This window comes from Salvelinus fontinalis, chromosome 10 (assembly GCF_029448725.1).
Source record: "Salvelinus fontinalis isolate EN_2023a chromosome 10, ASM2944872v1, whole genome shotgun sequence".
Classification (NCBI taxonomy): Eukaryota; Metazoa; Chordata; class Actinopteri; order Salmoniformes; family Salmonidae; genus Salvelinus; species Salvelinus fontinalis.
Window position 1 is genome coordinate 16,458,216 of NC_074674.1, and position 144,179 is coordinate 16,602,394.

Below are 144,179 nucleotides of genomic sequence, written 5' to 3' on the forward strand. Positions count from 1 at the left end.
ATTACCTTCGGAAGCACAAAGATCACAGATTTGGTCAAATGCTAAAAATTGGTTTATGCAATGTTAAAAAAATTTGACCACAGGATCTTTAGAACAATTGCTCAATTTTCCTTGAATATTTTCCTTGAATGGAATGTCTCATTGTAAACCGAAGACAAAGGAGCTGATCGTGGACTACGGGAAAAAGAGTGCCGAACAGGCCGCCATTAACATCGATGGGGCTGTAGTGGAGCGGGTCCCCCTCAGGAGACTGAAAAGATTTGGCATGTGTCTCCAGATCCTCAAAGTTCTACAGCTGCACCATCGAGAGCATCCTGGCCGGTTGCATCACCGCCTGGTATGGCCACTGTTCGGCAGCCGACTGTAAGGCGCTACAGAGGGTAGTACGAACGCCCCAGTACATCACTGGGGCCAAGCTTCCTGCCATCCAGGACCTACATACTAGGCGGTGTCAGAGGATGGGCCAAGTCATAATAAACTGTTCTCTCTGCTACCACACGACAAGCAGTACAGGAACGCCAAGTAGATCCAAAATGCTCCTTAACAGCTTCTACCCCTGAAGCCATAAGACTGCTGAACAATTAATCAAATGCCCATCCCCTTGTTTTTACACTGCTGCTACTCGCTGTTTCTTATCTATGCATAGTCACCTTACACCTACCTACAGGTACAAATTACCTTGACTAACCTGTACCCCCACACATTGACTCAGTACCGGTACCCCTTGTATATAGCCTTGTTAGTGTTATTTTATTGTTACTTTAATTGTTTAAAAAAAATTACTTTAGTTTTATTGAGTAAATATTTTCTTAACCAACAACGCAGTTCAAGAAATAGAGTAAAGGGCTTGTAAATAAGCATTTCATGGTAAGGTCTACATCTTTTGTATTCAGCGCATGTGACAAATAAAATTAGATTGGATTTGAATCAAAGAAGATGGAAACAGGCAAGTGTTTCTCTCATAAGCATGTTTTAAGTTACTCTTTTCATTCTCAACTTAAAGTAATAGAGCAGTAGAGTGTACGTTTGTAGAAATGTATATAGTACCATTAAGATCAAATTAAAAACATTTATTGACCCAGCTAGCTATCTTAAGTGTTTCCTTTGTGCTGCAAAGTCTCTACATGTCACCATTTGAAGCATGTTACTTCTGCTTGAATAATCTGGAATTACTCATTCGTTTGAGCAGTCAGAGGTTTTCCCCTTCACTGGTCAAAGTTGCAACATGCTAATCTGATTTAGGGGGATATGCCAAATATTTCTCCCTAATCTGTCAAGTCCTGCCATAGACGAGTGTAGTCCTAAATTAAGCGCCATTCGTTTTTGTCTGCGTGTTTCACAGCTAAACCCCTGTCCAGATCAGGAAATTAGGAGCCACCTCTCTTAACCGCTAGTATTTATGTGGCTAGGGCATTTTCAAATGCTGCTAACTTCGCTCATAAAACGTATTTTGGTTAGGGATCAATTGGCCAAGCAATAGACATTATTCGATTTCTGTCTGTGGAAATCTGATTTTGTACAAGGATCAAAAGCAAAATCAACCTGCTATCATCATTTGTCTCACCACAGCTTTCTTTCTTTTGGTGGTTTATACCTGAGTAATAGGGACGTTTTTGTATGGTCATGGTAAATAGTTTAGTTTTTGAATTGGTGACAATAGTTTGTGAACAGCGACCCATTCCAGTCAGGTCTTTCGTGACATCACAACAATTTCAGGGAATTACGCCTTCGTGAAACTAACTGTATGTGATGCAAACCATAAGACATGTGAATGTCACATTCATTACGCTACATAAGTTCCTCTTTACCAGAACATCCCCTGTAGGAAAGTATCCTAGAGTGTGGCGTTGGTAGATTTAATAGATCTGTTTCACCTTCTATTGCGTGTTGGTTGACTTTACTTTCTTACGTGGCCTTGGCTTTCAAAGTTTGTTTATTTTGAGGTGACTGTGAGGCTAATCAACACATGTCTACAAATCTGCTGCAAAGTGGGGATTATCTAACTACGTGATTAGGCTTATGTTGCCTGGATGAAAACAGTTTTTCAGCCCCTGCCCTGTAGTATTTATGCAGTTCATTAGTCCCATAACCTCTGTTAGTGACATACACTTTGGCATCGTTTAGACAGGCAGCCCAATTCTCATCTTTTTTTCACTAATTGATCTTTTGACCAATCAGATCAGCTCTGAAAAAGATATGATGTGATTGGTCAAAAGACCAATTAGTGGAACAAATATCAGAATGGGCTGCCTGTGTGAATGCATCCTAAATAACCTCTAACCTGTTTGCTGTGTGTGCATAATCTCTCTCTCTCTGCATGCTTACACACAAATAAAGCAAATATTATGTTTTCATAATCATGCATCATTGTGTATCAAAGTGAATAACACTATTCAGCCAAGGCATATCGTGCATGTCTACAGTTGGGATTACCACCACTTGAGGGGCATGAATGAAACATGTGCCCTTTAAGTCAGAAGTCAACTGGTTGCCATTAATATATTTCATACACTTATCATGCTGTCTGATCAAAGAGAAAAGCCTTATAGGTCAATAAGTCTGAACAAGAAAAATTGAGTAGGGAAATGTTTTATTTTCCCTCATCTATTAATACAAATGTACAGCACCCCAAGAGACAGGGATAGTTTTTACAGTCTTTTAGTTGAGGTAATGAATCAACTTAAATAGCAGACCATCTCAAACCAAACACGTTTTGTGTGACTTTCCAGCCATGTGTTTTTGAGAGGTTAAGAAGAGCTTTAGGAACTGAATTTGCTCAAGTAAAACTAACCATAAGCTGTTGTTCTTGGAAGGCAAAGGTAATACCCTTGCAGTGATATCGAGGAGAGAGGCTGGGGTAGGGGGGGTTGTTCAGGGGCTAGCCTAGCTGTGCCGGCTTTTAGCTTACAAAGGGGTTGGAGAGGGGGCTGGAGTAGGGTGGGTAACAAGGGAGTGAACAGGCAGGAACAAGGGGTGACCATGGTATTTTTTATCTTTTCTTATTTTTGTTGCATTGTCGAGAAGGCACCTGCAAGTAATCATTTTGTTGGACGATGTATCAAATCAAATGTAATTTATCACGTGCCGAATACAACAGTGAAATGCTTACTTACAAGCCCTTAACCAACAGTGCAGTTTTAAGAAAATAGAGTTAGGAAAATATTTACTAAATAAACTAAAGTAAAAAAATTATTGATAATAAAAGTTACACAAATTAACAATAATGAGGCTATATACAGGTACTGAGTCAATGTGCGGGTGTACAGGTTAGAAGTTTACTATGCGTATACCATACATACGACTAATGAAACTTGAAACTAGTCATAGACCATGGAATGATCTGGGATGCTGCTGGTCGGTACACCTGCTTCTTCCAGTCCATAAAACCTTATGAGCAGGCTTCTCTGGGGCCTTGTTGCCAGCAGCGCCAACAGGCCTGCTCACAGCGCCTCGGTCCTTTGTGCCTCCCGTGCCTGGTCCTCTGCCTCCTGCTGTTTGGTGCTGGACTACTGTAGCCCATGACGTGATTTCGCACAACACAACCAGCCATGGCAGAAAGAGAGGGGGTTTTGTCCCGGGACACTCTTTTGTGCTGTTGTTTAGTTTGTTTGTTTTCAGAGTTTCTAATGAAGAAGGCCACGAGTTGTAGTCCGTCACTGCCACAGTAGGGACACCAGGGGGTCTGGAGAATAAAAAGCTTCCAGGTCAATAGCATGGAGCAAATCGCCTCGCTCTAATATCTATGTCAGTTATCACACGCAACTCCGGCCTCAGTCGCCTTGTTCCCCCAGCGTGTGAAGGGCGCTCGCGTGATAAGTCTGCGCTCTTGCTGTGACCACAACTCATACTCCTCACGGCATCTACAGGATAGCCTACTGAGTTGACTGTTAACTCGACTAACACTCAGCCGTTGAAAGAATGATGCTGAGCTGACCTCAACCCTCTAGCAGGCTGAACTATGTTAAATCGGATTATTGGTGCATATTCATTTATGCCTGTAAAATGCCACAACCACAATTTATTCTAATGTCTTTCACATGTAATCAGAATGATAATATATCATCATACATTCTTGACTTTATAACAAAAGTTGGATGTGGCAACCAGTCCCAAAATGTTGCTGAAACAGACTGGCAACCGGGCTAATAGAGAACCATAGTGTTTTTTTAAACTGCTTGTATGACAAATATATGTTGATAACATAAAAAATAAATGTCAATGGATGTGTAAGAGGAAGTTAAACAGATCTAAGTTTCAGGTTTTACCCAAGCTCTTTACTCAATTGGTGTTTGGTATCTGGGACTAGATCTGCCCCTAGGGGCCACCTACCCCAATCTTGTTATAATTTTCCCCTAGTATGTAATGACATCTAATGAACACATGGTGGCAGTATAGACCAATCTGACACACCGGCACTTGACTTGCAACAAATGAAGTTCATGATGAGTAACTGAACTGAAATTGCTGCTATTGAATGTGACATCAAACAATGAGTTGGTGAGTCTGATTGTACTTAAAGCATCAGAAAGTTTTTTTTAATTGTCTTTATAAAATAATAATAATTAAAAGTGTTTTTCCTGTACTGTGAGTATAAGAGATGCATTTGAGAAAACAACGTGTCATACAGTATCTGCAGTCATGTACTCTCATGTCATCTATTGTGTCCAGTTGCACATGTGGGATTAGTGATTTTGACTGCAGATGGCAGAACTGGTTCAGTCCAATAACAACGATGAATGAAGTGTTGTCATCCGAGGGGCCGAGTCCTCTGGTCTTCATTTCACACATTTCTCCATTCATTCAATAATTGCTGCAGGCAATTTGGGTTACAAGCTGTACTCAATGGTAAAACTGTAGTGGTCTCTGCCTGGCATTCAACTGTTTCCCCAGAACCAGCACGCATTATAGGCCTACTCATAGCTTTCTATTTGTTTATGGTTGTACTGCTGTTGTTGCTGCCAATGAGCAGTAGCCTTAACTGATTCTCCAGTCCATGTTTGCTCAATTTGAGTTAATGGGTTAAGCAGGAAGGGCGGTAACTCCATTTGGACTCCCTCTCATTTCCTCCCGTTGCTACGGGCACTAGTATGAGTAATGACCTTGTATACATGAGTGCAGCAATAAGTTAGTGGAGAACAGCAAGATGTGTTTTCAGTATGGGAGGGGGTTGGGATAACTTATGGTAGACCATATGGGAGGGCAAGCAGTGCAATAGAAAGTGCAACAGTCACTAGCCTTCTCATGCAAATGAAGTGTTTTGGATGGCATACAAATATAACTCCCCATGGAAATAAATTCCGTACAAATTCATTCTTATGTTATTAGTTTGTATTTAGGCTACCTTTCTACCATGTAATGGGCTACTAATGTTGGAAACATTTTCAAAAGACTAGGCCTACTGTCTCTTCAGGAGGCACTGATAAGGGAACATATTTTATTTTCTATTATTTTCTACAGTGCCTTCAGAAACTATTCCTACTCTGACGTATTCCACATTTTGTTGTGCTACAGCCTGAATTAAAAATGGATTAAATAATTTTTTTGTCTCTCACCCATCTACACACAATACCTCATAATGACGAAGTGAAGACATGTTTTGAGAAATGTTTGCAAATGTATTGAAATTGAAATTTGTTATTTACAAAAAAAAATAACGATTTAATATATTTTGAAATAAGGCTGTAACACAGCAAAATGTGGAATAAGTCAAGGGGCATGAATACTTTCTGAAGGCACTGTACGTACATAGCATACCGAGTCCCACTCACCACGACCCCACCTGTGCATTAAAAGTGTAAATCAAGTGGCGTCATGTCTCCCATCTCATCCAGGTCCGTCGACACGTGACGGTGTTATTGACCCGTAGAGGGGAGACCTGCAGCTTCACTGATCAACTCTGTCAACACAGAAAATACTAGATTATTGTTCATTTCTTATCCGAGAATGTCACTGTAATTTTTGTTTGTTTGTAAATCACAAACCCTTAATGACAAAGTGAAAACATGTTTTTAGACATTTTTGCTAATTTGTTGAAAATGAAATATATAAATCTCATTTAACCCTTGTGTTGTCTTAAGGGTAAAAAAAAAATGCTACGTCCTAATCAGCAGCAAACCCCGAGAGCACCGCGTTAAATGCGTTAAATGATTCAGAAGGGGCGTGACATTGATGGAGTTCGATGCGCCATGATTTTTGTGTTATTAGCACATAAAGCATGGAACTTATTTCTACATATAGTACATCATTAATGACTGGGTTGTCACTGATGGAGGAGGGGCTGGACCACCACGCACCGTGGAGGAGAGGGCCGGCAGAACGAACCTGGCAGCGGTGCTTAGGGAAACCCAGTTCTCCAAAAATAAAGTTTGCCTACACTCTTCGTACCGAACTGAAGACTTTACGGAATAGATTTGCAAACTGTCGTGTTATTGCTCGTTTTTACTATTGCCTATTGGGGGAATTAGTAAACGTTAAGACTTTTAGGAGATAGATAGGACGTTGGAAAGTGATCGCTCAACTTTCTACACAGGAAGCGCTTTCAACAAGTCTAGCGAACAGAGCGCGGACGACTCAGGTAAAGTCAAATCCGACAACACAATGTAGCGCTTTGCATCTAGTCTAGCAAAAAAAATATAGACTGACAATTTGTAATATATATCCCCACTCAATATTCAAGCAGTTGTGTGCCAACGCTCTTCCAATAGTACATTGGCATAGGCTAGCTGACTGCAGGCAGTTGATGATGTTACAATGCGTTATAAATACGTATAACACGGTGTACTGCTGAGCTTGGGCTCTCTAGAGAACAGTTCCTCTCAAGGTTTCTTCCATACCTTTGCAATTATTTGCCACTGACACCCAGAGCTTTTCTTTCTAGACACTTGGGTCCAGCCATGTTTTTGTTTAACACTTTGTGACAAATGCAATACAATGACAAAATGTGCTGCAGTGTTAGTTCCTAATGTATTGTTAGAGGGAGGTCATTTGTTCCATAAGGTCTTGGATAAGGATCTATGTTTTAGTGAGAGTGTTGATGATGCATTGCGTATAGAGCTGTTTCACTTTCTTGTACACTTAGGAAAAAAAGGTGCTATCAAGAACCTAAAAGGGCTCTTTGTCTGTCGCCATAGGAGAACCCTTTGAAGAACCCTTTTTGGTCCCAGGTAGAACCCGTTTGGTTCCAGGTAGAACCCTTTTTGGTTTCAATGTAAAAACCCTTTTCACCGAGGGTACTACATGGAACCCAAAAAGGGTTCTTTCTACCTGGAAGTGGAACCAAAACGTTTTTTCTTTTCTTTTAAGTGACAAATTATATTGTGTTGGTGACCTGGCACGAGAAGGTTATTTTCCACATTATCTCTGGTTCACCGGAGAGAAAAGTAAGAACCATATTCTATTGAAACCTGCTCCTTAATAACATACAACAGATAACGTTTCCACAACCATAAAATCAATCATATTTTCATACCAGCTTGTGACGTGACGATAATGGAGCACTTGTCAGGATGACAACGTTTTAATAGGTTATACTGTCTGCAACTTTAATAGCATCATAAATCAGGTTGAAAAAGCCGTGTCTAGTCGTTTTCCTATCTTGGTTCACCTGCGTATCAGCCCTTACTGGAGCAGAATGAGTTTGTTTCCTTGACTGAGGACTCACAATGTGCTTGTCTTGGCAGCTGTGTTACATTGTCATCATTCCAGCTTGCATCCCTTTCTCAGGGGCCATGAATCAACACATCCATGAGCATTTAGCTAGATGTTCCTGAGAATCATTTCTATCTCACAACCACACCTCTGCCAAATGCACCAAAGACAATGAGCTGCTACATTTTGGAATTACCAAACGGTATGGCGAAATCAAGATTCACCGGTTCAGGTAATGTACAGTTGACGTGGGTGATGTCATGTGACAGAACCCTCTCAGGATATTGACATTTTAAAATATTTGGGTACATGACCAGATGTCAAAGCTTGTGTTCCTTCTGGTTTTGACGTGTTTGTTCTCTATTGTGTAGAGAGTGACTGGTTAGTCATTGTTCACATAAGCTAGTCTCCTCAGGCCCCGTGTCTGGCTAGGGGCCAAAATCAGGTTTCTTACACGCAGACGCACTGAAGAGTAGAGCGGTCAGGGTTAGGAGGACGTCACAACACCTGAGGCTTTTTCAAGGTGATGCAGGGCACAACACCTGAGGCTTTTTCAAGGTATGCAGGGCTCCAAATGAATATTTTCCCAACGTAAAAAAAGTTTAAAGCACAACAAACAATCTAGGTTCAACAGAATATACATATTTTTTAAATTGAGATATAGCAAGAGAGGTCATTAATTAATTTATATGATCATTGATCTTTTGAAAAAGCTATTTCCTTATTTCTGTGCCCCCAAATGTTTAGATATACTGGTAAAGTAACCAGGTTGTTAGCTAGCTAGCTAATGACGTAACATAACTGAACAAGGTGTAAACAAATGCCTGTGAGTGGTTTTGGAGCAACCCACAACATGGTTATGAAGGCCTAAAAACAACCTTTTTGGTCCACGAACCACTGTGGCAGGTAGATTAAAAAAATCTACCAGCCACTCATTACCTGCCACTTATAATTATTACCAGCCAATGCATTTATTTGCCATAATAACACCAACAACAAATACGGTGTCTCAGTTTTGTTTTTCCAGATTTTGGATTTCCCCCAGATTTTCTTCAGGTTTTCATAAAAAAAAACACTTATTTTAATAGAACATCTGAATTTGTTGTTTTCTAAGTCCACAACAACCCTTAAACCACATCAGGAGACGACATTTGAGGTCTGGGAAGAAAATAAAAATCACATTTTGGAGGGTATAGTTGCCCTTTAATTTAATTTGCGTACCTCTAGAGACAGTTTTTTTGCATTAGTTTTTTTCGTGTACTGAATGTACAAAATACCACCCGATTGATACAATTCCACATGACATTATATAATTCTGCCAGGGTATCCTGCTTTGCAGTTAATGGTGTGCAGTTACCGGGGTAACGGGGCTCTCCCGTGGTGCCTGAAAAAATAATAGAAAAGATGAGAATCTTCAATGTCTCTTCGCTAGCAGTTCTTTCCAACTCAAACTAACATTGTTTCCTTCACATGCTAGGTTGTTGTCCAATGTAAATATCCAAGAAACACGAAGACAAAGTCACACTGAATATGTTTACATGAGCGCTAATAATCAAATTTTATACTGATTATGGCTGTAGGCCGAGTGTGGCATTTGTCATGTGAACACTTTACTCTGCTAATCTTAATCGGTGTCAATTCAAAATCAAAGTAAGCATACACTGATTGCCCAGAAAAGCAGTTGTTTCAATCTTTTTAATTAGTAAGACATGTAAACAGCTTAATTTGTGTTGTAGCAGTGTATTTGATATGTGCATGTGCCAGCAATGGTAGTGCAAGCCTCCCTCCTTTGTGTGAGTGAAGAAAGTGCGGAAAAATGTATAGTTTTCACATACAGACTTTATATGTACGATCTCAGAATCAAATAGGCTTTGCAAACATTTATTTAGACTGGAGATTTTCTGTGTTTATTTAAATAGGGACTATGCAGAAATTTCCATCTTTGCCTGGTTGCTAAAATTAGAATAATTCGCCTAATTTCAGTTTGTGACCAAACAAACTTTTTTTTAAACTAGGCAAGTCAGTTAAGAACAAATTCTTATTTACGATGATGGCCAGGGGCAGGACGTCAGATTTTTACCTTGTCAGCTCAGGGATTCGATCCAGCAACCTTTTGGTTACTGGCCCAACACTCTAACCACTAAGCTACCTGCCGCCGTAGCAAGCATAGTATAGAGAATCATTGTACCATCTAAACCGCCGTGAAATATAATTTCCATAACCAAAAATATTGTATTTTTAGCTGTTTGAAGCTGGTGTACAAACTAAAGACTAAAAAATAAACTTAAGGGAAGCATAGAAATATTGCATATAGAACAGATCTACCGCTTCTTAGACTTGCTTTCAATGAGAATGACAGATATATAGCTCACATTTCTATGTGAATTTGGTCAGGTCACCTAAAAAGTTACATATTGCAGCTTTAAGTCCCATCCGTTAGCCTGATTTCAGATGTGTCCATTAGTGATGCGCAGGTTGATTCATAACCCACAGTCACTGTGGTTATATCCGCAGGGCGGGTAGGTTTAGGGTCATGAAATATTATTTTAGGATATCTGGCATTAGTGCGTAATTCTAGGCTATAGGGCCTAACTGTACGCGCATCAAATAATCCTACACACCAATCACCAAATGCTTTTGGGAACGAGTAAAACAAGTTAACATCTATTAATGGAGGCAAAAAAGATAATGTCGGAGTTTAATTCATTAAGAGAAAAGCTGTGAAACGGAGAGTAAAGAGTAAGTAAAGAGAAGGGAGGGCCAGAAAAGTAATGTTTTGAAAAGATTTGGTGAAGTGGTGAAAGAGGATGATAGCAGTGTGATGATTGTGAAACACTATACCATTTTGACAGTCACAAGATGGATTTCAAATAGGCTTGACCTGTAGCCTTACTGGTCAGATGGGTTAAATAGAAACTAAAATCTGGACACTGACTGTAGGTCTATAACCTCTCACATAGCCTTATAAACTCCTGCAGAATTAAGCATGTCTTGCAGGTGAACAAACAGCTGACCCCCGCACCACAAGTGTCCATATAAACAGGATTATTAGGGAAAATCATTCTTGTTGCAAAGCATGCAAACGTTTTAAACAAACTATTATATTGATCTGACTATCTACAATAATCATATTATTGTGTGCATTTAACCTAGAGGGGCTATCAAGATTAACCAGTGTGAAGGAATAAAGCTGGAGTAGGGAGTATTAGGCAGAAATGAGGAAAAGCGTAGAGCAGCACCCTTGGCCAAGGGTGTGCCAGAGTGTCCACCCCTAGTGGTGCAGCTCCTGCCAGGGCAAAGAACAGCGGGCAGTGTGTGTCTTTATACTATGTGAAGAGATCTATGGTGACTCGACCGTATCTATCCCAGATCTGGTTCAGCACTTGGGCATCGAGCCTCCAATACCCATGTTCCCTCTGGACAACAAGTCCGCTCCTACATTCAGTACTCCCGGGACATCAGTCACGCGTAATGAGAGGAGTTGTGCTCTGTTCCACAGAATAATCTTGACAGCCAGTCTCTATGTAAATGCAGAGAGTGAGAGCCACCCTGGCGGTTGATGTATGCTATCACAGTCGTATTGTCTGTCCTGACCATGATGTACCGCTCTTCCCTCGTGAACTGGGCCCCATCCCGTGAGTGTTGCTTCTGTCGTCAACACCTCACTGACACTACCCCTAGGAGAGTGCCTGTAACGAAGATGAAGGGGCTCCTCCAGTGGCGGAGGACCGAGAGACAGACTGTGGTCACCTTTATCTTTCGATGTAGGTGACAAAGTACACAGGCACTGGGCAGAGACCCAATGCTGGAAGTCTCTCATCCTCAGTAGTCCCAGTGGTAGTACTGAAATGGTGGAAGCCATCAACCCCAGCACTCTGAGACATGTTCTGAACAGGGCAAAACACTGATGGAATGACGTGATGCGGCTGACCGATAGTGTGGTCCAGAAGAGATCTGGGATGTCTCCCGGGTGGCGCAGTGGTCTAGGGCACTGCATCGCAGTGCTAGCTGTGCCACCAGAGTCTCTGGGTTCATGCCCAGGCTCTGTCGCAGCCGGCCGCAACCGGGAGGTCCGTGGGGCGACGCACAATTGGCATAGCGTCGTCCGGGTTAGGGGTTAGGGAGGGATTGGCCGGTAGGGATATCCTTGTCTCAGTATGTAAAAAATGTAATAAAATGTATGCACTCTACTGTAAGTCGCTCTGGATAAGAGCGTCTGCTAAATGACTAAAATGTAAATGTAAGAGATAGAATCCAGTTTGACACCCAGGTGTTCTTTCTAGTCTCTGAGTGGGCACCAAACAGCTCTTTTTCTGGTTGATCTTGAACCAGGATGCCAGAGCCGCTTTCACACACTTGCTGAACGTCTGGGTGTCTAATGCAAGCCCGAAGGAGACCGCAAGGTACTCGTAGGCCGTGCCCTGGAAGGCGAACCCGAGAAACCTGGCAGAATGCTAATGTGAAAATAAGCGCCCTGCAGGTAAACTGTGGTGAAACAGTCACCTCGACGAATAGAGCGAGACAGCACGTTGAGCATAAGGAATATGAACTTTCTCAGATAGCTGTTGAGGACCCGTAGGTCCAAAATGGAGCGTTGAAAGCGGGTGGTTTCATAGCAAACTGCAGTGTCTACCCCTTTGTGACTGTGGACAGGACCCAGGGCTGGACTGTGCATGTGTGCCAGTTCACTGCTCTTGTAGCGAGTTGCCCACAAGTTATTTTTCAAACTTATTTCATTTGCTGCTTCACATTTCTCTAGTTTAGGCTACTTACCGTAATGAACGATATCGGCAAAATGCCTGCGATAAGTGATCGGTATGGTCTGTGTCGATGAATTTTCGGTTTATCATCCCAGACCTAGAGTTGAGTGAACTCCCTCCATCTTCCCTGCGGGTGGAAACATAGGAATGAGCCGCTGCACGGGGGATAGGGCTCTTGGAGCGCAAATGTGCCTCTCCCCCGTTTTGTTGGGGGAGCAAAGTCTGCGTTCAGCCCAAGAGGGTACAGGCCAGAACATGATGTGAACTATTGACTGCCCCTCTCTGCCCCTGGGGACTGACCTCTTCTTCGCTCCAAGGGAATCAATGGGGCGGGGCCTCGTTGCAGGTGCAACAAAGGACCACTTCCCCCACTGGCTGCCTCTGTTATTGGGTCTTGACTGGGGGCTCGCAGTCTGCAGCGTCACAGGGGTTTTAGTGGCCCTAGCACCAGTGTACTGCCCTCTCCCTGCCACGAAGCCATGCTGTCTTCTTGCTTGGGTTCCACGGTTCCTAGGAATGTGAGGCAAGGCGAAGTTGAAGGCTTCGCCCTCCTCCTTGTGAAGTTCGCACCTCTGCCGCATGGCGGTGGCCTGCCGCCCGCCCAAACAGTTCTTTGGGCTCAACAGGAGCATTGAGGAAGTTTGCCTTCTCCTTGTCTGATAGGCTGAACAAATTCAGCCAGAGGGCTCTCTCCCCAACCACCGCAAGGCTCATAGTGCACCCACGGCTTTAAATGCCGCCTCTGGAGACACAGAGGTTTTTATACAGTTGAAGTCGGAAGTTTACATACACCTTAGCCAACTACATTTGAATTCAGTTTTTCACAATTCCTGACATTTAATCCTAGTAAAAATTGTCTTAAAAAAATGTGAAATGTCAGAATAATAGTAGAGAGAATGATTTATTTCAGCTTTTATTTCTTTCATCACATTCCCAGTGGGTCAGAAGTTTACATACACTCAATTAGTATTTGGTAGCATAGCCTTTAAATTGTTTAACTTGGGTCAAACGTTTCGGGTAGCCTTCCGCAAGCTTCCCACAATAAGTTGGGTGAATTTTGGCCCATTCCTCCTGACAGAGCTGGTGTAACTGAATCAGGTTTTGTAGGCCTACTTGCTCGCACACGCTTTTTCAGTTCTGCCCACAAATTTTCTATAGGATTGAGGTCAGGGATTTGTAATGGCCACTACAATACCTTGACTTTGTTGTCCTTAAGCCATTTGCCACAACTTTGGAAGTCTGCTTGGGGTCATTGTTCATTTGGAAGACCCATTTGCGACCAAGCTTTAACTTTCTGACTGATGTCTTGAAATGTTACTTCAGTATATCCCCTTAATTTTCCTCCTCATGATGCCATCTATTTTGTGAAGTGCACCAGTCCCTCCTGCAGCAAAGCACCCCCACAACATGATGCTGCCACCCCCGTGCTTCACGGTTGGGATGGTGTTCTTCAGCTCGCAAGCGTCCCCCTTTTTCCTCCAAACATAACGATGGTCATTAGGGCCAAACAGTTTTATTTTTGGAGAGGACATTTCCCCAAAAAGTACGATCTTTGTCCCCATGTGCAGTTGCAAACCGTAGTCTGGCTTTTTTAATGGCAGTTTTGGAGCAGTGTCTTCTTCCTTGCTGAGCGGCCTTTCAGGTTATGTCGATATAGGATTCGTTTTACTGTGGATATAGATACTTGTGTACCTGTTTCCTCCAGCATCTTCACAAGGTCTTTTGCTGTTGTTCTGGGATTGATTTGCACTTTTCGCACCAAAGTACGTTCATCTCTAGGAGACAGAACACGTCTCCTTCCTGAGCGGTATGCCGGCTGCGTGGTCCCATGGTGTTTATACTTGCGTACTATTGTTTGTACAGATGAACGTGGTACCTTCAGCCATTTGGAAATTGCTTCCAAGGATGAACCAGACTTGTGGAGGTCTACAATTTGTTTCTGAGGTCTTGGCTGATTTTCCCATAATGTCAAGCAAAGAGGCACAGAGTTTGAAGGTAGGCCTTGAAATACATCCACAGGTACACCTCCAATTGACTCAAAATATGTCAATTAGCCTGTTAGAAGCTTTTAAAGCCATCACATAAATTTCTGGAATTTTCCAAGCTGTTTAAAGGCACAGTCAACTTAGTTTATGTAAACTTCTGACCCACTGGAATTGTGATACAGTGAAATAATCTATCTGTAAACAATTGTTGGAAAAATTACTTGTAGAAAGGTTACCTTTAGAAAAGTTTTGGCCTTTCTAGGGAGTTTTTCCTAGCCACCGTGCTTCTACACCTGCATTGCTTGCTGTTTGGGGTTTTAGGCTGGGTTTCTGTACAGCACTTCGAGATATTAGCTGATGTACGAGGAGCTATATAAAATAAACTTGATTGATCGTCATGCACAAAGTAGATGTTCTTGCCGACTTGCCAAAACTATATTTTGTTAACAAGAAATTTGTGGAGTGGTTGATAAGTTTTAATGACTCCAACCTAAGTGTATGTAAACTTCTGACTTCAACTGTATATGCGACAACACAGATTTCCTCCCAGAGATCATGGTTAGCCGTCTCGATGCATAGGAGGTTGCCCTCTCCTGTAACTGCTCCGACCTGGTAGGCCATCAGTAGGGATGTGGTATTAAATCAAATTTTATTGGTCACATACACATTTATTGTGGATGTAGCAAAATGCTTGTGTTCCTAGCTCCAACAGTGCAGTAATATCTAACAATTCACAACAATACACATAAATCTAGAAGTAAAAGAATGAAGTTAAGAAATATATCAGTATTAGGACGAGCAATGGTATTGACTAAAATACAGTAGAATAGAAAACAGTATATACATCTGAAATTAGTATAGCAGTGTCGTTGGCAAACTCAGTCCATACTGAAAGTGCCACAGACTCGTAGACCTTCTGGATTGAGACTGAGAAGCTTTCCATCTTTCCAGGAAGGGAAATGCTGGTCAGAGTAGACACAGCTGGGGTTGTGGTGGTTGTCCAAGGATTGCTCCACAACCGGAGGCTTGCTGAAACCCAGCACCTCCATGCCCTGCATGTCCAAAGCTGCAAACTCCCTAGTCAGGGCATTGCTGTACAGGAGCTTTTCCTAGTTACGTTTGGCTTCCGCCAAACAGGCTGGGACCATCGGGAGGAGTTGCTTCCCCGGCATTGTGCGAGAGGGGATTCTCTTCTCATCAAATCAGTCCCTCTCGGCATTGCCGCACCCCTCAGGTGCATTCCACCCAATATTGAGTTTGGCTGCAGCCCGCTTGCAAACATCAATAAGCCAGTACTTCTTCTTGTGTTTCAATGCTCCGCTTAGGGCACTGGAAGGCCTCGAGCCCTGGGCTTGGAGTTCCTCTTCCCGATTGTCTTCATCAGAGAAGAGACAACTAATGCTGTCATCATCATCCTCTTCGATAACGAGCTCCCTCTCCCCCGCGGTGTGTTCGTCAAACAGCGGGTGGAAGTTCAGGGAGGGAGCTCAGGAGGTCTGGGGTTGTGGAGTTTCCTCCTCGCCCGAAGGCTATGAGGAAGAGGAGCCTCGAGGAGGGGCAGCTTTACGCAGTCTCCGTTTGAGGCCGGTCCTCGGCAACTCCTTACAATGCACGCAGGACACCGGGTGAGCGAGAGCCGTCAGTGCATGTTCTTCCCCCAAGCAGGTGATACACGAAGTGTGTATCCTTTCCAGCTATCATAGCCCCACATGGCTAGCCGGTGCCGGGGCAGGGGTGTGCCGGTGCTGTGGCAGGTGCTGTGCTCGGTTCTCCTTGAGTAGGGGTAGCAGGTTCCATAACTCTGCAGTTCGCCTGAGAACAGTGAAGCAGGAAGACAAGGATCAAGTCGTGCTGAGTAAAGCTTATAGAGCGCGAGAGTGACCAGAGCGCGGGGCGTGGGGAACTGATAATGAGTAGGGTCTCTCCTCATTCGCCACTCGACCTGTCTGACTTTGAAAGATGTTGTGTGATTGGACCTTGCGTAGTGATAGCCTTGTCCAACGATATCCCATAGTGAGATACCGGAAAAAATATTTGAAAGAGAACATGCAGGTTATTCTATATCAGACAGTGACACACATAAACAGAGACCCTACACACACAAACTGTTACGCTGCACCCATATTACAAAAGTTCCATTTTCTATCCATAGTTCCAAAGTTTTTTTTCTGACCCCGCAGCCATGAGAGTGATAACACCATTATAGAATGATAATATCCGGAGTGACAATACCAGATAATAGCAATACCTGTTACAGGATCATGAAAATCACGCCCCAGCCCGTGGCATCAGGCACCTTATCTATTGACAAGGATACATCTGACTACATTAGCAACCGTCAGTGAAAAGGACAGTGAAATTCATTTCCTGTGACATCCCTCCAGCACACCACTGAGTAATCACCTGTCAAAATCTCTGGGTTTTGATGTCATTTGAGGGACTTTTATCATGTAACGACAGTGGAAAATGTAACTCATAAGACGAGGAAGATTTCTTGGTTGCTTTCCTCTATGATAGTTGTTTCTCATCATTCCCTTGTCTAGACTGAGCTATACCTCTATAGGGCTGACAGCATCTCTCTTTCACTTTGAAGTCATGCAGTATTCACACACACAAACAGCTGAGCGTGTATTCAGACCGGATCAGGTGTATGCAGGTGGCTAAAGTTACACTTTCAGCAGTGTCCTCCATTCCTGCAACCTGCCACAAAATAGAAAGCGAAACACAGCAAATAATGTATCCTGCAAAGACCGACTGCACACTAAAGCCTTCCAACGTTAGCTGATTCTCTAATTCTGGGAAAGTTAAGGTGAAATACATGTATTCTAGACACCGACAGACAGATTGGATCGCTCTTTCCCATGGAGTAAAAAAGCCAAATATGAAGGGACGGGGAGGAATGGAAGGAGAGATGGGATAATAATGAAAGGATAACGGTGTTTCATAGAAGACCTCATGTTCCGACCATACCAGGGTGGAGAGAAGATTAGGTTGTGTCTCACACGTAGAGTAGAGCCTTGTGGATGCTGTAGCTCTGACTGCCCAATTTAATAAACTGCTTCAGTACTGGAATTACTGTAGAGAGGAGTTTGGACAAAATCTGGGATATATTTTCCTGGCATGCTGAACATTGTTTTGATGATACCAGTGTGTTAATCAGATGTATGCAGGGTTATTGTTACCTATTGGTTATTACAGTTGTACTATGGTTGTAATAATATATATGACCGTGTCACCTTTCTTCTTATTGGTTCATCAGATGCTCAGAACATGGAGTTGAACAGAGGAGACGTGCCTCTATATGTAAGTACTGTTGTTCACTCTCTCTGTGTGTGTGTGTCCTACATGTGTGTGACTACCTGTAATGTTTCTCCTCAGCTACCTCTCTCTCTCTATGCCCTTTCATTTTCCCTCTCTCCATTTCCTCTCTCTCTCTCCGTTTCCTGTTTCTCCCTCCGGTTGGTGGTTGACTGACTGGCGTTGTGTTGAGGTTGGGCTGCAGGTGAAATCTAACCCTGGTGTGTTACACTCCCCTGGGATAGAAACCTTCACATCCGGCCTGTTCTCCAGATGGACAAGGCCTACCGAGACCACTAAAAGCCCATTATTTTATACATACTTGTGTGTGTGTGTGTGAGAGAGAGACGGCATGTGTGTGTTTGATAAATAGTGTGCTCAAGTGGTAAGGAAATAGGGCCCAGTAAAAGAGAGAATGAGAACTATAAAAGATGAATGTATTGTTTATTGGTTCTGAGCAGGTAGGCCCAGACCTGAGTGGCTATATGTTTATTCTAAAGGTCAGTACATGTGTTTTCTATTTGAGGTGAATTAGGAGTGGGTTTTCAGAAGGTCATTTTAAAGCTTCTCATTTATTTTCATTAAATGTGTAATGACTCGCTCTCTTACTCTCTATCTCTCTCTTACTCTCTCTCTTCCCCTCACTCTCCCACTGCCCTTTTCTCTATTTCTCTCTTCTCCTGTGTGGTAGAATCCTGGGTGGGTGGGCCAGCCGGCCGTCCGGCCAGGCACTGAAGGTTTGCCAGATATCTGGAGGACAGAGCGAGAGTAGAGTATCAGTTTGTTTTTAGCAGTGTTTCAGAGTTGACCTGAAGACGTTTTCTTTCTGTTATTGAGAGCCTGGTCGCCTGTTTGGTCTGTAAATCTGGCCGCAATAAGCAGTCATGGAACACGTAACATTCATGATTCATATCCTAGTTTTCTCTCTTTGTTTAGACCGTTATCTCTGGTTGCAAAACTTAAATTCTCTAGTGAGCCGTGACATTTTTACAACAGTACAGTACTCGCTGTTACTTTGAAAGTACTCACAGACACTCACTTACTCTTACTAGAGTTGACTAAACTCTCACTGGTGTATGTCTGTATGGCCAAAAATGTACCGTAAAGGTTGAACCTATACATCTGTGTTACAAGATGAAGTGTAGTCTCCACCCTGAGGTCGTAGCTTTGCCTCTGCAGCACGGCTCCTCTCACCTCTGAATGAGAGCCAGACTTAAATGCTCGGCTTTGTGGATGTAGGCTGTGCTATATTTCACTAATTTTAAAGAGTGTTATTATAACTGGCCTGCAAAAGTGTTTTGGTGTAGCGGTCCTGCACAAAGACAACATAGAGCGTTGCCTCTCACCACACCAGAACGTCCACAATCGGTACAATGAACAAACGGTAGTATTGATAGAAGTTCTCACTGTGTAACTGCCTGTGTCTGGTCTGAAGGGGTGGTTTGTGCTGTGTGTGGAACCTTCAGACTGCGATTTACTGAGTTTGAATGAGATGAAGTGTGTGTGTGTGTGTGTGAGGTGATCTGGCAGTGCGTTTGTTGGCTGGCTATGAGAGATTACCTGGTAGACGACTGGCAGGCCGCTGGTGATTTGCGCTAGAAGAGGAGAATGTGAGGGATTCTATTTAAGTGATAATGCCAGAGAAGCCGGTGTTGGGTGGATATATTGCCACGGGTGTTGTGCGGCCCGAGGTGAAGTCGAGCCAATATATCCTCCAAACACCGGCTTCAAGGGCATTAGCACTTTTATACAACATATTCAAATAATGATTTGCATATTTTCATTAAAAACGTTATTTTGATGAATTTATTCATGCCATTTCATCCTTCCACAAGATATGGTCCCGACACAAATCTAGGGTTGCTACCCAAGCCGGCTGGTCGTTCGTTCTATCGGGTCCGGTTGCCAGAGACACGACCCAGTCGTTAAGTCTTTTTGTTCTGTATCTATGGATGGAACCCAGTTGTTTGTCCTAAAAGTTCTATTTCCATACAGGCTGGCAATGTTCTTATCCCTTGCTTACTAGCTAGCTAACTTACAGTCATGTCAAACAGCCAGAATAACAAAAAAGTATCTGCATCTGCATTTGTTTATGCTGTTTTCTAGTGACATTTATTTGCATACATCCATAAAAATGAGCTAATGATGCACGATTTCACCTGGCTCTCTCGTCAGGACACTGTTGTTCAGAGGAGCTAGCCAACAACACAGCCAACAACACAGCCAACAACACAGCTACACAATCACTTCAAACTGAAGCTAGAAAGACTGCAAACTAGCTGCATTTCGTTTCGTTTTACCAGTTTTTTTAAATTGATATTTCTTTGTATATATCCATAAAAATGATGCTGATTCATGATTTCGACTGGCTGAGAAAAGCTGCCTGCCTGTCTGTCATCCTGACACTTTCATACTATGCCACAGCTGAGATCGAATTTGAATATTGAAACAATATTGCAAATGTCAGAGAGACAGACCGCAAGGTTTATTCAAATCTCCGCTGTTGAAAACTAAATGTTAGTCGAAAAGAAATGTGAGAATGTCTAGATGCTTTTTATAGTGGAGATCAAGTTTATATATTGCCTGGCTGGGCTGATGAGACAGTGGATTTGCGCAGTCAGATGGAACAGAGTAAATAGTCCTTTTAATGTCATAGATTTCGCCAGTGGTATTTGTATAAAAATAGTTAACTATGATTATTTAGAACCACTTTTACAAAGAGAAATGAAAGGTATACATATTGGTGTGTGTGTGTGTGTGTGTGTGTGTATATGTGTATCCCAGGTGCAACTAGGCTTTGATAGAGGGGGTAAGAATTGCTGGTTGAGTCAGTATTAAAGCTTGGGTCTCTATCTACTGTACATACAGTTGTGGTTAATGATTACTGAAACCTTCTTTTTAGCAGCGGTGGAAACGGTTGCAGAAGGCGGGAGGGATATGGCTTAACTCTGTCCGGAATTGGCGACAGGGAGAAAAATCAGTATTTTTTTCAGCAGCTTTTTTTTCAGCTGATTCTGCAATTTAAAAAAATTACCCACAGATCTGAGCGAAAATGTGAAAAAATACTCGGTCTAGCTTTTATTTAGGTGATTTCTAGTTCACAAAGATGATATAAAAAAAATATATAGGTCAATTATCTTTTCTAAATACTTTGTCTGGGTTTAGTAATTTAACTGTACACTGAAAGCATTTTTCCATCCCAAAAATGGCTTAAACAAATAAATGTTTTAGTTTGTTTGTTTGGTGTGGCCGCCGCTAAATTAATACAGGGGAAAACGCTGAACCTTTTTGTGTGTCAGATAATGAAGTTAATGTTTTTGCCATGCCTGGTTTACCAAACTGGGAATAACAGGAAAGTCTCACCATGTCGTTCCTCTATCACTGGATGATAAGCAGCTCAAAGTAGAGCAATAGATGTCACGCCCTGATCTTTCACCTGTCTGTGATTGTCTCCACCCCCTCCAGATGTCACCCATCTTCCCCATTATCCCCTGTGTATTTATACCCGTGTTCTCTGTTTAAAATCTTTAGTACGAACTGGCCATGACTGACCCAGCACACTTGGACCAGCTCCGCAATGCCATCTCCTCCCAAGGAGCCACCATTGGTAGGCACGAGGAGTTGCCCTCACGGCCTAATGGAAGGGTTCCAGGTCGTGGTCAAACGTCACAACCTAGCTTTGGATGCATTGCGGGAGCAATTCCGTGGGTTGCCTACTAGGCAGTCTACCACAACAACCTCCCAGCCCCTCAGTAACCCGGCTGGTAGCAGCGCCGTCACCCAGGTTTCCCAGGAACCTCGCTTACCTCCTCCGGAGCGCTACGATGGAGATTCCAGAACCTGCCGGGCCTTTCTCTCCCAGTGCTCCCTCGTTTTTGAGCTGTAGCCTATTTAATTCCCCTCGGACCACTCGAGGATAGCGTACATCATTATGCTGATGTTCAGGAGGGCATTCGCCTGGGCCACGGGGGTGTGGGAGCAACAATCCGCCGTCTGCCTCAGTCTGGAGGTATTTGTGGCGGAAGTGAGAAGTTTGAGGCTCCGGTGTCCGGGAGAGAGGCTGCCCAGAGGTTACTCCAGCTTCGGCAGGACTCCCTCAGTGTGGCAGACTATGCAGTGGAATTCCGCATGCCAGCAGCGGAGGGTGCCTGGAACCCTGAAGCGCTGTTCACCTCGGAGGAAGGAAAGGACGAGCTTGCAGCCCCGGAACTACCGACGGATCTCGACTCACGGATCGATGGACGGCTATGGGAACGCAGAAGGGAGAAGAGGTTGATTGTGGTCCCAATCGCTCATTCAAGGATCCCACCTTGCATCTGATGGACTCCAGAAGTCCCCGGCGTCTACGTCCCCGAGAGGATCCGAGCTTACCCGAGTTCCTCCAAGAGCCTCCGAAGACTGACGATTTATCTCTTCCCGAGCCGATGCAGCTCGGTAGGGCTAGGCTGTCTCCAGACGAACGGGTATGCAGACTTAACACCCAGAGTTGTCTGTATTGCGGTACTGCCGGTCATTATCAAGAGACCTAATTCATTGGTAGGAATGAGTACTCTGGTGGGTCCTAAGGACAATTTAGCTTCCCCCCCTACTCGCCACGTCACCATGCCACCCTGCTGTGGTGCGACCAGTCCAAGTCTCTCCAGGTACTCATCAACTCGGGGGCCAATATGAGTCTCATGGACGTTGCCCTGCCGTCCGAGCTGGGCATCCCCACTTAACCCCTCTCCTTTTCCATGAATGTTAGAGCGCTGGACGGGCGTTCTATAGGCTGGGTCACCGACCATACCACCCCCATCAACCTACGAGTGTCGGGGAACCACAGCGAGACGATCCAATTCCTGCTAATTGAGTCTCAGTAGGTTCCTGTGGTATTGGGATTCTCTTGGCTCCAGCGACACAATCCCTCGATTGACTGGTCTACTGGTGCCATCGTCAGCTGGAGCCCGTTCTGCCACACTCATTGCCTGAAATCAGCTCTGCCTCTCCCGGGATGTCTTCCTGGGTGCTTGGAAATTGCCCGGATCTCTCCGCCATTCCCATGGAGGACCAGGATCTCCGGGAGGGGTTCAGTAAGGCCCGGGACACTTCGCTTCCGCAACACCAACCAGTAAAAAAGGATGTTAAGCCGGATGCTCTGACACGCCACTATAGCCCCGCGGCTACACCCCCGGAAGCCGAGACCTTTCCCCCCTGCTCCAAGATCATTAGCCCCTCTGCTGTTCATCATCTGTTGCCCTGTACCCTCCGTATACTTCCTACTTTTGAGGTGTCTAAACCCATGTCTCACAGCCCTTTGCCAGGTGGTGTCCCTAGAGGGTGGGTACTGTCACACCCTGATCTGTTTCACCTGTCCTTGTGATTGTCTCCACCCCCCTCCAGGTGTCGCCCCTCTTCCCCATTATCCCCTGTGTATTTATATCCATGTTCTCTGTTTGTCTGTTGCCAGTTCGTCTTGTTTGTCAAGTCAACCAGCGTTTTTCTCAGCTCCTGCTTTTCCCCAGTCTCTCTTTTTCTCGCCCTCCTGGTTTTGACCCTTGTCTGTTTGGACTCTGAGCCCGCCTGCCTGACCACTCTGCCTGCCCTTGACCCTGAGCCTGCCAGCCGTCCTGTACATTGACCCCACTGCTCTGGATTATTGACTCCTGCCTGCCTTGCCCTGTCGTTTGCCTGCCCCTGTTGCTGCAATAAAAATACCTGAAATACCTGAAACGTTATAATGGGGGACTTTTGGATGCAAGCAACTATGATAAAACACATTAAGTCTACCACATAATGTGTGTGGCTACATTGCACAGAAGACCCACTAATACAATTATAATCTTCTGCACCAATCATTCAGTGCAATAGCCTTGTGACAAGGTTTTTAAGGACTTACATTTAGACATGATGGTAACTTTCAATTTTGTGTATCATTCTTCATACATGGTATCAGTAGGTTTGCACCAAAAATTCAGGTTACTTTTACAAATAAGTCCCTGTAATGCTTATGATGCCATGCGAGTTTGAGTGTCAGTCATTTTGACTTTTACATTAATGTGTCATTAGTGTGCTATATTTGTTCAGAGGTATGTGGCCCAGGCAGTGTACTGTAACATTTCTCTGTTCCGATGTGCGCACACACACACAAAGCCACCCTGAAGACCTCAGTGTGATTCACATTCTGGAATGTACATCAAGGTTCCCTTTGCCTTGTCATGTTCATAGGTATAAAACACTGTTTTATATCTATCGTCATGTGTGTCTTCCTTATCGTTCTGGATTTTTTGTTTGTTGTTTGTTTGGCTTGATTGATTGTCTTTGAGTAATCTTGAAATGCTTTTGGGTGTAGGATACTCATATATATATATTTTTTTTTTACCTTTTATTTAACTAGGCAAGTCAGTTAAGAACAAATTCCTATTTTCAATGTTGGCCTAGGAACAGTGGGTTAACTGCCTTGTTCAGGGCAGAACGACAGATTTTTACCTTGTCAGCTCGGGGATTCTTCGATCTTTCGGTTACTAGTCCAATGCTCTAACCACTAGGCTACCTGCCGCCCCAGGGGTTCTATGTTGGAATGGCAGAGTTCTAAGCACTATGGCCTCAGATGATCTTTGATGTAACAATGGCGCCGGAGAAGAAGGCTGATGTTTTACGTGTCCCCAACTGATTGTGTTTTTTGTTCGTTTATTTGCAACTTATTTTTAAACTTATTTTGTACATAATTTTGCCGCTGCCGTCTCTTATGACCGAAAATAGCTTCTGGACATGAGGACTGCGATTACTCACCACGGACTGGCAGAATCCTTTTTTCATTTAACGAGTCTGATGAGCCCGATGCGAATGATATACGACTTTCTTGGGAACAGGCCAGGTCCCCATGATTTGCGTGAAGAAGAGGCGGAGAAAAGGGGCTAGAGGGCGGGCTGCCTTCTGAGAATTCGTAGACGATCGAATAAACGCCCACTTCCTTCTATTCTGCTAGCAAACGTGCAATCTTTGGAGAATAAAATCAATGACTTACGCGGAAGTTTAAACTTCCAACGGGACTTTCAAAAATGTAATATCTTATGCTTCACAGAGTCGTGGCTGAACGACGTCATTTCAACATACAGCTGGCTGGTTATATGCTGTAGCGGCAGGATAGAACAGTGGCATCTGGTAAGACAAGGGGCGGCGAACTATGTGTTTTTGTAAATAACCGCTGGTGCACGATATCTAAGGACATCTTGAGCTATTGCTTGCCTGAGGTAGTGTGGTCTACAGCTTATCATGAGATACTCTATCTACCTAGAATTTTCATCTGTATTTTTTGTAGCTGTTTACATACCACCACAGTCAGAGGCTGGCACTAAGACATAATTGAATGAGCTGTATTCCGCCATAAGCAAATAAGAAAACGCTCACCCAGAGGCAGCGCTCCTAGTTGCCGGGGACTTTAATGCAGGGAAACTTAAATCTGTTTTACCAAATTTCTATCAGCATGTTAAATGTGCAACCAGAGGGAAAAAACTCTGGACCACCTTTACTCCACACACAGAGACACATACAAAGCTCTCTCCTGCCCTCCATTTGGCAAATCTGACCATAATTATATCCTCCTGATTCCTGCTTACAAGCAAAAATGAAAGCAGGAAGCACTAGTGACTAGATAAATAAAAAAGTCAGATGAAGGAGATGCTAAGCTACAGGACTGTTTTGCTAGCACAGACTGGAAAATGTTCCGTGATTCCTCCGATGGCATTGAGGAGTACACCACATCAGTCATTGGCTTCATTAATAAGTGCATCGATGACATCGTCCCCACAGTGACTGAGTACATACCCCAATCCGGAGGCCATGGATTACAGGCAACATCTGCACTGAGCTAAAGGCTAGAGATGCCACTTTCAAGGAGCGGTACTCTAACCTGGAAGCTTATAAGAAATCCCACTATGCCCTCCGACGAACCATCAAACAGGCAAAGCGTCAATACAAGACTAAGATCGAATTGTACTACACCGGCTCTGACACTCGTCGTATGTGGCAGGGCTTGCAAACCATTACAGACTACAAAGAGAAGCACAGCCGAGAGCTGCCCAGTGACACGAGCCTACCAGACGAGATAAATAACTTCTAAGCTCGCTTCGAGGCAAATAACACTGAAACATGCATGAGAGCACCAGCGGCTGCGGAAGGCTCTCCGCAGCCGATGTGAGTAAGACCTTTACACAGGTCAACAATCACAAGGCCGCAGGGCCAGACAGATTACCAGGACGTGTACTGCGAGCATGCGCTGACCAACTGGCAAGTGTCTTCACTGTCATTATCAACCTCTCCCTGTCCGAGTCTGTAATACCAACATGTTTTCAGTAGACCACCATAGTGCCTGTGCCCAAGAACACTTAGGTAACCTACCTAAATGACTACCAACTCGTAGCACTCACATCTGTAGCCATGAAGTGCTTTGAAAGGCTGGTCATGGCTCACATTAATACCATTATCCCAGAAACCCTAGACCCACTCCAATTTGCATACCGCCCCAACAGATCCACAGATGATGCAATCTCTATTGCACTCCACACTGCCCTTTCCCACCTGGACAAAAGGAACACCTATGTGAGAATGCTATTCATTGACTACAGCTCAGCGTTCAACACCATAGTGCCCTCAAAGCTCATCAATAAGCTAAGGACCCTGGGACTAAACACCTCCCTCTGCAACTGGATCCTGGACTTCCTGACGGGCCGCCCCCAAGTGGTAAGCAGGGTAGCCTAGTGGTTAGAGCGTTGGACTAGTAACTGACAGGTTACAAGTTCAAATCCCCGACAAGGTAAAACTCTGTTCTGCCTCTGAACAAGGCAGTTAACCCACTGTTTCTAGGCTGTCATTGAAAATAAGAATGTGTTCTTAATTGACTTGCCTAGTTAAATAAAGATTTTAAAAAATATATATCTTTCCAATTTGTAAGTCGCTCTGGATAAGAGCATCTGCTAAATGACGTAAATGTAAATGTAATGTAAGGGTAGGTAACACACATCTGCCACGCTGATCCTCAACACAGGGGCCCCTCAGGGGTGTGTGCTCAGTCTCCTCCTGTATTCCCGGTTCACTCATGACTGCATGGCCAGGCACGACACCAACATCATAATTCATTTTGCCGATGACACAACAGTGGTAGTCCTGATCATCAACAACAACCAGAGCCTATAGGGAGGAGGTCAGAGACCTGGCCGTGTGGTGCCAGGACAACAACCTCTCCCTCAACGTGATCAAGACAAAGGAGATGATTGTGAACTACAGGAAAAAGAGGACCGAGCACGCCCCCATTCTCATCGACGAGGCTGCAGTGGAGCAGGTTGAGAGCTTCAAGGTCCTTGGTGTCCACATCGGCAACAAACTAACATGGTCCAAGCACACCGAGACAGTCTTGAAGAGGGCATGACAACCTATTCCCCCTCAGGAGACTGAAAAGATTTGGCATGGGTCCTCAGATCATCAAAATGTTCTACAGCTGCCCTATTGAGAGCATCCTGACCAGTTGCATCACTGCTTGGTATGGTAATTGCTCGGCCTCCGACCGCAAGGCACTACAGAGAGTAGTGCGAACTGCCCAGTACATCACTGGGGCCAAGTTTCCTGCCATCTGCCATCCAGGACCTCTATACCAGACGGTGTCAGAGGAAGGCCCTAAAAATTGTCAAAGACTCCAGCCACCCTAGTCATAGACTGTTCTCTCTGCTACCACACGGCAAGCGGTACCGGAGCGCCAAGTCTATGAGGCTTCTAAACAGCTTCTACTCCAAAGCAATAAGACTCCTGAACATCTAATCAAATGGCTAGCCAGACTATTTGCACCCCCCACCCTTTTTTTACAACACTGCTACTCTCTGTTGTTATCATCTATGCATAGTTACTTTAATCACTCTACCTACATGTACATAGTACCTCAACTATCCGGTGCCCCCGCTCATTGACTCTGTACCAGTACCCCCTGTATATGGTCCCGCTATTTTTATTTTACTGCTGCTCTTTTTAATTGCTTGTTTCTTTTATTTCTTATCCTTATTTTTTTAAACTGCATTGTTGGTTAGGGGCTCGTAAGTAAGCATTTCACTGTAAGGTCTACACCTGTTGTATTCGGCGCATGTGAATAATAAAATTGGATTTGATTTCATCAAAGCTGATCCATGAAGTCATTTGTTTTTAATAAGGGCCATTCAGATCAGTCCTATTATGATTCTGTAAGAGGATTAGAACCTGTTTCTCTACTTCGGCTCTACTATAAACTTCAGTGAATAACAGAACACAGCTCCACTAGTTGTTATTGTACATTATTCAAGGACCAGGGAAGTTACACTAGGCGGTAGTGTGTGCATGTGCTTGTTTGTGTGTGTGCATGCGTGCACTTGTATGTGTAGGTGAGTCCTGCCAGCATATCAGATGCGTCTTCTGTTTTTCGAAATCATTCTTGTTTTGAGGCTACTAGGCTATTTATACAGGCCACTTGCTGTTGAACTTGTTGTTGTTGCAGTAGCTCAGGGCTGTCTCCCCTGACGTCACGTGTGTGTGTGTGTGGATCACTCAGAAGGATCATGCTACAGAGCCCTGATCTAATGACTCCTGATCCCCAAGAGACCACAGATGGGTTTGCGTGACCTGGCTGTTGTTCTATTCATCACCATCATGAGAACGTTAAGTTAAAAGTCATGTTGGTTATAGGCTTTAGAAAAATAGGCTATAATCAGGATGTGGCAGGCTTGGAGGTTGGAGCAGGGCAAAGGCTAATGGATCCACACTGGGGATCGACCTATTCGGATATAGCTGATTCCCACGGGCAGCACTGGTTTCCGGCTCTGCTTGGCCCAATTTCGGGATGTGGCGTACAGTGTGTTTTTGTCAATTCCTGCGCCTACTGGGGATGATGGCTTCTATGATAGTAGTCGTTCCCCTGCACTATTCCCCGAGCACTATTATTAATGCAGCCTTTCCAGCGCTGGGTGCTAACCACTGGATTGGAGACATCTCATCTAAATCGGTCGATTCAGGTGTCCCTGGCATGCCTTCGAGCACTGGCCCAGTGGGGAGACCCCCAGGTACTGTCGCAAGCGGTTCTCATGGGCCAGGTGTTATTCTGCAAGGTGGTCACGACAGACACATCCCCCCCCAAGGGTGGGGCGCGCTGTGCAATGGCTACCCAATTCTGGGGGTATGGACTGTGGCACAGAGTGCCTGGCATATCAATTACCTGGAGCTTCTAACAGTGCTCACCTGGGTGGTTACATGGGAGAGGTTTGGCAGGGCCAACCTAGACCTTTCCACATCGTGGGAAAACATGCAGTGTCGTCTGTTTTTCTCAGAGGGACCCGAGCTTTCCGTTGGGAACAGACGCCCTGGCGCTCCAGTTGCCTCGGACCCTCCTTTATGGATTTCCTCCCGTGGAGCTGATTGGAGCCCACGTCGGAGAGGGTTGCTCCAGGAGGGCTTATCATTGATTCTTTTGGCTCCCCGTTGGCCCAGACGGCCTTGGTTCGCGGAGATCGTTAGCCTGTTGGGCGGGGTCCCGTGGCAACTCCCGTTGCGCAGGGACCTGTTGTCCCAGGCACATAGGCAGGTTTGGCACGCAAAGCCATAGATTTTCTGATTGCTAGAGGTTTACCTCTGAACGTTATTGTTACCATTCAGTCCACAACCTGTATGTGTAAAAGAGGTAGGAGTTTGAGGTCTGGGAGGGACATCCTTATGTTCCTACAGGAGCTTTTTTAGCAGGGTCGGGCATTCTCCAAGTGTACATGGCCGCTATCTCAGGGCGTCATGTGGGAATTGACAGAGCCACACCGGGTGGCCACCCCCTGTGCTGTTCCTGAAAGGTGTGCACAGTCTCAGACTGGTCTCTAAACCTATTACACCTACATGCGTTTTGGCTCTGGTTTTGGAGGCACTGTGTGCGGCCCCCTTTGAGACTCTGGAGTCGGATCTGAAGATCCTCTCCCACAAGACCTTCCTGCTCATGGCTTTGGCCTCAGGTTAAATGTGTTGGGGACCTACACACATTCTCCGTACACCCTTCCTGTACTCAGTTTGCCCCTGGAGACTAAGGTGGCATATAGCAGGAAGGGGCAAAGGTTACCTAGCGGCGAGCGGGCCCACTCCACCAAGGGTCTGGCAGCTTTTTAAAGGGTTGACTGCAGGGGATATTTATGCTGTGTTGAGTTGGGCATCACCACACACTTTTGTGAGGTTGTATTGCTTGGATGTCACTGCACCCAGTGTAGCCCACAGTGTGCTTACAGCTGGGACAGGAGAGGGTCATGAGGCAGTGCGTAGGATGCGCATACCCAGGCTATTGCATCTTGCGGGGTTGAGGTCTGGGAGGTCTGCCATGAGCCATTTCATTTGGTATCCGTTGAGGCGGGACTCCATTCCCCATAGTTTCATTGGCCTTGTCAGGTGTGATTCTTCAATCGAAGTCGCGAGAGTACGACTCCCCATAGTTGTATTGTACCTTGTTTCTTTCCTTCAGAGAACAGTAGTTATCGTCCATGATGTAACGTTATTAACGGTGGCCTTGATGAACAGTCACAGGAATGTGTTGATGCGCTGTCTTATCTTCTTCTAATTTTCTGTTCTTCTCTCTAGATAGAAAACCAATGAAACCATATCGTGATATCACACGGTAAAACACTTTTTATCCCCACCCCCTTTCTCTCTCTTTCTTTTGTTCTCTCTCTGTCGATCTTCTCAGGGCCAATTGGAAGTGTGTGCTCTTCTGCAGGTTCCAGATCTAGAACCAGAACAGACAGAGTTCTATGTGGTTTTAGAAGGTTCCAGACTAGCCCATGTTACTGTAGGGAAGAGAACAGAGGATGGAAAGTCTCTGTGCTTCACTGTTCCAGGTGAGTCCCACAATTCCTGGTGCCCATTGATCCCAGATCAGTCTGACAGTCACACACAGGGCTACTGACTGAGGTTCGAACAGAACCCTTAGTTTGATACAGGGTCATTGCCTCCAGTTATCATTAGTTCCCCTTTTAATCAAATTTTAGGTCAAAATAACAGCGATTCTAATAAAGTCAGTAGATGTATTCATAGCAGTAGCTTGCCTAACTTAATGAGGACCATGTTGGTCCAAACATTGTTGCTCGATCACAATCTTCAATAGAAATCATGTTTGGGAGCAGAAAACTATTCTTGTCTTATTGTGTCCACATTAGGACAGCCTCGGTGTCAGCAGGACTCTCAGACCCTATTTTTGTCATATTCCATCATCAGTCGTCTGTTCGTCTCCTCTCCTCCACAGGTCATGACCTTCAGGAGACTGTCTCTGTCACAGTGTATTGCCACACAGAGGGCAGAGCCAAGCCCTGTGGAGGCGGGGCCTCGCTGGACTACGTCTGTGATTTGCCACAGGAAGTGGCCGAGTACCTGCTAGCCAATAGCGACTGTCTGAGTCCCCAGAGCCACCTGGAGGTCCTGAGGAGGGTTTCAGCAGCTCCAGGGGAGGGGAACACGGAGGGTGACAGGAGTGCTGGCTCAGGAGACCACGATCTGGGGAAGACAGACCAGGAGGATGGGTATGGGGGTGGGAGACCCAGACCTGATCCAGAGGTGGAGTGTCGTCTCAGGGAGATGGATGAGAAGATAACCCAGGCCGTGGCCAACCTGGACTACCCTCTGGAGTGGAGCGGCAAGGCCAGCCAACCTAGAGAAGGTAACTAGCTATCCTATACAATACAATATAAAACAACGTTATCCACTTAGCCAATAGGCTTATGTCATATAGATTACAATCAGTAACAGGTAAGGAAGATATGCCCCAAGACAGTTATCCCTGTTCAGAAAGATAAATAATTCTTGAAATGAAACAATGAAAACAATAGCTTCTGTATAGTCTACACAGATGTATTCAGATGAATACCATACGTTTTCAGTCATAGCATTTCAGATAGTGCCATGTAATGTGTTCACACACAGCACAACAACACTCGCTTAACTCAGCTCGACTTGTACTTACTGTAGCTGGTGCCATGGAACCATGGTAAGGGCAATAATGCAGACCACACATACTCTCTTTCGATGTGCTCATGTCATGTTCATTGTCACATGAGCATTTTATATGGTGTTACATTGTCTCTACGAGTAAGGGAGGAAATACTATAGACAAACACCATCTCTGGTGCCAGCCTGTTTCTGCATGCAGCACAACAACAATGCCACATGGATACCTTGCCAAACAGGTCAACAGAACAACCAGCTGGCAGAGACAGACTGGCACCACTATGGCCAGATTCAAACGAAAGCCTACATGCACACAAAACTCATTATCAAAACTCGTTATTTAACTTTATCAAGCTAGCGAAAGCACACGGATCGCGATGACATTAGTTTGGACTGTGTATGTCATACTGAGAAGGGAAGAGTGAAGGGGGATGGAGAAAAGCGCTTCATTCTAGCCACAGACCAAGTTCACCCACAGCTTCTTACGTAAGAGGGGGGGGGATTGTGTTTTGTAAACTGTTCTCTTCAATGCTTGCCCGTCTCATTGGAAAGGTCGCGTATTGTCTGTGTGCCTTGAGGTAGGAGCGGTGGGAATATTTGAGGTGTCCTTTAAAAACAAGCGCAAATGTGACATTTTCATGCAGCGCTAATGGGAAGTTTTAAGGTCCACAAAAATCGGGTCTTAACGTTCACGCAGTTGATAATGTTGCAGCCTATCCAGCCATGACACACTGTGCCCATGGAACGAGAGATGTGCCTTTTGTGCCGGTGAATCTCGTATTTAGAAACATAAAAAATAAATAGGTTTCTCCCCCCCCCCGATTTCGTTGAATTTGATTAAAAACAAGCATAACCTACCCTCCCATTAATCAAGGCTAGCTTAGTTGCTTCACATAAGTGCATATTTAAAAAAATACTGGCCATGCATTAGCCAAGCAGCCTATAAATAAAGGGGTTTTAAAGGGTCTACTGAGAGGTTTTTGCCCTCATGCTTTTTAATGATTCACACTTCACATACCTGCACACTTCATTGCACTTAAGCTATCCGTACCCATTTTCAAAGAGCGCCTCTCGTCCGATTACCAAAGACACGCTCTTCCAAACTATTCAGTCCTCCTCTAATGCAATATCAACGGCAGATAAAAAAAAAAAAATGTGCCTCAAATTTAAAGTTGATGATACAATTGACAGGAGCGTAGTATTTTGTGCAAATATTATGCGTAAAGACATGTAGGCCTGCGTGTGCACACAGTGCGACACCGATGTGATTTATGATATGTTTCTGACCCCATCCTATTTAGAAATATTGCTGTTATTTTAATAAACAGATTGCTTGTTTTTCTATTTCATTTGACACAAAAACAAGCATAGCCTCCCCTCAATGAAGGCTGTTTTTTGTTTGTCCTGCACAATGCATTCGCCAAATAGCAGCCTATCAGTAAAGTGTTTGGCTCATTCGACTTCTTTGAAATAAATATAAACCACCAAATCTTTATTCAAAGATCAAGTTTGGGAGCAGCAAAACAGTGAGCTTGACATTCTTTTTATCCTTATTTTAGCCAGCTCCCATTATAATTTTGGATTTGCGTAAAAGCCTCAAGTCGACCTTAATATGATATTCTCGCGGGAAGCAATTATGGTACCTATACCTGTCTTTAGACATACTGTAGCCTATTAAAAACAAGTTGTTTTGTTTAGAATTATTCACTCTTTTTTTAAACCTTGTGAATTTAAATTTTGCTTATTGACAATGTTCTGATAGTCCATGCCTCTGACATGGCAGATATAATGTACAGTAGGCCTCGCCCTTATATCAGTGCGAATGTTAATTTTAACAATATATTTCCATATTGAAAGCCATGCAATGTGGACTGCAAACATGTTCAACCTATTTAGCAAAGATGGGATAGGCCTACATACATTTTGTTATTTTGTTTCTGTAGGCTATTTAACAAACTAGGCTATAATGGATTAACAGTCAAACTGGAGTTGATCACAACGCAATACATAAAACACCGTAAATACACAATTTTAAGCAACCACCTATTTAGCCATGGAGCATGTTCTGATTGGCCAGTGAGGGGTCAAGCCTTGACACACCTACAACTTGTTTAGTCATTAAAACCCAGCCTTTTCACACCACCGTCAGCTACTGCGGCCATAATTCCGGTTGTGAAAATAGCTCAAACATTTCTGGCACTCCCCCGAACATATAGCGCTAGCGCTAAGATTTAGCATTGCGTTAGGTTTGTTAAAATATTGTCTCTAAGGACATTTTTCAATACATTTTCTTAGTTGACCGAACTTTGACCTGGAAGGTACAGTATTTTCCCCTCATTTACAGTTCTTGGTCAAGTAATTGGGTCGTGGTTATGTGGTACATCGTTAAGCATTTGTGGTACAGCATGGGTAACTGTGGGAACGGACACAGTGTGAAAAAGATATGGAGAGAAAGTTCAAGTTTAGGACAGCGATTCCGAATGAAGAGATATGGGCCGATTTCCATAGCAACTGTAGCTTTCTTTCTTAGTCTTGCTGGAAAGTATAGACCTATTCCCCTCCTAAAAAATGTAATTCAGTGTGTGTAATCAAACGCAACAAGAATGTGTGTGTGCCCTGCTCTGGCCCGCAGCCACCTGATCCGTCCAACGCACCCGCTTCATTAACACATGCTGAGCAGGTTTAGAGGGTTACCGTATTTGTGTGTGTGTCTGGGCTCTTCTGATGCTCTCTCGCTGGCTTCTGTCAATGTCGCTATTATCCCTGTCACTCGCAATGTCTCATCTCTTCATTACGAGGAGGAGTTACTGAAGTCGCCTCTCAAATGACACCCGATTTCTGGTCATTAGTAGTGCACTAGATTGGGAACAGGGTGCCATTTGATATGCAGCCTGAATCAAACAGGGGTTGAACTTTCCCAAGGACTTGTAGCTAACGTGGTACTTCAATTTTTCTCAATACCACAGCCCTAAGATACAAGCCAGTATAATAACTAACACCAGTGTGACATACCTGACCTGCTTTGTTGGTATGCATTGCATTCTCCATACAGGTTTCTAGTCTAGATGGACTTCACACAGCATGACACCCATCTGGATTGTGTGTTAACTACAGTAGGCCTACATACGGTACCATGTAGTTCTGTTCTTGTCTATTAATGTTCTGTATTATGTCATGTTTCATGTTTTGTGTGGACCCCGGGAAGAGTAGCTGCTGCTTTTGCAACCGCTAACGGGGATCCTAAGAAAATAGCAAATACTAAATGTATGTGTTCTAGCTACAGTGCGTACCATCTATGCGCATACCATGTACTACTGTGTGTGTGCGCAGTCAGAGTGTATTTCTGCATTCACACCTGACCTGGAGCCAGGATATGTTTGTTTAGGTCTAGAGAGGGGAGTATATACAATAAGTGTGGACGGTGAAGATATCGTGTGAAGGATAACAGTGATAACAGTTGAGTGATTTATAGTGGAGATGTAAGAGGCCACAATGTTCTTATACCTCTGTCCTAAATACTGTCTGTATTCATCTATTTTATGGAACACAGTGTTGTCTGTGTCTGCAATGTTATTAACATTGGCTACCATGTTATTTTACCCCCTCTTACCTTCTCAATTCAATACAAAGGGAGCTTTATTGGCATGGGAAACATGTTTACATTGCCAAAACGAATATTAAAACAATAAACGTGAAAGGAATCTTCTGAAATTAACAGTAAACATTACACTCACAAAGGTTTCAACGGTACAAAGGCATTTCAAATGTTATACTTTTAGCTATGTACAGTTTTTAAACAATGTGAACATAGTTGAAGTATGAATATCAGGGGGAAATAAATAAATAAACTCTGTCACTCTCTGTCACTCTGTCTCTCTCTGTCTCTCTCTCTGCAGAGCACCAGCCCAGAGACACTCTCCTCCACCTCTCCGTGCGTCTGGGTTTGCTCTGTCTCTCCCGCTTCCTGATTGGCCAGCCCAGGGGTCAGAGGGCACTGACACTTCCAAATGAGGAGGGGGCCACACCCCTCCAGCTGGCTCAGAATGGAGGAGACCACACCCTCTTTATGGCACTTACCACGTGAGTCTCCGCCTCTGCACCACAAAAGATTATATCATCATCATGTTTGTTTATTTATTGCCTTCATTTTACCAGGTAAGTAATTGAGGACACGGCCTCTTTTACCATAACAACCCAAGAGCAATGATTCGTGTGAGTGATGATTGTCCTTAAAAAAATGGCCAACTCAATCAGATAACTAACCCATTACCTTCCAACTTCACTTCCATACAGCCCCCCTGTCCCACAGAGGTCTCCCCCTGTCGGGGTGTGCTGTGTGTGGGCAGATAGGACTTGTGTGCTAAGGGTATGTCCTGGGTCTGGCACCCTTAACCTTACCTTCCTGGGGGGCCCTGAGAGCAGTGTTCTGGACAACATCCTGGTTCTCAGAGAGAAACTGACGGACCACAATATCCTCAGACAGGTGAGATCAGGGCTCGTATCCACAAAGCGTCTCAGAGTAGGAGTGCTGATCTAGGATCAGTTTTGCCTTTTGGATCATAATGAATACGTTTATATGGACAGATTCTACCCTGCAATGCTTTGTGGATACGGGCCCAGAATTCAGACCAGTGTTCACTTTAGCTCAATGTGTTTTTCCCTTCAGGTGAGTCCAGTGGATTAGGGAGGAAAACATTGTGAAGAATTTAAGGAAAAACTAAAGCTGACTTAAACAAACTCCAAAACAAACTATTGGTGTTTGCTCTGTCTAATACATGTTTGAACTAATCCACACATGATTTGTCTAGTTTTTGGACTTGTTCATACCGGTGGATCTTACTTAGGCAGTAAAATGGCTATATTTGCAGTTTGTAATGTGGATGTTACACACACTCCGTCGTAAACATGATCACAGGAAATGTGGTCACTTAACTGTTGAATGACATAGATACCACATAGTGACATTAATACGTCTGTTAAAAGATGAAGTTACATAATGTTGTTGTAGCCACCGATTCCTGCTGCTTGATTATAAAATAACTGGGAACATTCATAGGCAAATTGAAACTGTACACAGTGGCCAATTTATTAGGTACACCACCCCGTTCACAGAAATGGTTCACTCCTATAGACAGTAAGTCACATGTAGGGCTGTTACGGTGACTGTACTACCGCCACACCAGCGGTTACGAGTCATGATGGCAGTCAAATTCCATGTGACCGTTTAGTCACTGTAATTAGGCTTCTTCAAGCTCTGATGCTGCTGATGGTCATTAGTAGCCTACCAAACTTGATAACTGCCTGGTACTCAGCACTCTATTGTCCCTCTAATCACTCTGACATCAATGCAAAAGTAATCGAAAATCTAATCAAACACTTTATGAGAGCCAACATGACCTCATGTTGCGCAACATTTCTATAGGCTATGCAATTGTGAGAGAAAACAGAGTGATGGCCTCTATTAAAAAGTGGAGGATCCCATCAGCTTTCTATAGGCTAGGCCTACTATATTTATTTCTCAACTTTCATAATATTAAGCACATTGCTTCTCTTTACAACAGGAGTGTAGTCTACCTGGCTGGCATGAAAATGAACCACGACAAAAGCGCCCTCCATTCGCTATTTAAGTGCATAGATTACATGTGCATGATTATGGTCCATTCTAAATCAAAACAAATTTCACACATATATTATTTAGTATATGTAAAGATAAGATTAAATCAAGAATAGTGGTGACAATATTAGCCTATTACTTGTGAATGATGCCCAGCTTTAGGCAAACAGCGCATGCTTTTTTTGGCACTTTTCAAATCATAGTCGCACACCTCATGTAGCCTAGCACATAGGCCTATATGTTTTGATAAGGTTTGTATCACAGCTAAAGTGGCCAAATAACTTCTTAAAATGAAGCGCATTAATCCGCTTTACAACGGGTTTAGAGCCTAACTGGCAGACATGCACAGCGCGTGAGTTTGGGGGAGATCATTTTCACCATAAAAGTTCACCTTTTATAATAAAATAATTACATGCATAATCACATTTGTGGTCACTTTTTGAGAAATGGTGTTTTCCTGCTAATGTAACATTCCCGCTTATAGCCTACTACCGTGTGCCCATAGCTGCGCTTATAATATGAAGAAATAACTAAACAGTTTATCAACATTTTAAGCTAAACGTTCTCATCTGTTGCATCAGGCTCATTGATTAAAACCGTTTTTTTATTCTAGTGGTTGTATTCATTTGCGATCGATCGCATCTCATAACTGTCCCGTACCATGTTTGTAATATTTATTTATCGTACAAAATGGAATAGGTCAACTTTTGTACCATGGGGGATAGTAGATTTACATAGGCTAATGCTTTTGCTGTTCATTAGGCCTACTCATCTTGTTGGCTGACGGAAAGTAAATGTGGACAGTTCTTCCCATATCTTCAATATGCCCCTTGGAATTGGATAAGGACGCCCGCAGTTGTGTACCCAATGTGTCTGTCTTCACTTGTAGCCTGTGAGAAAGACCCGATAACGTGATGGAGAGCCAATGTGAGTGAGAGGTGCTTCGGCACGCAGCAGGGAGAAGGGAATTATAATTATTATATTCAGCCCAAGGGCAAAATGGCCACTGGCCGCAAAAGGCATGGATTTTTTTTAGGGGGCATTATGGCCACACAAAGGGGATCCAGCCAGGAAATTCGAGGCATTATCAAGAGCTTGCCAAATTGTGAATGAGAGACTGATGAAGTGTGTACAGCCTGCTCAAAAAAACAAAGTAGCGCTCATGCCTTTCCTGCGACTTTTTTCAAATCATCATTAGAGTCGCATCATGCAGCCTTAGAATGTATTACAAATCAAGACACATTTCCCAACATTTGTATCACAACTAAAGTTACATTAATAACTCTAAATTAAGCATCTTGGAGTACCTGTTTCTTTGTTAACTGCTAACACAGAAAAGCCACATGTGCGCACTCCCTCAAATAATTTGGAGAAAATATCCTTTCTATTTTATTCAGGTACTTTCAATTATATTCTTCATACTATAAAATAATACCACTGAATTCTAAGCAAATCTTGTCTGCTTAACGAACTAGTTTAGCCCACAACCATATTGCATAGCCAGATCAGGGCCTTATATAAGGACAATGCAGAGTATGCTATTCTGTTCTTCTGAGATTTACTATATTTTCTTCATATCATGTTTATTTAGACCAGTTTAAAATAGATAATGGATTTATTGTGATGGTGTAGGCTATATTACATGGATTTATTAACATGTGGATGTTCCAAAGGTCTGCACCGGTGGTTTGTAGGCTATGCATGGAAGCCAGGAGATGCTAAATGTGTTCATGTTAATTAACAGTCAATTACCGTGGGACCGGCAGTTATTTGCTTGACAATCACCGGCTGACAAGATTTCATGACCGCCACAGCTCTAGTCACATGACAGTGTCTTGCTATATTAAGCAGGAAGACAGGCATCGAGGTATTCACTTACTGTTCGATTGAACGTTAGAATGGGCAAAACGAGTGACCAAAGCGACTTTGAGCGTGGTATGATTGTTGGTGCCAGGCGTGCCAGTTTCAGTATCTCAGAAACGGCCAGTTTCCTGCGCTTTCCACGCACGACATTATCTAGCGTTTACCGAGAACGGTGCGACAAACAAAAAACATCCAGTCAGTGGCAGTCCTGTGGGCGAAAACAGCTCGTTGATGAGAGGTCGAAAGAGAATGGCAAAAATCGTGCAAGCCAACAGCCGGGCCGCAAACAGACAAATAATGGTGCAGTACAACCGTGGTGTGCAGAACGGCATCTTGGAACGCACAACTCATCGGTCCTTGTCACGGATGGGCTATTGCAGCAGTCGACCACACCAGGTTCCATTCTTATCAGCTAAAAACAAGAAGCGGCTCCAGTAGGCACGCGATCACCAACAGTGGGGTCAGGATTTGGCGTAAGCAGTCCATGGCCCAATCCTGTCTGGTGTCAACGGTACAGGCTGGTGACGGTGGTTTAATGGTTTGGGGAATGTTTTGCTGACACACATTAGGTCCATTGTTACCAACTGAACAATGTTTCCATGACCCAAAGAATTCAGGCTGTTCTGGAGGGTCTGACCCATTACTAAATTGGTGTACCTAATAAACTGGCCAATCAGTGTATATAGCTGCTACTTCAAAACATACTTAAGTGAAAATGTAATTCATTAATTGACTATGTTTTACTGTAATAAAACCTTTATAATATAATGAATGCATTTACATTGAAATTCATAGGCTGTGTATAGTATAGTTTACCTACAGTATATATTATTATTATTATTTTTAAGAGCATGTTGTCACAGAACTCCTGTTTTTGGCACAGATCTCAGCACTGAGAGGTGATGTTGATGTTCAGATGGAGGACAGTGACGGAGTGGATGTCCATACAAGTGATACCAGTGACGGAGGTGAGGGTGAACCACCAAACTCAGGATTGTGGCTTTAACTTAGTGATGAGTCTTTCAAAAACAAACTCTGTTCAGAGAGTCATGGTGCTTTCCTTGGGCCCCCAAACAGCACTGTTTACCAGTGGACAGTCTCAGTTACCACAAATAGAACAGGAAGACCAGGCCATGAACACAGTGTTTGCACATGAGACACACAGAGAGAAGGGCACAGCCTAGTCCACACACACGTATGCACACACATACACCATGCTGACCTGTGTGTATGTGCCTCCATGACGCCACACACACCACCCAGCCAGCACACACGTGTCATGTACATGAGCGTGTTTAAATGAAACAGACGATACACACTCATGACACAGATGTCAGCAAGTCGTGTGCTATACAGGATGCACACTGCACAGGGATATATATATTTTTTTACCAGCAATTCCGGATTTTTTACCAGCCAAAATATTTTGTTTATCCATAATTGCAATAAAAACAGATGAGCATGCTTTCTAATATTTAAAAAAACAAGAAATATATTACTAGTAATATACTATATTACTTGCTTAATTCCACTTAAATTATTGTGACCTGCGTCTTTTAACCAATGTACAGTATTTAGATCCAATAATAAAAATAACCAGATCTACAACAGAACATCAATAATCAACTAAGTACCACAAAATGCTGAGTAATGTGCTTTATTTATTATTATAGTTCAAGGCTCTACGCTGACATTTTTTTACAAGGAGTACATGATGTGCTCCTAAGTAGAAACGCAGAAGCACACAAATAAATCTAGTTGAACAATGACTAGAAGTTAATGAATCAAAGTCCATGCTCAATCAAGCACAGTCATTAGGTGTGACAAACATTTTCAGCTGGCCCTTTAATTAAGGGATGGGCTTTTACAGTGGTCATTTGGGCACTTGCTTATCTGTGACGACAAAAATCTCACACTGTAATGTCTTCTTAGCAGCAGACAGTTGCAGAAAACTCAAACTAACATTGAAAAACAACCTAGCATGTGAACAAAACGATGTAACTGGCCAAGAAACACGAGAACAAAGTCACACTTTATGAGTCTTTCTTGTCTATTCGACCAACTTCTACATCTGGTCTTTGGATAAAAAAAAAAAAAAAAACTTTTTCCAAATGCTCCGCCAACGTGTCTGGTGAAATGTACATTCTTACCCGCCAATGACAAAATCGACCCGCATTTGGCGTGTGTTAATTTCCAACCATGGTCTGTATGAGAGAGATTGAGAGAGGAGGGGAGAGAGAGAGCGGTGGTTGGCCTCACATTGTTGGTCTGAGACCCCTTCGAAGACCCAGTCGAGATGATGAAAAAGATGAAGACACTGACTTACGATGCTAAGTGTGTGGAATGTGTGTGTCTGGGGTTTGCGCGGAAAAATGTGTTTCTAGGAAAAATGTCCTGCCTGGTGTGTGTCTAGATTCCTCCTTCAGTAAATACAGCTTCATGGAGCAAGTCTTGGATGACCTAATATGACTTGGCATAAAATAATAGCCATACACACACACACTAGACAGATGAGGTGTTGGACATGGTGTGAGTGTCTGTCAGAGCTTTGGCCTCTCCATCTAGAAGCTGTCCATATTTACTGTCTCTCACTCTGTCTGTGTCACAGTGGCTCTGTGAAAGGCTGTAAGTAAAGCTACACAGCTGCTCGGATAAAGCAGGGTTTTTTACCTCAACATCCTGATATCAATTCCAACTGTTTCTCTCTCTCTCTTCCTGTAATTAGTTTAATTTACCAAGCTTTTTGGGACACACACGCACACACACAAACGCATGCACACACACAAACACAGAAAGCCCTTTGTGAAAATATCAGTGGTGTAGGTGAGAGGTTAGTTTGGGACTCATTCCCTCTCTCTTCTGGGTGGGCTGCGGTGGTTCCCCCCCCCACACACACACAGACACACACACACACACATCGCCTCAGACACACGCTGCCTCTCTCTCTCTCTCTCTCTTGTTTCTGGTAACCGTAGTGACGGCAGGCTTGATATCGATGCATACTTAGAGAGACAGGACAGGAAGTCTTATCTCTGTATCGACCTCACCCCTCAGCAGCCCCAGCCAGACTGGAAGGAAGCACTATAGATCTATAGACCTGTACATAACAACCACTCTCTACCATTTTTTCCCTGTTGCTTTAGCTCCGCTGCTCTAGACGTCTTAGTTCCTGCAGAATATTGGCAGAACAGGACATAGCTAGAGGTTCTAGAAGTCAAGCAGTGATTCCAGCATATTTAGTGGAGAGGTCACCTATCTTGTCTTGTGACCAATCACTGCTCAGGGTGTTAAAGGGTGTCGTTAAGTGTCTTTCTCTTCTGCAGGTCTAGGCAGGGGGCTGCCAGTAGAAGACCTTACACTGGTGGTTAGAGTAAGTATACTTTTCTGTTTTATCTTTTCAAATGAAATGACCTGGTACATCAATGAGTTTGGTGTGCATGTGTGGATCTGTTTTTGTGTGTGTGCTTTTGTGAGGCTGATGAGAGTTAATGTGTGCACACATTGTTTGCTCTTTCTCCGGGAAAGCTTTTTACCGTATTGTGTGTGTTTCGTTATGACCGTTCTGAGCAGTGCTAATGGACTTCCCACATGCAGTCACCTCATCCTCTGCTCATAGGTGTGTGCGTGCATGGCTATCTGATTCAATTTAATCAAAAGGGGACCATCGTGTTCTCCAAGAAGCTGGGCTGGTAACACCCGCAAATTCAGACAAACACAAGGCGTAATGGGTCCGCACTCTAAAAGATGTCGCATAAAGCTTACTTCATTTGGTATTTTATTGTATTCTTTTCACCGCATCAGGGACAGCAGACGTTAGGAATAGGAGACGTTTTGGCTTTGCAGCCTTCTTCGGGTGTGTAGGTGCAATTTAATTCAAACCAGCAGGTGCTTCTAATCACGGTTGCCGTTCATCTGCCAATCAGGGATGTGGCTTTTTCTGGTCTACCTGTATGCAAGTCAGTCACAAAGAAATACAGAATTCTAAGGTATGCGAGCGGGCACGAAGGGTAATTCATGAATCAATTGACTTACGCGTCTGCTCACTTGGAGACATCCTCTCAATTCATGAGATAGCGTACCAGAAAAGCCACATCCCTGATTGGCAGATGAGCGGCATCCCTGATTAGAAGCACCTGCTGCTCGTCTGTTGTTCCCTACAAATGCTGTTTCTTATGGCTTCCCCTCACGGGTGCCCATACCTTGGTTGGGTCTGAGCTATGGAACCTAGGGGTGAATTGGGGGCTTTGGTCTGCCTAGGCTGAGGCGTGCGATAGCTGCCCTTGCTCGACCATGTTGCTGTGCGCTCTGCCGCTGACTAAGGGAGGCAACTTGAAGGGAGAGGGCGGCCTTTCAGTGGGCAACTCCCTGCCGCCTTGGCCTGCCTCAGTCGAGCACCGTTTTACCTCTCTTCCCAGACTTGGTCGATGATCTGGTCTTATGTGGATGGGATCAGACTAGTTAAACAGCGCTGCGTAGCCTGACTCGTTAATCTGACTCGTTAAGGCAGGTATCTTAGCGGTTAAGAGCATTGGGCCAGTAACCAAAAGGCTGCTGGTTCTAATCCCTGAGCTGACTAAGTGGAAAATCTGTTGATGTGCCCTTGAGCAAGGCATATGTCGCGCTCAGTTGCTTGGTTGTTCTAAATGGACCATACTGTGGTCAGAGAGGTTCTCCAGACCGAAGGAATACATCACGTGGTTTTACCTCCCTCGTTGGTGGTACATTACTGGTATTCATTGCTGATTCCTCCCTGTAGCTCACTGGTCCCTATGAGGTGCTTACTGATACAGGTTATGGACTCGGTATGCGATTGGCAATCATGCTATTATCCCACACACAGTCTCTGTGGTTCATATGAACTCCAAGAAGTTGGTCTCCTGCTCAACGCATTTCGTTCCTGGGAATTAGATTCAATTGCGAATCGCCCTGTCTCTGCTAGCACAGATTTCAGAGTTGTCTGTCCCTTTTCTAACTCAGTTACAAGGTGCAGTGTAACCGGTACCTATGACTGGTTGGCATGATCACCTCATTGATAATCATTTTCCGGAGCCAATTTTTTTTATGCGTGCAGCCCACACGCACCTAGCGCGACGAGAGGGGAGGTGGCACAGCTCGGTTCTCGCCTTGCGCCCCTTCCCAGATGTTCACTGTGACAACAGTACCCCCCCGAACCCAGGGTGGACCGGGCTTCAGGCAAACGTTGGCGTTTAAACACATTGTTTCTACCCCACGGTGTTCACTGGTGTCAAGAGTGCTGTGTCGTTCACATGGGAGCTGAATATAAAGAGTTCCACTGTCAGACACTCGGTTGACGAAAATGGTGGAAATAGAAAAATAACCAAATTCTCAGAGTCCACAAGGTGGCAGTCCGCCCCTTCAAATGGGACTTTACGGGAGACTCGTAGTCTGTGACGATCAGCCCACGAACAGTGACATTGGGGTACAGGCTATATTTCGTTGTGCGACCCCCACTTTATTATCTATGTCAGAGGTCCAGGATGGCTGGTACAGCCGGTATTTCCTGGTTCCCAGAAGAGGCAGGACTTTGCATCCCTTTTTAAACCTGCGTGCCATAAACAAGCCCTTCACAGTCTACAAATTCAGAAGGCTCACGAGTAGCCGGTTGTTACAGTCAGTGTGCCCGGGTGATTGGTTCACCTCCATCGATCAGAAGGACGCATACTTTTATGTGGCCATATATCCCCTTCACAGAAAATTCCTGAGGTTCCATTTCGAGGCTGTAGCCTTCGAGTTTCTGGTCGTCCCTTTTGGGCTTTCCCTGCCGCCTCGCACATTTGTGGAGGGAGAATTTGGCACCTATGCGATGTCAGGGGCTCGGGATAATAGACTACCTGGACGATTGGCTGGTGGTAGCGGAGTCCAGGGAGCAGGTGGTGTGTTACACATATCCATGCTGGTTTCCCATGTTCAGTTTCTGGGTTTCATAGTGAGTCAAAAGAAGAGCTGTTTGACCCCGTCTCAGCACAATCTGTTTCTGAGTCTCGAGTTAGACTCAGCCAAGAATCGTGCATTCTTGCCCCTGGAGAGGAAGGCCGGTTTCCAGGGGTCACATTAGGGATGATGGCTTCTATGATAGCTGTGGTTCCCCCGGGATTGTTGCTGATTCGACCGTTCCAGCGGTGGGTGATAGAGACTCACTTGGATGCCACCTGAACCGATCACTCCGGGTGTCCCTGTCATGCCTACGAACACTGGCTCGTTGGAGGACCCCGTGGCCCTTGTCTTTGGTGATGCTCACCAAAGAATAAATTCAAAACAAATTGGGAAACAAGCAATGTATAAATGTATTATCAGTTCATTAATCTTCTTAATTGTTTAGCCTAACAAATTCAAGAATGATTGACAATAAATAATTGTAATCAAGTTAAAATGTTCATGCATAATAATGAGTTCATTACCTGAATGCATATCTATAGCCTAGGCGTTACCAAAATGTTCATACAAATATGATAGACTCTCATAGACTAGGCCTTGTAGAAACAGGGTCAATCAAGTTAGGTCTGCCAAATTAATGTAGCATTGGGAAAAAATACATAAATCCAGCCATAGAGTATAACCTTTTAATAATCAACAAAAATGTCTTGTTAACATGCACAATTAGAAGCATCGATCTATATAGATCAAGCGTGACTAAATTCGAGTCCATTAAAAACCTGTTACGGCTAGGGGTTCCGCTAGCGGAACGTTTCGACAACATCCGGGGAAATTGCAGATTATGCGATTATCTGAGGACAGCACCCCATCATACAAACACGTGACAATCATATTTCAACCCACTAGGCACGACACAAAACTCAGAAATAACGATATAATTCATGCCTTACCTTTGAAGATCTTCTTCTGTTGGCACTCCAAAATGTCCCATAAACATCACAAACGGTCCTTTTATTCGATAAATTCCGTCGTTATTATCTTCAAAATGTCCCTTTATTTGGTGCGTTCTATTCAGAAAAACACCGGTTCAAACTCGCCCAACATGACTACAAATGATCTAATAAGTTACCTGTAAACTTTGTCCAAACATTTCAAACAACTTTCCTAATTCAACTTTAGGTATTTTAAAACGTAAGTAATCGATACAATTTAAGACGGGATAAACTGTGTTCAATAGCGGATAAAATGAAAGTGGAGCAAGCTCCAGGTCACGCGCCCCAAACAAAACAGTCCACTTGGCTATACACCCAGAAAGGAAAGAGCTACTTCTTCATTACTCAAAAGAAAAACATAAACCAATTTCTAAAGACTGTTGACATCTAGTGGAAGCCATAGGAACTGCAACCAGATGCCTCAGAAATCTAGATTCACATAGAAATCCAATTGAAAACAGTCACCTCAAACCATCCTAGATGGTTTGTCCTCTGTGTTTCACCTGCCAGATAGGTTCTGTTATACTCACAGACATAATTTTAACAGTTTTAGAAACTTTTAGAGTGTTTTCTATCCAAATCTACCAATTATATGCATATCTTCTGGGCCTGAGTAGCAGGCAGTTTACTTTGGGCACGCTTTTCATCCGGACGTGAAAATACCGCCCCCTAGCCCGAAGAGGTTTTAACACATAAGTATTCAGACCTTTTACTCAGTACTTTTGTTGAAGCACCTTTGGCAGCGATTGCAGCCTCAAGTCTTCTTGTGTATGACGCTACAAGCTTGACACACCTGTACTTGGGGAGTTACTCCCATTCTTCTCTGCAGATCCTCTCAAGCTCTGTCAGGTTGGCTGGGGAGCGTCGCTGCACAGCTATTTTCAGGTTTCTCCAGAGATGTTCGATCGGGTTCAAGTCCGGGCTTTGGCTGGGCCACTCAAGGACATTCAGGGACTTGTCCCGAAGCCACTCCTGCATTGTCTTGGCTGTGTGCTTAGGGTCTTTTTCCTGTTGGAAGGTGAACCATCGCCCCAGTCTGATGTCCTGAGTGCTCTGGAACAGGTTTTCATGAAGGATGTCACTGTACTTTGCTCCATTAAATTTTCCCTCGATTCTGACTAGTCTCCCAGTCCCTACCACCGAAAAACATCCCCACAGCATGAAGCTGCCAACACCATGCTTCACCCTAGGGATGGTGCCAGGATTCTTCCAGACATAACAGTTGGCATCAGGCCAAAGAGTTCAATCTTGGTTTCATCAGATTAGAGAATCTTGTTTCTCTTGGTCTGAGAGTCCTTTAGCGGGCTGTCGTGTCTTTTACTGAGGAGTGGCTTCCGTCGGGTCTTGGTCACCCCCCTGACTAAGGCCCTTCTCCCCTGATTGCTCAGTTTGGCCGGGCGGCCAGCTCGGAGCAGTGGAGCAGTGGAGGTTACATGCCATGTCTAGTACGAGCATTACGCATGTACATTGAGCGGTCCAGGGGTGTCCATTTGTGTGACCAACTTTTTGTTTGATTTTGCTAATCCTGCTTGTGGTAGAGTCCTGTCGAAGCAGTGTCTCTCCCACTGGATTGTGGAGGCCATTGCTCTGGCATATGACATCAAAAGGCAGGAATTACTGATTGTAATGAGTGAAAAAGTTACAGACCCCCAAGACATGCTAACCTCTCACCATTACAATAACAGGGGGGGTTAGCATTTTTGGGGGGGGTGATATTTGTGCATCTAACTTCCTCACTCATTAGAATCACGCCTGACAAGGTCAATGAACACCGTGCCTCACTGGATCATTAGAATCATCATTATTCACAATTCATTCAGGACTATCCTTAATCATGGTAGCATCCACATTAATGTAGAAGTGTCTTATTTACAATAAGGGTGACTCCAAAATGACACACTACACTATTTACCATTAATTTCTATTGGGCACAAAATACTCTGAAACGCAACCCAAACAAACAGCAAATGCATCCAACAAGTTTGTAGAGTCACAAGCTTGATGTAACCACATACTAAACTTTTGACTTTTTTAATACACATATATGTGAATTTGCCAATACTTTTGATCCCCTAAAATGGGGGGACTATGTACAAAAAATGCTGTAATGTCTAAACAGTTCACCTGATATGTACCCTCAAATTAACCTCATATATATTGTATAATTTCAAATCCAAATAGGTTTTTGAAGAGCAGCTCGTTCTCTCTCTGGATGATGATGAGGAACTTCCAACATTACAAACAGGTAAGATATATTTATCTGTTTATCTCTCTCTCTCTCAATTTAATTTCAATTTAAGGGGCTTTATTGGCATGGGAAACATATTACATTTACATTACATTTACATTTAAGTCATTTAGCAGACGCTCTTATCCAGAGCGACTTACAAATTGGAAAGTTCATCCATATTCATCCATATTTATCCATATTCATCCTGGTCCCCCCGTGGGGAATGAACCCACAACCCTGGCGTTGCAAGCGCCATGCTCTACCAACTGAGCCACACGGGACCATATGTTTACATTGCCAAAGCAAGCGAAATAGACAAGAAACAGAAGTGAAATAAACAGTAAACATTACACTCACATAAGTTCCAAAAGAATAAAGACATTTAAAATGTCATATTATGTCTATATACAGTGTTGTAATGATGTGCAAATAGTTAAAGTACAAAAGGGAAAATAAATAGACATAAATAGGGCTTGTATTTACAATGGTGTTCGTTCTTCACTGGTTGCCCTTTTCTTGTGGCAACAGGTCACATCTTGCTGCTGTGATGGCACACTGTGGTATTTCACCCAATAGATATCGGAGTTTATCACATTTGATTTGTTTTTGAATTCTTTGTGGGTCTGTGTAATCTGAGGGAAATATGTGTCTCTAATATGGTCATACATTTAGCAAGAGGTTAGGAAGTGCAGCTCAGTTTCCAACTCATTTTCTGGGTAGTGTGCACATTTTTGTGTTTATATTATATTATTGAACCTTTGTTTTACTAGGCAAGTCAGTTAAGAACAAATTCTTATTAACAATGACTGCCTACACCGGCCATAGCAAAGGGTCTGTATGTAAATAACATATTTCTGTTTTATATTTTTTATACATTTGCAAAAATGTCTAAACATTTTTTGGCATTGTCGTAATTATTGAAAAAATTTATAATTTAATGCATTTTAGAATAAGGCTGAAACGTAACAAAATGTGGAAAAAGGGAAAGGGTCTGAATACTTTCCGAATGCACCATATAAGCTTAATGTTTAGGAACATAGAACATTAACTGGGATGACATTCACTCTTATGGGACACCAAAAAGAGCAACCTGAAAGCCATGCCTAGAATTAGCCATGCCTGCAATCTGTTGATAGGTTGACCCTGTTATAGTATTCTGCCTGTCAGCGAGTGATGTGTTTGCTGTCAACAGAAGAGTCAGTGAAGCCACGGTAAGTTATTGCCAAGGTTGCTAGTGGCAGCACGTGTCCTGTAGGTTACTGGCAACATTCTTCCAGTAAGTTTTGTGACTTTTAGTTTCCAGTTAAGAAATGACAAATTCACCACAACTTCTGGGAACCAGTTGCCATTAATTTACTGGGAAATGCACAATAACCTCTTCACAGTGAAGCTCATTACTGACACATTCTCTTACCGCATTTGCCGAACAGACAGTGTCAATGGAGGTGCGCTCTACTTGCATCGGAATAACCATCAAACACTTCAAATTCTACAGCACTTCCACTGACGTTTGGCATAAATACTATTATTTCATCATGGCACCAAATATGCTAATGAGGTCCACCAGTACAAGTGCAGTGATGATCACCGTATATAGAAAATATTGGGTAGAAAAATGTCTCATTATACGTACAAGGTACCGAACTGTACCATTTGAGTTCATATGTGTACCAGTGAAGTGTACAGTGCCTTCAGAAAGTATTCACACCCCTTGACTTTTTCCACATTTTGAATATGCCTTTGAGCATATTAATTGCACTTTGGATGGTGTGTCACTACACCCAGTCACTACAAAGATACAGGTGTTCTTCCTAACTCAGTTGCCGGAGAGGAAGGAAACCACTCAAGGATTTCACCATGAAGCCAATAGTAACCTTTTAAAACAGTTACAGTTTAATGGCTGTGATAGGAGAAAATTAAGGATGGATCAACAACATTGTAGTTACTCCACAATACTAACCTAAATGACAGAGTGAAAAGAAGGAAGCCTATATAGAATTAAAACATGCATCCTGTTTGCAACAAGGTACTAAAGTAAAACTGCAGAAAATATAGAAAATAAATTAACTGTATGGCCTGAATACAAAGTGTTATGTTTGCTACAAATCCAATGCAACAATTTTCAAGCATGGTGGGGGCTGGATCATGTTATGGGTATGCTTGTCATCGGCAAGGACTAGAGAGTTTGTTTAGGCTTTCCAACATACACTGGGAGACAAATTCACCAATCAGCAGGACAATAACCTAAAACACAAGGCCAAACATACACTGGAGTTGCTTACTAAGACGACATTGAATGTTCCTGAGTGGCCTAGTTACAGTTTTGACTTAAATATGATTGAAACCAACTTGACAGAGCTTGAAGAATTTTTTAAAGAATAAATTGCAAATTTTGTACAATCCAGGTAGGCAAAGTTCTTAAAGACTTACCCAGTAAGACTCACAGCTGTGGAATAAGTCAAGGGGTATGAATACTTTCGGAAGGCACTGTACCTTTTTGTACCCCAGGTAACAACATGGTACCCTAATCATTGTTTTTGATATAGAATGAATAAGTAACAAAGAGGTTGCAAGTTCAAATCCTCAAAAAATGAACTCTACGTCAAGTGTCCTTGGGCACTGCTAGTTTTTTTTTTTATCCCCTTTTTCTCCCCAATTTTCGTGGTATCCAATCGCTAGTAATTACTATCTTGTCTCATCGCTACAACTCCCGTACGGGCTCAGGAGAGACGAAGGTCGAAGCCATGCGTCCTCCGAAGCACAACCCAAACAAGCCGCACTGCTTCTTAACACAGCGCGCCTCCAACCCGGAAGCCAGCCACACCAATGTGTCGGAGGAAACACCGTGCACCTGGCCCCCTTGGTTAGCGCGCACTGCGCCCAGCCCGCCACAGGAGTCGCTGGAGCGCGATGAGACAAGGAAATCCCTACCGGCCAAACCCTCCCTAACCCGGACGACGCTGGCTCAATTGTGCGTCGCCCCACGGACCTCCCGGTCGCGGCCGGCTGCGACAGAGCCTGGGGGCGAACCCAGAGACTCTGGTGGCGCAGTTAGCACTGCAATGCAGTGCCCTAGACCACTGCGCCACCCGGGAGGCCCTGGGCACTGCTAGTTTTACATTGACGTTATGTTGGTTGTGATTATTTGACAATTATTTACTTTATTCTGGGCAGCTTTTAGCTAAGTGCAGAAATGTATTCTTGCCAATAAGTCTATGGCCATATCTCTTTCACGCTCGCAGATCTGGTGGTGTCATTGCACTCTTGTAGGATATTTCAGGTTGCTAGCGACCAAGAGATTATTAGTTCAAATCCTGTTTAAGGCTGAGTCCCAAGTGTTGTCACAGTATGAAATTATACAAGATTCCTTACACTAATTCAAATTAGAATACACCAGCATACTGTCATTTAATGGAAATAACACCTTCAAGTTGTTATATTTACTTTATTTTTACTGCAACTTTCGGCAAAGTACAGAAATGCATTCTTGCCAATTTCCATTATGTCCACAGACCTGGTGGCGCGGCAGGAACTTCAGGTAGCTTAGCAACCAAGAGGTTGTGAGGCTGAATCCCAAGTGAGGTTGAGTCCCAAGTGATCAGCATACAGCAGCATACTGTCCTGTTAACATTAACACCTGCATTTAGCTGTACAAATACAAATGAATATTTAACATGAGATCGTGTTTTCATTTGCTCACATGTCGTCATGTGTAGTTTCATGTTAAATCCCCATGTTGGCATTTTTTTTTAAACATTAATTTCACGAGATCATGTATTCAACGTGCTTCATTTAAATTTATCACATGTAGGTTCACATGTTGTCACATTAACTTAACATTAAATCACATGTGATCACATGAGATCACACAAGATCACGTGTTCACATGTGACATTCACATGTTTTTTCTGAAAGAGCAACCAAGCAGCTGATATATGGAGAATAGGAAGGAATCTTTTCCATCATGTATTCTAGAACTACCAAGTCAACAGAAATCGATGTTTTTTTTAGCATTCCATTGTCATAAAGGCCCATTATGCTATTCTCCTCTCAACTGGTATTGGCGAATGGAATGTTCTTTTGATGATTGTGATTGATTGGAACAGACATTCATCTTTGCTTTGTTTTGATAAACATCAATTAGCATATTTTTACCAATATGTTGTGTTCTTACATAGCACTCATTATTTTGTGGTGGTCTTAGCCCCCAGTTTGACTGATGGCTCTCACCCCACACTCTTGGCTGTAGATAGTCTCATTTTATTTTTTTACATTTTTATTAAACTTTTGTTTAACCAGGAAAAGCCCATTGAGACACAGAGTCTATTTTGCAAGGGAGACCTGGCCAAGAAAGCAGTAGCAGTCAATATGTAATTTAGCAACATTTATCACTATCATCCAGAGCGTGTCTCTTGTTGTGTTGTTTTCTCCAGTGAAGTCCCAGACGGCCCACCCCAGACGAACCCAGAGACAGTCCTCCCACTCTGCTGTGGCAGACAAATCAGCCTCCATGATCAATGGCAGGAGTCAGCTCTCCACAGAGGTAGACCACCTTACCATAACTCATGCGATTGATGATGTGGTATTTGAGCAAATACTTTATTGATCTATTTATCTGTTGCTCTCTCTCTCTCACTCACACACACACACACACACACACACACACACACACACACACACACACACACACACACACACACACACACACACACACACACACACACACACACACACACACACACACACACACACACACACACACACACACACACACACACACACACACACACACACACACACACACACACACACACACACACACACAGGTGGATGACCTCAAGGCCACGGTTAGTGTTGCCGGGATAACGAGGGACAGCTCTGTGACTGACAGCAGGGTGTGGGACACAGTGGACTCAGAGGTCCTCCTCCAACAGGCCACCGTCACCCCTCCTCCCTTCGGACTGGAGGAGCAACAGTCCCCCTTCATCTCTTCTTCTCCCTTGTCCTCCCCTGCTGACCGAGCCCTTGCCCGAGTGAACAGCCTTTCCCACTCATACCTAACCAATCAGAGAGGGAGCCCACCTCTGGAGTCACCTAACCTCAGGTATCAAGATCATTCATGCAACCCTCTGTTACTCAAGCCATTGGGTTTCTTTTTTGATCGAGAGAAGTTCTCTTTCAATTATTTGTTTCGATATCTCACATGTGGGATATGGCCAACTCCCGTATCGCAAACGTGCTCTCCAAAGCCAGGTATTCTCAACGTATAAACCCTCACGGTGCCCGAAACTATCATAGGGGCAGCAACGTTAAAGAGGAAAGGGTCTAAACCATCTGACCCAGATGGATTTTTGGGGTCAAGTTTAAGGAGATTCTTTAGCATTTCAGACTCAGTGACCGCCTGCAGGGAGAAACTTTGTAGCGGGGCAGGGGAAAAAGAGGGAGGAGCATTGGGGCTAGTTGCATTAGAAGGGGTGGGAGATGAGGAAATGTTGGCCGGGCAAGGAGACATGGCTAAGTCAAATAGGAATCCTGATGAAGTGGTGATTAAAGGGCTCAGCCATGTGCTCCTTGTCAGTAACAACCACATCATCATCATTAAGGGACATGGGCAGCTGTGAGGAGGAGGGTTTATTCTCCAGGGGCCGGATTCACAAAACACTTCTTACACCAAAATTTAAGACTCTTCTTAAGAAAAAAAAAAGAAGTTCGTAAGTGCAATTCCTCTACAATATCTTAAGATTGAATGATTTTCTTATGAACTCTTGAAATATCTTCTTGAGATGTTTGTTGTTAGGCAACCAATTTAGTCAGCTATCTAGCTAGCAATGGCATCATGTTAGCATATTTTGTACTGAGATTACTGTTCTAAAACATGTTCTTGGGTTTAAAATAATCAATACTGAAACTTTCAGATTAAGTTTGAGTGAATTCAACATGTTACATTTTTTCATGAGCTTTTTCTCTCACTGCCCTGAGTTTAAGACAAGGGTTTAGCTATCTTGGAATTAAGAACATTTCCAATAACTTTATTTTCAATAATCTAATTTCTTCTTAACTTTTTGCTTAAGAAAAAACATAAGAAATAGCACAAGAAAATTTCCAATAACCTTTTTGAGGAATAGCTACTTTGCTAAGAAATGACAGCTAAGAAATGCATTCTTAATACTGTATGTGCTGAAGCCAATTAATTTACTTTTACCTTGCGCCAGCTGTTGGTTTCAGCACTTAGAGTATGGATATGAGAAGGCTTAAGTAATAATATAATATATGCAATTTAGCAAACACTTTTATCCAAAGCGACTTAGTCATGCGTGTACAGATTTTACGTATGGGTGGTCCTGGGAATCGAACCCACTATCCTGGCGTTGCAAGCTCCATGCTCAGAGGACCACCAGTGCGTTCAGATGAGCCTTTATGTTGACGTTCCCTCCTCTCTCTCTCTCTCCCTGACAGCCCCAGTCTGGTAGCTCTAGTGATTGACAGTGAGGAGGAGGGGGTTCTGGAGAAGTCTCCCTTCTCTCCTCTTACCTTTGACCCTCGTAGCAGCGGGGACGACGCCTCCCCAGACCTCACCTGCACACGCACACACTCTGCCTCCTCGGCCGGTGACCCCACCCCCACAAAGGTACCAGGCAGAAGCTTGTCCACCCTCACACACAGAGACTCGCATAAAGAAATGTCATAGTTTCTCTCCTCCTCCTTTGACAATCTACTGGCCGTTCCACTCCAAAGGAGGTTGTAAGGACCAATATATTAGGGCCGACTGTAAATCTAAAATGTATCCCCGTTGTGTTGACCTCAGTGTTTGTGTTGTGTTGTATTTTTCCAGGATATGGGCGACCAGAAGATCAGACACCGCTCCTACTCCTACTCCTCCCCCAAGATCAGCCTGCTGCCCTCCCGCTTCTCCCGTGACACCTCGGCCCAGCCTGCGACATCTGACCTCAGCCCAGGTTAGTGTCCGTGGGACCTTTCAGAGTTATTAACCCCCCCCATTGAGAAACCCTTCCTGAGAATTTTCCCACTGGCCACACAATGGTTGAATCAACAATGTTTCAACGTCAATTCAAAAAAATGACGTTAAACCAACCAGGAATAGATGTTGAATTGACGTCTGTGCCCAGTGGGGTATTACTTTGATTGGAATAAAGGTGACAGGGTTTTCTGAGAACATGATGATATTGATAGTCCCGTCACTTCCAATGCCTTGTTCGTCTTTTGTATGTTTGGTCCTGTACTTCTATGTGTAGTAACGGTCTTCAAATGGATAAAAGGTCACAAATACAGTTCTGATCAATGTTACAGCTGCATAATGGCCTAAGACACTCAACTATTTTTTTATAGAAAAATAATGATTGAATTATAGCACATAAAAAATTGTGTAATGAGAAAGACAAAATCTATGGAATCCAGACATTTTGGTGGGACTTCAGGTATTCAATTGAATGTCAAATATACAGTGCCTTCAGGAAAATATTCAGACCCCTTGACTTTTTCCACATAGTTTTTTTCCTCATCAATCTACATACAATACATTTAACATTTACATTTAAGTCATTTAGCAGACGCTCTTATCCAGAGCGACTTACAAATTGGTGCATTCACCTTATGACATCCAGTGGAACAGCCACTTTACAATAGTGCATCAGATCTTTTAAGGGGGGGGGGGGGGGGGGGGGCAGAAGGATTGCTTTATCCTAGGTATTCCTTGAAGAGGTGGGGTTTCAGGTGTCTCCGGAAGGTGGTGATTGACTCCGCTGTCCTGGCGTCGTGAGGGAGTTTGTTCCACCATTGGGGTGCCAGAGCAGCGAACAGTTTTGACTGGGCTGAGCGGGAACTGTACTTCCTCAGTGGTAGGGAGGCGAGCAGGCCAGAGGTGGATGAACGCAGTGCCCTTGTTTGGGTGTAGGGCCTGATCAGAGCCTGAAGGTACTGAGGTGCCGTTCCCCTCACAGCTCCGTAGGCAAGCACCATGGTCTTGTAGCGGATGCGAGCTTCAACTGGAAGCCAGTGGAGAGAGCGGAGGAGCGGGGTGACGTGAGAGAACTTGGGAAGGTTGAACACCAGACGGGCTGCGGCGTTCTGGATGAGTTGTAGGGGTTTAATGGCACAGGCAGGGAGCCCAGCCAGCAGCGAGTTGCAGTAATCCAGACGGGAGATGACAAGTGCCTGGATTAGGACCTGCGCCGCTTCCTGTGTGAGGCAGGGTCGTACTCTGCGGATGTTGTAGAGCATGAACCTACAGGAACGGGCCACCGCCTTGATGTTGGTGGAGAACGACAGGGTGTTGTCCAGGATCACGCCAAGGTTCTTAGCGCTCTGGGAGGAGGACACAATGGAGTTGTCAACCGTGATGGCGAGATCATGGAACGGACAGTCCTTCCCCGGGAGGAAGAGCAGCTCCGTCTTGCCGAGGTTCAGCTTGAGGTGGTGATCCGTCATCCACACTGATATGTCTGCCAGACATGCAGAGATGCGATTCGCCACCTGGTCATCAGAAGGGGGAAAGGAGAAGATTAATTGTGTGTCGTCTGCATAGCAATGATAGGAGAGACCATGTGAGGTTATGACAGAGCCAAGTGACTTGGTGTATAGCGAGAATAGGAGAGGGCCTAGAACAGAGCCCTGGGGGACACCAGTGGTGAGAGCGCGTGGTGAGGAGACAGATTCTCGCCACGCCACCTGGTAGGAGCGACCTGTCAGGTAGGACGCAATCCAAGCGTGGGCCGCGCCGGAGATGCCCAACTCGGAGAGGGTGGAGAGGAGGATCTGATGGTTCACAGTATCGAAGGCAGCCGATAGGTCTAGAAGGATGAGAGCAGAGGAGAGAGAGTTAGCTTTAGCAGTGCGGAGCGCCTCCGTGATACAGAGAAGAGCAGTCTCAGTTGAGTGACTAGTCTTGAAACCTGACTGATTTGGATCAAGAAGGTCATTCTGAGAGAGATAGCAGGAGAGCTGGCCAAGGACGGCACGTTCAAGAGTTTTGGAGAGAAAAGAAAGAAGGGATACTGGTCTGTAGTTGTTGACATCGGAGGGATCGAGTGTAGGTTTTTTCAGAAGGGGTGCAACTCTCGCTCTCTTGAAGACGGAAGGGACGTAGCCAGCGGTCAAGGATGAGTTGATGAGCGAGGTGAGGTAAGGTAGAAGGTCTCCGGAAATGGTCTGGAGAAGAGAGGAGGGGATAGGGTCAAGCGGGCAGGTTGTTGGGCGGCCGGCCGTCACAAGACGCGAGATTTCATCTGGAGAGAGAGGGGAGAAAGAGGTCAAAGCACAGGGTTGGGCAGTGTGAGCAGAACCAGCGGTGTCGTTTGACTTAGCGAACGAGGATCGGATGTCGTCGACCTTCTTTTCAAAATGGTTGACGAAGTCGTCTGCAGAGAGGGAGGAGGGGGGGGAGGGGGAGGAGGATTCAGGAGGGAGGAGAAGGTGGCAAAGAGCTTCCTAGGGTTAGAGGCAGATGCTTGGAATTTAGAGTGGTAGAAAGTGGCTTTAGCAGCAGAGACAGAAGAGGAAAATGTAGAGAGGAGGGAGTGAAAGGATGCCAGGTCCGCAGGGAGGCGAGTTTTCCTCCATTTCCGCTCGGCTGCCCGGAGCCCTGTTCTGTGAGCTCGCAATGAGTCGTCGAGCCACGGAGCGGGAGGGGAGGACCGAGCCGGCCTGGAGGATAGGGGACATAGAGAGTCAAAGGATGCAGAAAGGGAGGAGAGGAGGGTTGAGGAGGCAGAATCAGGAGATAGGTTGGAGAAGGTTTGGGCAGAGGGAAGAGATGATAGGATGGAAGAGGAGAGAGTAGCGGGGGAGAGAGAGCGGAGGTTGGGACGGCGCGATACCATCCGAGTAGGGGCAGTGTGGGAAGTGTTGGATGAGAGCGAGAGGGAGAAGGATACAAGGTAGTGGTCGGAGACTTGGAGGGGAGTTGCAATGAGGTTAGTGGAAGAACAGCATCTAGTAAAGATGAGGTCAAGCGTATTGCCTGCCTTGTGAGTAGGGGGGGAAGGTGAGAGGGTGAGGTCAAAAGAGGAGAGGAGTGGAAAGAAGGAGGCAGAGAGGAATGAGTCAAAGGTAGACATGGGGAGGTTAAAGTCACCCAGAACTGTGAGAGGTGAGCCGTCCTCAGGAAAGGAGCTTATCAAGGCATCAAGCTCATTGATGAACTCTCCAAGGGAACCTGGAGGGCGATAAATGATAAGGATGTTAAGCTTGAAAGGGCTGGTAACTGTGACAGCATGGAATTCAAAGGAGGCGATAGACAGATGGGTAAGGGGAGAAAGAGAGAATGACCACTTGGGAGAGATGAGGATCCCGGTGCCACCACCCCGCTGACCAGAAGGTCTCGGGGTGTGCGAGAACACGTGGGCAGACGAAGAGAGAGCAGTAGGAGTAGCAGTGTTATCTGTGGTGAGCCATGTTTCCGTCAGTGCCAGGAAGTCGAGGGACTGGAGGGACGCATAGGCTGAGATGAGCTCTGCCTTGTTGGCCGCAGATCGGCAGTTCCAGAGGCTACCGGAGACCTGGAACTCCACGTGGGTCGTGCGGGCTGGGACCACCAGGTTAGGGTGGGCGCGGCCACGCGGTGTGAAGCGTTTGTATGGTCTGTGCAGAGAGGAGAGAACAGGGATAGACAGACACATGGTTGACAGGCTACAGAAGAGGCTACGCTAATGCAAAGGAGATTAGAATGACAAGTGGGCTACACGTCTCGAATGTTCAGAAAGTTAAGCTTACGTTGCAAAAAAATAAGAATAAAATACAAGATCTTATTGACTAAAATGATATAGTACTGCTGGCTGGTGAAGTAGCCTGGCTAGCAGTGGCTACGTTGTTGAAAGTGAAGCTGGCTAGGTAACCTCGACAATTTCACTAAATTTCTCTAAACTACACAATTATCATGGATACAAGGACAGCAAAGACAACTAGCTAACACTACGCTAATCAAGTCGTTCCGTTGTAATGTAAGTTTCTACAGTGCTGCTATTCGGTAGAAGTTGGCTAGCTAGCAGTGTTGGCTAGGTAGGAGGACGGCAGCGCGGCAGGCGAAAAATAGCTGGCTAGCTAACCGATAATTACTCAAAGCTACACAATTATCTTAGATAAAAAGATAGCAAAGAAAACTATGTAGCTAGCTAACACTACACAAGTCAAGTCGTTCCGTTGTAATGTAATCGTTTCTACAGTGCTGCTAATCGGTGGCTAGCTGGCTAGCTAGCAGGGTTGACTACGTTACGTTACGTTAGGGCGAGAATACCTGGCTAGCGAACCTCAGCGAACCTTGATAACTACACAATTATCACCGATACAAAGACGGCTATGTAGCCAGCTAAGTAGCTAGCTAAGATCGAACAAATACAAATCAAAGATAGCAAAGACAACTGTGTAGTCAGCCAACACTACACTGATCAAGTCGTTCCGTTGTAATGCACTCGTTTCTACAATGCTGCTATTCGGTGGCAAGCTGGCTAGCTAGCAGTGTTGGCTACGTTGCGTTACGTTAGGGCGAAAATAGCTGGCTGGCGAACCTCAATAACTACACAATTATGTTTGATGCAAAGACGGCTATGTAGCTAGCTAAGATCAAACAAATCAAACCGTTGTACTGTAGTGAAAATGAAAATCAGACCGTTGTACTATAATGAAATGTAATGAAAAGTTTATACTACTATTCGGTAGACGGTGGACGTTTGCTAGCTGCTGGGCAGATAGCAGTGTGGACTACGATAGACGACGGAATACGATAATTACGCAATTATCTTTTATACACAGACGGCTAAGTAGCTAGCTAAGAAGAAATTGCTAAGGTTAGACAAATTAAACCGTTGTACTATAATGAAATGTAATGAAAATGAAATGAAAAGTTATACTACCTGCAGAGCGAATGCAAATGCGACCGCTCGCTCCAAACCGGATGGCAATACCCCATAATGACAAAGCAAAACAGTTTTTAGAAATATTAGCTAATTATTTTTTTTAAAACAACTGAAGTATCACATTTACATACGCATTCAGACCCTGTACTCAGTACTTTGTTGAAGAACCTTTTGCATTGATTACCTCATCGAGTCTTCTTGAGTATGACGCTACAAGCTTGGCACACCTGTGTTTGGGGAGTTTCTCCCATTCTTCTCTGCAGATCCTCTCATGCTCTGTCAGGTTGGATGGGGAGCATTGCTGCACAGCTATTTGCAGGTCTCTCCAGAAATGTTCGATCGGGTTCAAGTTCAGCCTCTGGCTGGGCCACTCAAGGACATTCAGAGACTTGTCCTGAAGCCAATCCAGCGTTGTCTTGGCTGTGTGCTTAGGGTCGTTTTCTTGTGAACCGTCACCCCAGTCAAGGATCTCTCTGTACTTTGCTCCTTTCATATTTTCCTCAATCCTGACTAGTCTCACAGTCCCTGCCGCTGAAAAAAATCCCCACAGCATGATGTTGCCACCACCATGCTTCACCATAGGGATTGTGGCAGGTGTCCTCCAGATGTGATGCTTGGCATTCAGGCCAAAGAGTTCAATCTTGGTTTTATCGGACCAGAGAATCTTGTTTCTCATGGTCTGAGAGTCTTTAGGTGCCTTTTGGCAAACTCCAAGCGGGCTGTCATGTGCCTTTTACCATAAAGGCCTGATTGGTGGAGTGCTGCAGAGATGGTTGTCCTTCTGGAAGGTTCTTCCATCTCCAAAGAGGAACTCTAGAGCTCTGTCAGAGTGACAATCGGATTCTTGGTCACCTCCTTGACCAAGACCCTTCCCCCTTGATTGCTCAATTTGGCCAGGCAGCTAGGAAGAGTCTTGGTGGTTCCTAACTTCTTCCATTTAAGAATGATGGAGGCCACTGTGTTCTTGGGGACCTTCAATGCTGCAGAAATGTTTCGGTACCCTTCCCCAGATCTGTGCCTCGACACAATCCTGATTTAGGTATGTGGATGTGTCTGTCTGCTTTCTTTTCTGAGTGGCGACTTTGTTTACATTATCATCTACATTTTCTATCCCACGAAGGGAAACACTTACTGTAAGTAGACCATTTTCTCTTCTCTCTGTTCACGTAGTTGCCGTGTCAGTGCGTTTAATCCCCATCGATAAATCAACTTTGATAAACACGTGGGCCAAAACCTTTTAGTCCAATGTCTATGATTCCCGACGATACCCCTGTCCTTTTGAGAAATCGTTTCACACTTTTCCCCGATTAGGAAAGTCCAAGAGAAAATGTGATTTGCACATGTAACTGTATGAATATTGTCCCTTTCTATTTCGAAAACAGTCTGTGAAGTGACAGTTCGTTGACAATTGGTTATCCACTTCTCCAAACACAGCCAATTGAAAGCTGAACAGAGCTGTGTTCTCAGGTGGGCGTGGCTTGAGCCTTGCTATCCACAAAGTGTCTGAGAGTAGGAGTGCTGATCTAGGATCTGTCCGTATAATCTTATTTATTGGGATCTAAAAGGCAAAACTGATCATCCTAGATCAGCACTCCTACTACGCTTTGTGGACACAGGCCCTGGATTGATCTTATCTGAGCTAGTCTCTCTCTCTCTTCACTTATTTGGTTTGTCATGGGAGTTTGTCTGGTACAGGAAGCAGTAGGCCTACTGTCTGTTGTTGGATTATCCTGCTCTCTGTGTCGTCACTAACTAACTGTAGCCACTTCAGTAGATAGTCAATACTGTTTATAGCTAACATGTAGCTAACGAGGGACCTTTTGACCTTCTCATCCAATGGATTTTGAGAAGGAGTCGAGAAGAGAGGTCGCAAGGAATTAAGGAAATTCAGTTGAGATTCTCCCCCTACATGGCTCTGGTCACATCTTTTCCTCCCTCTGTTCCTTTGAGTGGCCTAGTGAGTGCTATGTCCACTCTACCCTGTAGATGGCGTGTTCCACAGTGTGAGCCGCGGGCGGTGTCGCCTTCAGGCCCTCTCTCTGTCTAAATCTATGTCTCTACTCCACCCTGCTAGTAAGTACAGCTTACCTTAGATCCTCTATCCTCCACCACTCGCTCTGTGCTAAAACTAGGCATGGCAGACATGTGGCTACTGTGTGTGCGTCCGACGTGCAGGTGCATATGTATGCACAGTACCACACCTACTCATTCAAGGTTGGACACACCTACTCATTCAAGGTTGTTGTTTAAAAAAACTAAACTAATTTCTACATTGTAGAATAATAGTGAAGACATCAAAACTATAAAATAACACATGGAATCATGTAGTAACCAAAGACGTGTTAAACAAATCAAAATATATTTTAGATTTGAGGTTCTTCAAAGTAGCCACCCTTTGCCATGACGACAGCTTTTCACACTCTTGGCATTCTGTCAACCAACTTCATGAGGTAGTCACCTGGAATGCATTTCAATGAACAGGTTCATTTGTGGAATTTATTTCCTTCTTAAAGCGTTTGAGCCAATCAGTTGTGTTGTGACAAGGTAGGGGTGGTATACAGCAGATAGCTCTATTTGGTAAAAGACCAAGTCCATATTAGGGCAAGAACAGCTCAAATAAGCAAAGCAAAACGACAGTCCATAATTACTTTTAGACATGAAGGCCAGTCAATCTGGACATTTTTTCCAGAACTTTCCATTCCTGCGCAATTGCAAAAACCATCAAGCGCTATGATGAGAATGGCTCTCATGAGGACCGCCCCAGGAAAGGAAGACCCAGAGTTAACTCTGCTGCAGAGGATAAGTTAACTAGAGTTAACTGCATGTCAGATTGCTGCCCAAATACATGCTTCGCACAGTTCAAGTTCAAGTAACAGACATCTCAACATCAACTGTTCAGAGGAGACGGTTGAATTGAATTGCTGCAAAGAAACCACTACTAAAGGACACCAATAAGAAGAAGAGACTTGCTTGGGCCAAGAACCATGAGCAATTAGACCGGTGGAAATCTGTCCTTTTGGTCTGATGTGTTCAAATTTGAGATGTTTGGTTCCAACCACCGTGTCTAGGCAGAGTAGGTGAACGGATGATCTCCGCATGTGTGGTTCCCACCGTGAAGCATGGAGGTGTGGGGGTGCTTTACTGGTGACAGTTGTCTGTGATTTATTTAGCATTCTGCAACGATACGCCATCCCATCTGGTTTGCGCTTAGTGGGGCTACCATTTGTTTTTTTCAACAGGAGAATAATCCAAAACACACATCCAGGCTGTGTAAGGGCTATTTGACCAATATAGAAAATAGGAAAAATAAAGAAAAACCCTTGAATGAGTAGGTGTGTCCAACCTTTTGACTGGTTTCCGTAGATGTGCTTGTATGTCAGTGTTTATGTAGGGTGAGGGCATAGGAAAGTGCATTGGCTGGCTAGGCTACCCCGCCAAATCACAGTGTAAGCTCAACATTGCTGGGTATTGGGTAGGGCGGGGGGGGGGGGGGGGGGGGGGTCATCCATAATGTTGCTCATGCTCTGTCATTTCACACAGCGGGTTCATGTTCTGTCTCGTCCTCCACAGAACGGAGAGAGCTCAGCCTATCGAAGCAACCTCAAGATAAAAGGTATGTATCCACTGACGTAGTGTTTGTCTAAAGTGAGTGTGACATTTTTACAGTTCCATACAGTTTTCCCCTAATTCCCAGGCTCTCCAGCCTTCAGCCAAGACTACTTGGTTGGTTGCTGGGCGACCGAGGGCTGTCTCTGTCGTGGAGTTCCTGGTTGTCTTCGTATCAAGAAAAGGGGTGGCAGGTAGCCTAGCACTTAGAGAGGCTAGCCAGCAACCCGAAAGGTTGCCAATTCAAATGCCGGGTCTGAGTTGTAAAGTCTGGCGGGAAGTGAGCTGGTCACCGGATGGTTGCTGCGATCAAAATCCTACATGCCGTTGTGCCCTTGAGCAAGGCACTTAAACCCCCACAATAACAGCTCTTTGTTTAACACTGTTGTTGTATAACTTTGTTGTTGTGCCACAGCTTGTAGGGCTGTTTTAACCCTGTGTCACAGGTCGTAGCGTAGAGATATGACACTTCTTATCAGTACCCAAACTGTTTGTGTAGACTGAACTGTAAGCCCATTGTGCTCAGTGTCTATTTATCAATGTAAATGTCGTCCAATGCAAATTTCAAATACAAGTACTGTGCTCAGATGAAGTTAGGCTAACGCACTGTAACATTTGTGACACGGTGAGTGTAGTAGGATTTACTGTATAGTATCCCTTGAGTAAATAGCTCCAGCAAAAGTGGGATGGACAAAGAAAAAGGCCTCTTTGTTTCCTGCTTCACTATGTCCTTCGTCGTGATGAGATGCTGCCGGGAACCATGCCAACTGCCTCTGTCCTCCCTCCATTCAGGAGTTAAAATGTCCTGAACGCACACGGTCACAGCACTATAGCTCCCTCTAGAGTATGTTTCCTGTACCTGTCAGTGTGTACCAGATCTGTGTGTGTGTGTGTTTATTTGTGTGTGTGCGCATTTTAGTCTATGTGTATGTGTGTGTTCATGTACTGTATGTATCAGAGCTGTGTGTGTGTGTCCCTAGGGAGTTAAAGTTCCGTAAGCGTGCCCAGTCCGCAGACGACGAGGGCAGCGTTGAGCTGGCAGAGTCCCTCCAACACCTCACCCTCTCAGAGTTCCTCAAAGAGTATGTGGGCATCGCCCCCTTCTGGGCTGGCAGCCCTGGCCCTTCCTCTCCACTGGGCAGATAGCCCATAGCTTTTAACCCTACAGTAACTCCCTTGATCTGGAAGCCAGCCATCTAGTCCCTAGCTTCAGCCGCTAACCCCTTTTAAGCCAAACATTTTAACCCTAGAACTCCCCTGTGTGCATCGTCACATTTAACGTCTAACGTTTGTGCCCACAATGCTCTCTGCCTAGCATGGCATCAAAAATAACCTTTCGAGATCGCACTTGTATGCTGTTGATGCCAATTAACGAACCGTGTTTGATTACCATACGTGTGCTGCATGTGTCTGTAACTACCACTATGTAACCCTTAACCCATAGTGCTCTACCACTGACCTCTGACTCAGGGTGAAAATGAATCCCTTTGTAACACTAAAACTTGTGGCAAATGAGCTGCCACCAACTTTAAGTAGACGACACCTTAATGATGGAGTTTTGACCAGTCTTTTTGTTTGTGTTAATTCTGTAATAAACATGGATGGTTGGCTTTGTGTGGTGCATGTGCTCCAACTGTATACTTGATCCAGCCTGGTATGACCGTCACAGGCTGATTGAACTACTAACCAAATACCATGTCTACTATAAGGCTTGTGCTTTAAATAAGTTGTATGCGGAGTTAATACGTTTTTGTTTCCACGTGGCCTCATTAGCTAGGTTTCCATCCAATTGGTGGCAGATTTTCATTTGAATATTCTAAATTTCAACTCTACTGAACTTTTTGACACAAAACATGTTGCGTTATGTGGCATATGTGCCCACTCTGGGCTTTGCACGTGCGCTCAAGCCAACAACTCGCACATACATGAAGAGGTTCCTGTTGTGGGCAAATGAGCGAGATCCTTTTTTAATTGTCAAACGGAAGAAACGAATCGATCGTCATGTCACCAGAATAAGACCCTGGATATTTATTGAAAGCAACATCAAGCTCATTACCGTACACTTTCACCACCCTGTGAAGCTCATCATAACTTATATCATCTGTAGTAAAACGGTTGGATGGAAACCTGGTTATAGATGATATACTAAGTCAGACAATTACTACTCGCAGAAACGACTGAGTAATAATTCATTTGAGATGACCAGGCAGAAATAAAGATCGGCAAATAAGACTGGTATGGATACCATTTATAAAAAGCAACAACAACATGGAAAGTCACATATGTTGCTGACCCCATTGCGTCTGAACAGAATTGAAGAAGAGGAGTGGGACAAGTACAACATCCCTTCCAAGGTGGCGTCAGAGAAATACAAAATGATTCGTACCTTCAGCTTCCTCAAGAGCCGGATGTCGAGCACACGCAACAAGAACAAGGTAAACCCTATTTTAACACTAATCGTGAGACTAGGTCAGCACTCATTTAGCCATTTAGAGCATATGCCATGTTCAGAGACGTACTCAACTGGACTAAATAATCACAGACAGAATGTACACACCGACTGACTCACATGTGATCTACACCTCAGTCTAGATCTAACGATCTACAGCTATAAGGACTGCATGACATACCCGTAAAGGGCTGTAAAAACAATATAATTGACTATTATCACACAAAAAAAGAAGTTGTGCTGCTATTATCACTTAATTATCGGATACAAAAGCGACTTTTGGGTCGTTGAAAAGCACTATATAAATACCATGTATTATGATAATAGTAATTATTATCGTCATCCCAACCCTTCTCCTTATACTATAGTATTCACATCAGGATCTGTGCTTCACGTGATGACAAGAAGCAGGAAATGTTTTGGGAAATAACTGTAACCCAAAACGTCACTCAAACCCTCGTGTAGCTTCCTTCCTTTTAATCATAAACCCTTTGTTGGTGGATCCGCATTTACAACCCCCCCCCCAGGTGTTAATGCACTGCTCCGTCTCCTTCACAGTGGACTTTAAAATGGGCTAAAATAAGGCGGGGCTCCTTCTCACTCAAACTGCTTCAATTGGAGTCGGTGCACGTGTGTTGCTATTCGTGGCTACTTCAAGGCTACTTCAGAGTACAAGTAACCTGACTGATATTGCTTTAAGTCGAGTCTAGCCTATGGTGTTACAGAGTTACAATTACACGATATGCTTTGATGGATTGCATCTGAAGGGTTTTGATGTAGTTACAGTATGTGGGTGTGCAATAACCAGCCTATCCATACCTCTGATGTTCACCCCTGTGCATCTGCCCTGGTTTTCCAAGGGGAAGGAGAAGGAAAGGGAGAAAGAGAAGGACAGGCAGCAGAATGGACATCGCTTCTCCACGGGGTCCTGTGCTGGACCCACTGTCTGTCTGGTCTGTGACAAACCTGCCACTGGCAAGGAACTTCTGCACTGCTCCAGTAAGTAACACGGTTAATCAATCTGTCAATCAAAATGTATTAATAACAGCTTTTTTACATCAACAATTAACCAGTAGTACATCAACCGATCAGTCAAAACAAACAGCAATTTGTCGCTCAACGTTACAAACAGACAAGCATATCTCAGTGATCTGTACACCTCTGAACAATGTAGATGAATTGAAAAATATCACATTTATGGATAATACAGTATATCAATACATATTGTGTCTCAAGGAAAATATATTGCATAGGCTTTTTTTGCATTCGACAATGATAATATAATTGACAATGATGGGGAGGCAGGTAGCCCAGAGGTTAGAGCGTTGGGCCAGTAACCGAAAGGTTGCTGGATCGAATCCCCGAGCTGACAAGGTCAAAATCTGTCGCTCTGCCCCTGAACAAGGCAGTTAACCCACTGTTCCTAGGCCGTCATTGAAAATAAGAATTTGTTCTTAACTGACTTGCCTAGTTAAATAAAGTTTAAAATAAATGAACTTTAATTCGCAATTTTTTTGCTGGACAATTGTAGAACTGAATTAATATACGATCCTATTCTATTTCCAGTCTTTCATTTCTTCTCTTTATGAACCTATCCCTCTCTCCCTAAGGTTGTACACTCATGGTCCATAAGGGTTGTAATGACTTTGCTCCCCCGTGTCTAAAGGTGAGTTTCAGCCTGGATACTTCTGCCTCGACCCACAACCACACACACAAACATAGACATGGCTAATCTAGTCCAGTGACACATCTACTCCTCATCTCTCTCTGTTGAACAATGTGATCTAGTTGGAATGTTTGGTTGTCTGGTATCCTACTATCCTTCCTTTTGTTAATCTTTGTTTTAAAACTATAGAAACTTGTGAAGAACCGAACGGCATCCCTCCCGCAGAGTGAGTGTTACATTGCGGAGTTCAAGGGTCACTGACTAAGGACCGTATTACCGATTTAATGTTTTTTTTATTTTTATGACTGTGTTTTTCTTTCTTTCTGCTTGCATTTTGTATTTACATTTGGATGTGTGTATATTCTGTAATTCAGGGCTCATCTGTTAAAGAGACCGTGGTCTCAGTATGACTCCCTGATAAAACAAAAAATGTAATTAAATGTCACAGCTCTTTGTTGTCATCATGTGAAGCACACAGGAAGGAATGCTGAAACAATAACATTCCTCCCCTCCCTTCCCTCCTTCATACTTCACAGTGCGAGACAGTCCCTCTTCATGTCTGATCGCCACCTCAGCCTCTCTACCTATGATGAGCCAGAGGGACAGGAGGGAAACAGCCTCACTCCCCAACCCCCTCTCCAGGAGCGTCCCCTCTGCCACTGACAGGTCAGCTAAGCATCCGTTCACTCACTCTCAGTATATTACAGTAAGCTTGTGATGAAGATTTTTTGCGATGATGCCTATGTCATTGACATATTGTCACTCTCCCAGCAGGCTTAGCGAGAGTCCGGAAGTGGAGTCTGACAGGAGATGGGGTCCTGGCCGATCAGAGGAGCTCCTACAGACCACGGAGTCGTCCTCCTCCACTGACTCCTCCCTCGGAGAAGGTACTGCAGAGACGGGAACCCAGAAGGGACACTTGGAAAAGTGATCATCTTAACGGTTAAAAGGGAAAAGTCACCATCATGTTCTTTTTGTCCCCCCTCTCGTCCTGTAGACTGTGTGGACACCGGCCTCCACAGCGACCTGGCTGCTGATGCTCTGGACTACGAGGCTGAGTCTTGGAGTCTGACGGTGGAACACAAGTTTTGTAAAAAGCAGGACAAACGGGTGGTCAAGAGACAGGACGTCGTCTATGGTGAGCTAACGATGTACTCAGAACAGTTGAACCACCATATGTAACCCAACCCTGCTGTTTTGTAGTACAGTTTTGAGTTATGACTGAGGTATGACTTCTGAAATGTTATGGGCCGTAGCACAGGAATGGTTACGGTTTGTTATAATGGCATGTCCACGGGATATGTTTGTCTACTCGGGACCTTTGTCATCTTTGAAATGTGGATAGTTGGACTTGGAGGGGATCAGTTTGAGCAAGACGAGACGCGGAATCGCAAAAATGTACACGTAATGCGTGTTTTTCTGGGATGCAGGATGGTTTGTAGATCTGCGATCCTGCGCAGTCCAACTGCAATGTAGTAGATCTCAAACACGCACTGTTTTTGTGTGTGTCCCCGTCCTCTCAGAGTTGATGCAGACAGAGATGCACCACCTCCAGACTCTGTGCATCATGGCTGAGGTCTTCCGGCGAGGGATGAGGGAGGAGGTCCAGCTGGACGCCGGCGCCGTGGGGCGTGTCTTCCCCTGTTTGGACGAACTCCTGCTCCTCCACCACGACCTCTTCAACTCCATGAGGGAACGCCGCCACAGCTCCGCCCAGCCATACGGGAACAGGAACTACGTCATAGACCGCATCGGAGACGCTCTGCTGCAACAGGTGCACTGTTAAAATGAAGTGCTTGTAACAACAAGGAGACAGAACCTTAACTTTTCTGGAGAGGGGTCGGGACAGAACGGTATTGTACTTTCTGTCATACGGTCAGGAATCTGTGGAGACAGAATTAACTTACAACCCCTAAAATTACATGGAAGTGCTGATTCTCCCACAAAAACATGGATAAATACAGATATGTTTTTTTGTGTGTGTCTGAAACATTGCCAACATCCACTCAGTCTCTCCTGTAATTCAACCTCAATAGACATGACTGTGGTATTAATGTTCTGTGACTGATTGAGTACGTTGGCTCAATATGAGTGCCTGTATAACATCTCATTTCTGGTGCAGTTTTCCGAAGAGAACGCAGAGAGGATGAAACAGGTGTATGGAGACTTTTGCAGCCATCACACTGAGGCAGTCACCTTCTTCAAAGAGCTACAGCAACACAACAAACGATTTCAGACCTTCATCAAGGTACGGGCTTGTCTGTTTATAGCACCTCTATAAGCCTCGAGTTACACTACATGGCCAAAAGTATGTGGACACGCCTTCAAATGACTGGATTTGGCTATTTCAGTCACACCGTTGCTGACAAGTGTATACAATTGAGCACACAGCCATACAATTGAGCACAAAGCAACGTCCATACAGAAATGGTTTGTTGAGATCGGTGTGGAAGAACTTGACTGGCCGGCACAGAGCCCTGACCTCAACCCCACTAAACACCTTTGGGATGAATTGGGACCCCGTCTGCGAGCAAGGCCTAATCGCCTAACATCAGTGCCGCTAATGCTCTTTTGGCTGAATGGAAGCGAGTCCCTGCAGCAATGTTCCAACATCTAGTGGAAAGCCTTCCCAGAAGAGTGGAGTCTGTTATAGCAGCAAAGGGGGGACCATATTAATGCCGATGATTTTGGAATTAGATATTTTCCAAGCAAGTGTCCACATACTTTTGTAGTAGTGTATCTTGAGAAGATATCTGGAGAAACGATCTGTCCTAACAAGTTAAATTGTCTTAAATATTCCACTTGTGACTAATTATTCAATGTCGATTGTGTGTTTCTATAGCAACAAAGTAATAACTATTTGGTGCGGAGGAGAGAGATCCCAGAATGCATCTTGTTGGTGACCCAGAGGATAACTAAGTACCCTGTTCTGTTGGAGAGGATTCTACAGTACACCCAGGGTCGGTCTGTCTGCCTTTCTCTGCTCTGCTGCCCACTGCTGTTAGGATCAGATAAATCAAATCGTGATAACACGAACAGGCTAGTTTTTTGTTGGACAGGTGGTTTTATCGTACCGCTCAGCTATCAGTGAAAATATACAGCAGTTACAGTAAGATATTACATGAAACGTTTGCTGTGTTGTATTTGAAATGTAACTTCCATACTGATATGGGGCTGGTAACCGGATGTATAGTTTTGATCCTACTACTTCAATGTGCCTGAATATTTTCTCTCTCTCCCTCCTCCCTCGATCCCCCCCTCTCCCTCTTTCAGAGGACAGTGAGGAGCACAGGGACCTCTCCAGAGCTCTGGTTTTGATCAAGGAGGTGATCGCAGCTGTAGACCTGAGGGTCAGTGAGTTTGAGCAGGGTCAGAGGTTACAGGATGTCCTAAACCGGATGGACAACCGTAGTGCTGCCAAGCTGAAGAATGGACACACCTTTAGGAAGCAGGATGTTCTGGTGCCAGGCCGGACCCTCAAACACCAGGGCCTGTTACTGTGGAAGACCGCCACCGGACGACTCAAAGGTCTGAGGCACTGATCAATTAATCAACCAATCAGTCAATCAAGCAACCGATCAAGCAATACATGAATCAGTCAATCAATCAGTTTCACACTAATGATAATATTGATGAGGGATTACATTGTTCACAATTGTTTTGCTGTCTCTTATCTCTGCAGATGTCTTGGCTCTCCTTCTCACAGACACACTGATCTTCCTCCAGGAGAAAGACCAGAAGTTCATATTCGCTGCTGTGGTATGTCTGTGAAATGGTCTCGTGACATTTTGCTGTTTATGGAGTAAGACAGCATAAACTCTACCGTTCAATTCAGTTCCTTTGGACTCTGTCTGATAGCTTCGGGCTACTGCTCTCCGTGTTATTATATCGGAGGGGTTGGGGAAAAAAGCATCCTGGATAAACGAATAAAGTATATCTGATCATATATGGGGGGACTGAGACTCAAAAAGACATGTCAACGGAGACATCAGTGAGTGTTGGCCCCCTGTATTCATTCAATTGACTAATGCTCTCTCATCCTCCCATACTGTCTGTGCTCCTCAGGACCAGAAGCCCCCAGTGATCTCTCTGCAGAAGCTGATTGTCAGAGAGGTAGCCAATGAGGAGAGAGGGATGTTTCTGATCAGTGCGTCGGCTGCGGGTCCAGAGATGTACGAGGTCCACACCTCCTCGAAAGACCGACGCAACACCTGGATGAGGCACATCCGAGAGGCTGTGGAGAGGTCAGTAAAGGGTGTGGTTAGTGTGTGTGTGTGCATACGTGTGTGTGTATGCTTATCGCGGTCTGTCTGTCTGTCTGTCTGTCTGTCTGTCTATCCAGCTGTCCAGAGGATGAGGAGGAGAACACTAGCGAATCAGAGGAGGAGAGAAGAGCATCTGAAGCCAGAGCCCAGAAGATACAAAGACTACAGGGTAATATGCTACTGTTCATTCATAGCTTACAAATAGCTTGTCTGCAATGATCCTTTCACTTTGATTAGCCCACATTTCCTATAGTATGGTCACGTAGTGTGTGTTTGTGGATTGTGGGTGCATGAAGAAACTGCACATTACTTTGTGTATCATTTCTGTGTTGATTGTGTAATACTGACCGTAAAGTGCTATTTGTGTCACCGACTGCTTGATTCTGCGTGTCGATTGTACATGAATGGTTTTATGTCGCGTTGATCTATCAGAGAGCCTGTCCAGTCAGGACCATCAGATATGTTCCACTCTGGAGGAGAAGCTACAGATCTATGCTGAACTGTCTACCTTGAGGGGTGCCACCCAGGAACCACACCTTGAGCCACGCTTACTGGTCCAGCCGCAGCCAGAGGAGGTTCCCCGGGCTGCAGTACTGCTCACTGCCGCGCTCCGAGAGGGTCAGACGAGACACCACACTTTTAGCCTCACTGACCGTTGTTAGCATCATGTACATGTTGTCCATTTCCTGTTGTAGAGTGTCCAATGTCTTTGTCTGTCTGTGGGTCTTTTTGTCTACGGTAAATTCTCTTTCTTCCTCTCTAACCACCCATCTCCTCTCTCCTTCTCCAGCTGAGAACCTGAGGACCACTCTGTCCTCCAGGACCTGTTCTCCCTCCAGCCTCTGCAGCCCTCACAGGGACCCCCTGCCCAACCCTGTGTCCTCAGCCAACCCTCCTACCCCCATGGACACCCCCACAGACGGCGAAGCCTCACATGGGGACCCTGATACCAGGGACGGGGAGTGGTCAGCCTCCCAGGCCCTTGTACTGCAGTCCCTGACTCAACCCCACACTGGGGACACTAATAATATCAACCTTAAGGTAGGTCTTCTATACAAGGTTTTGTTTTCTACCATAGATATTGAACTCGGGTCCCTGTAACTGTCAGTCTAACATGTTAGCCATAACACCAAGTGGCTCAAATACAAATGGGATTTGTAGTTGTAGCCATTAAGCTTATTGTAGTCTTTAGCTGCTGAGGTGTACTCAGTCTGTGTTCATATTGGCCTTGGCTTCTCACCTTCCTCCACCTTCTTATGGTGGTGGAACATTGTTTAAATAATTGAACACCATCTATTTGAATTTCATCTCAGCCTTAATGTGCTAAATTATTAATATCTTAATAATACAGGGAAAGTCAATTTAGCTCTCAAATGTACCGTCTCATTAAAAATAGATGGATAATAATATCCCAATTTCCTCGGCCACATTTGTGCTACCGTTAGCATCTTGTCCCGGCTGTGAGGTGAATGACTGTGATAAAAGAGAGTAATATTGACAGAATGTAATGTAGTGTATAGAGCAGGGGTACTCAACTTTTACCCGACGAGGTCCGGAGCCTGCTGGTTTTCTGTTTTACCTGTTAATTAATTGCACACACCTGGTGTCCCAGCAGGTCTAAAGCAGTCCCAGTAGTCCTCCAGACCGCATAGGGTAGGATTTGAATACCCCTGGTATAGAGCAATGCAATGTACAGCACGTGTCAATCTCATTCCACGGAGGGCTTAGTGTCTGTGGGTTTCCGCTCCTCCATTGTACTTGATTGATGAATTAAGGTCACGGATTAGTAAGGACCGCCCCTCACCTGGTTATCTAGGTCTTAACTGAAAGGAAAAACAAAAAACCAGCAGACACTAGGGCCTCCATGGAATGAGTTTGACACCCCTGGTGTACAGATTCTGTGCACAGACACTACCAGACCACAAAGTGGCGCTATATACTTACATGACCACATAGACTTCTCAGATAAATCTCTTTCGAAAATGTGCCATGTAATAAGAGGAGAAGATACTGTACTCTCACCACTACACTCTAGTCTAGTCCGGGAGTAAGACCGTATTGGCTGGCTTCAACTGATACGAGTATACAGTAGTAGTAGGAGACTAAAACTCCCTTGCCATCTACTGTAGAAGTGAACTGTTTATTTTCATATACAACACACTGAAATAGAACCAGGACATGTATTCCTTAACAGTTTTTCATGGAAGGAATATCATTTGTGAAGTGATTAAGTCATCTACAGTGGTTTGCGAAAGTACTCACCCCACTTGGCATTTTTCCTATTTTGTTGCCTTACAACCTGGAATTAAAATAGATTTTTGGTGGGTTTGTATCATTTGATTTACACAACATGCCTACCACTTTGAAGATGCAAATGTTTTTTTTATTGTGAAACATTTACATTTACATTTTAGCAGACGCTCTTATCCAGAGCGACTTACAGTAGAGTGCATACATTTTATTACATTTTACATACTGAGACAAGGATATCCCTACCGGCCAAACCCTCCCTAACCCGGACGACGCTATGCCAATTGTGCGTCGCCCCACGGACCTCCCGGTTGCGGCCGGCTGCGACAGAGCCTGGGCGCGAACCCAGCCCAGCCTGGGCGCGAACCCAGAGACTCTGGTGGCGCAGCTAGCACTGCGATGCAGTGCCCTAGACCACTGCGCCACCCGGGAGGTTCACAAACAAGCGTGCATAACTATTCATCCCCCCCAAAGTCAATACTTTGTAGATACACCTTTTGCAGCAATTACAGCTGCAAGTCTCTTGGGCTATGTCTCTATAAGCTTGGCACATCTAGCCCCTGGGATTTTTGCCCATTCTTCACGGCAAAACTGCTCCAGCTCCTTCAAGTTGGATGGTGTACAGCAATCTTTAAGTCATACCACAGACTCTCAATTGGAATGAGGTCTGGGCTTTGACTAGGCCATTCCAAGACATTTAAATGTTTCCCATTAAACCATTCGAGTGTTGCTTTAGCAGTATGCTTAGGGTCATGGTCCTGCTGGAAGGTGAACCTCTGTCCCAGTCTCCAATCTCTGGAAGACTGAAACAGGTTTCCCTCAAGAATTTCCCTGTATTTAGCGCCATCCATCATTCCTTCCATTCTGACCAGTTTCCCAGTCCCTTTTATTGACAAACATCCCCACAGCACCAAGGATGGAGTTCTCGGGGTGATGAGAGGTGTTGGGTATGCGCCAGACATAAGAGTTTTCCTTGATGCCAAAAAGCTCCATTTGAGTCTCATCTGACCAGAGTACTTTCTTCCATATGTTTGGGGAGTCTCCCACATGCCTTTAGGCGAAAACCAAACGTGTTTTCTTATTTTTTTCTTTAAGCAATGGCTTTTTTCTGGCCACTCTTCCATAAAGCCCAGCTCTGTGGAGTGTACGGCTTAAAGTGGTCCTATGGACAGATACTCCAATCTCTGCTGTTGAGCTTTGCAGCTTCTTCAGGGTTACCTTTGGTCTCTTTGTTGCCTCTCTGATTAATGTCCTCCATGCCGGGTCCGTGAGTTTTGGTGGGCTGCCTTCTCTTGGCAGGTTTGTTGTGGTGCCATATTCTTTCCATTTTTTAATAATGGATTTAATGGTGCTCTGTGAGATGTTCAAAGTTTCTGATATTTTTTTTATAACCCAACACTGATCTGTACTTCTCCACAACTTTGTCCCTGACCTGTTTGGAGACCTCCTTGGTCTTCATGGTGCCTCTTGCTTGGTGGTGCCCCTTGCTTAGTGGTGTTGCAGACTCTGGGGCCTTTCAGAACAGGTGTATATATACTGAGATCATGTGACACTTAGATTGCACACAAGTAGACTTTCTTTAGCTAATTATGTGACTTCTGAAGGTAATTGGTTGCATCAGATCTTATTTAGGGGCTTCATAGCATATGCACGCACCACTTTTCCATAAAAAAATTAAAATATGTCTTTCAATCAAGTTATTTTTTTCATTTCACTTCACCAATTTGGACTATTTTGTGTATGTCCATTACATGTAATCCAAATTAAAATCAATTTAAATTACTGGTTGTAATGCAACAAAATAGGAAAGATGCAAAGGGGGATGAATACTTTTGCAAGGCACTGTACCAACATGGGAGACTGACTGTTAGTCGTGTGTTTGATGTCTTCTTCAATAACAGGTGACTCAGAGTGTCCAGAGCTTGACCCAGTTACTCTACAGTCTGCAGGTGAGCTCATCACACACAAACTCTCTCACACACACACACACGCATGCACGCACGCACACACACGCACACACACACACTTTGTCTCTATCTCAGTCACTCATTTCCATTTCCTACAAAGACCAATTGTGTTCTCAAATAAAATATCATCTAACTGTATTTGTCACATGTACCGAACTGGTGTAGACTTTACCGTGAAATGCTTGGTAAAATAGTAATAAAATAGTAACACTAGAGGAATAAAATACAGTACAGGGAGTACCAGTACCAGATCAATGTGCAGAGGTATGAGGTATTTGAGGTAGATATCTACATGAATGCAGGGTAAAGTGACTTGGCTTCAACATAGATAATAATAAATAACAGAACAGCAACAAAAGCGCGTGTGTGTTTGTGTAAGTAGTGTATGTGAATGTGTGTGGGTAGTGAATGTGTGTGGGTTGCAAACCCCCCCCCCCCCCCCATCCCTTTTTGCCCCAATTCGTCAGGGCATGGACTTTACAAGGTGTCGAAAGCATTCCACAGGAATGCCGGGCCATGTTGACTCCAATGCTTCCCACAGTTGTGTCAAGTTGGCTGGACGGCCTTTGGGTGGTGGACCATTATTGATACACACGGGAAACTGTTGAGCGTGAAATCCAGCAGCGTTGCAGTTCTTGACATAAGCCGGTGAGCCCGGCACCTACTACCATACCCCGTTAAAGGAACTTAAATATTGTGTCTTGTCTATTCACCCTCTGGATGGCACACATACACAAATCCAAGTCTCAATTGTCTCAAGGCTTAAAAATCCTTCTTTAACCTGTCTCCTCCCCTTCATCTACACTGATTTTAAAGTGGATTTAACAAGTGGTATCAATAATGGATCACAGCCTTCACCTGGATTCACCTGGTCAGTCTATGTCATGGAAAGAGCAGGTGTTCTTAATGGTTGTATACTCGGTATATATAAACTCAGCAAAAAAAGAAACGTCCCTTTTTCAGGACCCTGTCTTTCAAAGATAATTCGTAAAAATCTAAATAACTTCACAAATCTTCATTGTAAATGGTTTAAATATCGTTTCCCATGCTTGTTCAATGAACCATAGAGAATTAATGAACATGCACCTGTGGAAAGGTCGTTAAGATACTAACAGCTCACGGACGGTAGGCAATTAAGGTCACAGTAATGAAAACTTAGGACACTAAATAGGCCTTTCTACTGACTCTTGAAAAAACCCAAAAGAAAGATGCACAGGGTCCCTGCTCTTCTGGGTGAACGTGCCTTAGGCATGCTGCAAGGAGGCATGAGGACTGCAGATGTGGCCAGGGCAGTAAATTGCAATGGCCGTACTGTGAGACGCCTAAGACAGCGCTACAGGGAGACAGGACGGACAGCTGATCGTCCTCGCAGTGGAAGACCACGTGTAACAACACCTGCACATGATCGGTACATCCAAACATCACACCTGCGGGACAGGTACAGGATGGCAACAACAACTGCCCGAGTTACACCAGGAATGCACAATCCCTCCATCAGTGCTCAGACTGTCCACAACAGGCTGAGAGAGGCTGGACTGAGGGAATGTAGGCCTGTTGTAAGGCAGGTTCTTACCAGACATCACCGGCAACAACGTCGCCTATGAGCACAAACCCACCATCGCTGGACCAGACAGGACTGGCAAAAAGTCCTCTTCTCTGACGAGTCGCGGCTTTTTCTCACCAGGGGTGATGGTCGGATTCGTGTTTATCGTCAAAGGAATGAGCGTTACACCGAGTCCTGTACTATGGAGCGGGATAGATTTGGAGGTGGAGGATCCGTCATGGTCTGGGGCGGTGTGTCACAGCATCATCGGACTGAGCTTGTTGTCATTGCAGGCTATCTCAACGCTGTGCGTTACAGGGAAGACATCCTCCTCCCTTATGTGGTACCCTTCCTGCAGGCTCATCCTGACATGACCCTCCAGCATGATAATGCCACCAGCCATACTGCTCGTTCTGTGTGTGATTTCCTGCAAGTCAGGAATGTCAGTGTTCTGTCAAGGCCAGCGAAGAGCCTGGATCTCAATCCCATTTAGCACATCTGGGACCTGTTGGATCGGAGGGTGAGGGCTAGGGCCATTCCCCCCAGAAATGTCCGGGAACTTGCAGGTGCCTTGGTAGAAGAGTGGGGTAACATCTCACAGCAATAAATGGCAAATCTGGTGCAGTCCATGAGGAGGAGATGCACTGATTTTGACACCCCCCCCCCCCCCTTTGTTCAGGGACACATTATTCCATTTCTGTTAGTCACATGTCTGTGGAACTTGTTCAGTTTTTGTCTCAGTTGTTGAATCTTGTTGTGTTCATACAAATAGTTACACATGTTAAGTTTGCTGAAAGTAAACGCAGTTGACAGTGAGAGGACGTTTATTTTTTTGCTGAGTTTAGTCTAGTGAGTGTGCAAGTGCAAGATGCAAGTGCAAGATAGAGTCAGTGCAGATTTTTTTGGTACCATTGATTGACTATTTAGCAGTCTGGCTATTTAGCAGTCTTATGGCTTGGGAGTAGAAGCTGTCTTAGAGCCTGGAGGTCCGAGAGCCGATGCTACAGTACCGGTTGCCGGACAGGAGCAGAGTGAACAGTCTATGGCTTAGGAGGCTGAAGTCTTTACGGGCCTTCCTCTAACACCGCCTGATATAAAGGTCCTGGATGGCAAGGAGCTCAGCCCAATTGATGTACTGAGCTGTCCACACCACCCTCTGTAGAGTTTTTCAGTCAAGGGCGGTGCATTTGCCATACCATGCGGTGATGTACCAAGTCAAGATGCCCTCGACGGTGCAGCTGTAGAACTTTTTGAGGATCCAAGAGCCCATGCCAAATCTTTTCAGCCCCGTGAGGGGGAAGAGGCGCTGCTGTGCCCTCTTCACAACTGTGCGGGTATGAGTGGACCATGTTAGGTCCTTAGTGATGTGGACGCCAAGGAACTTAAAGCTCTTGACCCGCTCCACAACAGCCTCATCGATGTGGATGGGGGCGTGCTCAGGGTGAAGTTGTTGTCCTGGTACCACACTGCTAAGTCTCTGACCTCCCTGTAGGCTGACTCATCACCGTCGTCAGCAAACTTGATAATGGTGTTGGAGTCATACTTGGCCACGCTGTCGTGGGTGAACAGGGAGTACAGGAGCGGACTAAGCATGCACCCCTGAGGGGCCCCAGTGTTGAGGATCAGCGGGGCAGATGTGTTGTTGCCTACTTGTAACACCTGGGGGTGGCCCGTCAGGAAGTCCAGGATCCAGTTGCAGAGGGTGGTGTTCAGTCCCAGGATCCTTAGCTTAGTGATGAGCTTTGTGGGCACTATGGTGTTGAACGCTGAGCTGTAGTCAATGAATAGCATTCTCACATCGGTGTTCCTTTTGTCCAGATGGGAAAGGGCAGTGTGGCGTGCGATTGAGATTGGGTCATCTGTGAATCTCTTGGGGCGGTATGCGAATTGGAGTGGGTCTAGAGTTTCCGGCATGATGGTGTTGATGTGAGCCATGACCAGAATTTCAAAGCACTTCATGGCTACTGACGTGAGTGCTATGGGGTGGTAATCATTTAGGCAGGTTACCTTTGCTTTCTTGGGCACAGGCACTATGGTGGTTTGTTTGAAACATTGGTATTACAGACTCGGCCAGGATGAGGTTGAAAATGTCAGTCAAGACACTTGCCAGGAGCATATACCCACGTGGGTGATTGAAAGATGAACTAAGGTCCACACTCCAATCCAGTTGGTGGTGGTAATGCACCTTAAAGTTGGTTGCCAACCTCCATTTAATGTCCAAAGAAGAAGAAGAAGCCTGAAGGAGGAGAGATTACTAGAAACAAACTAGGTTTACCCTTATATCTGTGGATTAATTGTCGGAGTAGAGGACCTTGTGCATTTCAGGTAAAATAACAACCCAATGTTTATATCCCAGGACAAATTAGCTAGCAACAGCAAGCTAACTAGCTACATTTCCATAAATGTTTAATGCTTTTCGACCTATCCCCAAATTAATATAGTTGGTTCAGAGTTCGTTTTGACATTTCAACCTGCGCGTCCTGATCGCGTCCGGTGTGCGGGGACAACATCAACATGTGCGGACGCACGCACGCGAGCGAGCGGTCTGGTCAGCATTTTATATTCCTTCAAGTGAGCATAAAAGGCATTTAGCTCATTTGGGAGTTCTGGATCGCTGGGCAAATCATGGCTGGGTTTCTTTTTGTAATCTGTTATCGTCTGCAAGCACTGCGACGAGCGTCGGCGCTGGTGTAATAGGATTCCACCTTCGTCCTATATTGTCCTATTTCAATGCCACGCTCAGGTTGAAGTGTGTGTGTGTGTGTGTGTGTGTGCGCTTATGCATGCTACTATGTGCTACTGTGTGTGTGTGTGTATGTGTGACTGCACACCAGCTTCTATAAACAGAACAATCAGCTGGATTGTCTGAATCTTGAACTTCCAGACAGTAAATAAGCGGTTAGAGAGTGGACCCCAATTATCCTATTCTAAGTGGAAGTAAGAACAGAGGATAGGCTTTTACCTTGAACTGCACAGGGGAGCATGTGATATGTAGATGGAGTCTATTCTGTTTGGTCTGTTACAGTATGTGTTTGTGTTAGTAGGTTAATGTGAAGTGGGTGTGTGTGTGTTAATCTAACAACATGTAGCTAAGCCTTTCAAGTAAGTACACTAACGATCAATGTTAAACTGTGTTGACTAACCCATTTGGTATTCAAATCACCTGCTCCTATTGCCCCCCCCATTCACCTTGGCTTGGAGCAACTCGTAGTCAGCCACAGTTGGACCCGTTTGGACTCATTCAGCCAGCCAGCCAGCTAGTCAGTTAGTCACGTTATCGTCACATTTTCGTCTCCCCTCTACAGGCAGCGGTAACCATCCAAGACAGTTTCTACGAGGTACAGAAGCTCCTCCTCCGTGAGAGTGACCGCTCCGGCCCCTGCCCGCCGAGACCACACCCCCCATGTCTCCAGGAGCAGGAGAAGCAGCGTAACCAGGAGAAGCGCCGTGAGGAGGTGGCGGCGGCGGTGCGGTTACAGGGTCAGCTGCGCCAGGTAGGGATGGCTAGCGTCGATTAGCTTTTTGATTCGCGTTTTTGTCCTTGAAATGGATAAGTAAGCAAGCATCCATCTAGTATGCGCTCAATTCACTTATTATATTTTTCTTGGAAAACTCTGATTGATTTGTGAAAAATAACTATATTTGGACTATTGATCCATTAATTGGCCCTAGCAACTATCAACCAGTTGATTCTGAAAAACCAATATATTCCTGCTCTCCAGGAGAGGCAGCGGTGGGAGAGGGAGTGCCAGATGCGCCACAGCCAACAGGGGGAGCTGGAGAGCAGGCTAGAGGAGAGGGAGAGACGGTGTCACCTGGAGGCTGAGAGGCTGAAGCAGGAGTGGGAAGAGCTCGAAGAGCAGCTGGGGGAGTACCAGCAGAGCCTGGAGAGGCTGAGGGAGGGCCAGAGAAGCGTGGGGAAGGAGAGGGAGAGGCTGGAGACCCAGCAGAAGCTGCTGCAGAGCTGGAGACACAGCCGACAGAGGAGCCTGCCTGTCATGGTCATACCGCTGGATGGTCATCAGGTGTGTGTGAGGGGGTTAGTGTGTGTGTGTGTGATGATGGCTTCAGGTATCTCACAGAAGGCCCCATAGCCTGTAGCTACTAACCACTGCATGAGAGTGTGAATGAGAGTTCCTGAGCATGTGGTTTCCATGTGTTTGATACCGTTCCATTCATTCCATTCCAGCCATTACAATGAGCCCGTCCTCCTATAGCTCCTCCCAACAGCCTCCTCTGGTGTACGTATACTGTAAGTGTGTGCATATGTGTGTGTGAACCAAGGGCATGTTTCACCCTGGGTAAGTAGTGCATTAATGAGAAGTGCCTTTCTCCCAGGGAAAGTATTGCCAGCAGCCAGAGCTACGGTGGCCCACTCAGTCAAACAGACAATTCAATCCAGCCGTTGATATACGACCTGTGGTAATGAGAGGAATTTTAGCGGCATCCGTCTCGGGGCTCAGCAGGTCCGTTCGCTAATAAACATCTTAATGATTGATGATAATTAAACCGCTGTGAATAAAAGCTCCAATTACAAAATATTTAAAAGCAGAGGCACTCAAACCCTGCAAACCAATCAATCCTCTCCAGAAAAACTTTAATTATTCATATCGACGCTTTGTTTGAAAAGCAAGTTGAGCGTGCCTGCAGTGAAATATGCCCCCGAGCTGAGAGGAGAGACATAGAGAATGAGGGAGAGAGGAGAGGCAGGAAGAGGGGGAGAAGGGTAGAGACGGCGAAAGGAGAGAGAAAGAGGAGAATAAGGAGAGGTGTTCTTATACCCTGCCCTCTGCATGCCTCTCTACAGGACCTTGTATGCTAAAACCGATGACCTCAAGAATGCAGAGTATTTACCCTCTAGGCCTCAATGGGGTTTGAGCTTGTGTTGTGATGTTCAGCAGGTGCTATGAGTCAACGAGTAGAGCGTGGAATGGAGGGGGTCTCATATGCGTGTCACTCTCCTCTTTCTCTCTCATTTACGTACTTCTCTTCTGTATGCTATATCCAGGCTAGGTAAGATGTTCTCCTGCCCCATTCATTTGATCTGTGTCAACTGTAATTAGCAGTCCACCACTAACATGCGTGATAGGAGTAGGGAGTCACTGCATGCTGATCTATATGGAAGCAGTGCACTCTCGGGGCTACATCCCAAACAGCAACCTATTCCCTATGGTCCCTGGTCAAAAGTAGGGCACTATGAAAGGAATAGGGTGCCATTTGGGATCCGTCTTAGTGTTTCCCTGCTGCTCTGTATGGAGGCAGGGCTCACATTTTAGCCCCAGGCAGTGGGTGAGATGGTCAGAGACGGATCCAGTGACGTATCAAGACCCTCCCCGTCCTCAGATCCTCTCTGATGCGATGGCCTCTCTGGAAGGATGGTGTTTACACCACCTTGCCAAGAAGAGGGGACCCAGCTCCACTGCAGCAGTGATCTGGATATGATTTACTGTGAACATAATAAGAATTTGTGTACTTAACAGAAATCCCACTGAAAATATGGATTCAAATCTCTCAAATATGATTTTGGATGATAATGCTGTTTTTTGGATAAACTGTGGATAAAGAGTTATTGTGAAATAGCCACTGTAGCTACTTTACTATCCCAGATGTGTAGCAATGGTTATGCTGTTGACTCTAGCAAACTATTTTCTTCATGAAAAATCGAATCAAACTTTATTTGCCACATGTGCCGAATACAACACGTGTAGACTTTACCGTGAAATGCTTACTTACAAGCCCTTAACCAACAGTGCAGTTCAAGAAGAAGAAAATATTTACCAAGCAGGCTAAAATAAAAAAGTAATAATAAAAAGTAACACAATAAGAATAACAATATCAAGGCTTTATACAGGGGGTACCGAGTCAGTGTGCAGGGGTACAGGCTAGTTGAGGTAATCTGTACATGTAGGTGGGGGCGAAGTGACTATGCATAGGTAACAAACAAACAGTGAGTAGCAGCAGTGTACAAGAGGGGGGGCCTAAATGTACATTGTCTGTTGACGATTTTCATGAATTGTTCAGCAGTCTAATGGCTTGGGGGTAGAAGCTGTTGAGGAGCCTTTTGGTCCTAGACTTGGTGCTCCGGTACCGCTTGCCGTGCGGTAGCAGAGAAAACAGTCTATAACTTGGGTGACTGGAGTCTCTGACAATTTTATGGGCTTTCCTTTTTATTTATTTTTTATTTCACCTTTATTTAACCAGGTAGGCCAGTTGAGAACAATTTCTTATTTACAACTGCGACCTGGCCAAGATAAAGAAAAGCAGTGCGACAAAAACAACAACACAGAGTTACACATAAACAAACGTACAGTCAATACTGTTTCAAGGAACTTTAAACTCTCAACCCACTCCACTACAGCCACGTCGATGTTAATGGGGGCCTATTCGGCCTGCCTTTTCCTGTAGTCCACGATCAGCTCTTTTGTCTTGCTCACATTGTGGGAGAGGTTGTTGTCCTGGCACCACACTGCCAGTTCTCTGACCTCCTCACTATAGGCCGTCTCATCGTTGTCGGTGATCAGGCCTACCACTTTTGTCGTCAGCAAACTTAATGATGGTGTTGGAGTCGTGTTTGGCCACGCAGTCAGGGGTGAACAGGGAATACAGGAGGGGAGTAAGTACACACCGCCGAGGGGCCCCAGTTTTAAGGATCAGCGTGGCAGACATGTTGTTTCCTACCCTTACCACCTGGGGGCGGCCCGTCAGGAAGTCCAGGATCTAGTTGCAGAGGGAGGTGTTTAGTCCCAGAGTCCTTAGCTTAGTGATGAGCTTTGTGGCCACTATGGTGTTGAACGCTGAGCTGTAGTCGATGAACAGCATTCTCACATAGGTGTTCCTTTTGTCCAGGTGAGAAAGGGCAGTGTGGAGTGTGATTGAGATTGTGTCATCTGTCGATCTGTTGGGGCGGTATGCGAATTGGAGTGGGTCTAGGGTGTCCGAGAGGATGCTGTTGATGTGAGCCATGACCAGGCTTTCAAAGCACTTCATGGCTACCGACGTGAGTGCCACAGGGCGGTAATCATTTAGGCAGGTTACCTTCGCTTCCTTGGGCACAGGGACTGTGGTGGTCTGCTTGAAACATGTAGGTATTACAGACTCGGTCAGAGAGAGGTTGAACATGTCAGTGAAGACACTTGACCGTTGGTGCGTGCATGCTTTGAGTACACGTCCTGGTAATCCGTCTGGCCCAGCGGCTTTGCAAATGTTGACCTGTTTAAAGGTTTTGTTCACATCGGCTACCGAGAGCGTTATCACACAGTCATCCAGAACAGCTGGCGCTCTCGTGGGAGCTTCAGTGTTGCTTGCCTCGAAGCGAGCATAAAATGCACTTAGCTCGTCTGGTAGGCTCGGGTCACTGGGCAGCTCGCGTCTAGGTTTCCCTTTGTAGCCCGTAATAGTTTTCAAGCCCTGCCACATCCGACGAGCATCAGAGCCGGTGTAGTAGGATTCAATCTTAATCCTGTATTGATGCTTTACTTGTTTGATGGTTTGTCTGAGGACATAGCGGGATTTCTTATAAGCGTCTGGATTAGTCTCCCGCTCCTTGAAAGCGGCAGCTCTAGCCTTTATCTCGATGCAGATGTTGCCTGTAATCCATGGCTTCTGGTTGGGATATGTATGTACAGTCACTGTGGGGACGACGTCATCGATGCACTTATTGATGAAGCCGATGACTGTGGTAGTGTATTCCTCAATGCCATTGGATGAATCCCAGAAGATATTCCAGTCTGTGCTACAAAACAATACTGTAGTGTAGCATCCGCGTCATCTGACCACTTCCGTATTGAGCGAGTCACTGGTACCTTCTGCTTTAGTTTTTGCTTGTAAGCAGGAATCAGGGGGACAGAATTGTCGTCAGATTTGCCAAATGGAGGGCGGGGGAGAGCTTTTAGGATCCCCCCCCCCCCTCCCCCTGGTTGCACATGTGACATGCTGGTAAAAATTTGGTAAAACTGATTTATTTTGCCTGCATTAAAGTCCCCGGCCACTAGGAGCGCCACTTCTGGGTGATCATTTTCATCTTTGCTTATGGCCTTATAGAGTTGGTTGAGAGCGGTCCTAGTGCCAGCTTCGCTTTGTGGTGGTAAATAGACGGCTACGAATAATACAGATGACAACTCTCTTGGTAGATTGTGTGGTCGACAGCTTATCATAAGGTACTCTACCTCAGGCGAGCAATACCTTGAGATTTCTTTAATATTAGACATCGCGCACCAGCTATTATTGACAAAAGGACACGCACCCCTCGTCTTACCAGAGGTAGTGTCTCTTTTCTGCCGGTGCATGGAAAATTCCGCCAGCTCTATATTGTCCATCTCTTCATTCAGCCACATTTCGGTGAAACATAAGATGTTACAGTTTTTAATGTCCCGTTGGTAGGATAATCTTAATAGTAGGTCATCAATTTTATTTTCTAACGATTGCACGTTAGCAAGAAGAATGGCAAGCATTGGGAGTTTACTCGCTCGCCTACTGATTCTCAGAAGGGTCCTCGATCTTTTCCGCCGTCTTTTCTTTACGCAAAAGGCGTGGATTTGGGCCTGTTCCAGTGAAAGCAGCATATTCTTCTCGTCGGACTCGTTAATTATAGGAAAACGTTTCTTCCAGTCCGCGGTGAGTAATCGCTTTTCTGATGTCCAGAAGTTATTTTCGGTCATAAGAGACGGTAGCAGCAACATTATGTACACAATAACATAATGTTGCATAATGGTTTCCCTGTATGTTTATGTTCATGCTGTTATCATGGTCAGAGTTGTGTTAACATGGCATTCTTCTCCTTTATTCTCCCATAGGACTCACTTCCTGGTCAGTCCGGCGTCCATCTTGACAATGCCGGCTCAGTGTTTGTCAACGAGGCAGCGTTCACCACGTCAACGGTGCTTAACAACCGCCACGTGCACCACCACATGCAGCAGCACCAGAGAGGTGGGTCCCTGGGGTACGGAGATGACCCTCGAGCCCACAACAGCCTGAACACCATACTGGCCCGCTCCAGCCAGAGACACACGCTCCAACCCCTCTCCCTCTCCAAGGCTCCCACGCTCCACCCTGAAACAAACACACCCCAGTGCTGGGCGGGGGGTGCCGGTGTCACCGGGTACCTCTACACAACCTCAGGTAGACAGGGGACAGAGCACACAACCAACGGTAAGACCCAGCTCAGTAAAGTTGTGTGAATCCATGTCTGTTAAAAAGATTGTTTGTTCTCTAATCCTAAATACAGGATGAATTCAGGCTTTCTCTGCTGAATTTGACTGATAACACACAGGATGATATGATGGGATCTGTCATTGACTGCTAAATACCATATAACTAACTACATGTGGCAAGCAATATAACAGGCTCTTTTTCTCCTGTATCACTCTCTCTGTCTGTCTGTGATAACACATGATATCATGAGTCCTACCTCCTATCTGTGAGAGAGTAAACACAACCTTTGTACCCACCGCGCACAGACACACACACACACACACACACACACACACACACACACACACACACACACACGCACGTGTGAAAGCAAATGTAATTCAGCACACTACTGCATGCAGCTGTGGTGGTTGATGTATGACACACACATACACACACACACCCCACACACACACATCCCATCCTTTACAAGGCTGTCTCAGTTTCCGTAGAGATGTGAGGCCTTGTTTGTCCTTCTTTCCCAGTTAATCAGTGTCTCCTGGCAAAGAAATCCCCCTCAACCCTGACCCCCACCAGCCCGGCCCCTTCTCGCCTAGGAGAGAGAGAAAAAAAATCTATGTTTTCTCTATCTATCGCGCGTCGGGGGCCGGGGCGGACAACAGCGTGTGAATCAGAGCCCATGGCTGATGGGTTGGAACATTGATCTGAAAAAATCTTTACAAAACTCATTACAGCACGATTTGTCATCGCAGGAAGAGGAGGAGGGGAGGAGAGATGCACACACATATTAATCTGTATTTAACTGCTGACGTGTCAGCCGACATCTGTCTGCGTCTCACAGGTTTCAACTGTTATACCTCACTGGTGTAATGTACATGTATACATGTACATTACACCAGTGAGGTGAAAGTATTACTAGCTATAATGAGGTCCCACGTGTTGAATATACACTAGAAGGGATGCTACTGTTTTGATGGCCTGTTTAATGGGTTTTCGCTATAGTAAATATCAGTAAAACAGGCTGCTGCATTGTTTACTAAAGATTGCGACCAGAGCACAATCTCTCTCCATCGATCGCCTTATTATCCCCTACTGTTATTGACCACACATGAGCCACCGTAGAATCACAGTCTCTTGTCACGAAGACAGAGGTGTGGATACTTCTAACCCCATCTACCACAGGGCCTGATCAAACCTGACATCTTACCCACAATGCATCCCTCTGCGACCCCAGACAGTCCCCATAATGCACCGCTCCTGTCCAGTTAGAGATGTACAGTATGTTATCTGACAGGTCAGCAGTGATTTAGTGATTTGGACACTGAGGAACTTGAAGCTCTTGACCTGCTCCACTACAGCCCCGTCCATGTGACTAACCGGTGCCCCCTCACCTTGACTCTGTACCGGTACCCCCTGTATATTGCCTTGCATGTTATTGTACTGCTGCTGTTTAATAAATGTTTTCCCTTTTAATTTCTGTTTTTTACTTAACACTTATTTCATTTTTTTCTTCAACTTCTTAAAGCATTGTTGGTTAAGGGCTTGTAATTCAAACTTATTCGGGATCAGTGTCTCTTCCACGGGATGGTTGAGCTAACGTAGGCTAATGCGATTAGCATGAGGTTGTAAGTAACAGTAACATTTCCCCCGGACATAGACATATCTGATATTGGCAGAAAGCTTAAATTCTTGTTAATCTACCTGCACTGTCCAATTTACAGTAGCTATTACAGTGAAAGAATACCATGCTATTATTTGAGGAGAGTGTACAATTTTGAACATTAAAAGTTATTAATAAACAAATTAGGCATATTTGGGCAGTCTTGACAAAACATATTTGACTGCTTTACAGACTTGACTGCTTTACTTCTTCTTTTTATAAAAACATGAATGTGTTGAAAATCCCAAATTGTTTGCGTAGTGAACTTACACACAGCTCTAACACACACCCTTACCCCACCAGACATGCCACCAGGGGTCTTTTCACAGTCCCCAAATCCAGAACAAATTTATGAAAGCGTACAGTATTACGTAGAGCCATTATTGCATGGAACTCCGTTCCGTCTCATATTGCTAAATGAACAGCAAACCTTGTTTCAGAATACAGATAAAGCAACACCTTACGGCACAACGTCTCTCCCCTATTTGACCTAGATAGTTTGTGTGTATGTATTGATATGTAGGCTACGTGCACCTTTTTTGTAATTTTTTCAATTTATGTAGTTCTGTTCTTGTATATTAATGTTCTGTATTGTCATGTTTTGTGTGGACCCCAGGAAGAGTAGCTGCTGCTTGTGCAACAGCTAATGGGTATCCTAATAAAATACCAAATGGTGGTGTTGGAGTCGTGTCAGCCACGCAGTCGTGGGTGAACAGGGAGTACAGGAGGGGCCCCTCTGTTGAGGGTCAGCGTGGCGGATGTGTTGTTGCCTACCCTCACCACCTGGGGGCAGCCTGTCAGGAAGTCCAGGATCCATTTGCAGAGGGAGGTGTTCAATCCGAGGACTCTTAGCTTAGTGATGAGCTTGGAGGGCACTATGATGTTGAGGGTGTTCCTTTTGTCCAGGTGGGAAAGGGCAGGTTGGAGTGCATCATCTGTGAATCTGTTGGGGCGGTATGTGAATTGGACTGGGTCCAAGGTGTCTGGAATGATGGTGTTGATGTGAGCCATGACCAGCCTGTCAAAGCATTTCATGGCTACATATGTGAGTTGACAGGGCGATTGTCATTTAGACAGGTTGCTTTGGCATTCTCTTGGCACAGGGACTATGATGGTCAGCTTGAAACATGTCGGTATTACAGACTGGGTCAGGGAGAGTTTGAAAATGTCACTGAAGACACTTGCCAGCAGGTCAGCGCATGCTCTGAGAACCCGTCCTGGTAATCCGTCTGGACCTGCGGACTTGTGAATGTTAACCTATGTAATGGTATTACTTACATTGGCTATGGAGAGTGTGATCACACAGTCGTCCAGAACAGCTGGTGCTCTCATGCATGGTTCAGTGTTGCTAGCCTCGAAGCGTGCATAGAAGGCATTTAGCTCTTCTGGTAGGCTCGCGCCACTGGGCAGCTTGCGGCTGGGTTTCCCTTTGTAATCCGTGATTGTTTGCAAGCCCTGCCACATCTGACGAGCGTCAGAGCTGGTATAGTAGGATTCGATCTTAGTCCTGTATTGATGCTTTGCCTGTTTGATGGGTGTAGCAGAAGTTAATATAAGCGTTCAGATTAGTGTCCCGCTGCTTGAATGGTGTCTGCATCCCAAATGACACCCTATTCCCTATTTAGCACACTACTTTTGACCATCCTTAGGGGTCTGTTCAAAAGTAGGACACTTTATAGTAGAATAGGGTTCCTTTTGGGACGCATATGTTGTCTTCCCTCTCAAGGAATTCATTCTCCTCCACACTCTTCCACTCTTCCACTATAAACACTACATGACCAAAAGTATGTGGACAACTGCTTGTCGAACATCTCATTCCAAAATCATAGACATTGATATGGTAGTTGGTCCCCCCTTTGCTGCTATAACAGCCTCCACTCTTCTGGGAAGGCTTCCCGCTAAAAGTTGGAACATTGCTGCGGGGACTTAATACCATTCAGCTACAAGGGCATTAGTGAGGTTGAGCACTGATGTTAGGTGAGATCGGGCCTTGCTCGCAGTCGACGTTCCAATTCATCCCAAAGGTGTTTGATGGGTTTGAGGTCAGGGTCTGTGCAGGCCAGTCAAGTTCTTCCACACCGATCTCGACAAAACATTTCTGTATGGACCATGCAATGTGCATCGGAGCATTGTCATTCCCAAACAGGACCAGTCCACAAACTGTTACCACAAAGTCATCTAGAATGTCTAGAATAGTATGCTGTAGCGTTAAGATTTCCCTTCACTGGAACTAAGAGGCCTAGCCCGAACCATGAAAAACAGCCCCAGACCATTATTCCTCCTCCACCAAACTTTACAGTTGGCACTATGCATTGGCAACAATTTCATTACGCTTTTTTGCCAACGTTTACTGACACCGGTCATATTCAACGGGTGTTGTACACTTTAGCTCAAGACATGTAGCTAGCTAGCTAGCTAGGTGAACAATGAACCTAGCTAGGTAAATAACGTGTAAGATAACACACGTCACGTAACGTTAGCTAACGAGCCAGCCAGCTAACGTTAGCTAGTTAAACAACAATGAACATAGTGCCAAATCATGTCATTACTACCCTGCATGAATCTGCTGGGAGCTAACCAACCAGGTTCACTGTTAGCTAGCTAACATTAGGCTCTAACTAGCAAAGCAAACGGCTCTGGGACATGAATGATAATGTCATACACGTAACGTTAGCTAGGGAGCTAGCTAGCTAACAGTACACTTTAGCTTGAAATGAAACCACTTTCTGTCTAAATTAGACACGTGTTATATCTGCGTTCAACAGGATTACCAACACAGACTGACCAGCACAAATGCCAGCACAGATGCCGTCTATATGGCAGACCAATCCAAACTCCTCTCTCGGCATGTTCAGCCCACTCATTATTTCAGCCAATCATGGCTAGTGGGAAGGTTGGTGTCTGTGGCTTAACCAATAAGGCTCGTAATTGAACGATTTTATTTGTATTTACAGATGGCATACAAGTTTGTTATTAAGGCACATGAAAGTTCACATGTTCCAGAAGGCATTTCTGCCTAAAAACGCATTTTGACAACAACAACAAAAAGCATTCAAATAAATGGCTCCTGTGAAGTTGTAACTTTTCGACATACGCCTTGTTTCCTGAAATGGGTCACACATAAAACATACATTATGCTTACAGTGAAGCCGCTCGACCATCTACATCACATTAGTCATCTAACAGAATCCCATCCACATACTTTTGTATATACAGTGTATCTCACCTTCTTACCTTCTATTGATCTCAGACGGTATAAGATCTAACCACAATACATAATTCATTACTATTTAATGCATTGTATTTGGTGGTATACTGTATTAGTGCACTCTGAGTCTGTATTACGATCCCACATTACAGAACTCTCACATCCCACAACTAAAATAGCTTCCAGGAAACCAATATCTCACCTTGAATATTTTCCATATAACGTTTATTTAACTAGTATTTGACCTCAAAAAGGTCTTATTTCAGATGGAAATCCTCCATCCTCCGTATCTTGCTCAGAGCTATCAGAAGTTTGATTCTATTTCTCATCCTCACCTCCAGGTGTGGACTGTTCTGCTCCCTCACACAGGGCCTTTGGGATTGTTCCCTCTCTCAGGATTTCCATAATGTCCTCCTGCACAGTGATAATGAAAAAAAATGAAAAGATTGAATTTCCTGAAACGACTTTTGATCCAATGATTCCAATCAGATATTCTCATCTCGCCGAGCTGTTGAATAATTATGGCCTTTTGAAAATAAGTCATGTACCAGAATACTAGTTTGCTTCTGAAAAGAAAGACTTGATAAAAAGCTATGAAGATCAGTGCTCAGGATGACGATGTGGTGAGTTATTGTACTGGACCCATAGAAATAGAATCTCATTGTAGTTCTGTGAGTGTACCTTAGTGTGAAGATCATCCTGATTCACCTGCCTTTTAATGAACTGACAAGCCTCCTGACATTACATTTGGTGTTAAATTCATTCAAAATATCCCATTTGCATTTTATGCCACTGATTTGAACAGTGATCCCCTTCTATTACATTTCCAAAATGGCCTCCCTTTCTTGTAGCCTTCCGATCAGTCTGACCCACGTCCCTGTGTGGAGTGGAGTGACTAGTGAGAAAGTCTGTGTCCTATGGCTTTACAGTACAGCTCCGTCTATCAGACCTGAGTGAAAAGCCTCAGAACAGTGGCATGCACTCACGCACGCACACACACACCAGTGGTATTTAGACAGTCTGACACATTCTGGGGCGGCAGGTAGCCTAGTGGTTAGAGCGCTGGGCCAGCAACTGAAAGGTTTGCTGGATCGAATCCCCTAGCTGACAAGGTAAAAAAATGTCTTTCTGCACCTGAACAAGGCACTGTTCCCCGGTAGGCTGTCATTGTAAATAACAATTTGTTCTTAAATGACTTGCCTATTTAAATAAAGGTTCAAATAAAATAAAACAATTCCTGTGGGAACACAAAAAGGCGATATATAGACCACACCATCTTTTACCACAGCCACAACAGCACACCTGCTCTACTGCTAGACAGTTTACGTCCAGAGGGGATGATCTCACCCCACCTAATGGTCGAACACTCCCTTCACTCACTCCAAGGCCATGGCTATGCACCTGTCCTACGCATGCACACACACACACAAGCACACACTTGCGTGTGCACGTACATGCACACATGCACAAATGCATGCACGCCACAGGTTGTTGGTGGCACCTTAATTGGGGAGGACGGGCTCGTGGTAATGGCTGGGGCGGACTAGGTGGAATGGTGTCAAATACATTGAACACCTGGTTTCCATTTCTTTGATGTCATTCCATTTGCTCCGTTCCAGACATTATTATGAGCTGTCCTCCCCTCAGAAGCCTCCTGTGATGCACGCATCGAGACACACACACACTCTCCCTCCTTCCTCATTCTGAGGGCCCCATCTGGGCTTGCAGGTGTCATTTTTGTTCCTAATGATAATGATGACAGCGCCAAAATGACAACAGTCAGTGAAACTCTTAAGTAAAAGAGAAAAGATAAGTTATCAATGGCTGAACTGAGGCTGTGTTATTCATTGAATCTCTTGTGCTGGGAGGGAACAGGACACTACTTCATGCAGCTGCAGTGGTTGATGTATGACACACACACCCACACACACACACAGCTGCAGGGGTTTATGTATGACACACACACACACAGACCCACACACAGCTGCGGTCGTTGATGTATGACACACACCCCCCCACACACCCCCCCCTACACACAGCTGCGGTGGTTGATGTATGTAGTTAGAGAGGAGATGGATGAGGCTCAACAATTTTAGGATGAACTCATTATAGTGGGCAGTCAGCCGGGTCCATCCTGATGGGCTATTTATCTAGCTAGCTGTTCTATTATTTTATATTTTCTTTCCTGTTCGGTTTCTCTTCATCCCTCTTTCTCCTTTGTCGTTCCCTCCTTCCCTTCTCTCCTCTGGCTCTGTGTGTTTCGTTTAAAATTATTATTGTTCATGTCTGGCTGTTGTATGTGAGAGAGATAGTTAAAGGTCCAATGCAGCCATTTTTATCTCAATATCAAACACTTTCTGGATAACAAACCTTTGATTGTTTTCAATTAAAATGGTACAAAACTAACAAAAAAGCTTAAGCAACAATTTTGGTAGGAGTAGTGCTACGCGATTAACCAAAATGTCGATTATTTTTTATTTAAAAAAAAAAATAACTAATCGGCCGACGTCGGTTCAATTATTTCAATTCCATTTCGTTCCATTTTTTTTCCTGTGAGCTCAATGCGCACCTTGCACTGCAGTTTCTCTAGAGATCAATCAGATCATGCCCAAACTGCGATGTAGTAGGGATTTTCCAACAGATGTTCTACAATGTTCTACATAGTTTAGGGCAGAAAACGTTATAATGAACTAAAATGACCATAATCCATCGTGCGGCTACTTGTCCGTTCTGTTTCTTTTACCTCATGTCCACCAGATGCATGAAACTCTTTGAGTTCTGGCGGAAGTCAATCATTGTCAATGGAGAAGTCCGCAATGCTACGTTGGGGGTGAGGCACTAGGCTAGCCGGCCGTAACCGGGAGACCCATGAGGCGGCGCATAATTGGACTGAAAACTAGCTGTTATCGGCAGAGAGGTTTGGAACTCTCTTTATCGGTCTATTAACTAATTTACCACCTGGTGATGTCACAAAACTCCATCCCGCCAATTTCAGGTGTTCTTTTCAAACCGCTCTTACTCTAAAAGGGCATTATGATAATATTCACAATTTCACAGTATTATTCCAATCTCATGGTGTGGAAATTAATATAAAACACAGGAAAATCACGTACTGGGCCTTTAATGCTGGTGTTTGGTTAAGTTGGAATATCTATGATTAATATCTATGATTAATTGCTTAAAGGGATGCTTCATCCAAATTACAAAATGGTTTCCGATTGACATGGTATGACAGCAATCCATGCTTTGGTTTAGTTTCCCTGGCACTGTTTCCACTTGCTAACGTTTTAGCATTTGTGGCACAAATCCCATTCAAGTCATGGGACCGATATTAGCATTTTTCGCAGTATGTTCAAATCATCCATAAGTTTAAAAAATGTTTGCTTCACAATTGATTGTAAATACTTTTGTGTCATTTTGTAATATGTGTCATTTTGTATTATGGGTGAACTATCTCTTTGATATTAATGAATATAATCATCATGTATTTCTACCCATACAGATATAAACACACACAGCTATGTGAGGGAGACGTGGTCCTCGACGGCAACTGTGGCTGGACAGTATCAGGGTGTACCTCACCATGGCGACCACCAACTGGTCCTCTCCTCCTTGGTCCCCCTGGAGACGGATAGTGGGGATGGGGAGGAGGGGGGAGAGGAGAACATTGTGTACCTCTGAGGCTGGACAGACGGACCTTAAACCCTCTGGTTCAAATCCAGGACTCAAAAGACTTGATATGAATTTAGGAAGGCTCGGAATCACAGACTGGATTGACTTTGATGGCTCAGACTGGACAGTAAATAGCTAGGCCAGGTTTAAAAGAAGAACCAGATCTGGCACATATAAAGAAATCTCCCGTCCCCATCATGCTTTGCCTCTCTGCCCACAGTGTTCTGTGCCAGGTGCCCTCTATATGTGTCTCCAAGTGTTGTCTGTGAGAGAGACTTTTATCCTGCTCTATGTTTATATTTGTCCATGAATGTACAGTGTGTGTTTATCCGTCTCTGTTTAGAGTTCAGCTCCAGGGCTGCCACCGGGCCTCTGTGCCCGAGGCCCTCCATTGACATAATCAATTTCTCTGTTTCCCCTGCCCAACCCTTCTGCAGTGCCTTCCCCCTTTTTCCTTACCCCTGTATCAGTCTCCATCTCTTTGTTTCCCTGGCCCACACTGCCCTAAGTCTGCTTCAGTCTACCTCTCTCTGTCCCTCCCTTGTCCTTTAGTCTCCAGCGCTATTTATTAGGCTCTCCCCAAATGAAATGGCGTCTACTCTGTTACCACGGGGGGAAAAAGCGAGAGCAAGAGGGTCAGATATCACTAGAAAGGCTGAATCTCTCCAGTCGGTCAGTGGTTGATTGTCTAGTGACGGAATATACTGCCGCTCGCACATTCGTCAGACAAGCTCTATTTACAAGGCGAGCGGGATGCGGTAAACACATTAGATGTGACGGAGGAGGTGAAAGGCCATGATCAGAAGGGATTCGGTGCGTTTCTCAGCCTGTCTGACTCCTTTGTTTTCACCTGAAGGACTTGTGATTTTTCAGGAATAATCTTGTGAACCGTAGCAATCCATTAATGATACAGTAGAGTACACTGCACTACTACCGCCTATATGAAGTACAGATTTGATTCGGGTCAACTGCATATCGTGGTCAAAAACCATAGGGCAGAAATATTCCTGTACTGTATGTTCAATGACCTTTGAAGTATTACATCTGTGACAGAGTGCACTCTATATGTAAACAATACTTTGGATGTGAATGATACGAAATATGGCAATATGATTTGTTCTTTATGCTTATAATATATATTTTTTTTTTTACATTGTTTTCATCAAGGCACATATTTCAGGGCACGTTGTTTCTTGTAGTCGGTGTTCAGTCATTTAGGATTTTGTCTGACATATAGTTACTATATTAGCAAAGTCTGCGTGTCAGTAGAAGTTGGGTAGTCAGCCTGGGATCAGTTTATATGCACCACATTGTGACGCATCACATCTTTTTAGCAAAAGCATCACAATATGATGCACGGCAATGATATTGCAATGGGGTAGTAAGCCATGGTTGAAGGATGACTGATGAAATTAATCTTGTACGCACTCAAGAGGTGACCTTGCTTTTTACTAAGAGAACTCGCACTTGAATATTCATGTTCTACTTTAGTGCCAATATGTTTTCTTTTTTAATGACCATTGAGATGTCCTGAAAGTCAGGCTTTAGCTGTCCTACAGCCACCATTAAAAACACAAATAAAAAGAAAACGTTAGACCTAAAGGACATTGTAGGGTGTGTCCTGAATGGTTAACTACTCCCTATATAGTGCTCCAAGTTTCACCATGGCCCATGAGGCTCTGGTCAAAAGTGTGAAAAATATAGAGAATACTGTGCCATTTGGAAGTCAGCCATAGTATGTAGTTATACACAAAGGTATTGTAATAGGTAGCTTCATCCACCTACATATAAAACAGCACAATGGTTATGTTCAGATTTTGTTGTCAATACTATGTGATACAGTCGATTACTTTTATGTGTATATTTCACTGCCTTCATTTATTTATAGTCGATGAGCTTTATCGCTGTTTTATAGTACTCCTTGTTGGGTGATGTTGGATTTGTCTGTAGTGCATCATAACACGAACATATGCTTATGTACATTTTATCTTGTATACATCATTACTCTGTAGTAGATATCTTGGAATATAAATGCAAATAATGTATGTGTGTTTGATGTTTGTATCGTTATTATACAGCGTCTTCAGAATCAGAATGTAACAGGAGGGTGAAACCATAGAAATAGGTTGAATTCATTCAAATTCTATGGGTAAAACCACCAAACTGACAGCCCTTTCAATTCAGTACACTGTACCACTACCTCAGTCATGTTGACTTGACTGAGAGAGTTCTGTATACCAGTCAATGGTGTGAACGTGCCTGTTATTGGAATATGTTATATGGGGATAGATGGTGTTCATCTGGCCCAGTCATCCGCCCTATACAGACACGTACAAACACAGACACCTTGATGAATCAACACACAGGTGCCAGAGGTGGCAGGTGGCAAGCCAGCAGGTGCATGAAAGTCATCGCTTCACTCTCTGGCTCTAAGGTTAGTATGACATGCCTGCCTGTCTCCCTAAACATGAATAAGATATACAACAGCCAGCTACCTCAAATCCCCCCCCCACCACCTTCTCTCTCTCCCCCCTCTCTAACCCTCCCTCTCCCTTATTTTCTCCTATAATCTCTCCTGGGAGTGAAGTTGGAGAGTAGTAGAAGAGGACTTATCTTTTTGCTGACCTTGATGGGTTTGTTTAGTCCTAGTGTTTGATCTCCTTCTATTCTCCAGGTAGCCTCTTTCGTGTTTCCACTGTTTCCATTACCCTTATTTCCCAATAGCCAGCTCTGCAGCTCAAACTGAGATTAGTCTTTGCAATATCAGCGCTTTGAGCCTCTGGTGGCATACCTAGTCTAATTGGATTTGCGTGGGTGCGTGCGGCATAGGATTGTTGTACTGTATCAGTATGTTGAAGCTGGAGCAGGAAGCGAGAGTAGCATGGAAATGAAAATGTTCCTTTGTTTTAGTTTAACTCTCCAGAACCTTCACAAAGGGACTCGCTTCCGGATGTTACCATGGCAACCTGGCAGGGCTGCCAAAGGGAGTGAAGCGGAAGGAGAGGCTGGGGTACTGTAAGTGTGTGTGTGTGTGCACATGTGTGTGTGTTCACTAGAGCAGCATGCAGGTCTGAATAAAGATGAGCTCTCAATGGGGGACTGACACAAACACACACAATGGAAATATTAAAGGGAAAACATTGTTAGGCTGGTAACTGGTGAGACCAAAGTTGCTAGTGGCAATAGAGTATCAATCAATCAAATGTATTTATTAAGTCCTTACATCAGCTGATGTCACAAAGTGCTGTACAGAAACCCAGCCTAAAACACCAAACAGCAAGCAATGCAGGTGTAGAAGCATGGTGGCTAGGAAAAACTCCCTAGAAAGGCCAGAACCTAGGTAGAAACCTAGAGAGGAACCAGGCTATGAGGGGTGGCCAGTCCTCTTCTGGCTGTGCCGGGTGGAGATTATAACAGAACATGGCCAAGATGTTCAAATGTTCATAAATGACCAGCAGGGTCTAATAATAATAATCACAGTGGTTGTCGAGGGTGCAACAGGTCAGCACCTCAGGAGTAAATGTCAGTTGGCTTTTCATAGCCGATCATTCAGAGAATCTCACCGCTCCTGCTGTCTCTAGAGAGTTGAAAACAGCAGGTCTGGGACAGGTAGCACGTCCGGTGAACAGGTCAGGGTTCCATTGCCGCAGGCAGAACAGTTGAAACTGGAGCAGCAACACGGCCAGGTGGACTGGGGACAGCAAGGAGTCGTCAGGCCAGGTAGTCCTGAGGCATGGTCCTAAGGCAAAGGTCCTCCGAGAGAGAGAGAGAGAGAGAGAAAGAAAGAGAGAGAGAGTATTAGAGAAAGCATATTTAAATTCACACTGGACACCGGATAAGACAGGAGAAATAGTCCAGATATAACAGACTGACCCCAGCCCCCCCGAGACATAAACTACTGCAGCATAAATACTGGAGGCTGAGACAGGAGGGGTCGGGAGACACTGTGGCCCCATCCGACGATACCCCCGGACAGGGCCAAACAGGCAGGATATAACCCCACCCACTTTGCCAAAGCACAGCCCCCACATCACTAGAGGGATATCTTCAATCACCAACTTACCATCCTGAGACAAGGCCGAGTATAGCCCACAAAGATCTCCGCCACGGCCCAACCCAAGGGGGGGCGCCAACCCGGACAGGAAGATCACGTTAGTGACTCAACCCACTCAAGTGACGCACCCCTGAGTATCTGAGTCTGACAGTTAGGTGTCTGATGGATTAGCTACTGTAGTATTACAGCGTCATGATAATATGAACAAAAATATAAACACAACATGTAAAGTGTTGGTCCCATGTTTCATGAGCTGAAATAAAAGATCCCAGAAAATGTGCATATGCACAAAAAGCGTATTTCTCTCAGATGTTGTGCAACAATGTGTTTACATCCCTGTTAGTGAGTATTTCTCCTTTGCCAAGATAGTCCATCTGCCTGACAGGTGTGGCATATCAAGGAACTGGTTAAACACCATGATCATTACACAGGTGCACCTTAATCTGAGGTCAACCAAAGGCCACTCTAAAATGTGCAGTTTTGTAACACAACATAATGCAATTGGCATGCTGACTGCAGCAATGTCCACCAGAGCTATTGCCAGATAATTGAATGTTCATTTCTCTACCATAAGTTGCCTCAAGTCATTTTAGAGAATTTGGCAGTACGTCTAACCAGCCTCACAACGGCAGACCACATGTATGGCTTCGTGTGGGCGAGCGGTTTGCTGATGTCAACGTTGTGCATACAGTGTCCCATGGTGGCGGTGGGGTTATGGTATGGTGAGGCATAAGCTACGGACAACGAACACAATTGCATTTTATCGATGGCAATTTGAATGCATAGAGATACCGTGACGAGATCCTGAGGCCCATTGTCGTGCCATTCATCCGCCGCCATCCCCTCATGTTTCAGCGTGATAATGCACAGGCCCCATGCCGCAAGGATCTGTAGACAATTCCTGGAAGCTGAAAATGTCCCAGTTCTTCCATGGCCTTCATACTCACCAGACATGTCACCCATTGAGCATGTTTGGGATTCTCTGGATTGCTGTGTACAACAGTGTGTTCCAGTTCCAGCCAATGTCCAGCACCTTTGAACAGCCATTGAAGAGGAGTGGGACAACATTCCACAGGCCACAATCAACAGCCTGATCAACTCTCTGTGAAGAAGATGTGTTGTGCTTAGGGCTGTTACAGTTACCATATTACCGCCAAATCAGTGGTCACAAGTCATGACTGAGTTTTGTCACGGTAACTAGGCTTCTCCAAGCTCTAATGCTACTGATGGTCATTAGTAGCCTACTAAACTTGGTAACTGCCTGGTACTCAGCACTATTGTCCCTCTAATCACTCTGACAGCAATGCAAATGTAATCGAAAATCAAATCAAACACTGCATGAGAGACCATGAGCTCATATTGCACAACATTTCTATAGGCTATGCAATTGCGTGAGAAAACAGAGTGATGGCCTCTATTAAAAAGAGGAGGATCCCATCAGCTTTCTATAGGCTAGCTTTCTATATTTATTTCTCCACTTTCTTACTATTAAGCATATTACTTTTCTTTACAACAGGAGTATGGCCTACCTGGATGGCATGATCCCTCATTCGCTATGTATTGTTTTCCCCTGCCCCTGTTTCGAGATGGTCCTTTCTAAATCAAATCAAATTTCACACACATATTATTTAGTATACATGCATTCGGAAAGTATTCAGACCCCTTCCCTTTGTCAATATGAGGTATTGTATGTAGATTGTTATTTTTATTTATTTAATCCATTTTAGAATAAGGCTGTAACGTAAACATTTTGGAAAAGTCAAGGGGCCTAAATACTTTCCGAATGCACTGTATGTAAAGACAAGATTAAATTAAGAATAGTCGGATGTGTGATAATATTAGCTTATCTCTTGAATGATGCCCAGCTTGTTTGCAGTAAGGGAAGAAACAGTGCATGCATTTTTTTGCAACTTTTTCAAATGATAATCGCACACCTCATCTAGCCCATAGGCCTAAATGTTTTGATAAGGTTTGAATCAATCCAAGTGGCCAAATAACTTCTTAAAATTAGGCACATTAATCCGCTTTATAACCGATGTAGAGCCTAACTGGCATACATGGGCGGTGTGTGAGTTTCAAGTTTGGGGAAGATAATGTCCACCATTAAAATGCACCTTTATAATAAAGCCTTACGTGCATAATCTCATTTTCGGTCACTTTTGAGTGTTGTTTTCCCGCTAATTGATTGCATTTTGGAACATTTGTGTGCACATTGCTGCTCTCATAATGTGAAGAAAGAGCCAAATAGTTGATCAACATTTTAAGCTAAACGTTCTGATCTGTTGCATTGGTTATAACAGGTTTTTGTTGTTGCTAGTGGTTGTATTAATGTTGGATCTATCACATCCCACAACTGTCCCAGACTGTTTGGAATATTTATCTCTCGCACAGAAAAGGTCAAATTTTGCACAATGGGGGAGAGTTGTAGCCTACTTCGGAACTCAGATGTGAAAAGGGCCCGTTCATGTGACGGCATTGGTTAATAAGAATTTAGACATCTGAGAAAACCATGTGAATGAGAGGTCCATTGGAGCATGCAGCCGGGAGAAGGGAATTACAATTACTATATTCAGCCCAACGGGCACTGGCAACAAAGGCATGGATTTGTTTAGGGGGCATTACGGCCACACAAAGAGTAATCCAGCAGGAAATTTGAGGCATTATCAATTGCTTGTCAAACTGAATGAGAGACTGATGAAGTGTGCGCAGCATGCGCAAGAAGCAAAGCAGAGCTTGTGCATTTCGTGCAACTTTTTTCAAATCATCATTAAAGTTGCATCATTCAGCCTTACAATGTGTTAAAAATCAAAACATATAGCCCAACGTTTGTATCACAACTAAAGTTGCATAAATAACTCTAAATGAAGCATATAGGATGACCTGTTTCTTTGTTAACCGCTCAGCATGTGGGCACTCCCTCAGAAATGGGAGAAAATATCCTTTCTATTTTATTCAGCTTTGTTACATTGTATTCTTCATGCTATAAAATAATGCCACTGAATTATATTCAAATCTTGTCTGCTAAATGAAGTAGTGTAACCCACATCCATATGGCATAGCCTGTTCTGTTCTTCTGAAATATATATTTATTCATATCATGTTTCTTTAGACCTGTCTAAAATAAATCATGGATTTATTGTGATGGTGTAGGCTATATTTAATGGATGTATTACACTTTTTAAAATGTAGATGTTCCAAAGGTCTGAATCAGTGGCTTGTAGGATATGCATGGAAGCCAGGAGATGCTAAATGTGTTTATGTTATTTAATGGTTAATTACCGTGAGATTGGCAGTTATTTGCTTGACAATCACCGGCTGACAAAATTTTATGACCGCCACAGGCTTAGTAGCGCTTCATGAGGCAAGTGGTGGTCACACCAAATACTGACCGGTTTTCTGTTCCTGTTTTTAATTTTATTTAAACAAATCTGTGACCAACCGATGCATATCTTCATTGCCAGTCATGTGAAATCCATAGATTAGGGCCTAATGAATTTATTTCAATTGACTGATTTCCTTATATGAACTGTAATTGTAAAATATTTGACATTTGTTTGTTTATACACTATATATACAAAAGTATGTGGACACCCCTTCAAATTAGTGGATTCGGCTATTTCAGCAACCCCCGTTGCTGACAGGTGTATAAAGTCGAGCACATAGCCATGCTATCTCCATAGACAAACATTGGCAGCAGAATGGCCTTACCGAAGAGCTCAGTGACTTTCAACGTTGCACCATCACCATAATTTTTTCTTCGTCTGTATTACAGGAGGGAGAGAGAAGCCAAGCAGCTGCTCAAGCATGGAGCGGGGTAAGGGCTGTGTGGTGTGTGTCTGTGAGTGACAAGGGGAGCAGGGAGGGGGAGAGAGATAGTAATCAAGTCGACTCGCGCTGGTCGACTAACGTACAGTAGCGGTGCGTGTGTAAAAGAGTGGGGAAGCCAAGACAGAAAAAAAGCCATATTAACAACCTTTGTATTTGCGCTATAACCTGTTAGTTCATACTGTTTGCTGGGGCTCCCGAGTGGCGCAGCGGTCTAAGTGTGCACTACAGACACTCTGGTTCGAATCCAGGCTATAACACAACTGGCTGTGATTTGGATTCCCATAGGGCTGCGCACAATTGGCCCAGCGTCGGCCAGGTTCGGCCTGTGTAGGCCGTCATTGTAAATAAGAATTTGTTCTTAACTGACTTGCCTAGTTAAATAAAGGTTGTTTCATCACAAAACTGGAGACCAACATCTGTTCGGTGGGTGAAGTCCACAAAGCATATTGCATTTAACAAACAGTTACATGACCTACATGGTCAAGCAAGTTAATGTTTCCAACATTTTCGGACTACTAAACAACTAATGATTTAGAACCACGGAGAGTTACCGCAAGTTGCAAAGAAAACAGGCGCTGCCTCCACTATCCCATCACCATTTCAACTTCAACATTTCAACATCATCAAATCACATATGCTTAGTCTAATACAGTGACAACTAAAAGATACCAAAAACAATTTAGTCCAATCAAAGTAAGCTAATATGATGTAGCTGTCCATGGTACTGATGTGTGTTGGTGTGCGCGCAAAAACATGTTGACTCACTAACCCTACTTGTAGAGAAACGCCAATGCCATTCTCCTCTCTTTCATGTTGACGAAACGGTCTATGACTATGTCATACAGTACACGATCTTAGTTTTTTGTTGTCCTAGGCTACCTGGCTAAAATGCTTGCTTGCTAGCCTAACTTCCTTTTATGGGCAAAGATGCGCCAGGACAGCTAATTAACATTAGCCTACTACAACTAGCTACATATTGAACTTCCTTCCTGCCAGGGACACAATGTATGAATTTATAATCATTGGTCCGTACGGAGAATTAATAAAAATTAATTAAAAGTATAAATTCCTATCTCCATCCATGGCTAATTTAGGAAAGAGCCGATTTTAGCTAGCTAGCCACCGGAGGACAATGACACAACGAGATGCAACATTTAAAGTTTTTTCTGTAAATTACGTTTTGCTTTTGATGTGATTGTTGTGAAGCCAAATCCAACCTGGCTCCCTTGACGTTTTTGTTGTTGTTTTGCTCCAGTACCATTCACAGCGTACTCAGTTTAGCTCAACGCTGATTGTTGAATTTTTTTATGAAGGGAGACCAAATGTTCTCTGGCTCCCGATGCATTCAATGCTACCGGCGGCGACAATGTCATACTCATTTTGAGCAGACAGCATCAGATAGATGGGCTATACATACTGAGACAGAGGGGCGCTGTTTCGCACGCTCGGATGCTTCCTCTAGTGAGATACATTCAGCCTCTTGCGAATTGAAAGAAAATGATGAAACAGAGGCGAAAGTTGCAATATGTTATGTATTTTTCTTCTTTTCTTGGTATATTTTTGGGGAAGCCTGACTTCCCTTGGCATCGATGAATACACAACACTGCTAACTTATTGCTAGATATTTATCATCTCATCTAATTTCACATAGTACCTGTCTTGACAGCATCACACCGAGAGAAGCTAGTTAAGCTATCTAGCTAGTGTTAGCTAGGCTAATTGAGACTACATAACTTTTACTGTGTGCTTTCTCCCCTTCCTACAGTAAATAACAACAACTCCATTCAGATTATTAAGTAGCGGCTTACCTGTTGGCTCTTGGTGTTGTAACCTGTCCTTTTTTACATTTAACTTTTAGTTTTGTAATTTTAATTCCATCTTCCATTGATTAGCCTAGCTATCTCCTAATAACTTGCCACACGCAGTCTCTAGCTCCTATGACTGTAGCCTAGTGCGTTTTGATGTCTTGTGATTGGATGACAACAAGAAGTTACACGCGCCACTCTCGTGAAAAGCAAGAGCAGCAGCAGCAGCATCAATGATCAAATGTTCTTTCTCTCTCTCTCTGCAGGAAGTGTGATGTAGACCATCTGTGTGGTGAATTCACGTGGAATTGTATACATTTTTCTTATCGTTTTAACAGAAAAACTCTAAAATTGTCTGTTAAGAAAAATGATCCATTTGTCACCTCCCTACTTCTGAGTCATCTGCCCCAGAGGAACGTGGAGTGTGTGTGTGCATGCGTGTGTGCTCTGTGTGTGTGTGTGTGTGCTCTGTGTGTGCGTGTGTGCGCATGTGCGTTCACAACCGCCGAGTGTTGAGAATGCAGAGTGCTTATGCCTTCCCCATGGGGAACTGTAATGAATTCTGTGGGCGTTCGGAATAAAGCTGTCCAGACCCAAATATAAATAACAACCATTAAAACACATCCGGCTGAGGAGGGATTTTATTAGAGATACCAACAATATACAGCATTTATGCAACTTATTGGATTCCTCTCTGGCTGATATATGGTGACACACTAGCCTCGGTATAACTACAGTCTAGTGTGTTTGGCATCAAAACAAGCTTTATGGGAGGAAAAGCAACTTTAGGTGGAACAATTTTTTTCTCATTTATTTTTTGATTTTGTTTTAAGACTTCCACAAACGAGTTTTCCCCGGGCAGTAGGGCTGTGGTGGCATGCCAGGGTTACATGAGGAATGGTCACAGCAGTGGAGTATGAAGTTTGGGAATTTGAGAACGTTAGTTGCCATTGCTTAGATCTATGGATATCACATGACTGAGCAGGGCTCTAGCCATGAGTGGGCATTGGAGGGCATAGGCCCACCCACTTGGCAGCCAAGCCCACCCACTGGGGAGCCAGCCCCAGCCAATCAGAATTAGTTTTTCCCCATAAAATTACTTTATTACAGACAGAAATACTCCTCTGTATCCACCCCCCTTAGACGATCCCGAAGGTGGGGAAGCCGGATGTGGAGGTGCTGGGCTGGCGAGGTTACACGTGGTCTGCAGTTGTGAGGACGGTTGGACGTACTGCCTTATTCTATAAAACGACATTGGAGGCAGCTTATGGTAGATAAATTAACATTTAATTATCTGGCAACAGCTCTGGTGGACATTCCTGCAGTCATCATTCCAATTGCACGCTCCCACAAAACTTGAGACGTGTTGTGTGACAAAACTGCACATTTTAAAGTGGCCTTTTGTTGTCCCCAGCACAAGGTGCACTTGTGCAATGATCATGCTGTTTAATCAGCTTTTTTTCTCCCCTTTTTCTCCCCAATTTCGTGGTATCCAGTTGTTAGTAGTTACTGTCTTGTCTCATCGCTACAACTCCCGTACGGGCTCGAGAGAGAGACGAAGGTCGAGAGCCATGCGTCCTCCGAAACACAACCCAACCAAGCCGCACTGCTTCTTAACACAGCGCGCATCCAACCCGGAAGCCAGCCGCACCAATGTGTCGGAGGAAACACCGTACAACTGGCGACCTGGTCAGCGTGCACTGCGCCCGGCCCGCCACAGGAGTCGCTAGTGCGCGATGAGATAAGGATATCCCTATCGGCCAAACCCTCCCTAACCCAGACGAAGCTAGGCCAATTGTGCGTCGCCCCATGGACCTCCCGGTTGCAGCCGGCTAGGCTCGAATCCAGAGTCTCTGGTGGCACAGCCTTAGACCACTGCGCCACCCGGGAGGCGTTTAATCAGCTTTTTGATATGCCACACCTGTCAGGTGGATGTAAACAAATTTGTGCACAAAAATTTGAGAGAAATATGCTTTTTATGCGTGTGTAATATTTCTGGGATTTTTATTTCAGCTCATGAAACATGGGACCAACACTTTACATGTTGGATAAATATTTTTGTTCAGTGTATATGTGTGCCTCCAGACAAGTAGTCAGTATTTGTTGTTGTTGAATTCAATTTTAATCGCATATCAAGTAATAATATGACAAATAAGCGAGGGATATTATGTTAAAGGCCCAGTGAAGTCAAAACATTCTGTGTTTTATATATATTTCCACGCTGAGGTTTTAATAATACTGTGAAATTGTGCAAATTATGATAATGCCCGTTTAGTGTAAAAGCTGTTTGAAATTCCTATTCTGACAGTCCTACCAAAATTCTAGTTTAAGAAGCTAGAATGTTTCTTCTTCACAATTTTAATTGAAAACAATCACAGTAAGGTACTTAATTGATACCCCAAAATGACTTGATAGAGATCAAAACATCTGCATTGGACCTTTAACCCTCTCATCTTGACCTCTGACCTATAGGCTTTAAAGTGGCTCATATGTGCCCCCTTTAACACACACATTGTCCCCAACTGTATCAAGGCGGAGTGTGTGCAGCAATCTTTATCCATAAACACTGTAATACAGACACATTTGGTGGCTTTGATGCCATTAAGAACAAAAATTCTCAAAGCTATGGCATGTAACGACAAATTCTGTTGCGGAACAGATCCCAGAGGGATCCCCGTTTCCACGCACACACACGCGCACACAAACACACACATACAGACAGACAAACATACACAAACACACACCTTTGTTTCCGACGCCCCTCTTTCATGTCAGATGACCCGTCCAACTCTCAACGTTGTGTGACGGACCTGTGTTGGACGTCATCACAACATTAAGGTTTACATGGCAGAACCAGGGGATTCATTTTGAAACTGTCACACAGGATTAGTTTGAAAGGGGGAAACGAGATTCGCCCAAAGCTTCATCCATCGAGCGTCATGTGAAGGGGTTAGAGGGGGTGTCCCCCCGTGTTGTGTTAGATGTTGTGTGCTGAGCTGCACGTGTGACAGCCTAAGATTTGATCACACACAAAAGCATGTTCCCACTCGCTGCTCTCTGACAGAAAGATCCACCTTCAAAAGACCATAATGGAGATTTTTTGTTGATGATCTTTTTGAATAGTAGAAGAGGATTATTACGTCCTCTTATTGGTTTAGATGACCGTGTGTCTGAAAAGGCTTTGAGCGCATGGATAATCCACAGAGGTGCGGAACACCAAAGGATATACCCTGGGTTCGCTTTGGTTTGACGTGAGTCACCGCAAATGACTGACCAATACTGTACCTGTGAACATATTTTTAACCTGACGATTATATCTGGTGCTATCCCCAAGGTTTGGAAGGTGGCCCATGTACTCCCCCGTCACCAAGGTGGTGACCCTTGTGACCTAAATAATTATCGGCCTTTTTTTGAACTTTCTTGCCTAGCTATATTAGAATCCTTTATTTATTCTCAGCTAAGGTCTTTCTTATCTTTGAAATGTATTCTAAATGTTGGGTTTTAGACCAGGTCATAGCACTGTCTCTGCTGTGTCCCTAGTTATAAACGATGTGCTTAACTGTCAGGATTAAAGGCGTCATTGTGCTGCTCTCTTCATAGACCTGTCAAAGGCTTTCAATACGGTTGACCGCTCATTGCAAATTCAGAGGCTTTACTCATGCAGCCCAGACCAGGCTGCATGTAACTGGTTTAAAAATGACTTGACAGATGGAATTCAATGTGTATCTACTGATGGTGTTAAATCAGGTTTTCCTGGATATTACGAAAGGTGTCCCGCAGGGGTCGATTCTCTGTCCTTTTCTTAACTTTTTACTGCTTACATGTCTGAAAAGAATTGTAACCTGGACTTGAATGCCAATGATACTGTTGTGTATGCTACTTCCACCATGGTTGACCAGGCTCTTTTCTGAACTACAGTCTGCCTTCATTGTATTACGGAAAAACTGTATTAAACTGAAATGAGTATTGAATGCAGGTAAAACTATGTATATGTTGTTCTCTAGAGCGCATAAAAATAACTGATGATTTAAGCATATGTACTTTGGATGGTGTCCATATTGATCGTGTCCCTGCTTATAAAAATATCTGGATAGATGAAAAGCTGAGAATACAAATGGGCTTCTTTAAAAAATTGCTAAATAGTAGAAATGACATTATTCAGTCTACGTTCTGATTGGTCCTAGACTGAACGCAGCTGCCACTTCATTAAAGCCGTTAGATGCAGTTTGTCTTAGCGCGCTGCGCTTTATTACGGGCAACAATTGTAGTACTCATCACCTCATTCTCTACCAGAAAGTTAGTTGGCCCTCATTGATGTCAAGTAAGTTACTACATTTGTTTTGCACCTTATTTGTGGAATCAGCTCCTGGAATTAAATGTGTTGTTTTGGTGCCTCGAGGCCAATTCAGAAAGCTGATTGAAGACCTGTTTTTTTATGACAGTTTTTCTTTTCGCTTGCATTTTTGTATTTATGTATTTTCTGTAATGTATGTAATTCAGGGCTCATCTGTAAAATAGACCTTGATCTCAGTATGTCTTCCTGCTAAAATAAAGGTTCAATGAATTAAATAATTTTAAAAAACGCCCTCAGCCTCTTTATCCTCCATCCTCACATCTCTTTTTTCTCCTGCTCTCTGCCGTTTTTCCTATCCTTCTCTCTCTCTCCCTCCATCGTTCTCCGTCCCCCTATTCTCCACCTGTAAGGTGTCCAGGCTCTAAGTCTTTCTAATCCTCTGAAGCCTCATCACCACCACCCCCAGACAGAACTGTGATCTTTCCCAACAGCACCCTGTCTGTCACTTCACTCTCAGCCTTAACAATGTCCTACCCTCCAGGTAACAATGGTTGACATTCTGGCGCTCAGAGAGAGAGAGGGATTATCTGCTATCTGCGTGTCAGTCTGCAGTGGACCTCAAAAGCAATCGTCTCAGTAATGGTGGGGTCGGGCTGTGTGTTTACCACTTTAAAAAATGTCATGGTAGTTATATGGTGTTGTGATCCTACTGCTGTGATCGTGCTGGCTGGTTTTCCGACATCCCCACAGGCAATAGATGGGGATGGTTTGGGATTTTGGAGACTCAGATGAACTCGTGGATACCATTTGTATGTCTCTTCGTTCAGTATGAAGGACGTTAGAGGTAGTTTCGCGAGCCAATGCTAACTGGAGTTAGCACAATTACTGGAAGCCTACTCCCATATACACTGAGTATCCCAAACATTAGGAACACCTTCCTAATACCAAACGATACCACTTTGCCCTCAGAACAGCCTCAATTTGTCGGGGCATGGACTCTACCAGGTGTCGAAAGCGTTCCACAGGGATGCTGACCCATGTTGACTCCAATGCTTCCCACAGTTGTGTCAAGTTGGCTGGATGTTCTTTGGGTGGTGGACCATTCTTGATACACACGGGAAACTGTTGAGCGTGAAAAACCCAGCAGCGTTGCAGTTCTTGACACAAACCGGTGCGCCTGGCACTTACTACCAGACCGCATTTAAATCTTTTGTCTTGCCTATTCACCCTCTGAATGGCGCACGCACAATCAATGTCTCAATTGTCTCAACGCTTAGAAATCCTAATTTAACCTGTCTCCTCTCATTAATCTACACTGATTTGAAGTGGATTTATCAAGTGACATCAATAAGGGATCAAAATCCAAGCTTTCGCCTGGATTCACCTGGTCAGTATGTCATGGGAAGAGCAGGTGTTCTTAATGTTTTGTATACTCAGTGTACTTCTAGTCATTGAGCTAATGCCAGTTGGCAATTGCGCTAACGCTAGTTAGCAACTTCCTTCGAACTGCACACAGAGACATAGAAATGGTATCCACGAGTTCATCTGACTGGGGAAGAAGTTGAAGGGCTTCATTGCCAAAGTCACAAACTATCCCTTTAAGCATTGTTAAAATGTAAAATCTGTGTTCTTAAGCCCTCAGCATCACCAGACATGTCTGTCAGTGTAACAAGCAGCTTGCATGCAGTCAGATGGATAGACCGGTAGACCGATAGACAAGCTAGGACACTCAGCCATAGAGCATCTGTTTGACAGATGGAGAATAAGGAGTGAATAAGGGGGGACAGGGGAGAATAAGGGGGGGACAGGGGAGAATAAGAGTCCTAGATGACCAGGGACAGAGTGACAGTTGTGGCCAGTGAATGGACTGAACCATCTTCTCTGATGACATGGTGTTTCTGTAGTTTGTCCCCTTGGAGCACACTCCCTATCCCCCAGCTGTCATCAGCCCGATCATCATCCCGCTCTGTGCCAATGGTCTCACAGAATACGTTTTATTTGTCACGTGCCGAATACAACAGGTGTAGACCTTACCGTCAAATGCTTACTTACGAGCCCTTAACCAATAATGCAGAGTTTTAAAAAGTAAGTAAGAAAAATGTGCTAAAAAATAACAATAACACAATAAAATGACAATACCGGGGCTATATACAAGGGGTACTGGTACCGAGTCAATATGCAGGGGTACGGGTTAGTCAAGGTAATTGATGTAATATGTACATGTAGGTAGAGGTAAAGTGACTCTGCATAGATAATAAACAGAGTAGCAGCAGCAGCATATGTGGAGAGTGTGAGGGAATATGTGTGTGTGTGTGTGAGGCATCAATATGAATGTGTTTTGTGTGTATGCATGTGTCGGAGTGTCAGTGTAGCTAGTGTTTGGTTAGAGTCCAGTGAGTGTACATCGATAACTTATTAGACTAATTTAAATACTTGCATGGCTCACAACTTCCTCCAGCTAAATCAAGACCAGACTCTGGTACTTATTGTTGGAGCCATGGGCAATAAAAATAAAATACCAGTTCAAAAACCTTGGTTTTGTTTCAGATTCTGAACTCAATTTCAAATCACACATTTACTCCTCAGGTGCTCATTTACTCCTGAAGTGCTGACGTGTTGCCCCCTCTACAACCACTGTGATTATTATTATCTGACCCTGCTGGTCATCTATGAACGTTTGAACATCTTGGCCATGTTCTGTCATAATCTCCACCCGGCACAGCCAGAAGAGGACTGGCTACCCTTCAGAGAGCCTGGTTCCTCTCTAGGTTTCTTCCTAGGTTCCGGCCTTTCTAGAGAGTTTTTCCTAGCCACCGTGCTTCTACATCTGCATTGCTTGCTGTTTGGGGTTTTAGGCTGGGTTTCTGTACAGGCACTTTGTGACATCGGCTGATGTAAAAAGGGCTTTGTAAATACATTTGATTGATTGATTGACATTAGGAATGGAACCAAAATAGCTTTTTACCACCTAAGGAACATTGCCAAAGTGCGCCTGTTTCTCTCTCAGGCTGATACAGAGAGACTCATCCATGCTTTTATTACAAGCAGGCTTGACTACTGTAATGCTCTCTTGTCTGGTCCACCCAAGAAAGCCATTGGTCAACTGCAAAACATACAGAATGCTGCAGCGTGGGTACTGACCAAGACCAGACGTAGAGCGCACATTCCACTGGTTTTAAGGTCTCTGCACTGGCTGCCTGTGAGTTTTAGAATTACTTTTAAGATTCTTCTATTGGGTTTTAAATCAATTCACAATTTTGTACCCCAATACGCCAGACATACTTTTAAGTTATGTACCCAGTAGGAACCCTCAGGTCCTCTTGCACTGGCCTTTTAACTATCCCAAAGCCTAGTACCAAGAGACATGGAGAGGCAGCCTTTAGTTATTATACCGCCAGACCCTGGAATAACCTGCCAGAGAACCCGAGGGGGGCTGAAACAGTGGATGTACTGTATTTAAAAGATCTTAAAATATACCTTTTTCCTTTGCTTTTCCTTGGGGTGCTTTTTAGTCATACATTTTTTTGTTATCCTTATATTTTTAATCCTCCCTATGTTTGTTGTGTAGTAAAATTTCAGTTTAATTGTTTTTATTTAAAAAAATGTGTGAAGTGCATTGCTTTCCAATGTCTGAAATGTGCTGTATAAATAAAGCTTGATTTGTTTTGATCTGTGCAAGAGAGTCAGTGCAAATAATAATAATAATAAAATCAGGGGGTTAATGCAAATAGTCTATTTGCATAGATGAATAATAATTTATTAATAACTAATAATTGAATACACTGTTCAGCAGTCTTATGGCTTGGGGGCAGAAGCTGTTAAGGAGCCTTTTGGTCCCAGACTCGGCGCTCCGGTACCGCTTCCGTGCGTTAGCAGAGAGAACAGTCTATGCCTTGGGTGGCTCGAGTCTTTTACAATTCTTAGGGCCTTCATCTGACCACCTGGATAGAAGTCTTGGGTGGCAGGAAGCTCGGGCCCCCAGTGATGGTCCCATGCCAAATCTTTCTGTGTGTGTTCATGTGAGAAAGAGAGAGACTGACCAGGAGAGTGTACATTGCAACATAGTATTTCTGCCCGTAGCCAGTGGCAGTAGGTGAGGTGTGTGGTGGTGTATATTGACTTTGAGCATCGGCTGCGTCAAGGTCAGCTTGTTCATTAAAAGAGCTCAGAAAATGGGGGTGGCAGGAGCATAGAGAGAGAAAGAGTGCGTGAGTGTTTGTGTGTGTGTGTGTGCAATTGCATGTGTATGCGTGCTTTCGTCCATACATGCGTGCATGTGAGTTTCAGCACATACAGTTGAAGTCGGAAGTTTACATACACTTAGGTTGGAGTCATTAAAACTCGTTTTTCAACCACTCCACAAATTTCTTGTTAACAAACTATAGTTTTGGCAAGTCGGTTAGGGCATCTACTTTCTGCATGACACAAGTCATTTTTTCCAACAATTGTTTAAAGACATTTTATTTCACATATAATTCACTGTATCACAATTACAGTTGGTCAGAATTTTACATACACTAAGTTGACTGTGCCTTTAAACAGCTTGGGAAATTCCAGAAAATGATGTCATGGCTTTAGAAGCTTCTGATAGGCTAATTGACATAATTGGAGGTGTACCTGTGGATGTATTTCAAGGCCTATCTTCAAACTCAGTGCCTCTTAGCTTGACATAATGGGAAAATCAAAAGAAATCAGCCTAGACCTCAGAAAAAAATTGTAGACCTCCACAAGTCTGGTTCATCCTTGGGAGCAATTTCCAAATGCCTGAAGGTACCACGTTCATCTGTACAAACAGTACGCATTATATAAACACCATGGGACCACGCAGCCGTCATACCGCTCAGGAAGGAGATGCGTTCTGTCTCCTAGAGATGAACCTACAGATGAACCTACAGTTTGCAACTGCACATGGGGACAAAGATCGTACTTTTAGGAGAAATGTCCTCTGGTCTGATGAAACAAAAATAGAACTACACTGCTCAAAAAAATAAAGGGAACACTTAAACAACACAATGTAACTCCAAGTCAATCACACTTGTGGCCTGCTGGAGGTCATTTTGCAGGGCTCTGGCAGTGCACCTCCTTGCACAAAGGCGGAGGTAGCGGTCCTGCTGCTGGGTTGTTGCCCTCCTACGGCATCCTCCACGTCTCCTGATGTACTGGCCTGTCTCCTGGTAGCGCCTCCATGCTCTGGACACTACGCTGACAGACACAGCAAACCTTTTTGCCACAGTTCGCATTGATGTGCCATCCTGGATGAGCTGCACTACCTGAGCCACTTGTGTGGGTTGTAGACTCCGTCTCATGCTACCACTAGAGTGAGAGCACCGCCAGCATTCAAAAGTGACCAAAACATCAGCCAGGAAGCATAGGAACTGAGAAGTGGTCTGTGATCACCACCTGCAGAATCACTCCTTTTTTGGGGGTGTCTTGCTAATTGCCTACAATTTCCACCTTTTGTCTATTCCATTTGCACAACAGCATGTGAAATTTATTGTCAATCAGTGTTGCTTCCTAAGTGGACAGTTTGATTTCACAGAAGTGTGATTGACTTGGAGTTACATTGTGTTGTTTAAGTGTTCCCTTTATTTTTTTGAGCAGTGTATTTGGCCATAATGACCATCGTTATGTTTGGAAGAAAAAGGGGTATGCTTGCAAGCAGAAAAACACCATCCCAACCGTGAAGCACGGGAGTGGCAGCATCATCTTGCCAGGTCGCAATTGTAAATGAGAACGTGTTCTCAATTTGCCTACCTGGTTAAATAAAGGTGAAATAAAAAATAAAATAAAATCTTGTGGGGGTGCTTTGCTGCAGGAGGGACTGGTGCACTTCACAAAATAAATGGCATCATGCGGAAGCAAAATTATGTGGATATATTGAAGCAAGACTTCAGGACTTCAGTCAGGAAGTTAAAGCTTGGTCGCAAATGGGTCTTCCAAATGGACAATGACCCCAAGCAGACTTCCAAAGTTGTGGCAAAATGGCTTAAGGACAACAAAGTTAAGGTATTGGAGTGGCCATCACAATGCCCTGACCTCAATCCCATAGAAAATTTGTGGGCAGAACTGAAAAAGTGTGTGCGAGCAAGGAGGCCTACTAACCTGTCTTAGTTACGCCAGCTCTGTCAGGAGGAATGGGCCAAAATTCACCCAACTTATTGTGGGAAGCTTGTGGAAGGCTACCCAAAATGTTTGACCCAAGTTAAACAATTTAAAGGCAATGCTACCAAATACTAATTGAGTGTAAACTTCTGACCCACTGGGAATGTGATGAAAGAAATAAAAGCTGAAATAAATAATTCTCTATGCTATTATTCTGACATTTCACATTCTTAAAATAAAGTGGTGATCCTAACTGACCTAAGACAGGGAATTTTTACTAGGATTAAATGTCAGGAATTGTGAAAAACTGAGTTTAAATGTATTTGGCTAAGGTGTATGTAAACTTCCGACTTCAACTGTAGGTGTTTCCCTCTGAAACATTGGAGATTGGTGTGTGTGTGAGCTCAGATGAGAGGGGATCCAGGATGTTCTATTGATGCAGGCAGAACAGAAAGACTATCTGCCAGCACAGTGTGTGAGGGTTGCGTGTGTGTGACAGAACTGGGTTCAAGAACTATTTGAAATCTTTCAAATCCATTGTGCGTTTGCTTTAGCTTGCCTGAAGTGCCAGGTGGGTGGGGTTCGTAATTTTGGGACTTGTTCCATTGGTTCCATTTAAACAGGGAAGGTCAGTCAAGCCCAGATAGAGTATTTGTAATGATTTTAAAATAGTATTTGAACCCAGGTCTGTTGTGTGACATGCCTGCCTGTAGCTGTGATGAGTGAGTGTGTTTCTGAGAGAAGGGAGTTGGGTGGGGGGACACTTTAGGGGTGCTCTTCACTGTGGTCCTGCACTGTGACACAGGGGTAATCCTTCTCAATAGACACACTCATTAGACCGACTCACCCACCTGCCTCTCTGAAGAGCCCTCATTTTGGAGCTTTGTCTCTTTTACATTACAGTGGGCTGGGGTGTGTGTGGGCTGGGGTGTGTGTGCGTGCGTGCGTGCGTGTGAGGTTTTAGCTTTATGTATCTGTCCAGTACGCATGAACAGTTTTGTGTGTGATTGAGTACATGTATACACATGTGTGACCTTACCCATTCAAGTGTGGGTTTCACAAGTTTCAGTGCTCTCCCCCCTTGGTTTCCTCCCTATTAGCAGGGTTGGGTCTCTACCAACAGCATCCCAGGTGGTATCCGGCAACAGCTTGCGTGCCGTGTAATAGTGCTAGCCCTCATAGCTTAGAGCTCACTCATTAAGGCTGGTGAAAACAAGGTCATTCCACACCTCCATCCGCCTCAGAACACAGAGGAAGTGGCAATAACAGCTTTCAGGGGTCATCTAGTGCTAGTCACGGCATAGCACAGCAGCCCTGCAGCACAGCAGTTCTGTATTGCTTGCAACTATAACACCGCTCTGTCACCACTGGAGACGGTCAGGGTTTTTGTTAGGTTTAGGATTGGAATTTGGGTTAGGTTTATGTCTACGTAGGATTGGAGTTAGGTTTAGGTTTAGCGTTGGGAGGGTTAGGGTTATTTTAATGTCTGTTAGGTATCCATATGGGACTCTCCAAATAAAGTGTTAGATTTATTAGTATTTCATATCAAGAAAAACACCTCTATATATAATCCAATGAATAGCGGGAAATCAGACAAAGCTCACTCGTTTCTGACAGCATAATAAACAGTAACATATGGGAAGTCCATAATACTCCTAAATGATTTCCAGGAAAAACAGGCTATAGTTTATCCCCTAATAATCTCGCATCAATCAACAGCTGTTAGCTTTGACCTGCTCTGCTCAGGGAATCGGGGAGAAGGATACCCCTCGTTTGTCTTTCCAACATCCAGTTCCCATCCCGAGGAAAGGAGTCATATGAATGTGAACGACAAACGGTATCTCCTTCATTTACACTGTTCATGTAAGGTTGAGTGGCTCTCTCATTGGTTCTGAGACGCAGCAGAGTAGAGGTGGGAATGTTTCGAGCACGCTCAAAGTTGTGGTCAAACAATCCGAATGTAGACCCACTTGGTTATTTAGAGTGCCGTTTGACCTGCTACTCTATTCTAGTCATAAACATGTCACAGAGTTAATTAGGAAATGATTTGACAAGGTTGTGGTAAACACCGTCAGATTGTCAAAGACGCAGAGTGACAGCACACCTCAACGTCGACAGACAAACCTACTGAGGGAGTGGGCACTCAACTTCGATCTGTCAGTGATGTAGACATGGGATAACGTAACATATTCACTCTACTACATGTAGCATGTAACCCCTACACTGGTTGTAAAACAACATTGGCCCTGCTGGCAATGTTACAACTTCCACAGTAGCATGGGTCATTCCACAAATAGAGTACATTTGGTAAAAACAAAATATATATTATTTTTAATATTCTGTCATAAAGGGCACATGTTCAACTTCATAAAAAACATGTTTTCACATCTCAAGCGGTTAAATACATAAAAAAAAGTTCCAATAAAGTAACAAGGTTGACCGTAACAGGGTTGAGGTTCTATTTCAAATACTTGTTTCCATGTCTCACATTGGGATTTGCTCAGCGGATCACTGGGCTCGAAGAATCAAATCCTATCACTCCTCCATTCTGGTCCTACCCACCTATAGGCAGAAGCTAAAGCAGGAAGTGCCCGTGACTAGAATAGTCAACGCTGATCTAACCAATAGGAATCTATGCTTCAGGACTGTTTTGCTTCTGTGGACTGGGAAATGTTCCGGGTCGCCTCCAAGAATAACATTGACGAGTACAATGACTCTGTCACTGGATTAATCAGGAAGTGCATAGAGGATGTTTTTCCAACGGTGACGATTCAAACATACACCAACCAAAATCGGTGAATAGATGGCAGTTTTTGCGCAAAAACTGAAAGCACAAACCACCATATTTAACCAAGGTGACCCGGAATATGGACGAGTACAAAACAGTCCAGCTACGACCTCCGTAAGGCAATCAAAGAGGCGAAAAGACAGTATAGGGATGAAGTGGAATTGAGTGACCTGGTCTGTGAGTTTTGGTGGGCGGCCCTCTCTTGGCAAGGTTTGTTGTGGTGCCATATTCTTTTAAAAAATGAATTATGGATTTAATGGTGCTCCGTGGGATGTTTAAAGTTTCAGATATTTTTCATAACCCAACCCTGATCTGTACTTATTCAAAGTGGTAGGCATGTTGTGTAAATGAAATGATACAAACCCCCAAAAAATGCCTTTTAATTCCAGGTTGTAAGGCAATAAAATTGAAAAAAATGCCAAGGGGAGTGAATACTTTCGCAAGCCACTGTATGTGACTTCTGAAGGTAATTGGTTGCATCAGATCTTATTTAGGAGCTTCATAGCAAAGGGGGTGAATACATATGCACGCACCACTTTTCTGTTTTTTATTTTTTTTAATTTTTTGAAACAATTTTTTTTTTCACATCTGCTGGCCTTTATACATCAATTTGATTAAACATTTTATTGACTGCGTGGTCACGCACGACTCCAACTCAATCCTCAAGTTTGCTGACGACACGACAGTGGTGGGACTGATCATCAACAATAATGAGACAGCCTACAAGGAGGAGGTTTGAGCCCTGGCGGAGTGGTGCCAGGACGTTGTCCTCAACGTCGACAAAACCGAGCTGATCGTGGAGTACAGGAGACAGATCAGAGAGTACGCCCCCATCCACATCGACAGGGCCACAATGGGGAGGGTGAAAAGCTTCAAGTTCCTCTGTGTGCACATCACTGAAGACCTGAAATGGTCCCATCACATCGACACCGTGGTGAAGAAGGCACAACAAGGCGGCTGAAAAAATTCGGCATGGCCCTCACAAACCTCTACAGATGCACCATTGAAAGCATTCGGTCGGGCTGCATCACCGCCTGGTATGGCAACTGTTGTCAACCGCATGGGTCTTCAGAGGGTGGTGCGATCAGCCCAACGCTCTATTGGGGGCACACTGCCAACCCTCCAGGATATATACAGCACTCGGTGTTGAAGGAAGGCCAAGAAGATCATTAAGGACCTCAGCCACACGGGCCACGGACTGTTCACTCTGCTACCATCTGGCAGACAGTACAAGTGCATCAAAGCCAAGGTTATTATTGTTTTGTGTTTCTATATTTCTTTTTATTTCTAATCATTTTTTTATTTTCATTTTGAATTCAGTTTATTTTCAGATAAAAACTAGGAAATCAGTCCTGCAATCTATGTAGTTTTATTTAGATTTAGATTGTATATTATTTAGTTTTAGTGTTATGGGCAGAAAGCATGTGTGGGTGGCTAGGAGCCATTTTGGTTGTACATTTTTTGTTTCATTTTTATGTCACTTCTTTCAACTTGAGGGCAGTAATTTATAAGGCGATGGGTCAGATCATAGATTAGGTTATCCCTTCCCACGACTCATTCCACATCCCATTTGATTAGCTGCGGTGATTTGGTCAAGTGTGAAACAATTGATCCTTGATTACTATACGGTTTTGGAAACCTTGAACACTGTGAAACAATTGATCGTTGATTGCCATACGGTTTTGGAACCCAAAATAACTTTACAAATACAAAAGATACACTTACTGTTAGCTGTTTTACCACACATTTTCACCGAACATCTGCAAGCTCTGTTAAAACGGCGCACAGTAAGTGTATCTTTTGTATTTGTAAAATCATTTTGGGGTGATATGAAAGTAGAATTTCTGAGGTTTCCAAAATCATATTGCATGTGGTGACTATTAATGGTTATAAAATAGCATTGGGACTGCTGTACAAATTGGCCCTGCTGTGGTCAATTGTTCAAACAAGAACCCTATGGCTGAATGACCTTATGTTCTCAAAAGCTCAGGTGAGGTTAGGTTTAAATGATGAAGTCAGTTTCAATGTGACTTGGATTTAAAAGGAAAAGCGCAGCGACTGGTGCAAAACATATGGTGGACGGAAACTCTCTTAACCATGTTCACATCAATCCATTGCTTTTTAACTTTAGTAGTACATGTAACAAGAACCTCAGCCACCTGAGCCACGGCCTGTTCACCCTGCTACCATCTAGAAGTCCGGGTCAGTACAGGTGCGTCAAAGCTGGGATCAAGAGACTGAAAAACAGCTTCTATCTCAAAGGCCATCAGACTGTTAAATAGTCACCACTAACCAGCCTCCGCCCTGTACCCTGCCCTGTACTTTAGTCACTGTCATTAGCCAGCTACCACCCGGTACTCAACCCTGTACCTTAGAGACTGCTCCCCTATGTACATAGTCATGGAAGGTTTACATAGTGTTTTACCCATATGTATATACTGTATTTTAGTCAAGGCCTATCCTATTTAACTATTGTTGTATATATTATTATATTCTACAGATATACTGCACATTCTATCCATATGCTGTCCATAATATCTAGACATCCTATCATATACATTGCCTTCAGAAAGTATTCATACCCCTTGTCTTATTCCACATTTTGTTGTTACGGCCTGAATTCAAAATTGATTAAACATATATTTTCTAACCCATCTACACACAATACTCTATAATGACAAAGTAAAAACATGTTTTTAAAAATTTTAGAACATTTATTGAAAATGAAATACAGAAATATCTAATTTACATAAGTATTCACACCCCTGAGTCAATACATGTCAGATTTACCTTTGGCAGCGATTACAGCTGTTAGGCTTTCTGAGTAATTCTCTAAGAGCTTTCTACAACTGGATTGTGCAAAATGTGCACATTATTATTTTCAATAATAATAACTCTGTCAAGTTGGTTGTTTATCGTTGCTACACATCCATTTTCATGTCTTGCCATAGATTTTCAAGCCAAATTAAATAAAACTGTAACTAGGCCACTCAGGAACATTCAATGTCGTCTTGGTAACAACTCCAGTGTTTACTTGGCCTTGTGTTTTCAGTTATTGATCTGCTGAAAGGTGAATTTGTCTCCCAGTGTCTGTTGGAAAGCAGACTGAACCAGGTTTTGTTCCAGAATTTTTCCTGTGCTTAGCGCTATTCCGTTTCTTTTTATTCTAAACAAATTCCCTAGTCCTTGTGAATGACAAGCATACCCATAACATGATACAGCCCCCCTCCCATGCTTGAAAATATGAAGAGTGGTACTCTGTGATGTGCTTTGTTGGACTTTCCCCAAACATAACACTTTGTAAGAAAAAACTAAAGGTTTTCCGACACATGTATGAACACACAGAAGTTTCACATGGATTTTTCACATGTATGGGTGAAGTACTGTTATTATCCTCACATGTGGAATTGAAAATTCTGTAATGACATTCTATAAAAAGGTTACTTAGCCTACCTGAGTATAATAATTCAAGTGCGTTTGGACACGTGTGAAGCTTCAGATGGAACAAATCACGTGAAAAATGTAGTGAAGAAATTGACACGAGTCAGACACGTGTTTTTTTTTGCATGTGTCACGTTCCTGACCTATTTCTGTTAGTTTGTTGTATGTGTTAGTTGGTCAGGACGTGAGTTTGGGTGGGCATTCTATGTTTTCTGTTTCTATGTTGGTTTAAGGGTTGCCTGGTATGGCTCTTAATTAGAGGCAGGTGTTTGGCGTTCCTCTAATTGAGAGTCATATTTAGGTAGGTTGTTTCACAGTGTTCGTTGTGGGTGGTTGTCTCCTGTGTCAGTGTTTGTCGCACCATACGGGACTGTTCGGTTTGTTTGTTCATCGTTCTTTTTGTGTAGTCTATTTTCCCTGTTCGTGCGTTCTTCGCGTTATTTGTAAGTTGTATTGTTCAGGTCTGTCTATACATTTCGGTTTTGTTATTTTGTAGTTTATTCAAGTATAGGTCGTTTTCTGTCTTCATTGTTTTGTCGTGTCTTTATTACATTATGTATTCACAACCCGCTGCGCCTTGGTTCAATCACTACTCCTCCTTTTCGGTTGAAGAGGAGGAGGACTACCGTTACAGAACCACCCACCTATCCAGAATCAAGCAGCGGTGTAATCGGAGGAAGGGACAGCGCAAGAAGGAGGAATGGACTTGGGAAGATGTTTTGGACGGTAAAGGTTGCTACACATGGGAGGAGATCCTGGCTGGAAGGGATCGCCTCCCATGGGAACAGCTGGAGGCACTGAGGAGAGCAGAGGCAACCGGAGACGTTATGAGGGGACGCATCTAGCACGGAAGCCCGAAAAGCCCGTGAGTACCACCCAAAAATTTCTAGGGGGGGGGCTAAGAGGTAATGGGCCAAGGGCAGGTAGGAGACCTGTGCCCACTTCCCAGGCTAACCGTGGAGAGCGGGAGTACGGGCAGACGCCGTGTTACGCAGTAGAGCGCACGGTGTCTCCTGTACGTGCATAGCCCGGTGCGGGATATTCCACCTCCCCGCACTGGTAGGGCTAGATTGAGCATTGAGCCAAGTGCCATGAAGCCGGCTCTACATATCTGGCCACCAGTACGTCTCCTTGGGCCGACTTACATGGCACCAGCCTTACGCATGGTGTCCCCGGTTCGCCTACATAGCCCGGTGCGGGTTATTCCACCTCCCCGCACTGGTCGGGCGACGGGGAGCATTCAGCCAGGTAAGGTTGGGCAGGCTCGGTGTTCAAGGGAGCCAATACGCCTGCACGGTCAAGTATTTCCGGCGCTACCTCCCCGCCCCAGCCCAGTACCACCAGTGCCTACACCACGCACCAGGCTTCAGTGCGTTTCCAGAGCCCTGTTCCTCCTCCACGCACTCTCTCTATGGTGCGTGTCTCCAGTCCGGTGCCTCCAGTTCCGGCACCACGCACTAAGCCACCTGTGCGTCTCCAGAGCCCTGTACACACTGTTCCTTCTCCCCGTACTCGCCCTGATATGCGTGCATTCAGCCCGGTGCCACCAGTGCCGGTACCACGCACCAGGCATATAGTACGCTTTGAGAGTCCAGTGTGCCCTGTCCCTGCTCCCTGCATTAGGCTTGAAGTGCGTGTCTCCAGTCCGGTGCCTCCAGTTCCGGCACCACGCACCAGGCCTACAGTGCGTCTCAGCCGGCCAGAGTCTGCCGTCTGCCCAACGGCGCCTGAACTGTCCGTCTGCCAAGCGCCGCATGAACTGCCCGTCTGCCATGAGCCTACAGAGCCTTCCGCCAGACAGGAGCAGCCAAAGCCTTCCGCCAGACAGGATCAGTCTGAGCCATCCGTCTCCACAGCGCCATCTGAGCCATCCATCTCCGCAGCGCCATCTGAGCCATCCGTCTCCGCAGCGCCATCTGAGCCATCCGTCTCCGCAGCGCCATCTGAGCCATCCGTCTCCCCAGCGCCATCTGAGCCATCCGTCTCCCCAGCGCCGTCTGAGCCATCCGTTTGTCCCGAGCCATTAGAGCCGCCCGTCTGTCCCGAGCCGTCAGAGCCGTTAGTCAGTCAGGAGCCGCTAGAGCCATTCGTCAGTCAGGATCTGCCAGAGCCGCCAACCAGACAGGATCTGCCAGGGCCGCCAACCAGACAGGATCTGCCAGAGCCGCCAACCAGACAGGATCTGCCAGGGCCGCCAACCAGACAGGATCTGCCAGAGCCGCCAACCAGACAGGATCTGCCAGAGCCGCCAACCAGACAGGATCTGCCAGAGCCGCCAACCAGACAGGATCTGCCAGAGCCGCCAACCAGACAGGATCTGCCAGAGCCGCCAACCAGACAGGATCTGCCAGAGCCGACAACCAGACAGGATCTGCCAGAGCCGCCAACCAGACAGGATCTGCCAGGGCCGCCAACCAGACAGGATCTGCCAGAGCCGCCAACCAGACAGGATCTGCCAGAGCCGCCAACCAGACAGGAGCGTCCAGAGCCGTCAGCAAGCCATGAGCGTCCAGAGCCGTCAGCCAGCCATGAGCGTCCAGAGCCGTCAGCCAGCCATGAGCGTCCAGAGCCGTCAGCCAGCCATGAGCGTCCAGAGCCGTCAGCCAGCCATGAGCGTCCAGAGCCGTCAGCCAGCCATGAGCGTCCAGAGCCGTCAGCCAGCCATGAGCGTCCAGAGCCGTCAGCCAGCCATGAGCGTCCAGAGCCGTCAGCCAGCCATGAGCGTCCAGAGCCGTCAGCCAGCCATGAGCGTCCAGAGCCGTCAGCCAGTCATGAGCTGTCCCTCAGCCCAGAGCGGCTATTTATCCAGAACTGCCCCTCAGTCCAGAGCTGTCTCTCTGTCCGGAGCTGCCTTTCAGTCCGGAGTTGCCCCTCTATCCTGAGCTACCTCTCTATCTTGAGCTACCTCTCTGTCCTGAGCTATCCCTCTGTCCTGAGCTATCCCTCTATCCCGGTGCTGCCCCTTGTCTCTATGTTACCCAAAAGATTAAGTGGGTGTAATATGAGGGTGGTCATTTGTAGGGGGAGATGTAAGCTGGGATTGACTATGGTGGGGTGGGGACCTCGCCCTGAGCCTGAGCAACCACCGTGGTCAGATGCCCACCCAGACCCTCCCCTAGACTTTGTGCTGGTGCGCCCGGAGTTCGCACCTTAAGGGGGGGGTTATGTCACGTTCCTGACCTATTTCTGTTAGTTTGTTGTATGTGTTAGTTGGTCAGGACGTGAGTTTGGGTGGGCATTCTATGTTTTCTGTTTCTATGTTGGTTTAAGGGTTGCCTGGTATGGCTCTTAATTAGAGGCAGGTGTTTGGCGTTCCTCTAATTGAGAGTCATATTTAGGTAGGTTGTTTCACAGTGTTGTTGTGGGTGGTTGTCTCCTGTGTCAGTGTTTGTCGCACCATACGGGACTGTTCGGTTTGTTTGTTCATCGTTCTTTTTGTGTGGTCTATTTTCCCTGTTCGTGCGTTCTTCGCGTTATTTGTAAGTTCGTATTGTTTAGGTCTGTCTATACATTTCGGTTTTGTTATTTTGTAGTTTATTCAAGTATAGGTCGTTTTCTGTCTTCATTGTTTTGTCGTGTCTTTATTAAATTATGTATTCACAACCCGCTGCGCCTTGGTTCAATCACTACTCCTCCTTTTCGGTTGAAGAGGAGGAGGACTACCGTTACAGCATGTTTATTTTTCACATGTGATATTCTAAGTTTCACATGTGATATTCTAAGTTTCACATGTGATATTCTAAGTTTCACATGTGCTTTTGGAGCTGGTGGGATTAGAACCCGATGCAGGTGTTGAATAAATAGAAAACAATACATTTTAAAAATGTATCGTTCTTGTGTAGTTTATATCTAAAGCCTACATTGAGGTTTTTCTTTCATTCTTTTCAGCCTATCTGGCCATTAGCCAGGCTAAAAATAAAAGCCATATTACAACCTCTTTGTTGTGATAATTGCGATGTTTGCTCTATAACCTGTTAGTTCGTATGCCTTGCCACCATGATACAGTATATTGGCCTAAAGGCCGAGACAATAAGAAGAAACAGTGGCAGAATAAATTCAACCACACCTTTGCTTGATCATAAAACTGGAGAGCCACATCTGTCTGAAGTCCACAAAGTATATTGCATGTAACAAACAGTTACATGACCTACAGCATGATCAACAAGCAAGTTAATGTTTCAGCCATTTTTGGACTATTAAACATGATTTAGAACCAAGGAGAGTTACTGCAAGTGGCAAAGAAAACAGGAGCTGCCTCCACTATTTCAGCACAATTTCAACTTCAACATCAAATCACCTATGCTTAGTGTAATACACTGACACCTAAGATACCAAGCTAAATATACTAAATATGATGCGGCTGTCCATGGTACTGATTGGTGTGTGTGTGTGTCTGTGTGTGCGCATGCGTGCCTGCAAGTAGAAAAAATATGTTGACTCACCCTACTTGTAGAGAAACGCCAATGCCATCCTCCTCTCCTTCATGACTCTGTCATACAGTGTTAGTTGTCCTAGGATACCTGGATAAAATGCTTGCTCGATAGCTAGCTAACTTCCTTCCATGGGCAATGATGTGCCAGGCCAGCTAGTTAACATTAGTCTACTACATCTTGCTACATATTGAACTTCCATCCTCTCAGGCCAGGGCCACAAGGTGTGCATTAATGGTTAGATCATTATAATCATTGGCCAGTATGGAGAATTCAGTTAAACCGCAAGTCCAAATCCCTATCTCCATCCATGGCTAATTTAGAAAAGGGCCAATTTTTAGCTAGCTAGCTAGCCACCAGAGGACGATACAATGAGATTCAACAATTCCAATTTTTTACGTATGCTTTTGGTGTGACGTGATTGGGGTGAAGCCAAATCGAAACTAACTGCCTTTGACACTTTTTTGTTGCTGCACCAGGATCATTCCAGTTGAGCTCACTAGGTTTAGCTCAGCGCCGATTGGTTATTTTTTGTATTATTATTATAAATGCTCTCTGGCTTCCCTTGCATTCAATGCTACGGGCGGCAACAATGCCGTACTCTTTTTGACCACAGACAGCATCAGATAGATAGGCTACACATCCAGAGACAGAGGGATACTGCTTTGCTCGCTTGGATGCTCTCTCCGGTGAGATACATTCAGCCTCTTGCGAATTGAAGGAAAATGATGAAACACAGGCTTCCCCTTGGCATCCATGAATACATGTCACTGTATCTGGAATTACTGAGTAAACCTATAAGCTTTATGCACGCCAAATAGCCTACATGCCAATCACCAAATGTTTTTGGAAATTTGCAGAAAAGTTCATGTTGATCCACTGAGGCAAAAAGGACAAGTTTAATTCTTTAAGAGAAAAGCTGCAAAATAGACAGTTGAAAAGAAAGGGAAGGGACGGCCATAAAAGTAATGTTCGGGAAAGATTTGTTGAAGTGGTAAAAGAGGATGATAGCAGTGCCCGGCTATGCTACAGTATGTGTGATAATTGTGAGGTGCTATACAAATTTGACAGTGACAAGAGACTTCAAAAAGGCCTATGGCACGCCAAGGGAGCTGTAACCTACTCTTCAGATGGGTTAAATAGAAACTGAAATCTGGACACTGACTGTAGGTCTATAACCTCTCACATAACCTTCATATTAACTCCTGCAGAATTATACATTTCTTGCCGTAAAATGATACACCAAATGTATATTTTGACTTGGGAACAGGAGTGGAGAAATATGATTTCCTTCTTTCAGCATCTTGAGTGAATGTCAACGCGCAGTTATGGACATCTGTAGAGATGCTATCTTTGTCAGCATAATCAAATCTGAAAGTATTTCAACCACATAAAATATGCATCCAAGCCGAACTGAAATATTATTATAATCATGTTGGGTCATTTTCACATCTTTCTGTTTCCTTACAACCGGTCAAACTGTATGGAGGACCAAACCTTTAAATAAATGCACACACAAATGGATAAATAAATGAATAAATAAAGGAATCCACACATTATTAAATAAATGAGCAAGGAAATACAAAAATACTGACTAAAATGTATAAATTTTCTCTACATATCTATCTTTAGTTATCTATGTATTATCAAATTATTCAAACTTTAATACATGTTATTCATTTATATATTTATTTATTTATGTATTTCTTCCTCCAATATCAAATCAAATGTTATTTGTCACATGCACCGAATACAACAGGTGTAGACCTTACAGTGAAATGCTTACTCACAAGCCCTTAACATCTTCTACCCTCAAAACCATAAGACTCCTGAACAACTAATCAAAGGGCTACCCAGACCCCTTTTTACGCTGCTGCTACTCTCTGTTTATAATCTATGCATAGTAACTTTAACTCTACCTGCATGTACATATTACCTCAATTACCTCGACTAACCGGTGCCCCCGCACATTGACTCTGTACCGGTACCCCCTCTATATAGCCTCGCTAATGTTATTTTACTGCTGCTGTTTAATTATTTGTTACTTAAATTTTAAATGTTTTACTTATCTATTTTAAACTTAACACTTATTATAAACTCCTTAAAGCATTGTTGGTTATTAAGAAGCCTTTTGGACCTAGACTTGGCACTCCGGTACCGTTTGCCGTGCAGTAGCAGAGAGAAAAGTCCATGACTAGGGTGGCTGGAGTCTTTGACAATTTTTAGGGCTTTCCTTTGACACCGCCTGGTATAGAGGTCCTGGATGGCAGGAAGTGTCATGTTCTGTCTTTTGATCATCATGTCTTGTCCCTGTGCTTCCCTCTGCTGGTCTTATTAGGTTCTTTCCCTCTTTCTATCCCTCTCTCTCCTCCTCCCTCTCTCCCTCTTCCGCTCTCTCTCTCTATCGTTCCGTTCCTGCTCCCAGCTGTTTCTCATTCTCCTAACGACCTCATTTACTCTTTCACACCTGTCCCCTATTTTGCCCTCTGATTAGAGTCCCTATTTCTCCCTCTGTTTTCCGCTTCAGTCCTTGTCGGATTCTTGTTTGAGGTTTGCTGCTCTGTGTCCTTGTTCCGCCCTGTCGTGTTTTTGCCTTTGTCAGATGCTGCGTGTGAGCAGGTGTCTATGTCAGCTACGGTCTGTGCCTTCCTGAAGCGACCTGCAGTCTGTGGTCGCGTCTCCAGTCGTTCCTCTCTACTGACGAGAGGTTTTCAGTTTCCTGTTTTGGATTTACCTTTGATAATATCCAGGAGAATCATTGTTTGTTTAAAACTGGAATAAAGACTCTGTTTCTATTACGTCGCTTTTGGGTCCTCCTTCATCAGCATAACAGAAGAATCCGACCAAGAATGGACCCAGCGACTACGGATTCTCGCAAGACTGCCATCGATATCCAGGGAGCAATGCTCGGCAGACACGAGCAGGAATTGTCTGCTGCTCGTCATGCCGTTGAGACCCTGGCCGCTCATGTCTCCGATCTCTCAGGACAGTTTCAGAGTCTTCGTCTCGTGCCACCAGCTACTTCCTGGTCTTCCAAGTCTCCGGAACCTAGGGTTAATAACCCACCTTGTTACTCTGGGCAGCCCACTGAGTGTCGCTCCTTTCTCACCCAGTGTGATATTGTGTTCTCTCTCCAGCCCAACACATACTCAGGAGAGAGAGCTCGGATCGCTTACGTCATATCGCTCCTTACTGGTCGGGCTCGGGAGTGGGGCACAGCTATCTGGGAGGCAAGGGCTGAGTGTTCTAACGTTTATCAGAACTTTAAGGAGGAGATGATACGCGTTTTTGATCGTTCTGTTTTTGGGAAGGAGGCTTCCAGGGTCTTGGCTTCCCTATGTCAAGGTGATCGATCCATAACGGATTACTCTATAGAGTTTCGCACTCTTGCTGCATCCAGTGACTGGAACGAGCCGGCGTTGCTCGCTCGTTTTCTGGAGGGACTTCACGCTGAGGTTAAGGATGAGATTCTCTCCCGGGAGGTTCCTTCCAGCGTGGACTCTTTGATTGCACTCGCCATCCGCATAGAACGACGGGTAGATCTTCGTCACCGAGCTCGTGGAAGAGAGCTCGCGTTAACGGTGTTTCCCCTCTCCGCATCTCAACCATCTTCTCCCATCAGCTCAGAGACTGAGCCCATGCAGCTGGGAGGTATTCGCATCTCGACTAAGGAGAGGGAACGGAGAATCACCAACCGCCTTTGTCTCTATTGCGGTTCTGCTGGACATTTTGTCATGTCATGTCCAGTAAAAGCCAGAGCTCATCAGTAAGCGGAGGGCTACTGGTGAGCGCTACTACTCAGGTCTCTCCATCAAGATCCTGTACTACCTTGTCGGTCCATCTACGCTGGACCGGTTCGGCTGCTTCCTGCAGTGCCTTGATAGACTCTGGGGCTGAGGGTTGTTTTATGGACGAAGCATGGGCTCGGAAACATGACATTCCTCTCAGACAGTTAGGGAGGCCCACGCCCATGTTCGCCTTAGATGGTAGTTCTCTCCCCAGTATCAGATGTGAGACACTACCTTTAACCCTCACAGTATCTGGTAACCACAGTGAGACCATTTCCTTTTTGATTTTTCGTTCACCTTTTACACCTGTTGTTTTGGGTCATCCCTGGCTAGTATGTCATAATCCTTCTATTAATTGGTCTAGTAATTCTATCCTATCCTGGAATGTTTCTTGTCATGTGAAGTGTTTAATGTCTGCTATACCTCCTGTTTCTTCTGTCCCCTCTACTCAGGAGGAACCTGGTGATTTGACAGGAGTGCCGGAGGAATATCATGATCTACGCACGGTCTTCAGTCGGTCCAGAGCCAACTCTCTTCCTCCTCACCGGTCGTATGATTGTTGTATTGATCTCCTTCCGGGGACCACTCCGCCTCGGGGTAGACTATACTCTCTGTCGGCTCCCGAACGTAAGGCTCTCGAGGATTATCTGTCTGTTTCTCTCGACGCCGGTACCGTGGTGCCTTCTTCCTCTCCCGCCGGAGCGGGGTTTTTCTTTGTTAAGAAGAAGGACGGTACTCTGCGCCCCTGCGTGGATTATCGAGGGCTGAATGACATAACGGTTAAGAATCGTTATCCGCTTCCCCTTATGTCGTCAGCCTTCGAGATGCTGCAGGGGGCCAGGTTCTTTACTAAGTTGGACCTTCGTAACGCTTACCATCTCGTACGCATCAGAGAGGGGGACGAGTGGAAAACGGCGTTTAACACTCCGTTAGGGCATTTTGAATACCGGGTTCTGCCGTTCGGTCTCTCTAATGCTCCAGCTGTCTTTCAGGCATTAGTTAATGATGTACTGAGAGACATGCTGAACATCTTTGTTTTCGTTTACCTTGACGATATCCTGATTTTTTCACCGTCACTCGAGATTCATGTTCAGCACGTTCGACGTGTACTCCAGCGCCTTTTAGAGAATTGTCTCTACGTGAAGGCTGAGAAGTGCGCCTTTCATGTCTCCTCTGTCACTTTTCTCGGTTCTGTTATTTCCGCTGAAGGCATTCAGATGGATCCCGCTAAGGTCCAGGCTGTCAGCGATTGGCCCGTTCCTAAGTCACGTGTCGAGTTGCAGCGCTTTCTCGGTTTCGCTAATTTCTATCGGCGTTTCATTCGTAATTTCGGTCAAGTGGCTGCCCCTCTCACAGCTCTGACTTCTGTCAAGACTTGCTTTAAGTGGTCCGGTTCCGCCCAGGGAGCTTTTGATCTCCTCAAGAAGCGTTTTACATCCGCCCCTATCCTTGTTACTCCTGACGTCACTAAACAATTTATTGTCGAGGTTGACGCTTCAGAGGTGGGCGTGGGAGCCATTCTGTCCCAGCGCTTCCAGTCTGACGATAAGGTTCATCCTTGCGCTTACTTTTCTCATCGCCTGTCGCCATCGGAACGCAACTATGATGTGGGTAACCGCGAACTGCTCGCTATCCGCTTAGCCATAGGCGAATGGCGACAGTGGTTGGAGGGGGCGACCGTTCCTTTTGTCGTTTGGACTGACCATAAGAACCTTGAGTACATCCGTTCTGCCAAACGACTTAATGCACGTCAAGCTCGTTGGGCGTTGTTTTTCGCTCGTTTCGAGTTCGTGATTTCCTATCGCCCGGGAAATAAGAACACCAAGCCTGATGCCTTATCCCGTCTCTTTAGTTCTTCTGCGGTTTCTACCGACCCCGAGGGGATTCTCCCTGAAGGGCGTGTTGTCGGGTTGACTGTCTGGGGAATTGAGAGACAGGTAAAGCAAGCACTCACTCACACTGCGTCGCCGCGCGCTTGTCCTAGTAACCTTCTGTTTGTTCCTTTCTCTACTCGTCTGGCTGTTCTTCAGTGGGCTCATTCTGCCAAGTTAGCTGGCCACCCCGGCGTTCGGGGTACGCTTGCTTCTATTCGCCAGCGGTTTTGGTGGCCTACTCAGGAGCGGGACACGCGCCGTTTCGTGGCTGCTTGTTCGGACTGCGCACAGACTAAGTCAGGTAACTCTCCTCCTGCCGGTCGTCTCAGACCGCTTCCCATTCCTTCTCGACCATGGTCTCACATCGCCTTAGACTTTATTACCGGTCTGCCTTCGTCTGCGGGGAAGACTGTGATTCTTACGGTTATCGATAGGTTCTCTAAGGCGGCACATTTCATTCCCCTCGCTAAGCTTCCTTCCGCTAAGGAGACGGCACAAATCATCATTGAGAATGTGTTCAGAATTCATGGCCTCCCGTTAGACGCCGTTTCAGACAGAGGCCCGCAATTCACGTCACAGTTTTGGAGGGAGTTCTGTCGTTTGATTGGTGCTTCCGTCAGTCTCTCTTCCGGGTTTCATCCCCAGTCTAACGGTCAAGCAGAAAGGGCCAATCAGTCGATTGGTCGCATTTTACGCAGCCTTTCGTTTCGAAACCCTGCGTCTTGGGCAGAACAGCTCCCCTGGGCTGAGTACGCTCACAACTCGCTTCCTTCGTCTGCTACCGGGCTATCTCCGTTTCAGAGTAGTCTTGGTTACCAGCCTCCTCTGTTCTCGTCCCAGCTCGCCGAGTCCAGCGTTCCCTCCGCTCAGGCTTTTGTCCAACGTTGTGAGCGCACTTGGAGGAGGGTCAGGTCTGCACTTTGCCGTTACAGGGCGCAGACTGTGAGAGCCGCCAATAAGCGTAGGATTAAGAGTCCTAGGTATTGTCGCGGTCAGAGAGTGTGGCTTTCCACTCGTAACCTTCCCCTTACGACAGCTTCTCGCAAGTTGACTCCGCGGTTCATTGGTCCGTTCCGTGTCTCTCAGGTCGTCAATCCTGTCGCTGTGCGACTGCTTCTTCCGCGACATCTTCGTCGCGTCCACCCTGTCTTCCATGTCTCTTGTGTCAAGCCTTTTCTTCGCGCTCCCGTTCGTCTTCCCTCCCCCCCTCCCGTCCTTGTCGAGGGCGCACCTATTTACAAGGTACGGAAGATCATGGACATGCGTTCTCGGGGACGTGGTCACCAGTACTTAGTGGATTGGGAGGGTTACGGTCCTGAGGAGAGGAGTTGGGTTCCATCTCGGGACGTGCTGGACCGTTCGTTGATTGATGATTTCCTTCGTTGCCGCCAGGGTTCCTCCTCGAGTGCGCCAGGAGGCGCTCGGTGAGTGGGGGGGTACTGTCATGTTCTGTCTTTTGATCATCATGTCTTGTCCCTGTGCTTCCCTCTGCTGGTCTTATTAGGTTCTTTCCCTCTTTCTATCCCTCTCTCTCCTCCTCCCTCTCTCCCTCTTCCGCTCTCTCTCTCTATCGTTCCGTTCCTGCTCCCAGCTGTTTCTCATTCTCCTAACGACCTCATTTACTCTTTCACACCTGTCCCCTATTTCTCCCTCTGTTTTCCGCTTCAGTCCTTGTCGGATTCTTGTTTGAGGTTTGCTGCTCTGTGTCCTTGTTCCGCCCTGTCGTGTTTTTGCCTTTGTCAGATGCTGCGTGTGAGCAGGTGTCTATGTCAGCTACGGTCTGTGCCTTCCTGAAGCGACCTGCAGTCTGTGGTCGCGTCTCCAGTCGTTCCTCTCTACTGACGAGAGGTTTTCAGTTTCCTGTTTTGGATTTACCTTTGATAATATCCAGGAGAATCATTGTTTGTTTAAAACTGGAATAAAGACTCTGTTTCTATTACGTCGCTTTTGGGTCCTCCTTCATCAGCATAACAGGAAGCTTGTCCCCAGTGATGTATTGGGCCGTACGCACTACCCTCTGTAGTGCCTTGCGGTTGGAGGCCGAGCAGTTGCCATGTCAGGCAGTGATGCAACCAGTTAGGATGCTCTCTATGGTGCAGCTGTAGAACTTTGAGGATCTGAGGACCCATGCCAAATCTTTTTAGTCACTTGAGGGGGAAGAGGCTTTGTCATGCCCTCTTCATGACCTTCTTAGTGTGTTTGGAACATAATAATGTGTTGGTGATGTGGACGCCAAGGAACTTGAAGCTCTCAACCTGCTCCACTGCAGCCTTGTCGATGAGAATGGGGGCGTGCTCGGTCCTCCTTTTCCTATAGTCCACAATCATCTTCTTTGTCTTGATTACGTTGAGGGAGAGGTTGTTGTCCTGGCACCACACGGCCAGGTCTTTGACCTCCCCCCTATATGCTGTCTCATCTTTGTTGGTGATCAGGCCTACCGCTGTTGTGTCATTGGAAAACTTGATGATGGTGTTGGAGTTGTGCCTGGCCATGCAGTCATGAGTGAACAGGGAGTACAGGAGGGGACTGAGTATGCACCCCTGAGGGGCCCCCGTGTTGAGGATCAGCGTGGCGGATATGTTGTTACTTACCCTTACCACCTAGAGGCGGCCCGACTGGAAGTCCAGGATCCAGTTGCAGAGGGAGATGTTTAGTCCCAGGGTCCTTAACTTAGTGGTGAGCTTTGAGGGCACTATGGTGTTGAACGCTGAGCTGTAGTCAATGAATAGCATTCTCACATAGGTGTTCCTTTTGTCCAAGTGGGAAAGGGCAGTGTTGAGTGCAATAGAGATTGCATCTGCTGCGGATCTGTTGTGGCGGTATGCAAATTGGAGTGGGTCTAGGGTTTCTGGGATAATGGTGTTGATGTGAGCCATGACCAGCCTTTCAAAGCACAACATGGCTACAGACATGAGTGCTACTGATCGATAGTCATTTAAGCAGATTACCTTGGTGTTCTTGGGCACAGGGACTATGGTGGTCTGCTTGAAACATGTTGGTATTACAGACTCAGTCAGGGACATTTTGAAAATGTAAGTGTAAACACTTGCCAATTGGTCAGCGCATGCTCGGAATACACATCCCTGGTAATCCGTTTGGTCCTGCGTTCTTGTGAATGTTGACCTGTTTAAAAGTCTTACTCACATCGGCTACGGAGAGCGTGATCACACAGTCTACCCAGAACAGCTGATGCTCTCATGCATGCTTCGGTGTTACTTGCCTCGAAGCGAGCATAGAAGTAATTTAGCTCGTCTGGTCGGCTCGAGGCTATGCTTCCATTTGTAGTCTGTGGTAGTTTGCAAGCCCTGCCACATCCGACAAGCGTCGGAGCTGGTGTAGTACGATTCAATCTTAGTCCTATATTGATGCTTTGCCTGTTTGATGGTTCGTCGGAGGGCATAGTGGGATTTCTTATCAGCTTCTGGGTTAGAGTCGGCTCCTTGAAAGCGGCAGCTCTAGCCTTTAGCTCAGTGTGGATGTTGCCTGTAATCTATGGCTTCTGGTTGGGGTACGTACGGTCACTGTGGGGACGACGTCTTCGATGCACTTATTGATGAAGCCAGTGACTGATGTAATATACTCCTCAATGCCATCGTAGAAATGAGGTAAAACGGATTTGAGTTTCCCTGCATTAAAATCACCGGCCACTAGGAGCGTCGCCTCTGGATGAGCGTTTTCCTGTTTGCTTATGGCCCTATACAGCTCATTGAGTGTGGTCTTAGTACCAGCATCTGTTTGTGGTGGTATATAGGCAGCTACGAAAAATACAGATGAAAACTCTCTTGGTAAATAGTGTGGTCTACAGCTTATCATGAGATGCTCAAGCAAAACCTTGAGACTTCCTTAGATTTCATGCACCAGCTGGATTACCCGTTTCAGGAAACTAGGCGTATGTCGCGGGTCACTTAGTTCACAGGAGAGCAGTTTGAATGTAATCTTTTTTGGGGGGGAGTAATGCCTTCTCGAACATGTGAACTTCCATGTGCCTTCATAACAAACTTGTATGCCATCTATAAATACAAATAACATTGCTAAATCACGAAACTAGTTGATTTAACCATATAAAAATAAACCAACCTTCCTGCTAGCCATGATTGGCTGAGATAATGAGTGGGCTGTACATGCCGAGAGATGAGTTTGGATTGGTCTTCCATATAGCATGCGTCTGTCTATTTGAGCTGGTCAGTATGTCTAGGTAATCCTGTCTAAAGCTGCTTTTAAAAACATGTATTGTGTATTATAACTGTATTAGTGTTGCTCTCCACTTTCTGGAGGACCGAGTTTTGAAATCAGTGGAATTCGAGTATGATAGCTAAGGTGATGGAGAAAACACCTGTCTCCGGATAACATCTTCAAACTAAAGGCAAACATGGCATCTGACATCCATGAATGATGTATACAGTAAGATAGACTAACTACATTAGTCTAGTAAGACTAACTGCATTTTCAGATATTACAAGTTTCTAATTTTGACAGAAAGAGCCATTTGCTTGGCTAGCTATAGCCTAATGTTAGCTAGCCTTCATTGAACCTGGTTGGTTAGCTAGGGTAGTAACGTTATGAGATGTGATTATGGTTAATTGTTTACCTAGCTAGCTAGCTAACGTTAGCTGGCTGGCTCACTAGCTAACGTTACGTGTATGACCTTATTATTTGTATCTCTGAGCCATTTGCTTAGCTAGCTATAGCCTCATGTTAGCTAGCTAACATTGAACCTGGTGGTTAGCTACCTGCAGATTCATGGAGGGTAGTAACGTCATGAGTTGGGATTGTGGTTCATTGTTTGCCTACCTAGCTAGCTACATGTCTTAACAAAAGACTCCACTATGCAAGTAACCATTTCGGGTGCGTTCGTAAATTCAGTCTGGCCATCTACTCCGATTTCAGAGCGCAGAATAACTGATGAATTTACGAACGCCCAATACCCGTTGAATATGGCCGGTGTCAGTAAACGTCGGCAAAAAGCGTAACTATATTATTGCCAGCAGCACAGTTACAGTCACCAATGCTCTGGATAACATGAAAACAGCCTAGCCATCTCTGCTAGGGGGAGTAAAATAGTCAGAGTGGGGTGTTCTCTCATTATGTGTCTGGAAGTAGCTAGCCAATGTTAGTCAGTTGTTTTGGGTGCTTGACTGCCGTTGTGAGGTCAGAACGTTCGGATCAACCCTACTCATCGGCCAGAGGGTCTGGTGTGCGCTCTGAAGGCTTCGAGAGCGACACGTTTTTAATTTACGAACTGACAATCTGACAGCACAGTTGCAGTCACCAACGCTCTGGAAGCTGTTCTGTTCATTTGTGTCTGGATATAGCTAGCAAGTTAGCTTGGGTTCTTGACTTCTGTTGTTAGTACAGAATGCTCATGGCCAACCATTAAAGAGATTGGGGAGCTAAAGTTTAAGAGGGTGTGAACGATGCTGAATGGGTGTAGACAAAGTGCTGTCCAGTAGTAGTACCAAAAGATTCAAAGGCCATTTTCAAAAAAAATATCAAAGCAAAATTACTTTCCCATTGTTCCTCAACTATAGTGTATGATATACCATTTTGGAGCTCTGAGTCTCTACTTTAATCCAAAGGTTGCTACATAAGATCGATTTGAGCCAGTCGGTCACATTTAGAGTACTCTATAGGTAGAGACCATTGAACAGAACAAGGCTATGTCAACCTTATAGCTCTCTTATAGCTCTCGAACCTTAGCTCTCGAAATAGCCTGACAAAATGTTGTAAATAAGAAATAAAAGAAATCCTGCACCCCTGTCAAAAAAATTATAATATGCCATCTCTGTCTGTAGCCTACAGCACATTTATTTGTGGGTTAGGGTCATGTGCAGGTGCAGCTGACCCATGCACCACTAGAACCTGAGAAGCTGGTAACTCTGACAGCCCATATTCAAAATCATCTCGTATAAAATTATCTGCTTACATTCATTGCAAAAGCAAACACATTCACACATTTATAAATACATTAAACTTCCTTTTAGGCCAGTGTATTAAATGTAACAAATACCAAATGGACAGCTAACAATAACTGAAGCTAAAATTTGCCAACTAGGACAAAGTAGAAGGCTAGCTATCACCTATCACTAAGCTAGCTAGCGGTTAGCAATCACCATCCGATCATTAGACACACATTTGATTAAAAATAACCTAACATTCATATCATTAGAGGGATTCATGTGTACACATGTACAGTTGAAGTCTGAAGTTTACATACACTTTAGCCAAACACATTTAAACTCAGTTTTTCACAATTCCTGACATTTAATCCTTGTAAAAAGGATGAAATGTTTTAGGTTTTAGGGCAGTTAGGATCACCACTTTATTTTAAGAATATGAAATGTCAGAATAAAAGTAGAGATATTGATTTATTTCAGCTTTTATTTCTTTCATCACATTCCCAGTGGGTCAGAAGTTTACATACACTCAATTAGTATTTGGTAGCGTTGCCTTTAAATTGTTTAACTTGGGTCAAACGTTTCGGGTAGCCTTCCACAAGCTTCCCACAATAAGTTGGGTGAATTTTGGCCCATTCCTCCTGACAGAGCTGGTGTAATTGAGTCAGGTTTGTAGGCCTCCTTGCTCGCACACGCTTTTTCAGTTCTACCCACAAATTGTCTATAGGATTAAGGTCAGGGCTTTGTGATGGCCACTCTAATACCTTGACTTTGTTGTCCTTTAGCCATTTGCCACAACTTTTGAAGTATGCTTTGGGTCATTGTCCATTTGGAAGACCCATTTGCGACCAAGCTTTAACTTCCTGACTGATGTCTTGAGATGTTGCTTCAATATATCCACATAATTTTGCTTCCTCATGATGCCATCTATTTTGTGAAGTGCACCAGTCCCTCCTGCAGCAAAGCACCCCCACAACATGATGCTGCCACCCCCCGTCCTTCACGGTTGGGATGGTGTTCTTCAGCTTGCATGCCTCCCCCTTTTTACTCCAAACATAACAATGGTCATTAGGGCCGAACAGTTTTATTTTTGGAGAGGACATTTCTCCAAAAAGTACGATCTTTGTCCCCATGTGCAGTTGCAAACTGTAGTCTAGCCTTTTTAATGGCGGTTTTGGAGCTGAAAGGCCGCTTCCTTGTGTTAGGATTTTTGTTTATGCATTATGGCCCTCTACCATATTGTCTGAAGATGAATATGTTTTGTTACACACACACACAAACAATGCAGATGTATGTGTGTAAAGACTGAGCAACATAGAGTGACTTGATACAAAAGCTGTGGTCAATCTGGAGAGGGGAGGGGTGCATATCTCCAGGCCAACCAGGGAGGGTAGGACACTGGAGGAGGCCGTAGGAGGGCAACAACCCAGCAGCAGGACCGGTACCTCCGCCTTAGTGCAAGGAGGTGCACTGCCAGAGCCCTGCAAAATGACCTCCAGCAGGCCACAAATGTGCATGTGTCAGCATATGGTCTCACAAGGGGTCTGAGGATCTCATCTCGGTACCTATTGGCAGTCAGGCTACCTCTGGCGAGCACATGGAGGGCTGTGCGGCCCCACAAAGAAATGCCACCCCACACCATGACTGACCCATCGCCAAACCGGTCATGCTGGAGGATGTTGCAGGCAGCAGAACGTTCTCCACGGTGTCTCCAGACTCTGTCACGTCTGTCACATGTGCTCATGTGCTCAGTGTGAACCTGCTTTCATCTGTGAAGAGCACAGGGCGCCAGTGGCGAATTTGCCAATCTTGGTGTTCTCTGGCAAATGCCAAACGTCCTGCACGGTGTTGGGCTGTAAGCACAACCCGCAACTGTGGACGTCGGCCCCTCATACCACCCTCATGGAGTCTGTTTCTGACCGTTTGAGCAGACACATGCACATTTGTGGCCTGCTGGAGTTCATTTTGCAGGGCGCTGGCAGTGCACCTCCTTGCACAAAGGCGGAGGTAGCGGTCCTGCTGCTGGGTTGTTGCCCTCCTACGGCCTCCTCCACGTCTCCTGATGCACTGGCCTGTCTCCTGGTAGCGCCTGCATGCTCTGGACACTACGCTGACAGACACAGCAAACCTTTTTGCCACAGTTCGCATTGATGTGCCATCCTGGATGAACTGCACTACCTGAGCCACTTGTGTGGGTTGTAGACTCCGTCTCATGCTAACACTAGAGTGAGATCACCGCCAGCATTCAAAAGTGACCAAAACATCAGCCAGGAAGCATAGGAACTGAGAAGTGGTCTGTGGTCACCACCTGCAGAATCACTCCTGTTTTGGGGGGTGTCTTGCTAATTGCCTATAATTTCCACCTTTTGTCTATTCCATTTGCACAACAGCATGTGAAATTTATTGTCAATCAGTGTTGCTTCCTAAGTGGACAGTTTGATTTCACAGAAGTGTGATTGACTTGGAGTTACATTGTGTTATTTAAGTGTTCCCTTTATTTTTTTGAGCAGTGTAGATACTTTTGTACCTGTTTCCTCCAGCATCTTCACAAGGTCCTTTGCTGTTGTTCTGGGATTGATTTGCACTTTTGCACCAAAGTACGTTCATCTCTAGGAGACAGAACGCGTCTCCTTCCTGAGTGGTATGAAGGCGAACTTGGTACCTTCAGGCGTTTTGAAATTGCTCCCAAGGATGAACCAGACTTGTGGTCTACACTTTTTTTTCTGAGGTCTTGGTTGATTTGTTTTGATTTTCCCATGATGTCAAGCAAAGAGGCACTGAGTTTGAAGGTAGGCCTTGAAATACATCCACAGATACCTCCAATTGACTCAAATTATGTCAATTAGCCTAACAGAAGCTTCTAAAGCCATGACATTTTTCTAAAGCCATAACATAATTTTCTGGAATTTTCCAAGCTGTTTAAAGGCACAGTCTGTAAAATTCTGACCAACTGGAATTGTGATACAGTGAATTATAAGTGAAATAATCTGTCTGTAAACAATTGTTGGAAAAATTACTTGTGTCATGCACAAAGTAGATGTCCTAACCGACTTGCCAAAATTATAGTTTGTTAACAAGAAATTTGTGTAGTGGTTGAAACACTCAGGTTGGAGTCATTAAAACTTGTTTATGTAAACTTCCGACTTCAACTGTAAATACAGTCAATATGAACCTTTGTTTGTGAAAATAAAACCATTCAATAGCCAAAACATTTATAACAGAAAGAGAAATCATATGAAATACCATTTTGTTCTCATTGACTCGCATACAAAAGTGAGCTAGCTAGCTACTTAGATTTTCTTATTTACATGTGTATCCACGCTAACACATTTTTCACCTGGTCAAAACAATTACATTATACATCAAAATGACCAGAAAAGTCAACACAGTTTAGTTAATCATGTTACTTATAGATTGAGAAAAATTAAAAACAGGATAAAAAAAATGAAACAGAGAGCTAGCTTCTTTGTTCCTTTCACTGGGCTTCTTCCAACGGGCATGGACCAATGTACGTGTGTCTACTAAATGTATATCAATGCCTTGGAAGATTACAATAATAATGGAATGGATGGCTCTGAATTGTACTTTTGTAAAAAATGATTTAAGAAATAATTATTTTTAGCACACTTACATTATTATACTCAGGTAGGCGAAGCAACCTGTTAACAGAATGGCATTACAGAATTTTAAATTCCACATGTGAAAACATTGCTACTGCAACATGTTAACACCACCTTTTCATGTGCGGGGAGAATAACACCATTTCATCCGTGAACGTGTAAATTCACACGTGAAAGTGGAGATTTCTTACATGTGAAACTACAAATGGGATTTTCATATGTGTGTAACGGTGCTCTAGCTCCTCCTCCTCCTCGGACGAGGAGAGGAGAGAGGGATCGGAAGACCAATGTGCAGCGAGGTATGAAGACATAATATTTATTAAAGTAAAGACGAAAAAACACGAAAACACTTCAACAAACTACAAAACAACAAACGACGTAGACGCACCTGAACATAAGAACTTACATATAACGAAGAACGCATGAGACAGGAACAGACTACATAAACAGAAAAAAACAAACAAACCGAAAACAGTCCCTTGTGGTGCAACGTACATAGACACAGACACAGGAGACAACCACCCACAACAAACAGTGTGAAAACACCTACCTTAATATGACTCTCAATTAGAGGAAACGCAAAACACCTGCCTCTAATTGAGAGCCATACCAGGCAACCCTTAAACAAACATAGAAACAGAAAACATAGACTGCCCACCCAAACTCACGTCCTGACCAACTAACACATACAAAACTAACAGAAACAGGTCAGGAACCTGACAATGTGATCGTTTTTCAGATGTGAAATTACAATTAACATGCAAGGTAAAAATTTTATTTTCCTTCCTCACGTGTAAAAAGCTGACCTCTAAATTTAATACACGTGAAAATATGGTTTCACGTGTGAAATTTAAGCTCAACATGTGAAAACAGCCACCGGTGCTCTCATCCAGTACATATTCCACTGCCTTAGTGTTACTGACTCAGTGTTACTCATTTACCCAATGCAAACTATGCTGTACTCAAAGCCAATGCAAAGTAGAATCTGACATGACCAAAACATTCACCTTGTCCGTCCCTTTGACACCACTTCATAAAATCTACCTCAGAGGTGTTGTGATGACTCAGACGCCTGAATAACCCCTGCTGCTTTAGTATTACTCATTTACCAATGCAATGTCCCGAGCCAATGCAAAGTGCCTCGTTATACAATGCCTCGTTACACAATCCACCTCAGAGCTTGTTGTGATGACTCAGAAGGCTGAGTAACCCCTTCATTTCCTGGCTGTGACTGTTAATGTGTGGGGAGGCTGCTTTAAGCTGGTCTGTGGGGAGAGACTAGAGACACGGCAAGGCTGAGAGAGAGAGAGAGAGAGAGAGACCAGTGAAGAACAAACACAACTGTAAATACAACTCATATTTATGTGTATTTATTTCCCCCTTTGTACTTGAACTATTTGCACATAGTTACAACACGGTATATTTGAAATGTCTCTATTCCTTTGGAACTTTTGTGAGTGTAATGTTTACAGTACATGTTTTATTGTTTATTTCACTTTTGTTTACTATCTATTTCACTTGCTTTGGCAATGTAAAATATGTTTCCCATGCCAATAAAGCCCATTGAATTGAGAGAGAGAGAGAGAGAGATCGATCAAACCCCACAAAGCACACAGACACCCCACAGCTGGTCTGGGGCGGCTAAACACAGCCCAACACAAAGACACACAGACAGACCGTGGTGGGATACAACTGTACCAGGAAGTCAGGGGAAGAGGAGGTCACCAGAGGAGTGGGAATAAGGTGGAATGGAGAGAGGGGGTGGGGGTTAGCACAGGCTTGGAAAGAGTATTCCTGGTGTCGACATGATCCGGTGTAACTCGTTGCCTTTGTGTTCACTTCACACTTGTCTGTGTGTCTACATGTGCGTGTTTGTATGTGTGTAGGGGGGGTGTGTGTCTACTTATGCGTGTTTGTGAGTATGTATATAGAGAGAGAGGCGTACGAGACGTCACTCGCTTTGGGACGAAGCTCTGGAATGTGGAACCCTGTCGTGATATTTCATTGAGCATGATATGTTTAGTTTGGTTACATAAGACATGCTAAAATCGCCACTGGTCAGGAAATATGCATCTTACGCTGCTACTTGCCCAGACACATTTTGGCATATGATGCAGTTCATTTCAAAATCAGAACGTGCCAGTGGAATTCTGGTGAAGATGCTTTATTGAAAAAGTGTTGAATCACGTCCAACTATGTGGATGATTTTAATTGGCTGTGACAGAATTTGTTTAACGAATATAATTATCTGCTCAGTTGGCCATCCTCAGCATCGTGGCTAATTGGCCAGGTTGGCCTCTGAGAAGAGCTAGAAGCTAGCCATTTTAGACCAATGGTTTACACCATGGTCTAAGCAAAAGATCACAAATATGGCCGCAGGGTTTTGAAAAACGCCCACACTGGCCCTGAGAGAATAACAGACATTCTCTGGTCTCCAATGTGACTTTGTTTAATGGGCTCTACAGTGTCTATTTACACTTCTCACTGAGGTATTTCAGGTTTTGTTTGAGAGCCAACATAATACAGGAAAATACAGTACCTGCCTATTCAGTGTAAACCGCATAGGCAAGAATCAAACCCACAACTATAGTGTTGTAAGCACTATTCTTCAATCAACTAAGCTACAATAACCACACATCTTTGTTATGACTAAAATCCTATTCGAATTACAATGAGAGGCAAACACACCTGCAGAGACAGGGTCTATGGCGGATTAAGT

General features: G+C 44.6%; 1 protein-coding gene and 1 long non-coding RNA gene across 3 annotated transcripts; one reads left to right on the forward strand and one right to left on the reverse strand.

The window, feature by feature from the left end:
* Nucleotides 1–6,216: 6,216 nt before the first annotated feature.
* Nucleotides 6,217–97,587, forward strand: LOC129863707 (rho guanine nucleotide exchange factor 28-like). The gene is made up of 36 exons (XM_055935896.1): nt 6,217–6,574; nt 17,652–17,695; nt 30,393–30,543; nt 30,948–31,358; nt 35,542–35,725; nt 35,939–36,128; nt 40,006–40,090; nt 42,446–42,492; nt 48,191–48,254; nt 52,673–52,782; nt 53,066–53,343; nt 54,696–54,867; nt 55,072–55,195; nt 63,677–63,719; nt 64,693–64,794; nt 66,024–66,147; nt 67,022–67,160; nt 67,772–67,827; nt 68,017–68,053; nt 68,364–68,493; nt 68,599–68,714; nt 68,825–68,965; nt 69,351–69,601; nt 69,950–70,075; nt 70,670–70,787; nt 71,101–71,355; nt 71,510–71,586; nt 71,893–72,071; nt 72,170–72,261; nt 72,525–72,710; nt 72,883–73,133; nt 76,244–76,291; nt 81,158–81,346; nt 81,575–81,877; nt 86,645–86,999; nt 95,373–97,587. Exons 2-36 carry the CDS (start codon nt 17,663–17,665, stop codon nt 95,549–95,551), a joined length of 5,346 nt encoding a protein of 1,781 aa, XP_055791871.1. The 5' UTR covers nt 6,217–6,574; nt 17,652–17,662; the 3' UTR covers nt 95,552–97,587.
* Nucleotides 92,205–105,621, reverse strand: LOC129863708 (uncharacterized). 2 transcript variants are annotated; one of them, XR_008761008.1, is made up of 3 exons: nt 105,233–105,621; nt 99,106–99,295; nt 92,205–92,284 (listed from the first exon to the last, which is right to left on the reverse strand). It is a non-coding gene; the product is annotated as an uncharacterized LOC129863708 (long non-coding RNA). The 2 variants fall into 2 exon arrangements; XR_008761007.1 differs by lacking the exon at nt 92,205–92,284 and having other exon boundaries at nt 98,731–99,295.
* Between the last annotated feature and the right edge of the window lie 38,558 nt (nt 105,622–144,179).

What these genes read in the sequence shown, in the direction of transcription:
- LOC129863707 (XM_055935896.1), top strand. Translation starts at nt 17,663, where the DNA reads ATGGAGTTGAACAGAGGAGACGTGCCTCTATAT. An exon ending in CTGGAGTCACCTAACCTCAG is followed by an intron (nt 53,344 to 54,695) that starts GTATCAAGATCA and finishes TCTCCCTGACAG; the next exon opens with CCCCAGTCTGGTAGCTCTAG. An exon ending in GATTCTACAGTACACCCAGG is followed by an intron (nt 70,788 to 71,100) that starts GTCGGTCTGTCT and finishes TCCCTCTTTCAG; the next exon opens with AGGACAGTGAGGAGCACAGG.